General features: G+C 37.7%; 8 protein-coding genes and 1 non-coding gene across 10 annotated transcripts in view; 6 read left to right on the top strand and 3 right to left on the bottom strand.

Annotated features, from left to right (window-relative positions):
- The window catches only part of c13h15orf39 (chromosome 13 C15orf39 homolog), an 11,408-nt gene extending 7,737 nt beyond the window's left edge, over positions 1-3,671 (top strand). Inside the window, exons 3-4 of the mRNA XM_046865230.1 lie at positions 804-832; positions 1,957-3,671. Of these exons, the coding sequence (XP_046721186.1) occupies positions 804-832; positions 1,957-1,962 (35 nt within the window). The 3' untranslated portion in view covers positions 1,963-3,671. The remainder of the gene's footprint in view (positions 1-803; positions 833-1,956) is intronic.
- A 931-nt stretch (positions 3,672-4,602) lies between these two features.
- On the bottom strand, positions 4,603-23,437 carry arih1 (ariadne ubiquitin-conjugating enzyme E2 binding protein homolog 1 (Drosophila)). The gene is made up of 14 exons (XM_046865231.1): positions 23,159-23,437; positions 20,883-20,950; positions 20,525-20,669; positions 18,090-18,182; positions 17,440-17,495; positions 12,393-12,459; positions 12,073-12,179; positions 10,213-10,255; positions 9,579-9,650; positions 9,359-9,489; positions 9,155-9,212; positions 8,739-8,999; positions 8,499-8,611; positions 4,603-6,131 (listed from the first exon to the last, which is right to left on the bottom strand). Exons 1-14 carry the CDS (start codon positions 23,435-23,437, stop codon positions 6,047-6,049), a joined length of 1,578 nt encoding a protein of 525 aa, XP_046721187.1. The 3' UTR covers positions 4,603-6,046.
- On the top strand, positions 23,333-30,932 carry LOC124396183 (ADP-ribosylation factor-like 2 binding protein). 2 transcript variants are annotated; one of them, XM_046865234.1, is made up of 8 exons: positions 23,333-23,473; positions 23,618-23,759; positions 27,101-27,173; positions 28,431-28,495; positions 28,644-28,750; positions 28,846-28,931; positions 29,076-29,172; positions 30,487-30,932. In XM_046865234.1, the coding sequence occupies exons 3-8, from the start codon at positions 27,133-27,135 to the stop codon at positions 30,544-30,546; spliced, it is 456 nt and encodes a 151-aa protein (XP_046721190.1). In that variant the 5' UTR covers positions 23,333-23,473; positions 23,618-23,759; positions 27,101-27,132; the 3' UTR covers positions 30,547-30,932. The 2 variants fall into 2 exon arrangements, with proteins under 2 accessions (XP_046721190.1, XP_046721189.1); XM_046865233.1 differs by lacking the exons at positions 23,333-23,473; positions 23,618-23,759 and adding an exon at positions 25,728-26,823.
- Positions 30,933-31,092: 160 nt separating this feature from the next.
- On the bottom strand, positions 31,093-34,677 carry LOC124396182 (plasmolipin). Its single transcript, XM_046865232.1, has 4 exons — positions 34,340-34,677; positions 32,731-32,904; positions 32,489-32,602; positions 31,093-31,820 (listed from the first exon to the last, which is right to left on the bottom strand). The coding sequence occupies exons 1-4, from the start codon at positions 34,475-34,477 to the stop codon at positions 31,713-31,715; spliced, it is 534 nt and encodes a 177-aa protein (XP_046721188.1). The 5' UTR covers positions 34,478-34,677; the 3' UTR covers positions 31,093-31,712.
- Positions 34,678-42,277: 7,600 nt separating this feature from the next.
- Positions 42,278-50,458, top strand: tgm2l (transglutaminase 2, like). Its single transcript, XM_046864576.1, has 13 exons — positions 42,278-42,402; positions 44,034-44,210; positions 45,025-45,255; positions 45,410-45,528; positions 46,162-46,290; positions 46,503-46,680; positions 46,857-46,995; positions 47,078-47,181; positions 47,586-47,828; positions 47,924-48,190; positions 48,310-48,470; positions 48,554-48,690; positions 49,839-50,458. Exons 1-13 carry the CDS (start codon positions 42,387-42,389, stop codon positions 49,999-50,001), a joined length of 2,064 nt encoding a protein of 687 aa, XP_046720532.1. The 5' UTR covers positions 42,278-42,386; the 3' UTR covers positions 50,002-50,458.
- Positions 50,459-54,555: 4,097 nt separating this feature from the next.
- LOC124395556 (alanine--tRNA ligase, cytoplasmic-like) lies at positions 54,556-69,873 on the top strand. The gene is made up of 21 exons (XM_046864156.1): positions 54,556-54,693; positions 56,825-56,992; positions 57,202-57,390; positions 57,590-57,735; positions 59,758-59,949; positions 60,036-60,180; positions 60,270-60,415; positions 60,503-60,611; positions 61,901-62,051; positions 63,525-63,649; positions 63,924-64,068; positions 64,164-64,342; positions 64,470-64,583; positions 65,065-65,271; positions 65,458-65,642; positions 66,820-66,928; positions 67,107-67,220; positions 67,310-67,429; positions 68,446-68,532; positions 68,713-68,826; positions 69,083-69,873. Exons 2-21 carry the CDS (start codon positions 56,849-56,851, stop codon positions 69,260-69,262), a joined length of 2,901 nt encoding a protein of 966 aa, XP_046720112.1. The 5' UTR covers positions 54,556-54,693; positions 56,825-56,848; the 3' UTR covers positions 69,263-69,873.
- A 2,220-nt stretch (positions 69,874-72,093) lies between these two features.
- st3gal2 (ST3 beta-galactoside alpha-2,3-sialyltransferase 2) lies at positions 72,094-101,865 on the bottom strand. The gene is made up of 8 exons (XM_046864157.1): positions 101,176-101,865; positions 100,824-100,904; positions 82,390-84,230; positions 80,860-81,053; positions 74,747-74,926; positions 74,371-74,416; positions 73,064-73,183; positions 72,094-72,543 (listed from the first exon to the last, which is right to left on the bottom strand). Exons 3-8 carry the CDS (start codon positions 82,729-82,731, stop codon positions 72,370-72,372), a joined length of 1,056 nt encoding a protein of 351 aa, XP_046720113.1. The 5' UTR covers positions 82,732-84,230; positions 100,824-100,904; positions 101,176-101,865; the 3' UTR covers positions 72,094-72,369.
- Positions 101,866-111,726: 9,861 nt separating this feature from the next.
- On the top strand, positions 111,727-136,156 carry sf3b3 (splicing factor 3b, subunit 3). Its single transcript, XM_046864658.1, has 27 exons — positions 111,727-111,872; positions 112,495-112,613; positions 112,957-113,112; positions 115,809-115,979; positions 116,853-117,025; positions 117,365-117,506; positions 117,726-117,838; positions 118,130-118,267; positions 118,992-119,095; positions 120,504-120,669; positions 125,209-125,304; positions 125,437-125,509; positions 127,242-127,393; positions 127,957-128,112; positions 128,202-128,357; positions 128,557-128,700; positions 128,849-128,971; positions 129,072-129,226; positions 130,539-130,713; positions 131,004-131,209; positions 131,348-131,504; positions 131,767-131,892; positions 133,478-133,690; positions 133,777-133,875; positions 134,410-134,553; positions 134,818-134,922; positions 135,441-136,156. The coding sequence occupies exons 2-27, from the start codon at positions 112,544-112,546 to the stop codon at positions 135,579-135,581; spliced, it is 3,654 nt and encodes a 1,217-aa protein (XP_046720614.1). The 5' UTR covers positions 111,727-111,872; positions 112,495-112,543; the 3' UTR covers positions 135,582-136,156.
- Positions 117,214-117,288, top strand: LOC124396276. Its single transcript, XR_006927754.1, has one exon. It is a non-coding gene; the product is annotated as a small nucleolar RNA SNORD111 (small nucleolar RNA).
- Positions 136,157-144,179: the final 8,023 nt, after the last annotated feature.

Below are 144,179 nucleotides of genomic sequence, written 5' to 3'. Positions count from 1 at the left end.
TTGCAGTGCAGATGAATGTCAACTAACTTGTCAGAAAGTGTGCGTCATTGTTGTATAACTTTGAGGATCAGAAATTATTTCTAACTTAAACATGAATTGGGGGTTAACATAAATGTGCCCCTTGTAATATGTTGTGTTTTAAACAGTAATTCAAGCTTAAGCTCATCCACTATGACTCGTGTGACGGGCGTTGCACAGAATGTAAGACTATCAAAAAACAGGTTTTTTCTTGTTTTTGTTTTTTTTGGTTTGTTTTTTTAAGTAATACCTAGAAAACACGTGATATAAATGTTGCATGTTCACAAACAAGGCTCATGACATAAATGTTAAATGTCTTCAAACAAAGAAAAAGGGCATCAAATCAATGGTTTCTTTATTTTTTTTATAAACATGTGTAATTGATTGATTATTAGCCTTGGATCATGTGAAGTATATGCAATACGAGTCACTGTGTATAGGCTGTTACTATAGAACCAGTAATGTATTAGAATAAGCATATGAATATCATATCATTCATGTAGCTAGAACTACTTTCAGATTCATCCTCTTACTTTCATACTCATACTTTCAGAGTCTGAGCCATTCTACAATAATTTATAAAAAATACTAAAATGACATACATTGGTCTTTTTTCCCCACAAACCGTAAGTATTGCATATTAAGGGAAATTATGGTTTATTGAAAATTAAAGATATTTGAATTATTTTTCTGCAGTTCTTTCTTTTAACTTTTAATTTTTATTTTTAATTTTTTTAATTTCACTTGTTTTATTTAGTTTTGAAATCCCTTTTTTTATTTTGCAGATTCTGCTCCTACAGAGGATGCACAAAAGGTACTTCCTCTTCCTCTGCTCCCCCACACTGCTTCTTCTGTTCACTCATTAAGCTAAGCTTTTATTAGCTAGTCTCTCTTATCTTTATGCTCTTGGCTGTAAGTACAGCTTCAAGTTTGATCTGTAAATGTAGAGAAGGCTACAGGAAAGACATAATCCCACTGATGAACTGTTGCATGTAGAGCCTCCTTTGCATAATGTGTTCGGATGCTGTGGCAAGCTGTAGGAAGTGATGTGGTTGGGATCTCTGTCTAACCTGTTACACACACACCCCACCCCCAGCAAGGAAGGATCTTGGGCATCTGTTGATAAAACAGCACAGGTGTTTACTTGGCCTAGTTGCCATCTGCAGTTTCCATCACTTTTTCAAGTTTTTTATTTTTTTTTTTTTTTACTTTTTTTTTTATTTATTTTTTTTTTTATACCATCCAGCTAACTTTTGAGTTAGTTTTTTTTAACTTAATTGCATTGGATAAATAAATCGATTCTCATTTTCAAATTTCTCTCCACTCAGGCTTGTCTGGAGATGTTCTGCTTGCTCATGCTTGTTTTCAATCTTTTTTTAAATTTTTTATTTGCATATTCTTATACTTGCCATGTGATGTTCACATTGTTTCCTCAATCTGTTTGCCCCTCTGGTCTTCTTTGATACGTTTATACTGCTAATGAGGAGTATTTCTTTTTTAATCCACTACTGATTTTTGCTAAAGTATTCCGCTTTGGGAGTAATTGATAAATTAATTGATTGAATTGTAGTATTGATAATTGCATATTATTTTATGCTGTTTCAATGAACTGTACTGCTTTTTTCTTTTTTTTTGCTGGGATGGAACCCTCATGCATGCATAGTTTGTTCATATTAGTTCTTATTCCCTTAACAATAAATGTATTTTAAACATGATTTAGGATACATCATAACATGAGGTTTTTGAGTATAAGGGTCTAAAGTTATTACAGGCACCTTTTCATGTTCAAGGTATTTACCAAAGTCACCAAAAAGTTAATTTTTTTGTGCTCTAAAGGGTTTTACCCCAGTGTCAAAGAATGTTCAATTTAGTATTAAGAGTGGTGCATTTGAGAAAAGAAAAGAAATTTACAGTAACTTTGCTCTTCTTTCACTCTAGGAATAGAAGTGAACGGCCTTTTAAAAAAGGAGTGTATGCAATGCTCTGATGAACTTCAAAGTTCATTTAATGGGTTCGAAATGCACTGCATATCGCCAAGTCCACACATGCCAGATACTGAGGACCTGAAGCAAACTTCTTGCCAGAAAAATCTTCGGACCAAAGGGAGGGTAAAGGGTGCCTGCAAGAGGAGGTTTTTAGGGGACGACACTTCCTCCGAAGAAGACGGACCTGCTGAGGAATCTGAAACCTGGACTTTCACCAGCTGTCTAGGGGTAGAAAGTTGCGAAAATGTATCTGCAGCCTGCACCAATGTAGAGGCTCACATTGAAGTGAAGATAGAGTCTGATGCTGAGCAAGGGCCTGAGAATTCCTGGGGGCGCCCTTTGACCTCTGATGACCTCTCATCAGAGAGCACTGACGTGGATACAGAGATGACCCCGTTGTCATCATATGAAAGACATGCACCCATTAGCACTAGGAGGCGCTCGGATATGGTTCTAAAGCTCAAGAAAGTCTACCACACCAAAGGCCGACGAGGCCAAGTGTCCCATTATCAGAGGGTCCCTGACCAGTCTGAGGTTCAGAGACGGAGACACAGACGCTACCACAGAAAAAAGAAACATAGAAGCTCAAAGTCTAATATACGACACAGACTGAGGAAGTTCTCCTCAAGGTCAAAGCTCTGCCCTTATCTCTCTACCCAGTGTACTTCAGAGAATAGGAGGAGATGGGTACTGCGCTCGGCTGTACAAAATTCCCACCAGGCCATAAGGAACAGTTACCCAGACCTGGTGGGCAAAAGGATCCGCCATCTGTATGAAGAAAACGATAAGACAGAGGTGTGGTACAAGGGTGTAGTCCTGCGTATCCATGAGTCTCATCCCAACCCGCTGAAGACTGTCTTTGAAGTCAAGTATGACAGTGAGCCAGAATGGCAGTACTACTTAGAGCTGCTGGTGGATTACAAGAAAGGGTGGCTTGAAATCGAGGCCTGAAAAATCTTTTTGTAGTGTATAGACGTATTATAGATGTATATAGACATGTACATTCTTCTAAAACTGTGAACTTTACTCATTCTTTGCATTTTAAGCATTAATATTTATATCATGCTTTTTAATTCTGTTAAACTGCTTTTTTATACATTATATTTATGAAAATTTGGGCCTATTTAAAGCTGATGTGCTGGTTTTGATCAATTACGACATTGACCAAACATTGCAGGTGCTCTATATTTCGGGACTTTAATCAAGTATCAGAAAACTTTTACCTTGTATGTTTACCTTTTTTTTTTTTAATTGTATCTGTTACTTATAGTGTTTAAATCAGCTAGTGGGTGTAAAGTGCCTTACCAGTTTCTGTTTTTAAAAAGTTTGCTTTGAATAATGAGGGGAAACTAAATGAACAGTCTATCAATATCCAGGTGTAGCAGAAACCTGAACTAGAAATACTTATTCTATGGCTTTCTACATACATGTTAAATTCGTCTCCCCTTTCCTTCTGATAACCCTCTTCACTGCGTTTGCTGATGTAGCAAATAATGTTACAGCTCCCTCTTATGGGTAAATTAAGAAAAGAGGCATTGACAGTTATCCACTATTAACAGCAGGTTAAAGAAACCCCAGTGCACTGTATGAAATTTTAATGCTCTTCAGATTTACAAAGTACAACACAGAGCAAAAAGAACTGACCAAAAAATAAAAGTTTTTGCAACATTTTGCACTTTAATATTAATTTTCTCCAAAACAGACAACTAATTTATTTCACATTTTACACTATGTATATAAGAAACCAAACATTTGAATAGCATAAAGATATGTAGAAAAGTATTAAAACCTTTTTTTTTTTTTTTTTTTTAACCAAATGAAAGTAGCTGCTTTTTTTTTTTTTAATTATTATTATTATTTTAAACTGTGAACGTTACACTGGCAGACTACGAGACAAGATTGAATATACTGAGATTGTGGAGGAACTAGATGCAGTGACGTCCAGACTGATCTGCAAGTAGGACACAGCCTGCAAATCAGTCTGGCTGTATTTCTTTTTCTACAAACTCCACTTCTAAATGTGAAGGGAACCGCGAGGACTGAAAAATCTTTGACCAATTCCAATTAGTAGAAATAAAATTTGTCATCAAATTAGCAATGGAAGACCCTTCACTGCTCTCAGCCATCTATGTACTTCATATGCACATGGAACACCTTGATAAAGGACAACTCTATTGACATCTCTCTCTTTCTCTCTCCTCCCATACACACAAACACACAAATTAGGAAATGCCTTTTAAAATCAGTTTTAATAACATGTTGTAATGCACTCCACTTCTGTCCAGACCGTTTCCTGCCCTGCCTTAATAACCCGCCCACACAAACACACATACACACTCCATTTTAGAAGCAATCAACACAATCAACACTGTGACGTTCTTGAAATCCTAACGTGTTAAACCAAACACACAACTCCAACCATGAAAACGTCTTGGTTTGAACATATCTGCTAACAGAATGCTACCTAACTATTAAAGCTCTTAATGAAACTTGTGACGCATGTCCTCATGTGTATAAAGGTGTCTCAGGGTAAAGTACTACAAAAAATTTTTTTTTATTATAATTCAGCGCAACTTGTATTAAAAAAAAAAAAGGGGGGGGGGATCAGCACTTTTACAATGAGAATCTTTAATACACATGACCCCTGAGCTAAACATGAAGTTTCACAGCAAAACGCGAGATGACGGACTACCAGATCTGCACAGTTCAATATAAGCATGTGCTTGACATTGGCTCAGTGCAGACGGCCTGCTTTTACTAATGCTAATAATTAAACAGTTCCACTCATACATGTCGATGCCTTCGAACTTTCCAATCAATTGCACCAAATAAATTTTTTTTTTGGGAAGAACAGGAACCTTAAGAGAGAGATGCAAAGCATATAAAAGGTTACATCCATGCAAACGTATTTATAATATTAGTGTTTGTGTGCATGTAACCTTAGATATATTTATATAAATATAATGAGTGAATGTCACTCAGTTTCGGCTCCCAAAAGCTATCACTTTTAAATGAAATCACAGTTCAAAATCTATTTACTTGGGGAAGAAAAAAAAATAATCTACAAACCAGGAGAGCCCAGGGTTGAACGCCATATTCTTTGTGGTTGACGTGTATTCCTACAGGTACTTTGTCTAACAACTCTCCATACAAGTAGGTGAAAATGATAGCGTTCTATTGACTCATTCTCTTTTTGACAGAGTTCTCGTTGCTTTTAGCTAGTTTAGATGTGCAGCAAACTAAACATTCCTCCTTGGCATACTGCTTTTTGATTTGTTTTTTGTGTTTTGGCAGAGTTCAGTCTTCAGTCTCCTACAACCAGGCTCCGGTTTCACAGAGTGCAAAGAATGACGGGGAGATTTGGACTCCTGTTTTGGGTTAAGCATCCAACGTCCGAAACCTTTCGGAAAAGGGATAAACAAGGGGAAGGGGGAAAAGGTCCTCAATCTACACAGCAAATATACATCAGTTATTTTTCCTCAATATTTGTAAAGAATAAATATTTCCTTAAATTTAAAAAGTATGCAAACACGTGCCACTCCTGCTCCCATGCATATGCATTATGTACAAATTGAAAAATACCAATTTGATTTTTTTTTTTTTTTTTTTTTTTTGTGTTCAGGAAACATTCAGCAACCCAGACATGAACCTGACCATGAAAGAGGACATGATCAGGATTATTAAAGCCATTATGAAAAAAAGTCCACTGTCCGCACACAAACAAACAAGCCAAAATAAAGTTAAATGAATTAAAAACGTCAATGAAAAGGTCATAAATGGGGAAGAAGTGTTACAACACCAGTCTGGACAAGATTTTTTTTTGTTTGTTTTTTTGCTCTTCTTGAATCTCAGCCTTTACGCTTGTTCACTGTTAACAATACTGATGTACACTTTTTTTTTTTTTATGTTTTTTTTTGTTTATTTTATTTTTTTTAAATATTTGCAGAATGGTGGAGGGAATAGGGCAATAGCTCAGATTTTGAGTTGCCCCAGGTTCAGTTGCATCGGTGCTCAAGTTGAGAGTCTAGCAGGAGAACGCTGCCTCAGTCCTCGATGTACTCCCACAGGTCTTTCTCATAGCCTTCATGCACATGCTGCAGTAGAACTCTCCGCCGGCTCTCACAGTATCTGCGCACAAGAGGTAATGTTATGTAGGATGCAAACCATTACATTCATCATTACATTTAAAACATTTTACTAGGAGGAATCGAGTTACACTTCCATGGGGACTGTCGGAAGTCAGAACCTTTCTCTGAGCGGACACATCACAGGGGGACTCTCTGTTGTAGTCAATTCCCTATGTAACACGCTTAATAAAAATAGAATTAAATAGAATATACCTCAAAAACCAATGAAGGATCTTCAGTCTTGAATAAGGAAAAGCAAAGTTCTTTATTGCATTCACATCACGTTCCAATGAGCTCATGGAAGGTGGTCACTCAATCTCAAGTACATACATACACCCTGATGCGATCTCCGTTGTGTTCTTTGTTTGTGTTATCAAGCTTTATCCTTTGGAATTTCCTCTCCTTGATAAGTTCCCCTTTATTTTTTATTTATTTTTTTATTTTTTTACAGGATCTTCTCTCCCCACCTACATTTTTCATTTTCCATTATCTTCTGACAACTGATTCTCCTCCCCTTCTTAAGAGTCATATTCGGTAGTTACTCTTTTTTCTTCTCGCAAACATTCCGGACCAGCTCCTAGGAGCATTCTTCGAAGACAGTATCGACATTTTCAATTCTACTCCCTAGCAACCTCCTCGCATCATGCAACGCACTTTTACACATGAGATGGGCACACAGACTTCGTCTGACCTCCCTGTTGTTTTCCACCAGGAGACCCAAACTGATAATGAAGATTTTGATGGTCTTCACACACCTGCATCAACTCCTCCTTCTCTCTTACATATCTTCTCCCTATCCTTCTCCCTACTGCTCTCCTACTAACTATTCTTCAACTTCCCCCATTCTATCTCTCACTGCTGATTATTCTCTGATTAGTCTCCCCCTTCTGTGCATTCTTTCAACTCTCCTCCTCCTGTGTTTGTCCTCGATTACACTCCCATGTCTTCTTCAGTCCCTATTGTCATCGACTGAGTTCCTTCCTTTTTTTTTACCAGAATAAACCCACCCATTCTGCCTCATACATGGTTGTTTACTTTCATTGACACACGCACGGCAGTCAAGCCTATTTTACTTTATATGTTAGTATTCAGTTTACTGTCTACTTGGAGTAAATAGGTTGAATTAGTTTGATTAAAATATAGGTTAAATAGTTTTGATTAATCGATTTATTGATTAACTCATGGTATCTAATAAATTCTATACTAGTTATACGCAAAATATGTTGGATTACACATTCTCTAAATAATTTGGATTAAAATACAGGCTATATAAATTGGATTAAAATATTGTTCTCGACAAGACAGAAAGCAGTTGTGTAGACCTCAGCAACTTTTAGAAAAACAGCCAACCGACTGACCTCCGAGAACCAAAAAAAAACAGCCGAATTTCGATATCTACCATTTTCCCCCACAAGTAAACCCATATTCAGGAACTACATAAGAAATAATAAGTACGCCCTATAACCAGTACTGTAGAATCATGTTATGCAACAATAACTGAAAGTGAAAATTTTATATCGACGTTTATCTGTTCATACAAGTTTTCCTTCCAAACGTAATGCTGTGCATAATGATCAAACATTTCAAAGCTTTTATAATTTGTTAAAATGCAATTTCTCTTCCACTAAAGGCATACATGTTCAATAATAAACACTTGTTTTATTAGTACTTATTCCAATGCGTTTGTAGGTCATTATCATTTTGAAGTTTCATCTGGCTGACAGAGGCATTTATTTTTCAAGCTAAAATAAATTCCCTACTTTTAAACCTAGAAGCTTTCATTTCCAGATGACTGAACAATATAATTGTTAAAATGTGGAAGTTGATCAGTTTTGTGACAACCATGTTATAATGAAAGTAAAAACTTCAACAATGGACAGGTCTAGCATATGGTTTACATCTACACAGAAGACCTGTGAATGACAAATTCGATGTGGCGTTTCAGATTTCATTTTGCTAAATGGAAGAAAACAAAGTGTGCCACTTGAACAGCGTAGTTCAAAATCTCTAAATTTTTGCTTTTGATTTGCACTCTCCAATACTTTCATTGGTTCACTCCATAGCTCGGCCCCACGTGTACACTTAATCCAAACCAATAATTCAGTATGCAGTGAATGAAGCGAATGTAAATAAAACACAGCTAAGCCAATTAACAAGCAACCAGTGACTATGTATTCCCTATGAGAGCTCCAGCTTCAGCAACATGGGACCAAACATCACATTTCTGTAAAACACTCATGCTACAATGAAGCACCAATGCAAATAATTTGTTGAGCCAGTCATATAATGCCAAGGTGCAAGGTTTCAGTGCCTTTTCAATAAAACCATTTCAATATGGTTTTGATTGCAGAAAGTCAGTGAAACTTACCTGTATTTGTCTTGTACTTTCTGCTTAATGTCCTGCAGTGAATCTTGGGAAATGTCCCGCTCAAGGTATCCAGACAACACCTCTGTCGCATTCTCTAAATCCGCTTGGTTGTTCTAGCAAAGAAAAAGCATGAAACACACATACACATGTTTACAGATCAGCTTTGTTGGTGCTCAGCCTCTAACACCAGTTAAAATAATCCAAACCGTGTACCACAACCTTATGAGATCTGCATCTTACCTCAAAAATAATAGACTGGTTGTTCTTTTTGAGGTAGAAGGCAAAGACGTATGTGAACATGAGCGTGGAGCGGCACTGGCACAACACGTCCACAGCCTTCTTCAGGAACTGCACCTCGATCCATGACATGTTATGCTGCTGCATCTCCTCCATTTTCTGTTTGACCTGTGCGTACAGCTTGTGCTCGAAGCGCAGGCTCTGCATGTGATTCATGTAGCGGTTGCAGTAAAATAGGTATCTCTGCAAGGCTGCTCTGGAGCGCTGCAAAGTGCACACACATGAACAACTATCGGTTACCAGAAGCGGCTTCGAAACTAAAACATTCAGCCAAAAAATGTCACTCAGGCTATCAGATCTGCATAAGTTCTGCGAAGGATTCACTGTAATTGTAACTACTCCTTAATACAACTGCCTACCTCTTGTGCATCTCTAGCTGCCTTGGCATCATCTTCATTGTAGCGATTGCAATTGTACCTGAAACAATCACAAATGCATTTCATTTCTGTGTCAGGCTTTTTTTTCCCCAGGTAAAAAAGCTACTCATTAATTATTTACACATCTCAAGTAGACCAGGTAATGTAACCCTCAAGAACCCCAAAACCATATAACACTGAACTCACCAGGCTGATCCATGCGGTTCCCACGGGCCTAAGCAGACCCAGCAGAACTCTGCTTTACAGTTCTGATTCCGACACACCATGTGATTGCAGCCTCCATCCTTCTCTATGGTCACATGGCATTTAGGACATTCCTAGAGAACAACAAGTGAAATGTGATCCGATGTAGATACAAGGTAGTGTAGAGAACACTGAAAACTTTGGATCAACCAAAACCACTGACCTTAGTGTTTGCTGCAATCCAATTGGATGTTTCACTGTCGTCATCACACTTTTTAATCCATTTTCTTAACCACTGGAAGTAGAAAACAAACAAATGGATTGATTCCAAACAATTCAGTGTACTAGATGTAGCAACAAGTAACTAAATTAGTAACTGCATTGGAGGAGTTAAGTATGATCTCATGTAAAGAAGAGACAAATCTGCGTCAAAAAGACGCAAAGGGACAAGATGCTTCCTTTGTTTTTGCCAAGGCTTCCCCTGCAATAACAAAGCATGTCTCTAGAGATGCTCTTAACACAGACACAGAGAGAGGTAGTGTCTGTTTTGCCGATCTCCTCTAAGGGAAGAAACATGTCTCACCAGAACCAAAGCTTTACACATCTTTAACAGCACTTTCCACATTCTTTACATAGAACTGTCCTGCAACATATGCAGTTTTTAAAACCATCTTTTTAGAGAATTGAAGAAAGATCAATCAGAGGCCTAATCAATTAGATTATCTGGATAGCTTGCTGCATCCATTCCATTCCATCCATCCATCCATCCATCCATCCATCCATAACTACAGACAATTCAAAGAATGAGGCAAGATGCATTTCTAAGTAGCAAAAAGAGATAACATTGTTTGTCATACCTTACACTTTACTGGGTCATGCCAGTTCTCTCCACAGTTGAAGCTGCATTGGGGAAAAAATGGAACTGCATTAGCTAATCACCATAAAGCACAGCATTCAGTATGACCTCTTTATAATTATTATCAAGAAACCCCAGACTCCAGTCTCTCACACAACTTAATATATGAATTTCTAAAGTCCAATGATCGGTCCTTTTTTATTTGAATTACTTCTGACTTAGGGGAGAAATGGAATTGGTCTTAGATGTGAATGCAATCTCATACTAATAAACAAACATCAAAATCCAGTCCTCAAAGTGATAAGAGAACAGGCTAATTTAAAAAAAAAAAAAAAAAAAAAAAATTATATATATATATATATATATATATATATATATATATATATATATATATATATATATATATAAAATAATAATAAATAAAGTGTCAAGTAAAACTCTTCAAACACAGTGAATGACAGAAGTCTAGCACCGTGAAAACTAATCTTTGGAGCCAAGCGTTTTAATTCATAAGGCTGGCGACTCGTTTATTATTTAACACTTCAGGCAGCTAATTCATTGGTTTCGTCTGCCTCATGACTCATTCGTTCAATTCACACTAGTCAGTTTTTTTTTTTTACATGAACCTTGAGAAAAGACACATATAATCTGTGCCATCTTTTCTAGGGGCAGGAAATGCCATTATGCCTGCAGTGCAATTTACAATTATTTCAAGGAAATCTCTTTTGTACTTCTGAGCTGGTGAGATGCATAATTGACTCTGAACTGTATATATGAGATAGCATGAGAAACAGACTTTGTATACTGCTGTACAATGCAATCTTATTTTGCTCGTAAGAAAAGAGAGTATGATTACCTACAACAATTTCAGCCATAAATGAGCAAAGAACAATCGGTGGTCCAAATTTTGTAAACCTGGTCCATCTTTTCAGGCCATTTATGAGCCAAAAGTCAGCTATTTTAGATAAAAACATTACAAATACATATAACTAAATGACTTTTGTGACATGGAACAGATATTCAAGAAAGTATTTATTACTTTGGCCAAAGTCAAAGTTCGGCCTTTTGAGTTAAAACAATGAACAATGGAATTTGAAGGACAATACTTTTGAGTCAACAAACGATCATGGTTGAATTTTTTTTTTTTTTTTTTTTTTTTTATTATCAGAAAGAAAAACTAGAAAAAGTTCTCTCAAATTCTGCATTGTCATCCAGGATGATGATCTAAAACATAAAAGGCAACTTAAATCAGTGACATCAGCAGTAATCGGTGAGTGAATGGAAGAGGGCCACTGCGGGTAAATCGCTTTATTACAGTGTGCTGTTCTAGTTAGAAGGATTAAGAAGGAAACGTCAAAGAGGAAGTTGAGACAAATGGACAAGGTGACATGGGGTTAGTGAGGATGGAATCCCATGAGTTTTAGTTAATCAAGTCAAGTCAAGTCTATTTCTATAGCGGTTTTCACAAGACATTGTCCCAAAGCAGCTTTACAGAAATCAACAGTCAAGGTGAATGGTGTGCATTTATCCCTGATGAGCAAGCCTGTGACTGTGGCAAGGAAAAACTCCCTTAGACGTTATGAGAAAGAAACCTTGAGAGGAACCAGACGCAAAAGGGGAACCAATCCTCATTTGGGTGACATCAAGAGTTTTAACATAAATCTTTCAACAATACAGAACACTGGCGAGTGAGTACAGGAGTACAAGATTATAAGTAAATGTTCTTTCTACAGTCTTTGGTATAAAAGTAGGAGCTACTGAGCTCAACATTTGTGATCATCACAGGTTAGTCAGGCACTTCACCTATTACTGGAGCCACTTTTTTTTTATATACGAAAACGTGGGGATTGGAGACACTTACCAGAACTGCCTGCCACACTTGCAGCGAACAGGTTTGGCATCAGGGTACTGGACTTTGACTACATGATGGCAGTCAGGAGCCGGGCACCATTTTAACAGTCGATTGCACTGAACAAAAAGAAAAAAGAAAAAGTCATCATTTGCACAAGACAAAACAGCTCTTGAATAAAATACATTTCCATGTATGCAATCACAGGCAAAATACTCTTTTGAATAACTATTCAAACAAGATGTTAAAAATTACCATTTTAAGTCATTGTTACGCTGAGGGTGACTCCAGTAAACTAAAGACAAAGCTAGGAAGAAATCAGAAGCACATACCTCTACAAAACTATTGGTTATTAAATGCTGATACTTCAGCTTCACTTTTGAATCTGTTATCAGTCGCCTAGGGGGGAAAGACACAAACAATATAAATCTATCGTGCTTACTTTTAAAAATACATAAATAATAAAAAAATAATTATACTCTTTCTCTCTCTCTCTCTCTCTCTCTCTCTCGATAGCTAGCTAGATAATACACTTTATAACTGACATCTTAATTTAATTACACAAAAAAAAAGGAATTCTCTCTGGATGTGAAAGTTCAACCTCCTGCACTATTATTCAACTACACTATATTTTGAGTTTTATGGTTTCTTGAAAACATGAAAAGCTGTTTTCTGATCAGCTGTTCATCTTCAAAAGTTGAAAGAAAAAAAAATTATAAATATAATAAAATAAATTCATGATTTATCAAATTACATTATAAAGATATTCTTTATGAAATATATGTATAATGCAATTTAAGATTTGAGCTAATGAGAACATGATTTGAGCATATATGGATTACATCTGCCAATTGTATTAGTATATAGGGGAAAAAATTTCATATTTCTACCTCAGAACTTTTGAGGTCAATTTCCTGTTGTACCTTATATGAAAATAACCACTATGAAATGTAACTGTCCAATTTACCTGATGTCCCCATAGACCCTAAATACGTGTCCCTAATGTACACTGGAGATCAAAACTAGAGAACAGTTTATAAACAATTGAACAATTCTGAAATAACGTCATCTTCACTGCTCAACAGTTGAAGGAGTTTTTGTCCTGTCTATACCATGCTACCAGAACACCTTTTCCACAAAATAACTAAGGCATTTAAAAAAATATATATATATTATTTTGCAGAAAACACACTGATCAAAATTAGAAAACACTTTCAGATACCTCCCAGTTATTGGTGTTAATCTGGTACCTGGTGCTAATTTCCTTGATTATCTGTCTACCTCTATTTAACTGGCAGCCTAACTTCCAGTTTCACTGACTCTGCAAGATGGTGGGCCGTTCTAAAGTGACTGAAAGCCTCCGGCAGCAGGTTGTCCAGATGAAGGCCAAAGCGATGACCCTATCAGCCATAGCAAGACAAATCTGTGATTTCAAGAATATTGAATCTTTACAACATCACAAACTCATTCAAGTCCGCCAAGAAGTCTGGTCGTCCACGGAAGAAAAATACTGCGGAGGATCTCAATGGGCATTCGTTTTCACACTGCAGCTGGAATTGTTTACCAGTTCAGCGCTGAACAGGTTAAGGATCTGTCTCATCATACAGTGTCTCGACGGTTAAGAGCATTTGGACTAAAAGCCCACTCTGCAGTGACCAAACCTCTCATTAGCAGAAAGAATCAAAAGGCTAGACTAAGCTTTGCTAAGGAGCATGTTGTGTGGACAGAGAAGAACTGGTTCAAAGTTCACTTCAGTGATGAAAGCAAGTATAATTTATTTGGGTCCGATGGGAAACATTATGTTCGGTGACAAACTGGAGAAAGACTGAACCCAAAGTGTGTAAAGAAGTCAGTGAAAAGTGGAGGAGGAAGTGTCATGGTTTGGGGCATGTTTTCTGCAGCAGGAATTGGGCCTCTTATACAGCTACGTGGCAGAGTAAATGCAAATGTTTATCAGAACCTTCTTCAACAACATATGGTTCCTTCCCTGCGTTCATCACCCAATCAGCCAGCAGTGTTCATGCAGGACAACGCTCCATGTCACACAGCAAAACGGGTAAAGCAGTTCCTTGAAACTGAAAACATTGAAATAATGACATGGCCTGCCCGGAGTCCTGATCTCAACCCAATAGAGAACCTCTGGAAAATCCTTGGTGACAAAGTTATGGCCAAGAAACCCACTACACTCACCGAACTGTGGAGGAGACTGGAAGAAGAGTGGACCAAAATCACACCAGAGCAGTGTGAGAGACTAGTGCTGTCCTGTGGCCACAGATGTGCTGAAGTCATTCAGAGCAGAGGCCTGTACACTTCCTACTAATTGCTGTCTGTTGTAACCTTCAGAAAATTATGTTGTAATCTTTTTCCATGCTACAGTCATTGTTGTTCTCTAATTTTGATCAGTGTGTTTTCTGCAAAATAATGTTTTCTTTGGAAATGCCTTAGTTAATTTGTGGAAAAGGTGTTCTGGTAGCATGGTATAGACAGGACAAAAAAATCTTTCAACTGTTGAGCAGTGAAGATGACATTATTTCAGAATTGTTCAATTGTTCTATAATTTTGATCTCCAGTGTACATCTCATTTGCACAATATACATTTTACACGAGAATAGGTATAGAACATTTCCTTTTACACTGATTGTTCTTTTTGATGTAAAGCATTCATTTTTCATTTTGCATTCATGATTTAGCAATTATAACCTGTACATAGCAGTACTGACAGCTCAAACATGCTTTAGTGACAAAACTTTTGTTAAGACCAGCTACAGGTATTCGATAAAGCTTTTGCTTTCTACTCATTCATTTCTCTGCATGTCATTGCACTGTTGAATCTTCCAATCTGATTGTCAAATGATGCTGATTTATATTCACTGATATCAGGCGTGACAGTTGTTTGTCAGCTAAAATGATTAAATGCCATCATATTTTGGTTTCTATAGTATAGTAGGTCTATAGTATTGAAAATGCACATCATCTTTGACTCTATAGGTTTTCTGTGACTAGAAGTTAATTTAACATTTCACTCTCAGTACCTTTAGAGGTAAAACCAGGGTTTTACACTTTTTAGTAAAGTTACACACCTATCAGCTTACACAAGTACACCAAACACTTGTATGGCAAGAACAAAATGTAGGTTAATACAATTATTATGAGCTTTACACCAAGGTGAGGCAAAGATTATCCTCTGTGCACACAAATGTGTCATACATCTGCTATTCACAATGAGTACTTGCTTTCTTAAAAATAATTTCCCTCAAAGGTCTTTAGATTAGGACCACACCCTAAAAATTAGAAAATTCAGAAGGAACTTGCAGGTTCCTATATATAAGCTGTCAAAATTAATGCATTAACGATTAATGTAGTGCATATCTGTTTGAATTTAGATTAAAAAATATACATAAATATAAAAGACGCTAAATTAGAACCTTCAATGCAACACATTTATTCAGAATGTACTTTCTTTACTCAGATAAAAAAACATTTAAAAATAAACACGGAAAATTGTATTTTAATCACTAAATATTTGTTTTACTGATGCACCAAGTCTTAAATCAAGCACTGAAATCCGCCATGAGGCACATATTCGGCGCATAAAACTGTCCGTGTGAAAACATAGCAAAAGTTCAATTTTTTTTTGTCCTGATGATTTATACAATTTAAAACACCATAATTGCTTTAAAACATTTACAAGAATATTTTGACTTCATACTATTAGTTGAGTATGGTTTCAGCAGTGGCGAGCCGTGCATTTGGTACCTGTGCCTTTAGTAGGGGACTTACCCGACTTAATTCAACTCTTAATACCACCACTATCACGTCACAATTATAGAAACCATCAATACAATACAAAAACGCATATCAATAACCCATGGAATTACAGAAAGAGGGGCATTTTGCATATGGAATGTGAATACCATTTTTACTAAAGCAAGCTCCAAACCTCTACACTACAACCGCAACTGTGCCACCTACATCATCTGGAGCAGTTCAAAATTAATATTTGTCTAATAACATGACAAAAACAAACAATTTACATAAAATAAAACCTAGTCACCAGAGATGCATACTTATAATGCATACTCAAATAATTTGCAACACTCCTCAGAGGCTGCAAGCCATCGGTACCGCACTGGTCTGGAAGTGGCGAACAAACCCTTTCCTGTGCTGAGACAAGCTAGCTATAATCAAAGTTGGCCGACCTCTTCTCACAATGTCTAGCTTTACTTGAAAATATATTTTTAAGCATGTTTGAGACCAAATCAATTTCTCTTCCTCTGTCAGCCATTGTGGGCGTAGAAAAAAGTCTAACTCTGATGTATTAATGTGTGCAGATCGCTACAGACGTGTTTTGCCAGTAGAACTTGGCTGTAACAGTTTCTCTCTGACCAACCAATCAGAGGACAAAAAAATGCTGACACTTTGAAAGCTGATTGGTTAAAGAAACAGACCCATTGATAATATTGTCTATGGTACATCGGCCAGCACTACTGATTTTGAAGACCCTGGGCAGATTAGATTAACATGGCAGCTGAAATCGGATTGGACAAAAAAATCTAACATTTACATACAAGTACTGCAAGCAGTGCAGCTAAGAGAAACGCTACAAAATAAAGAATAAACAGTTGGGAATAAAGAAATACAATTAAATGGAACAAATATTAGAATTTAGGTTATAAATGTAGGTCAGTACTTCTGATGGCCCACCACTGGGTTTTAGTAATAATAAACAAATATTTGCATAAAGCATTCTTAGTTGTCTATGCCCATGTTTATAAGAGTATAAAAACTTGAAAATGATTAATTTAAGGAACATTAAGAACAGATAAAAAAAATGTGATTAAGTTGCAATTATTTACAAGTTAATTCATGTCAATCATGCAATTATTGCCCAAATATATAGCTCATATCAATTGTATTAACCTACATTTTGTTCTTGCCATACAAGTGTTTGGTGTACACGTGTAAGCTGATGAGTGTGTAAGAGGAATCGCATCAGAAATAAGTAAAGGTAATAGATTCATAGTCAGAAAGCAACATTTTAATATTCCGCTTTAAGTATCTAAATTGTAATGCTTTGGTGTTATGCTTATGTACTAATATTTAAGGAAAAGCATCTTTCTTTTTAAACATCTTTAAAAACTAAAAGTGTGTGTGCGCGTGTGCGTGTATATAAACACGCGCGCACGTGCACACGCGCACACACACACACACACACACACACACAGGTCCCTGGAACTCGCAGGGGTTACGCTCTAAGACCCGAAAATCTGCAATAAAGTGTTTTTTGAATGTTTCTGAAATTTGCTATTAAAAACAAATGTTATTCCTAACGTTCCTGAACATTTTGTCCCGCTGCGGATTACCGCGAATTTTACTTACATAACTGTGTTGTCATCGACCAGGATATCACAACTATGTGCAGGGCAGGAAATGGTCTAAAATGAGAGCATGGATTATAGTTAGACAAAAGAATTATGGATACTTTTAAAATGCAAATCAAACAATCTATCAGCAGAGAGACAACAGAACAGAACATAATGTTTATATACACTACAACAAAAAAAAAGCCATCCTTGACCCAAACCTACTGTTTTTTTTCCCAAGAGTTCACTTATGTCATTTCTTTGTATGTGAGGAAATCAAACTTTTACATAATGACCTCATTACAATTGCCCAGATAACAGGTTTCCCACCCTGCTTTTAGAGTAACCCCTGTTCTGCATATTTTAATCTTTCCCTGTTCTTAACACTCATGAGTCATTATATCAGCTACATAATAGCTCTTTGAGAATTGTGTGTGTTAGGACACCCTGGAGGGGAGGTACTCTTGGACCGGGGTTGGGAAGTAGATAAATAGATTTAAGATAAAATAAATAAATAAGGAAAGAAAGAAAGAAAGAAAGAAAGAAAGAAAGAAAGAAAGAAAGAAAGAAAGAAAGAAAGAAAGAAAGAAAGAAAGAAAGAAAGAAAGAAAGAAAGAAAGAAAGAAAGAAAGAAAGGAAGAAAGGAAGAAAGAAAAGAGACTGTACCTGGCCCATTCCTTCTTCTATGATTTTGGTGGTTAAATAGTCGCCCCAGCACTGCATGCAGAACTTGTGCCCACATTCCAAACCAGTGAAGTACTGCAAGCAGAATTATAAATCAATACAAACACACAACACAAACACAGCAGTATATAACACCACCCCACCATCTGTAGTATTACCCAGTATCATTTACAATTAGCAAGCTACAATTTTGTAAATCAGCATCATCTTGATGAGCAAAGCATTTCCTTCCAAGCAGCCATAAACCCCATGGGAATTTAGTACACAACTTTCTTAGGCATAAGCATTCTGTCAGTATGGAGTTTCAGGCTACTGACTACGAAATTTATCCGAGCACGCCAACAAAATGATGGGGGAAAAGCAATCATTCTCAAACTTTGTGCATCTTCCCAGAAACAATCATGTTGGAAGAAAACTAAACTCACTACAACAGTGCTGGATAGAAAACTATGTCTACATTTTACACTGGTATTTTTTTAAGCATTATAATAAGGATTTCTTACAAAAGGTATAAATTGTTGCACACTGATGACTTAGATCTCTAAATACTCTTCCAGAATTTGGTATGGTCCATGTTGTAACCATAAACTGTAACATATCTTCTAGTCGCTGTAAGTTGAACTGGTTGCCAGGTAAACTAATGTCACGACATGATGAATGTTGCAATGTTAGAGAGCGGGTAATCATTTCATGCTCTTATACATACTACTTGCCAGTATGCTTTATGTCCAGTGCTAATCTCACACTGATATTGCAAACATCAAACTCCACACTTACAGATAGCTGGATTGACAATGCAGGCTAATGAAAGCAAAATTAAATGATATGAATATTGTAAGGGTTTTGCCTTGTTATATAAATATTAAATCGCAATGCTTTTGAATTCTGTTCTCTTGGGTCAGAAGGTGTTAATTCATTTTTAACAAAGGCAGTAGACCCTACTTAAGGCAGTAATGTTAATGACAGGATTAAACAAACACACTCATTCAAGACATTCCTCTTTGTATAGTAGCAGCTCATTCACAGGGACTTGTATGCATGATGCTTTGCATATACTTAGGCTAATCTTTTTTTCAGCATATTTATTTCTTTATTTAACATGTTTTAAATGTCTTGTCATGGATTTGGTAAAGCTTTCTGTTAGGAGACGTTTATTCAATATTTATGGAAGGCATCTCGGATGTCAGCACTTCACAAAAGTCAGGAAACCAATGAGCAAAATCTTCTCAGCTTAAGTCCCTCCAACAGGTGAGTGCTCAGGACAGAGGATTTTAATGTGTTCATTTTTTTTGCCAATAGAATACATTTTTGTGAAGATTTGCAGTAATCAGCTTCATTGTTTTACAATTACAGGACACTCTGAAGTATGTGATTCTTTACATAGTCACTCATTTTGGAAAAGAAAAAAACAACAAGTATTCTCCCCTTTTTAACAAAATGAAACACACATGAAAGCTTAAAAGAATAACACTACAAATGGCATTATCAATAGGTCAAGCCTTTCTGTGGATCAGATTGTGAGTGTGGGAAAATACATTATTTGTTGTTTTTAGGTTACACTATATAATTTTAGCGTTTGTGACCAAAAACCTTAACACAAGGCTTTGTCACACCTAGGCATGGTCATTTTATATTAATACGCGGTTTAAACACAAACAATGATTAAATGTTTCAGCTTGAATTTAAAAACATACTGAATAGAAGAATATTTTCAGTGTTTAAGCCTTCCAACTTGAGGTGAGACACTAGTAGTAGATCCTTTTCATGCTTACAGTTAAAAATAAATCATTTAAAATAATTGAATAAGGTCTAAAAACAATGCTGATATTCCTATTCTAAAGGGAATATCCAAACAATAAAAAAAAGTGTGGAAATCTGCAGACTGATTAAAGGTCATACATTTTGCTGCATTGTTGTCTAGGTTAGATGAAGTAGCCTGGAAAAATCTGAAGAAAGGGGGAAAAGACAGAAACTCTCTGATCCCTACCTCCCTGATTTTTTGTTCATGGTCTAATGGTGTCTCCCACATTAAACTTGTGTAGCAAAGTTGATACATAAACATGCAGAAATGTGCACCCACACAAACAGCCAAGTTTTAGATCCCCTGCAGACAATATAGATCTTCTGTTCATTTATCCTGCTGCTTTATACATCATTTGAATAAATCAGAGAATAAAAAAAAGAGCAAAACTAGTGCATAGAAAATTATTCATGGCTGAACATGCTCATTTAGTAGTAGCTCATCAGTTGAAACCCCCACGTCTCAGAGATCTATCCCTTGAGATCCATTCCTGCCATGCAATCTACTGGAAATGCCAACAACCACTGCAACGGTGTAATTCATTTAAATATCAGGATACAAATTTAAACTGGCAACAGAAAAACTAAAAATGTATGCTACTCTGAACAGCACTCACCGAATTAGGATAGTTGAGATAGCAGATCTGACATGGCATATCCTGAGCTGACGACCGAGTGTTCATGAGGCGCGTCCTGGATTTTTTGCTAGGGTTTATGACATGACACTCGGAAAACAGCTTATCCAAGTTGCCATCAAAGTACCTGTAAAATACAAACTGGTTGTGACTTATTCAAATATTACATCAATTGAGATATATATATATATATATTTATTTATATTTATATATATATATATATATATATATATATATATATATATATATATATATATATATATATATATATATATATATAAACCTTCACAAAATGTTAGCTAAGCTTTAGTACTAACAAAATTAATTTTAAAATGTCTACCTTTCCATAAGCTTTTCTTTGTCCCAGTTGAAATGACTAAGCAGTATTCTTGTGATTGTTGCAGGATTCTGTAAATACAGAGTTTTTATTAGACCACAGTACACATTGTTTATGTATTAAAAAGCAACAGAATAATAGCAATGCATCCTAAACAGAGGATTAGCCATGTGAAGCACATTTTATTTCATTTTTCATTTTTCAAATCAGGGCACATGGGTCAGGTCTCATTCAGGTTTCTGTCCAATTACGCCTTTACTTCTATTTGCAGCCTGCATACTAAACAGATTTAAAGGTGCATAAAAGAGACCTTCAAGGCACACAATTCTTGTTACAAAGTTTGGTTTAATTCTAATAATAGGCATCAAACAAATATAAACAGAACTGCTGTTACGCTGCACAGTGACCTACACAGGTTTCAACTAGGGACCCTGGAGCTGTGAGGTGGCAAGAAATGTTTGCAAAAAAAATGTGTTGTTATATATTTAAACATAACTAAAAAGTACTTCACAAAAGAAGATCTGCTGTGCATGATGCACATGAGAATAAAAACTGAATTTCTAACCAGGTATTATGCTTTAAAAAATGATCATCTGCCAACAACAACTTTTCTTTTTATGGCCTGTTTGCTGTCGGTTAGTAAAGCAGTGGTGTCTTTTACTTTTTCATGGCTTGCTGGATGCCCAAATCCTGAGAAATAGATTTTCACAGGTTTCCTCGTTTCAAAATTACTTAATTCCCTCCCATCATCACTGCTCTCTTGACTTAATGGTTTATCATTAGGAGTAGACAGTCCAAGCTATTCAGTGCTAAAATAATCAATCTAACAGGGCCACCAGATGATTAAGAAACACCTGTCCGCCATATGGTCCAATATATTTGATCACCTGAAAATTTAGTTCATTTAAAATCTGCCGTTAATCCTATCCATGTCCTGTTAACACAAAGGCACAAACTGATCTTTTAAACCAAGAGAAACCGACTCCCTGTGTTGATGTAGCTTGCAGGTCACACTTCATAAAATGATTCTGACATGAACTACATACTATAAATAGATGGGCGGATGAACAACTTCATCACTGAGTCTCTGACTTGGGATTCTGTGTTTTCAAAACTGGACAAGAAGCAACAAGCCACAGTGACACTGATATTACTAAAGACTGCAGAACATGTGTGTGACCCAAACATTACCCAATCTAATAACATGATAGTGGAAACATGTGACCTGCAATATGAACTATGCAGCTAAAACATACGACACAATCTTTTAGATACACAAACTCTTTTATTAAATGATTCCTATATAAATAATAATCCTAGGATTAGAGGTTTTAAAAAGATTTGTGGCCCTTGTGATTATGTCTCACCACACACAAGATTATTGTCTCAATCTAACATGTTTCTCAGTCGAACTGATTCTTGGCCTGGTCAAAACAACCCACAGTTGAACAAACACACCTAACATTAGTAATCACATCATTTCTGAAGTTAATACAGTACAAATAGCTCAACTTTAAATCTGTCCTGGATGCTGATGGAACATTTTAAGCCATTTAAGAAGCCTAACGGCCATGATCCAGCTCCAGCACCGCCATGTTGTCGTGACAAAACACAGCCTGTGTAGCCGTGTTAGCCATGTAGCTCCCTTACTGCCCAACTGATATTTCTGTCCACACAAAAAGTAGCAAGACACAAAAATGCGTGGAAACAACTTAATGGAACCCGGATGTGGTCATATATATATATATATATATATATATATATATATATATATATATATATATATATATAGGGAGAAAAATATCTGAGGGTCTGTAAGCTTTTCAACGTAAAGCAGTCTCTCAGAAAGAGTTTGTCTTAGCATGTAGAGAAGCAGGCAGCTAATGAACTACCTAATTAGCTAAGTGATAATAGTGTGCCAGAGAATAGAAAACAGCAAGCTGTTAGATTACAATATCTCTTAAAGTCTACGGCGAACACCATTAATTAATATTTGCTTGGTTATGTGAAGTGACAACTGATTAGCTAGGCTAGCTGTCCAAGGAGTTGTCATGGTTGGCTATCAGGGCGTTTGGACACTACCTAATTAAACAGCTAGTTAGCAGTCTGACTAGCTAGTTGTCCTAAGCAGTTCAGGATTAGGATCACTGGATGTACGTGTATATTAATATAGTGTACATCTTAAAAGGCGCCTGGTCTCGAATAAACCAGCCCCAAACCAGTAGCCTTTGGAGAATCTGAAGACGTTCCAGAAGCGCACCAAAGTCAGGAACATTTACCTGAATAACCTCGTTGACCTCCCTAATGCACTCGACCATATGCTGGAGTATCTGTTCGGTAGTGAGAACTTCGAAGCGGTAGTCCTCCTCGTCCTGTCCCGGGCCGAGGCCGCCGGTCTCACCGCAATCGTCGCGATCGGCGCAGGCCACCACGGGATCGACCAGCTCCACGTCGCCGAGCTCCAAGGTGTCGTCTTCGGCTTCGTCCTCACCGCTATCCTCGCTGCACTCTTCTTCCTCGTCGTCGTATTCATAATTGTAACCCTCGTCCGAGTCCATTCCTACTAGATCGACGCTGGATCGTGACAAGCCAGAGTATGTAAATATATATTGTGAATATATATGTTGTGTGTGTAAACGTGTATGATTGTAAACAGCGATTTGGGAAAAAGAAAAGGACAACCTGTGGGGAGGGGGAAAGAGAAATAACACTTTAGTCTTTTAACATTCCTGTTTTAGAAGCTGCAGAAAAAATAACAACAGATCGGACGCTGCTGCCCGAGCCAACAAAGAGACGTACTGCGTCATCAACCGACTGCGACTTACGTCATGTGCGTCGTCCCCCCCTTCTCTTAAAAAAAAGAAAAGTTACACCGTACAGGTATTTACTTCTGTATAGTTCAAGAACAAATGCGGCGATTATTGTAGGATATCAGCTGTTGTGTTTTATGTCTAAAACTATATCAGCTCACAGAAACTGACAGAAAATCAGCGGTAAAATAATTGCGGAAATACACAGACTAACACACACAGGTCACTGTGTGCAGCTGATGACAGTGAGAGGTTCCGGGGTAAATTATATTATATGATTTGGGAGAATAATAGTGCAAGAGTACTTATAGGCTTTGGAGTGTGTTCGAAAACAAACAAAAAATCCGCCTGTCCCTTTCTTTCGTCTTTGCGGATTCGCCTGATCCATCCCGACCTGGATGGAGTTGCTCTTCAAGTTACTGAGCAAGTCAAAAAGGATGGATTTGAATTGTAATTCATACAAAGAGTCTGCAACAATAACTTAAGACTGCAATTGGAATAAACAGTTCGGCAATGAAAAACACCCCTCAACAATGATGGAACTAGTTGTGGATGGGTTTCCTTTCCTCTGGTTTCTTCCTCATACCATCTCAGGGAGGTTTTTCTTGCCACTGTAACCGCTGGTTTGCTAATTAGGGATAAGCTTGTATGGGCAAACATATACATTCATATATTATAACCTATTAATGTCCACAAATAGGACATAATGTCCATTGTTTAAAGCGCTATACAAATTAATTAAATTGTATATACACTAAAAAGCCTCTATTTGGATGCACGAGAGCACCAGGTCACTCTGACTGCAGTGTCCGGTTTGTGTTCAGGTTTATTTCTGGTGACGCTTAGAAGACTTATCACTCGCTGGTACAACATATCCCACAATTCCGTGCATAAGAAAAGGGTGGGGGCAATGAGACGGAAAAACACCAGCAGCAATATGCAAACAAATAAGTCATTTCTAAGTATATGTTACTCACGATTTTTTTTCTAGTGGTCACAAATTACAGTGAAATCTTCACTGAGTGCCTCCCAATTGCTGCTCGACACTTTGGGTCTCGTTTGGTGACCTATTGGTAACCTAGCAACGTTGTTAATTATTTGTTTGTTTTGGATTTTGATGTTTTTTGGATTTGTCTCATAACATCATGCGGCGCTCATAACGTCATGACGCACACAGGCCACGCCTCTTACCGAGCGGAACTTCCGTCACACACCGGAAACGTTGTGCAAAAACTACAAAAGGGGCGTGGTGTGCGCTACGACTCGATTCCGGTGTCCAATGAAATGTCATTGGAGAAAGTGTCCCGCGAGTAAGCCAATGAATGGAACATGTTCTGTCCAGCAACCAAACATCTGGATTTCACGTGTTTTCGTGATCAGCCGTTTCTATTCATTTAACTAATAATTTATTCATTCACTTTAACATTATCGTGGCCACGTGTTATCAACAGTAACAAAGAAAGTGAAACAACTACGTTCAGGATCGAGGGTTGTGGTGTCAAAGACTGTATTCAGCAGAAATAAAGCAAGGCAGTTCCATGTAAGCACCCAAAAATCACATTCAACACACCATCTTTATAGACCCCTGCAACACCTATTTTCTTTATTATTTAAGTTTTTCTTCTCTTTAAATAAGATAATAGTGGCAGAGCACATCTATCACAATTTGTTTTTAAGTGACATGATAATCACCTATTAATTCCCTCTTTGAATATACTGACTTGAATGTGTACCACAAAATGTATTTTATACATGACAGAAAGACCCAATAATACAAAATGTAAAAATGGGGAAAACAGCTTTATCCAGGCCAAAAACATGGTGGATTCAGATTCTGTCCCAAGAACACTGGGTTTGATTAATTACATTACACCATGCATATACATTCACATTTACAGGTAATTTTATAGCTGATCCACATACCAGGATGGTTTACAAGATTCAAAACAGACTTTTACACCATGCAATCTTATATATCCGCCTATGACAGAAATAAGTAACATAAAGAAACAAAAAAAAAAAAAGAAAAATAATGACAGCTGCAGGAGGATTACACTGAGTCATCTGCTATAGTGGACACCATCTTGTTATGTTTGGGAGGTGAGAAAGAATTAGACATGCACGGCTCTGCACAGTAGCCTACACAGGTTTAAACTGGGGACCCTGGAGCTGTAAGGTGGCAAGAAATATTTGCAATAAAAATGTGTTTTTATATATGCACATGAGAATAAAAACTGAATTTCTAACCAGGTATTCTGCTTTAAAAAAGATCATCTGTCAACAACTCCTGATCTTTTCCTTTTATGGCCTGTTTGCTGTCGGTTAGTAAAGCAGTGGTGTCTTTTACTTCTTAACGGCTTTTCAAATGGCTGGATGCCCAAAACCTGAGAAATGAATTTTCACTGGTTTCTTAGTTTCAAAATTACTTGATTTCTTCCCATCATCACCGCTCTCTTGATTTAATGATGGTTTATAATTTTATTAAATATAGTCTTTAGAGGACAGACCCAATGCTATGACCAAGAGTAGACAATCCAAGCTATGTAGTGTTAAAATAATCAATCTAACAGGGCCACCAGATGATCAAGAAACACATGTCCGCCACATGGTCCATTATTTTGGATCACTTGAAAAATTGGTTCAATCAAAAAGTGCCCGATTTTCATCTGTTTATGATTTCTAGGTGTAAATATCATGGAATGGAAGCGAAAATGCTGTTCTGTCGCCTTACAATGATCATCAAACCCAAATGATTTTTGTTCGGAAGAGACTTTTATAGCACGTGTAAATTGACAAGTGCGTGTTTTATACCAGTAGAGGGCGCCCGAAACTGTAATAATTTTCTTTATACATTTGCAAACGTTTTCGCATAAAAATACTTTATAAAATTATAAACGCTATACATTTTTATTGATTTCCTTTACCATTTATAAACTGCCTAGTTTGAAGTTTTTTTATATATAGTTCAGCAACTATAGAAGCGATTGTGAGTCGGAACCTAAATAATGAGCTATGTTTCCAACCGGAAATAATTTAATGGCGGTCCGATTTTTCTTGTTACCTTGGCAACCAGAAACGAACTAGCTGAAGTTGTGCAGTATTGTGGTGGGTTATGATGGACATTCAGGATACAAGTAAGCTTGCCGTCTATTTTTCTACTCTCTATTAACACTATAAAAGCTAAGATAACTTCAGTCGTAAAATGCTCGCTCTTGTATTAGAGTATTCGGTCTCAAGAGTGTTTACTAACCAGCTAGCTGCTAAGTTAGCATGAATGTTAGCGAGATGCTAAGTACCCAGGCTTCGGAGTAGCGGAGTTTCTTTTTTGTTACTTATGACAATAAAAATGAATTATGAATAAAAGCTTAAAGCGCAATGAATAATGTTGGTCTAACTCTCCAAATCTGTGAGGTCTGATCGCCAGCGAGGAAAATATTGTTGAGATGACAGCTTTGGACGGTGAGGAGGAATTTGCTGTCTCAAAGTAAGTCAGTCCGCTTACTCCTCTCTCTTTTAATTAATAGTTTTATGTCTGAACATTGAAACTGTTAAAACAAAGTTCTAAATCATAGCAGTTTTAATGATAATAAGATCCACATACATTCACGTCATTATCACCCCCTCCCCTCTTATGGGTAAGCGTGAGTCTTCTTGACTTAGTAATATTTTCCTACATTTTCTTGCAAACAAGATCCCAAATCTATCAAATTGAAAAGGAATCTCCTCTGCACAGCAAGCTTTATGTCACTCAACAGATTTTATTGGGGCGATTCTAGGGTGTCATTCAAAAACACTGATATATGGTTAAGCCATCCATGCTAAAATGTGGATTTCCTTTTCATTATTAGCCACGAACAGACCCCTCAAGTTTGTGCATTAAATCAATAGGTTTGTAGCAGTTTGTAATGTCCTCCCCCTTGATTAGGAGGCTAAAGAAACAATTTCTCTGCTGAACTGTGAATATTTTGTTCTTTTGGTAAATTCATTCCCCACCAAACATAACTTTTGGAATTCTGGAATTGATATCTTTTAAAATGTTTTTATTTTATTTTATTATTTTATCATCCCAAAACATGTTGTTTGGATGTTTGTTGTGAGAAAGGGTTGCAGTCTCTCCTCCCTATCTCATAGCCCTTATATGTGAAGTCTATAAGAGATTCTTGTCACATGCAGAGAGTAATCAGTATTTATCAGACACTCATTGAACGCCTTTAATTTTGCTGTATGTGTCTTGGGTCCTTTGTTTGCTTGTTTGCTTGTTTTTTGGGGTTTTTTTGTTTAAAAGGATGTTCTGTACTTGCCCATGTTACTAAGGTGCTACACTTTCTCTATTTGCTGTTAATATTACAAAATCCTGAAGTATTAAATTTTTTATCAGATGTTTTGGAAATCATTTTCTATCCTTCTTTTGCTCGACTTCTTCTCAACAAGCAAGATATAACGAATGCTTTGTAGACTCTTTGCAAACCACAAAGTCATCATTCGGACGAGACTACAGAATCCTAACAGCTGATCTGTATTTGGTGTTCAAACTAATTTCATTGATTACGGCTGTATGATAAATACTTTTGTTGCTGATCTTGAATGTGATTTGTTCACTCCAAACACAGTCACACACCCCATTAATAAAATGGTGTGCACATTTGTTTATTGTGTTCTATTTTTCTGACATGTTTTTTTTTTTAAGGGCTTTATATAATTTTTTATATCTATTGCATTTAATGCATTGCTTCTTTTTAAGATCATCAGATGCATCTGATGCATTGTTTGATACTGTCATTGGGAATATTGAGGATATCATCATGGGTAAGTTTTTCACTCAGTTTTATGTGTATCTCTGTTAATAATACCACACTGTTTCATTTAATTCAATTCAATAGAGAGTATGCCATTTATGTGTGTGTACAAACTGCAAGTAGGATTAAAATATTTATTCATTTATTTATTTAAACAGATGATGGCTTCCAGAGCATTCAGCAATCCTTCATGGAGAAGTATTACCTGGAGTTCGAGGACACTGAAGAGAATAAGCTCAGTTATACAATAATTTTTAATGAATATGTAAGATGTTTGATGTTATACTGTTAAGAAAATTCTCTGGAGTCAGTTCTTCTAATTGAGGAACTCATTATCAATGTTCTTGTATGCATCATCAGATTGAGCTTTTGGAGAAGTATCTGGAACAGCAACTGATAGAGCGGGTTCCTGGGTTTAACATGAACGACTTCACTCATTCTCTGAAGTAAGATGTTTCTCTGAAGTACTAATCCTGCTTGCTTTGAAGAAAGCTCTCCTTTTACTCGTATCAATACTAATTTGTAAGAAATGTCAGTGTATTTGTTTATTTTCTTACACGCTGCTTCTTTCTTGATTATTTCTGTCTAAGGCAACACAGAGACGAAGTCTCAGGGGATATATTTGACATGCTGCTCACCTTCACAGATTTCATGGCCTTTAAAGAGTTGTTCCTTGACTACAGAGCCGTAAGTGCCCTTCAAACGTTGTCATATGAGATATGCCTAATATATATGGTGCTCTTTATGTTTTCACTCACTTCAACATTGTGGTGTTGCAAACTGGCAGTGGAGCGAATGTAATTGGGATTATACTGTATAAAGAACACCTGCTCATTCACACAGTTATGCAGCAATTACTTAGTTGCAGTACAGAAACTTAGGCAGCTACTGGTCAAGGTCTTGAGTTAAACCTCACAGAAATGTTCCCTCATCTTTTTTAATCTTTGCCTGTCCAATATCAGTGTATCAGAATGTGTGCCCACTAAATTCTTGCATTTCTATTCTTGACTAATAAGAGTGGTCTGTCTTCTGCTGTTGTAATCATCTTCTCCGCTTATCACAGTTGGAAAGACTGGTTATTTATGTTAATGTAGCCATCCTGTTAGCTCTGGAGTCTGGTTTGGTTACAATTAAACTTCCATGATTAAATCTTTTATTTAAAAAAATGGAAAGGGGAACAATGGGTTATATCAAGCTATCAAGATTGTTTTTTATTATGCAATATTGTTCAATATATTTTACATCTTGGTTGTTACATTTATATATAAGGAAATACATTGACCAGGCATAACATTATGACCGGTGATGTGAATAACACTGATTATCTCTTCATCATGGCACCTGTTAGTGGGTGGGATATAATAGGCAGCAAGTGAACATTTTGACAAGTATAAGGATTTGGGCGAGTTTGACAAGGGCCTGACATTTCTGGCCTGCAGTGGTCAATATCTATCAAAAGTGGTCCAAGAAGAAACAGTGGTAAATCGGCATCCGGGTCATAGGTGGCCAAGACTCATTAATGCACGTGATAGTCCCATCCAACAGATGAGCTGCTGTAGCTCAAATTTCTTAAAAAATGAATGCTGTTAATGCTCATTGGATCAGGACTGTTTTGGCAGGAAAGAGGAGGAACAACACCGTATTGGGCAGGTGGACATAATATGCCTTATAGGTGGTCATAAAGTAATGCCTGGACGGTGTATTTATGGGGTAAAAACGTACTATATAGTCTTTGTAATATATTAAGAGAGCATCTGAGAAAAATACGCAAAAAATTAATTTCAGACAGCTATTTAAAAAAGATTGTATTGTGCATTCTGTATTATTCCTGATTGTATAATAAAATCTGTGAAATGATGCTGAGGCAAATAACAGAAGTGGAACACAACAAAGTAAATGAACACATAAGAGGCTCATGATCATAACGAAATGTGAAACACAAGTTTTTTGATGTTCTGCTGTGGAGCATTTAAAGATTTAATATTGTTCTTTGTTGTGCAGGAGCGAGAAGGAAGGGGGCTAGACCTTAGTGCTGGTCTGCTGGTGAAGTCCCTGAGATGATCCAGTTTGAGAGCAGTCTCACACCTCTGTGATAAACTCTTTCTAAACCACCTTCATTTCAGATATAACCAAAAAAACCTGACATTGTCACACACTCCCTGTAATTTGGCTTGTTTGTACAGCTTGTTTTTTTTCCCTCTATATGATCTGGTCCTAGATTGCTGCCATATTAGCTTATATAGGACCATGCTTTTGTTTTGGTTTAATATTTAAACTTGATGTTAATAATTCCTGCTTTCTAGTGCACATCCTTGCACAGTATTTTGAACGTTTACTCAGAGATTCAGATTTTCTCTCTCTACTGTCTGAAATGTTGTTATCGTACTGTTACATTACAGGTGAATGTGTGTTGAAAGAGTAAAGCTGCTGTAGTGTTTGTACGTGCAGGCGTGTGTGATGCTGTCTGACTGAAACAAGCATATAAAAAATATTTGCCTTTTATATCTTGCCAGGTCCGGTAGAATTGTTTGCTTAGCTTTACTCATCTTTCATGAATCAAAATGGACCACATAAAATGCTCCTTTTGTAGAAAACATATAACACGCCTTCAACAAGTCTCCTATTTATTATAAAGGTGTTATGAAAAGTTTTATACAAAATCTCATGGCTTTGTAAGTATGTGCATGTATACTCCAGTTTACATCCAGCTCATGTTGTAGGCAGTTCCCACTTCTAGATATAAAAAAAATAATGATAATAATTGTTGTTTTTTCCTTGTCAATAATTACATGTCCTTGTTATGTAAATATAACTGTACGCTAAAGAAGTAAATAAATGTATAAGCATAATGTAAATGCAAAATATATATAACGAATATTTTTTCATGAAAACACTTGTGTTGTAAAACATTTTACAATATATTTTATAACTTGAATGAACATGAATTGAATGTTTGATCAGGTGTAGTAAAAAAAAAAACAAAAAAAACAAGTATAACTTTACAAGCATACAAATATGTTTGTATATCAACTACAGGGGTTCTGTACAAACCAGATGTTTTAGCTTATATTAAAGATATGTTGTTTAGGTAAGCTGCCCTTTTCTGTTGCATAATAGCACAAAAATGCTGTCAAATGGCAGAAAGGTCCATTCTGATCTCCTTTTAGATCACGGTAAGTATTCATGACTGTAAGAGACCCATGTAAGAGCATAAACACAGTGTCTCTCTACACAGGAACCGTAGTCATAGCTGCGTTTCCTCCGTCACCCTTCCACTCCAGGTAAGCGAAAACGGCACTGGCTATATAAGCCACTGTCACACAAACGGAAAAAAACTGCAAGACAAAATACAAGTGGATCAATCCCCCACATACATGAATCACCATAAAGCTTGTAAATGATACCCAGTATGAATTGTATGTAAAACGATTAATGAATTGTACCACCACAGGCAATCTTTTTTATATCATTGACTTTTTGTTCACAATTCTTTCACAACAGGACATTATACCTATGTCATGTGCTTTGTATGGACTTAAATAAATAGGACCATAAAATTGTCCTAGGTGCTTAAGGCCTTAGTGCCTTGTTATAGAACTGTGGCAGATTTGGCTGTAAAGTGGTGATCCTATAGTGAGTCATGAGTCAGTAGCAGTGCATCCACTACAAAAATTTAAGTAGTAAAACTACCACAAGTCAACAAAACAGCTTTGATTTTTATTGGTTAATTGGTATAAATTCTAGAATTCTCTAGAACTGTATTAAACACATTAGCACCATTAGAGCGTATTCCATCAACAATTGGTGTCATAAATCATCATTTCAATCATTTTCTTACTCATTAAACCTTTCAGTGACCCTTGTACACTGTGAATGTTGACATGCTAGAAGAGGCCACTCCCTTCAGGATAGAAAGGTTTCAGCAGTGGATAAATGTGATCAGTAAGAATAACTTTGCATGGAATACTTGTTTAACTGTGTGATATTAAATGCCTTCACTCACCGCACCCGCTGCCAAGTGATTATACGTTGCATCTTGAAAGTAATGGATCGAAACTACATTTGCCAGAAAGGCTGTGAAATACAGGGCGCTCGCAACCACATAAAACACCAGCAGCTGAGAGAATGTAGTGAAAAGAGAAAGAATGGAATGCTATATATTATATGATGCCATTACAATTGGTTTACCTTACTAAGTTTGTTAACACAGAACAATACATTTACACTGTATTTCAGAAGACTTACCGTTATAGGCCAGGGTATAGAGGGCAATTTCAGCCTTATACCCAAAATGAGCATGGTGAAAAGCGCAAGGGTGAAGATCCACAGTGTTATGCTCACAAACAACACCCAGCCATAAGCAGGTGGATACCAGTAGAAAGCGCTGGAGATAAGTGGCCACACCAACAATCCAAAAGCCTACAGGGGGAAGATCATCACCATTAATATATATGTGCAAATGTGTGAAACAAGACAAATGCAAGTAATAAACAGAAAACAAACAAAATCTTTAATTTAGCTTGATTGAAAATGCGAACAAAATCACTGTTGTTTCATAGTGAAAATTTTTATACATTCTTATTTCTTTTAATTGTTATTTTTAATGATGATGATGATGATGATGATTATTATTATTATTATTATTATTATTATTATTATTATTGTTATTATTATTATTATATACTTTTTTAAACGGTTAAACAATACCCTGAAACCTGGAAACAATTTAAGAATACAACCTAGATAGTAAACCATGCACACACTAAATTCACTGTTAAATTTGATGGATTTGTGAGTTCCTGGTCAGAGCCTGATTATTGTGGTGACTATTATCCTCTATTCTATCAGTAATTGATTGAGTGTTTTCAATCACATGGTTTAATACAATGTGTACCTGTTTGGCCAAATCAATTACTAATTTATAAAATGGTATCAGCTTGCTGTCGGTGGCATGATATTGAAAGGCCATGACACCTGAGATGTGGCATACATGGCCACAAACAATCTGGAGGACCGGAACAGGCAAACAACAGCAACAACAGTGATAATGTGATCGTACATAGCATCCTTTATAAGAAAGTCAGCAAACAGTCGTGCACAACAACGAGGAGACTGGATAAAATTATATGATGTTTGATTTGGATCACATTTTGTGTTGTCACATTGTGTTGTAATGTTTAAGTTCAAGTGAAAGGAAAGAGGAAAGGAAGAAGAGGAACAGAATTAGCAATAATATACCGCACATATGCACATTTAGTATTACTGTTTTATAGTAAGGAATAAGGAATTGATACTAGGAATAACACTACAATCAAACTAGATTACAAGCAACTTTAACCAGGATAGGTTGGAAATGGTTTTAGCATTTAACCAAGGTGTGACAAAAGTATGTCATGACATGACAATACTTGCATATCTCAGCAATAAACATTTTATATCTGTGTTATAAACATCTATACAGTCTGACCTTTAACTTCATATAATTTTATAGTTCTATTACTTAATTAATATAATAACGATCAAGGAATAGTTTACCTATCACATCTCGTCTGGTTTTACCAGATTTAAGATACCAATTTCAAATAAAATTAAATAAAAAAAACCTAATAACTAAATGGACTATGTGGATAGAGAGTGTTTTTGTAAAATCCTTGTAGAACTTGCTGAGACATTATTAAGATCAACCATGCATGACCAAAGCAGGTGGCAGACGTGCATGAGAAAGTGTAAATGAGAGAACTGAAAAGGTGTAAGATGACAAGACACTTTCTGACTATGAAACTAAATAAATTGAACAACACAGCAAAAAAAATGTTATACATTAGATTATTCAGTTGTTTTTTTTCCAACTTACAATCTCCACCAGCAAAAGTATCCCGGTCACGCTTTTAATGAAGTTGAAGTCAACAGATACGTTCATTATATTCATAGGTTCCGTCTGCGACTGAGGCGAGCTTGTCTGAGTGTTCACCTTCCCAGGAAAATCTGCCATATCGATATATTCCGAATATGGGGGATTTGTGAAATGGGTAGTGTTACCCTTTCACAACAGATACAGCTTAGAAGAAGATGAACCAAATACAGGAAGATTCACAGATCCAGCTCATTCAGAAACTTCCTAGCAACTCTTTCCAAGCAGACAGGTGCCTTGATACCTGCGCTCTCTCTCTCTCTCTCTCTCTCTCTCTCTCTCTCTCTGACACACACACACACACACACACACACACACCTTCTCTTTGACATTCTTCACTGTTCATGTCTAAAAGCCCTTTATTGTGTACATAGGGCTCATCAAGAGTTAATAAGTAATTTTATCACATGACCTAAATTAAATAAATACCTGACAGCATTGCCCAACCAGTCACAAGATAGATGAATAATGACTTGTTAAACAGACAAAGAATAAAATATTTGGCATACATGTAATGACAAAGTCCATTCTGGTTATTTCTAGGTAAGCATTCATGTTAGGTGAGGTATAGACCTCATAGACCTTTATAGACTTTATAGAATAATTTACTTAAATAGACTAAAGTGAATCCAGGGAATATGGGTATTATGGTTACATTTACGTTTTAGTATATGACCAAATAACCTGACATTTTTAAACAATTTGCAGACCGGCTATATATACACTATATTTCCAAAAGTATTGGGTCACCTGACCTTTCCTGCTATATTTGGTTCTTTTCCAAACTGTTACCACAAAGCTGGAGGCACTCAATTATACAGGATGTCTTTAGATGCGCTATAATAAAATTTTGCATTCGCTTGACCTTGGAAACCCAAACCTGTTCCAGCATGGCAATGCCCCTGTGCACAAAGTGAGCTCCTTGAAGATGGTGTACATGGTTTGGGGAGGAAGATCTTGATTGGCCAGCTATAGATCTCTGATCTCATACCTTCTGAACACCTTTGGAATGAATTGGAATGCTAACTGCACCTCAGGCCTCCTCAACTAAATTACTACCTGCTTTTCATAACAGCCTTGTGGCTGATGAACACAAATATCCATAAGCACACTTCAAAATCTAGTGGAACAGCTTCCCAGAAGAGTGGAGGGAATTATAAGAGCAAATTGGGACTAAATGTGGAATGCAATGCTCAAAATCACATACCATACTTATGACCAGGTGACCCAATACTTTTGGAAATATATTGTATGTACATAGATATATAGATACATATATAGATATAGACTTAAGCACAACTTGATTGATAAAGCACATTTGTAACAACAGTGTTTGATTTTAAAATCCAGTACAGTTAAACAAAATAGATTAAAAGGACAATAACAGGACAAGACAAAATGTCTAGTTCATAGTAAAAAGAGACAATAGCAGGTGCAAGGCATAGAATTTAAAAGTCAGGGTTTAGGCCTCATGAAAGTACACAATCAACACTCATTAACATAGTAAATGAGCTACCAATGGCCTCTGATTAGGTTTACAACTTATTTGACTTGACTCAGCACAGCTTTAGCAACCATTAGGAAAATATTCTTTAAATGTACAAAGTACATTTATGTTGAAATTAGGGAAATGGCTCCAATTTTATCTAACTGACTGCATTTGTAGTGGATAATCCTGCCTGGATACTGTAAACCTACAATTCCTGAAAACTGCTCTAATTATAAACACAATTAATTATTACTTATCCCAGCGTTCACATTCATAACATACACAATAAATGTTTAAATATTTTAATACCTGCAGGGACGTAAAAAATAAATAAATAAAATATCCATAGTCATTGGCGCCCTCTGTCGGTGGGACTATTACAAATACAAACTGACTATGATTGCCCTCAAAACACTGTACATGACAAAATATATTTGTATTGTGTGTAATTTGTGTATTGTGTTGTGTTAAACCTACATAATCTATAGTCCTTATCTTGAAAATAAGGACTACATAATCAAATGCATAATTGCATGATGTTGCTGCTGTTGTAGATAACTGTACACAGCCATATGCAGAAATTCCTGGAATCCTGGAAGCCACTGCTTCCTCAGACATATGAATCATGCATGAATGTCGTTCTTTCTGATGCTGACAAGACAAATATACATTAGGGAAACGAGATTGAGTCTCTGTGATTTACCCTTTCCTGAACTAGAAGATGTCAGGAGCATTCAGAAACAAACATAACAGACAACAATTAAATAAAATAGAGATCACAACAAGCTGGCTAAAATATTCTCAAAAACAGATTTAATCCAGGAGAATAAAATGTTCACAGTGAACAGTTCAGTCATTCCCACTATCTTGGCAACATCATTCAAAATGAGCTCGTTGTTCCATTAGTTCAAAAATACTCATCACCATTAAGCACTTCCAAATATTTCTATACTTTTTTGGAGCTGCATGCATGGCATTAGCCACCAAGAGCAAATTAAACACCATGCTTTTTTTGATTTAATTATAAAGTGATAAGAACAGATGACTGCTATAGTGGACAGTGAAGCACAATATAAAGAGGTTATAGGCATCTAGAATAAAAGACTGCTATATGTTCTACACAGAGCTTGCAAACTGAAAGTTAAATACCAAAATAAGTTTATAAAGAAGAAATGTAATGGCCATTAAATTGACGTCATTGCGCAAAACATTAGATCAAACAAAATGGGAGAGTCACATCGACAGCAATGAGGTAGTTGGATACCAAATTCCTGCCTACTTTCCTGCAAGTATTTCAAAGTAACAAATGCCATTTTTAAGATGGAGGCCTAGTCTCATATAAAACTGATTTTTTTTTGTTTTTAAACTCTCAGGTTTGTTTTCTAAGTCTCCTAATGCATGCTGAGATACAAGGCTACATGCTTTGCATCTGCACAGATATCAGCAAAAGATATTTGTTAAGGGATGAATGTAAAGTCAGGCAATAGAGGCTCAGGTCTATAGGCAGACATTATTATCATGAGACTGTAGCTGAGGCACTGAGGAGGTTTAAAATTAGCTTCTCTAATGTGGTGCTGAATTGAGCAGTAGAATTTCTTGATGACCAATTTAAATCAAGGGCTGTTCTCAGATCGAAATTTAGGGTCTTGCTCACATTTCATTACATGATTCACAGCCATGCACACCCAGTTTAAATACAGCAAATGTTAGGAGATCTGCATAATTCAACAGCAGGGATTAAGAGTGGCATAGACACCCTGGCATTTAAAATGACACACCTTTTAAATTTACTCTCCGACAAAATAAGTGTACTAAAGATTCTTCATTTACCAAAAACAATAAAAGGAGATGTAGCCATGTCTCTGGGTTGCAATGTGAATCAGTTGTTACTTCTTCAGAAAGAATTTTTTTTCAATTTGAAAATAAACAACTAGGTCATTCATGGGGCAGAATGTCTTGTTGGACTGGGAACAAGTTGATTCCCGCATATGTTGTTATATCGCTATATTTGTGTTGTCTGATGTAATAAGAAGGATGTGAGAATGTAAAGAAGAGAAAGAATAATTTGGAGATTAAAGCCAGTATTAAGAAATAATAGAAAGCCTGTATAAGATGCCTTTATTAAAACCTCTTAAAAGGTTAATGTTATATATAATTAACAGCTCTCTCTTTTTCATTACTATTTATATTCCTATTTACATTCACAATTTATAGTGGAAGAAAGATTGCATAATTGTCATTACTGCATCAACATACTTTCCACACCCTGGCAGACTAAATAGCAGTAGTGTCTGGACACAGCACCTCTGCTCTCCATTAGGAAATTATTCAGTAAGGAAACCTCATGAAAGAAGGACTCTTATAAAAGAAAGCAGGTTGTTTGTCTGGATTCAATGTTAAATCGACTGATACATCCTAGATCCTTTTACTCCTTATTTGGTGTGTTTCCTAGAATTGAAGATGAGGGTGCTCCTCTTGGCCTTAGACTTCTGTATATTTATTTATTAAAAATATTTTGGCAAGACTGTAAAGCATATCAAAGAATTATTTCTCCAACCTCTGAAACAACAGAAATATACAATATCCAGCTTGTATTATTCAGCGTGTATTATTCATTCACAAGACATCAAAAGAAAATGGGTTATTTTCTGAGGAATATTCCTGTGAAAATGTGTAGGAGTTTTAACACATCTGTGCTATGAAGAAGAATTGTTAAAGGCGGGAAATGGGAGTAAGAGATCCCATTACTTTTCCCGAAAAACCTGACTGTCTCAGCATTCCACGGATCGGCTTCACACACAGACACAAATCATGCTCTCTCCCACCACTGACTGGGTGGAGTAGGGTGTTATCCACCACCCCCATTGACTATGTCAATGAGGACAGAGGTTGCTCTATGCATCAGCAACAATCCAGCAATCTAACAGCAAGGTGCTAATCCACTGAATGGAGAGGTCAGTACTCCGATCTATTTACAACCCAGACAATACATGTGTAAATCTTTATTTTTGGTAAGCGCAACTTAATTGCTCTGAGAGGTTGAAAGTTCCATTGAGGCAGCAAAGAGGAATTTGAATGGAACTAATGTGTGAGATGCTTCTTTTCAGCCTCCACTTATTAACCTTCTGACCTTTAACATATCAAATTCACACAAATGATGGCATTGTGAACACAAAGAAAATAAGACACTGTTACATATACCTCAGATCTACAGTATCTCACAAAATTGAGCACACCCCTCACATTTCAGCAACCATTTTAGTATATCTTCTCAGAGGCCAATACTATAGAAATTAAACTTGGACATATTCAATATATTCAAACTTTCATCCTATTCATCATGTTCATGATTTTGTCTGCTTGACAGGACCATACAAATTTAAGTATCTTGCATTAGAACAGTTAAAATTTGCTGCTTTGAGTACAATTCTATCTTACTGACCACTGGGTGTGGCAGCTCATGGCAAATAACTTTTTGAGGATTGGAGCAATAGAATTGCTTTCCACAAAGATGACCTAGGCTACAGTATAAGAAGATTAAATCTGAAACTGAGTTATAGTACAGTGGCCAGGGTCATACAGAGGTTTTCCAATACGGGTTCCACTCGAACAGACCTAGGGACGATCAAAGAAGTTGAGTCCTCTTAAACTTCATGCTATATATATAATGAACAGAATGCACACTCTAAATTTAAGAGCAAGAATGGACACGGCACAGACCAAATTGTTTTGTATTTTTATTTTGACCAGGTCATAGTAACTCAGTGAAATGTTCTGGGCCAGAGTAGCCTTAAGAACAGAGCTAATGCTTGAGGGAACGTGCAAAAGAGAAACCATAGGACAGCTCAGTAAAAATCTTTAGCAGGATCTTCACTGGCATGACCAGTAAGATCCTCACATACAGGTGTGGTGGGCCTGTAATCATGACCACCTACACTAATATATAAATCAACACTGACACTAGAACATCACACAACACTGTCTTTATCAATATCTTGAATCTTGAATATCTATTTGGTTAGACAAACCTCTAAATGAAATATGAAAGAAGGATATTTTTGAGATAATGGTAACTGGTGAGGACCAAAATTTGGGGAGTTTCCAAATTTAATGGTAATCAGGAATGTACAATGTGTATAAATGAAGAAGATTATGCCAATGATTTTCAGATCATCTCTGACATGTCATGAGTATGCTGTCAGGTTGATTGTGGTTTTACTGCAATAAACTCTACTTTGTCTTTTCTCATCCACGTTTTTTTAACTATTTTTTGGGACGGATAATTTTGAAGACATTATTGTTACCAAAAGGCCCAGTTGCTGCCCAGAAAAGTTTTTGCTTTCACACCGTACACTGCAACAAGTCGGTTTGCATGCCCAACGTTTCAGAAGGAAGTCTCTTCAATAGCTGGCTCACAAGAAAGTCCACAAACAGTTTGCTGAAGACAACCTGTCAATGAGCATGAATTACTGTAACCATGTCCTGTGGTCTGATGAGACTAAGATAAACTTGTTTGACTCAGATGTTGTCCAGCATCAGGGCACCCTGGTGAGGCATACCAAGAAATTGTGTCATGCCCACAGTCAAGCATGGTGGTGGTACATCATGTCCGGTGCTGCTGGGACTGGGAAGCTGCAGTTCATTATGGGGGACACATGGATTCCAACATGTAATGTGATATTCTGAAGCTGAACATGATGCCCTTTCTTCAGAAATTGTGCCGAACAGTTGTTGTGAAAGTTTTACAACATAATAACGACCCCAAACACATCACCAAGAGGACAACTGCCTTGCTCAGGAAGCTGAAGGTGAAGGTAATGGAATGGCCAAGTTTGTCTCCAGACCTGAACCCTATTGAGCACCTGTGGGGCATCCTCAAGGGGAAGGTGGAGAAGTGCCATGTGTCTAACATCCAGCAGCAACGTGATGTCATCATGGAGGAGTGGAAGAGGAGCCCAACAACAACCTGTGAGGATTAGGGCAGTGCTACATAACAGTGGTGCTCACACAAAATATTGACACTTTGGACACAGTTTTGACAAGTACTTACTTTTATTGCCAGTTATTTATACAATAATGGCTGTATGTGGGGATTTTTTTAAAGGACAGAAAATCTATACTGCTTTAAAGCTGCACACTGACTACTCTAAAGTACATTGAATTTTCATTTCTATAGTATTGTCTCTTGAGAACATATGATAAAATGGTGCCTGAAATGCAAAGAGTGTACTCAACTTTGTGAGATACTGTATATCTGAAGGTAGAGAATTTATACACCTAAATAAAACAAATGGTGTTTATTCATTTTCTTAATGAGCATGAAACTGACAAAGAATGGCAGGTTTGTAATAATGTGCTTAAGCTTGAGCATTTGTGTCAGGCCATATCATGTGATATTATATACCTCTTGTAAAACTTCTGGGCAAGTAATTACCATAACATGCATTTCTGGCTGTAATATATAGAATTGGCTGTTAATCAACATATGCATTTATTAAGTATCATTTTTGTTGAAAAGTGATTTTATATTTAACTTTACTCATATGGTTCATTTTTAGGGTTGATGGAACCATTGCAAGAGTTCAGCAATTTATGACACTGGCACTGCAATGTGTTTTTCATAAACTGTAAATTGTTAGACGTTTGAAGTTGTGGACTTTGGGAAAAGTACTGAATGCTTTCAGATTTGCTTTTCACACTCACTGTGGCAGGAAAAACAGGTAGAGGTCCAACCAGTGTCTTCAATTGATGTGAATATAATACTGGCCCTCAGATGGACTTCCTGTTTATGTTAATACAACTTCAACATGCCAGACATTCAGATGCTTTCCCTGTTCCTTCACTTGTGCCAATCAGCACTCCCAAAATGAATAAAGAGGCTTCTGAAACAGAATAACATGATGTGCATCTTCATCAGCATGTAGAACATTTACTGGAAGAGAGCTGAGGTAGTAGAAATTAACTATCACAAACAAGAAACAAAAGCCTCTGTGTTGGATTCAACAGACAGGTGACGCTGGATCATTGTAAATAGACCCAAGAAAAAAAAGGATTTACTCAGATTTTTACTCATGTGCAAAGACTCTCACACACACATACACACACAGACACACACACACACACACACACACACACACACATGCACTCACACGCACACACACATATACCTACAGTCATTCAGACAAACATTCTTTATATGTGTGTGATGTCAGAGGCCACAAAGGATTGGATGTGTGTGTGTGTGTGTGTGTGTGTGTGTGTGTGTGTGTGTGTGTGTGTGTGTGTGTATGTGTGTACAGAGAGCAAGAAGTGCAAGAAGTGAGAGAGAGTAAAAGGGAGAGATTGTGTCAGAGGGGTGGGCTCGGGTGTTTTATATAAATACAGGGACCTGATGAAGGTATATGTTTTAAAGGGAGGAGACAGCCTCTATGCAGTGCTGTGGAACTTAAGATAGCATTTTTGCAACAAGAATTTAGACTGGAGTAATATACAAGCCCTACAATGTACAGCCACACCGGTAAGAAATGTTTCTGATTATATGGATAAAAAAGTTGTCTGGAAATGTATTTAAACCCTAAAGCATGAATAATGGTATCTGAGTGTACAGAATAGTATACATTTCAGGAATTAGGGTAATTTTTTTGTCTTAATAGTAATACGCTTAATATAAGTAATCAAAGTCTAAAGTCTATTAGTACAGCTAGCACTACAGATATTATTATCAGGTAAATATAGTATCAAACTTAAAGAGAGAACTGTTAGCTATATGACCAAAAACAAAGTTGGCCTCAACCGCTAAAGAGCCTGGACTCTGTTTCAACAGCATTATGCTTAATTGCCTCATAAAAAACATCTGCAAAATGAATCATAAAACCCAGTGACATAACTACAGAGGCATTAGCTTTATAGTATAATATGGCAGCTTGTGATGGCAGTGTAATAAAATACTCGGAGTAATAATACATATGTTTGTTCATTTCAGTGGTCTGTGTAAAGGAGGATTGGTTTTGCAGTGGTATACATTGTATTGAATAAATACACTTCTACACCCTTAGTTTATGGAAGTCAGACATCTCCAAATAACAAGAGTAGGAGGTGTTTCTTTGAAACCCCTGTGGTAACAAAGTTATTACCCTTGTGGTAACCAAGTGCATGGAGACATTTGGCACACCCTGTATATATTTTTTTGCTACACAGTTTTGCCTTAAAATGTAAACATATATTTTAAAGGTCTTACAAAACCAATATAAATTTTACAAGATGATATTCAGCTTGTAAAAATTATATTGTTCGAAGACCTTGAAAATATATGTTTAATGGCAAAATTGTGTATACAGTATGAAATAATATACAGGGTGTGCCAAATGTCTCCATGTCCTTTTTTTTTTTTTTTACAAAATAATCTTATTTGCAAAACATCTTTGACATGATTGACAATTCTTAGTAAACACCCACAGAGCTATTTATCCCAGTTTTGAATCAAAGTTTGGCAACAGTGTTATGTCTGATGTGCTTACCATGTTTTCTGTTTCACTTTATCTCAACCTTGTGACAGCTTCCCAATTCAGCCTTGAGAATGATTTCAAGTTCTTTCTTCTGTCAAAGGCATTCGTATAGGCTATCTGAAATATGCATATATAAATTAACTAAGTATGAGAAAACTTGTTAATTTTTTGGGTTTTTTAAGACACTCTGTATATCCAATATGTTAAAACTCTGAATCAATTGTCTAAAGACATTTTTTTTTCCTGTACTAACACAGCCTTCATAATACATAGCAAAATGTACTGTTCATATGTTTGTTCATTTTCTGTTGAATGATTTTTTAAAAACTGAATATATAATGTTTGAGAAGCTTTTAAAAATCAGACTTAAAGCAATCTAAAAGGAAAAAATATTTTCCTTCCATAAAGAAATAGAAAGAAAACTCGTCATTGTGTAAAGTAAATTTGCACACAGAAAATAAAATTGTGTGAAAAGCTTTTTCAAGAGTTTTAACTCTTGAATTATTATTATTATTTTTTTTTTATTTTAAATAGCATTTTGAATTTAAAGACACAAAGCCTCTCCTGTTACTAAGACATCTTTTAAAATGCCTGTTAAATTCCTGTGTTTTTCTCACAACTTGTACCTACTTTTCTCCTCCAGCCGTGTTTCGAGGGGTGGACCTGCAGTTCAAGGTAAATAACCGTGCCCACCACACAGAAGAAATAGGCACTGAGCGGCTGGTTGTGCGTCGAGGACAACCCTTCTCTTTGCTCCTGCTTTGTACAGATACCCCTCCACTGCCTCCACATCACCAGCTCACTCTGGTCCTCACACTGGGTCAGTAATACCACTGAGTACATCTAGACTCTAGATTCTATTGACTCTTAGATTCTAAAGTAACTAACACTGAGTGCTAGAGGCTGTGGTTTGATATACAAGGGAGGAAAAGAACAAGCCTTTAGAGTATTGGATTAGAGTACAGGATGTAGTAAGTGTAATTATATAAGGTGGGGAGGCAGGACATTATTAATAACAGTGCAACTGCAAACAAAATGACATTGAGACAAATATGCAGATGTATCTAGTTATCTAGTTTCAGTTTATTTAATACAACTGATTTGTTTGTTAGCTACCAGGTTTTAAGAAAATTTTGCGAGTGCATGTGATACAAATTACACAGCTGTAATGCCATAGATTATGCAAAGGCCTGCAAACTAATGGAACTTTGGTTTATATCCGACAAATCTCAAGGTCCTGTGAACGAGCCACGACAGGTTCTTTCTGATATATATTGTTATTTTACAAATTTGGTGTTAAATAATTTTTTTTATTATTCTGTGCCTTCAAATCATCAAGGTGTATGTGTGTGTATGTATTAATAACTATGTCAAGTAAAGTTTATTTATATAGTGCTTTTCACAATGGACATTGTCTCAAAGCAGCTTTACAAAATGTAAGAATTAAGGTGAATGTTGTGTGTTTATACCCGATAAGCAGCCTGTGGCAAGGAAAAACTCCCTTAGATGTTATGAGGAAAAAACTTTGAGAGGAACGAGACTCAAAAGGGGAACCCATCCTTATTTGGGTTTCATTTGTTTGGAGTTTCTTCACAATACAAATATATATATAGGTGAGTGTTTGTGTTCTACAGGTGCTCGAAGGGAAGTGGTTATAAGAGTTTCAGGTTCGAGAGCATCTCATGGTCAGTGGTGGTTTAGTCAGCAGACTGCTCAAAGTGAGGTGTTGCTGAGGGTTCATAGCCCTGCCGATGCCCCTGTGGGTAACTACAGTGTCACTGTTCTCTTGCTTTCCTCTGAGGGGCACATCGTAGAGCAGAGTTCCTCTCATTCCTTTTACCTTCTTTTTAACCCCTGGTGTAAAGGTGTGTAATTTTTCTCCATTTTATAGTTTTATTATATAATAGGTTATAATAAATCATGATTATAGCAACTTTTTGATTATGATAATTGTGATGATTATAATGAAACATTTATGTCTGATTTTACCTTCTATTTTGTTAATTTTTTATACCACAGCTGATCCTGTGTATTTGCCTGATGAAGAGTATTTATGGGAATACATCCTAAATGAGAATGGCATCTTGTACCAGGGTTCATGGGACCAAATTACCACTCTGCCCTGGAACTTTGGACAGGTAACGCTTTCCTCCACAATATGATCAGTATGATCCTTAACAGTATTAAATTCTTGTCATCAGAAACTGATTAAAAAAAGGACATCATGACAATGTAAATTTCCTATTGGGATGAATAAAGTATCTATCTATCTAAATGCATAAACAATATGGTTAAGTTCAAAGAATGTATTAGTTTGCTAGCGTTTTAAATCTGCCAGGTTGAATAAACTAGAGGTCAAAGCTGTCACCGAGATACTTTATATGGCTAGGACAGCTGACAGGAGAGATGGATATATGACTTTTTTTATGGTGGTGGAATCTGCGGTTGAAATCAGCAGTTAGATGGAGGAGTGTGCGAATTGTAGCAGCTGTGTGCCAAAAGAGAAACAGGGGGCTGGTCAGCCTAGGCAATCTTTCTGCCTGGATGTCAAACATTTCTGCTCAAGATGTGTGAGAATGTTTGCCTGCCACTCCCCCATTGTCATCCCAGTAAAGACAAGGGATAAAGGAAGAAACAAAGGCAAAATTGGAACCTAGCTGGAAATTATAAAACAATTTCACTCTTCTACCACAGAGGCCACAGGTTAAACAAATGTTGAAAAAAGTTGAACAAAATGTTAATTTTATAACCTCTGTATTCTCTCTGTCTAGTTTGAAAACGGTGTAATGGACATCTGCTTTGAGGTACTGGATAATTCCCCTGCTGCACTGAAGAACTCTGAGATGGATATCATTAAAAGAGCAGACCCTGTTTATGTTAGTAGGATGATTACTGCAATGGTAAGGCAAAGGTCTGGTTAGCCCATGAACTTATTACTCTCTATTTCGATCTACTTTTTCTGATTCCACTAAGATTGTTGACAATGGACAACAAGATGAAATAAATACTGATGAAAATATTCATATTAGAGATTTCAGAGAATAACACTGTAGGCCAGATAGTATCTCCAAGGGTAATGGTTTTAATGGGAAAATGCATGTGTTTGTGACAGGTAAATTCAAATGATGATCGCGGAGTGATATTTGGACGTTGGGATGGTGAGTATAGCGACGGTGTGGCCCCTACACGGTGGACTGGAAGTGTTCCAATCCTGAGGCACTGGAGTGAGGGAGGGGCTCAGCGGGTGCGTTATGGCCAGTGTTGGGTTTTCTCTGCTGTAGCCTGCACAGGTAAAGAAATAAATTGTACCAGAGAAAAGTCCTTTTTACAGTCTAAATAACTACGTCATAGTCATTTTGTTTGCTAATTGCATATACCTTGCCTTATACTGTTGAAATCAAATCATGAAAATTGATTTTAAACTCTAATGGGTTAGGTTTCAGTGCTTATCATTTGACCTTTGCAGTACTTCGCTGCTTGGGTATTCCAACACGATGTGTCACAAATTACACATCAGCCCATGACACTGATGGTAACATTAACGTGGATTGCCTGTTTAATGAGCAACTGGAGAGCGTATCTGAAGGCAGGAATGACATGATCTGGTAAAGCACATGCTTTATGGTACTTTGTCCTTTCAATCTTAGATATTCTTAATGTGTCTGACCTTTCTTGAATTTTTTCCAGGAATTTTCATTGTTGGGTGGAGTCTTGGATGAGCAGAGAGGATCTTCCGAAAGGTTATGATGGATGGCAAGTACTTGACCCCACCCCACAGGAAAGAAGTGAGGGTAGGTTTTAGCCCCCTTTTTAACAGGTAACTCCTTCACACAGTTAAACACATTTCATTGCAAGTCCAAGGTACTGTATTAATTTTCTCATTAGCTCAAGGCATTAAAAAGTGTTTTTTAAACAAATCAATAAAGAGGTACTTTCAGCTTTTAAAAATTGGCATGAAAACTGGACCTTTTCACAAGATCACAAGTGTTAACTCCTCGTTTATCAAGCAAAAGAAAAACAAATGTTAGAAATCTCTGGCTTCTAACTCTTGGAATTAGAAAGATATAATGCTGCAAAAAGGCACATCACTGTGTGCATGGGGGATGATCACTACTTTAACTTAACTAGTGAAACATAGTGGAACCTAGTAGAGCAGATAACAGCAGATTTTTAATATTTTTTTCCTCCACTCCAGGTGTATACTGTTGTGGGCCATGTCCGGTGAAGGCTGTGAGAGAGGGCGAGGTGGGAATCAAGTATGACGCATCATTTGTGTTCTCGGAGGTGAATGCAGACATGGTATACTGGATTGTTCATCAAGATGGGGAGAAATCAAAAGTGTCAGTGAACCGCTCAACTGTGGGAAGAAATATCAGCACTAAAAGTGTATACGGAGACTACAGGGAAGACATCACTGCTAACTACAAATATCCTGAAGGTATTTTATTTAACAAAAATGTTATTTATTAGTCTGCATTGTAATAGCTTTCCTCTACAAGTGCAATGTTCTTGTCATCCAATCTTCTTCTTTAGGTTCCTTAATGGAGCGAAGGGTTTATGAAAAGGCAGGGAAACAAGTGGCAAGTCAAAATGGACAGCCAGCCAAGCTGGAGCTGCTCATCAAGCATGCCCAGGCCATTCATGGAACAGACTTTGATGTTATTGTGGAGGTGCATAATAATGGTGGAGAAGACACATTTGCAGACCTTATGGTCACATCTAATGCTGTCACATATAATAGTCTCCATCGGGGAGAGTGTCAGAGGAAGACTGCTAAACTCACAGTGCCAGCACAAAAAGGTAGGTAAAGTTAAGTGGGTGTGTGAAAGACTAAACAAAGAATAAAAGACAGAAAATTCTTGTAGATATGTAATTGTTTATGTTAAATAATTTTCTTTACTCCATCATTTACTTATCAGCTCATAAAGAAGTGATGAGGCTTCGGTACGATCATTATGGAGCATGTGTATCAGAGCATCACCTGATCAGAGTCACAGCACTCCTCCAAGCCAGCAATGAGCAAAATGCTATTCTGCAAGAGGTCAACATCCCCTTAAAAATGCCCAAGCTCCATATTAAGGTAATGTACATAAAATGGTAATGATTGAATTAAATAAACACTACTACATGAGTAGTATTCTTAACTTCAGTGTTATATTTCAGATGATTGGAGAAGCAATGGTATCTCGTAAACTGACAGCACGCATCTCCTTCACAAACCCACTGCCCATTACTTTGACAAGAGGAATGTTTACAGTGGAGGGGGCGGGGCTAACCGGAGCACAGGAAATCCAGGCTCCGTATGTATAAGCTTGTCATCACTGATCCATATATGCCAGAGGTTTCTGTATACCTATTATTTTATAGTAAGAAATATTGTTTATAGAATATGGATACTACGTAGATTGGAGCAAATAAAAAGTGAACTGGTGGCTATCAGCCCCTATACTTTGCCTACAACATTTCTTTCTTTATTCCCCTGACAAGCAAAATGTTCTCAGTGTTACAGGACAGGAAAGCACAAATCAAGATTACTATAAATATGAGACCTCGATAAATAGCTGCCAACTAGACACCAGCACAAACATTTACCAACCTCTAATATGGGCACAGTTATCTTTAAAGCAACATACCCTAACCTCGTTTTGGTATTTACTGCATTCTGGTATATAGTAACTGTCTGTTAGGATTATTTAAGTCTCTAAGTATAATTGTTAAGTTAGGTAAAGTATGATAACCTGAATAAATTATGAACTGTTATGAGTATTATAGACATTATTATGGTATAGAATAGCCTTTATTTGCCACATATACATTACAGTGAAACTCTTTCTTCACACATCTTAGCTTGCTTGAAAGCTGGGGTCAGAGCGCAGGGTCAACCATGATACAGCACCTTTGAAGCACAGCGGGTTAAGGGAATTGCTCAGGGGCCCAAGGGCGCAGCTTGGCAATATTGGGGCTTAAACTACCAACCTTCCAATTAGTAAACCAGCACCTTAATAACTAAGCTACTACAGCCCCACTGGGAGTACGATAGCAAATGATTAAGATATTTTCAATTAAACTTTTGTAATTATTAACAGGACAATGATTACATTTTGTTCATTACCAAGTCATGTGTTTGTCCAATTAAATGCTCTCTTCTGAAGATGAGTGTTGCTCAACAGTAGTAGTTCTGAAGCAGCAAAATGGTTTGCATATTGGTCTGTTTGTCTTCCCTCACAATATTACTTTTATTAGCCATTCCTTGGTTGAGGAAAAAAATTATTGGAGTTGATTAGAGTTTATTGATGTTGTGGAAGAACATTTTAAGAAATAAAAGACTTATACTGATATTCATAAAAGACTTATATAAGCTTCTTATATTTGTTGAGAAGCTAAAATAATGTATAGTGAGATTCACTGTACCTGTGATTGTCTAATTTATTTTTTCTGTTCTTAACAGGGGTAATATTGAACCTGGAAAAGATGTTGTAGTGAAATTCTCCTTCAAACCAATGCGAGCTGGCCTAAGGAAGCTGCTGGTTGATTTTGACTCAGATAAACTGAGAGACGTTAAAGGTGAAGCCACCATAATTGTTCAAAAGAAAATATCTGACAATGCTTAAACAACTTAGACACATCATTCAGTACAATTCAAAATGATTCATGAAATCAGAAGAAGCTTGGTGCAGCTACAAGAATACATGCCGACTTCTTAATATTTTACATTTTTGCATTTTACGAGTGTTTTATTTTATAACAATGGCTCAAATAATAGCTTATTTATAAAAACTTTATAAAGACAACACTTTGAATTTGCTTCTTAATAAAAGTTAATGAAATAAAGTTAATTAATGGCAGATAAAGTCTGCAGCCTGAGCAGTGAATAGTAATCTTTTTGTGTCACAATAATTTTTGGGTAAAATATAATACTGTATATCTGTTATGAATGTCTGATTATATATGAATCAGCACTTGCACTTCTTTAATCTTCTCTGGCCCTCTTCATCTCTCTCATATCTGTGGAACTTTATATGTTACTGATTTTACTTGTTTCTGTTTAATACATATCATTTTATTGAACCATTTTGCCTTGTGTTGTCACTTTGTTTGTCTAAATAAGTTACTGGAAGAAAGTACATCCTTTTTTAGTTCTTTGTTCAATTATCAGGGTCTAGATGACAACTATATGTTTCTCAGCAACTGCTCTAAATCACCACTCTAACCACTGGTAACAATAAAAGCAGTAGTTATTTCTTTCCCAAAAAAATTAAACCAACATTTACAAACTAGGTGGAAAAATAATAGTACACCATATAATTTAGTAACATGTAGGAGCACATTTTGCAACAATAACTTTAAGTAAATGTTTTCTGTAGGCATTTATCAGACACAAGTATATATATTAGTATAATATTTAGTAGTTTGTTGAAGTTTGAGGGTAGTCATTTATGCACAGTTCTCCTAACACTTCAATTTGTCAATCACTTTTGTGCTGAATGAGTTTGGGGTGCAGTTTAAGCTGCTTAAGATGGCTTGATATATGTTTAAATATTCTGGTATAAACTGATGATTGCAAGTTTTCCAGGTCCTGTGACTATAAAACAAACTCAAATCATAATCCGTTTACCACCATGTTTGCCAACTGGGATGAGGTGATTGTTGTAATATCCTGTGTTTGTTTTTTGTCAAATATGATGACGAAATGTGTCCACCTTGGTATTATCAGTTTAAAGAATATTGCTTTAGGGCATTTGTAGCTTATTGCACCTATTTTCATAAACATCAATGAAAGTTAAAAATGTTGAGTTTTGTCATGAACATAAACATATAATCTTCTCACAAAAGCTTGTAGGTCTTTATAGGACTGTTGTGAGACCTGTGATGTTGTATGGTTTAGAGACAGTGGCAGTGAGTAAAAGACAGGAGGTGGAGCTGGAGGTAGCAGAGCTGAAGATGTTGAGGTTTTCGTTGGAAGTGACGAGGACGGACAGGATTAGAAACGAGTTTATTAGAGGGACAGTGCATGTAGGACGTTTTGGAGACAAAGTGAGGGAGGTGAGATTGAGATGGTTTGGACATGTGCAGAGGAGGGACATGGGGTATATCGGTAGAAGAATGCTGAGGATGGAGCCGCCAGGAAGGAGGAAAAGAGGAAGACCAAGGAGGAGGTTTATGGATGTGGTGAAGGAAGACATGCAGGTAGTTGGGTTGAAAGAGGCAGATGTAGAGGAGGCAGATGGAGACGGATGATCCACTGTGGCGACCGCTAATGGGCGCAGCCAAAAGAAGAAGAAGAAGAAGACAGAAGCTTGTAGGTCACATGATTTCTCTCTTTGCTGGGATGCCCACTTTTGAGAAGATTAACAACTGTTTTGAAGGCTCTCCATTTGTAAATAAAAGTGAATGGTGCAGATTATAACCCGCGTGGCTTAACAACCCATTTCAGATTGCACCACTGAGGACATGAATATGTCCTTTTTTTTGGCATGATGCAGACAAACTGCCTGAGTAAGCTAGAAGACCAATTATACATTTACATTTACATTTATTAATTTAGCAGACACAGTTATCCAGTTTGACTTACAATTATCTCAGTCATACAACTGAGCAATTGAGGGTTAAGGGTGTTGCTCAAGGGCCCATCAGTGGCAGCTTAATAGTGGTGGGATTTGAACACTGAGCTACCCCTTTCTATTATAGTCATAGTCACTATAATCTAATTACTTTAAATGATTGGGTAAGTGCAATTGTTTTTTTCCTTTCTAGTTTCTGAATATTGGATTATTTTTAGGGGGGAAAAGGCCACATATTAAAACGTAGGGTTTTTTTGTGTGTGTGTGTGTGGTTATTATTAATAGGGGTTGGTGAGGACAACACAGTAAAAGAAATTAACTAAATTTAAAAGAGGGTGTACTTAAGGACAAAGAAATGTAATGTTAATTGATATCTAATAAGGCTACTGGTGTATTCATATTTTGGGAAATAAAACCAAATAAATTTTGTAGTATACAATGTAGCAATGTGCATGTTGTATGAGTAGGATTTTTCTTCAAAAGATTGATTGACAGAATTATTGATCGATTGATTGATTGATGCTTGAGTGGTCACATCCTGGACCTGGCCCAAATAAAGCAAACAGAACGCGGGCTGAGTAGAAAGTCTTTAGCAGGCAACAATCTAAGTGGAACTGACCTGAAAGCATTTTGCTATCTGGTACATCTCATTAATACATTGAGAGCCCTTATGAGCATTACTGACGTAGATAATACTGAGGAATTATCAGAGCCAAAATGTACAGACCATGCTGAAAGTGTTAGTTTTTTATAACTGCAGTGCAGACACAGTTCTTTGAAGGGTGCACTGTGCTATATATAATAATCATAATAAGTAAGAAGTAATAATATTAAGATACGTAATCTTTTGTTTAGACCATCAGAAGATTAATTTAATTATAGCAGTGCTTTAAACGTTGTGCTACTGATCAATATAAAATCATATCATGTAACATATAGAGTTTGGGATCCATACTCTCTCGATGCTGCAAATAGTGATTCCTGCCTGCTTTGCCATCATCCTCCACTAGAGGGGGCACTCTAAATCTTTAGGATCCACCGAATCGTTGAACTCATGAATCTCTCTCACACACACTGAGTCACTCGGATCCGGCTGATTCAATACGCCCTACGCTTTATGACACAAAATGCAGCTGTTTCGCTTTTCCAAGATTCAAAGTAGTGCTCTGTAATCTGCTTTATTTAACATTACACCAGAAATATTTGTCACATGTTGGGCACGTTATGTTGGTTCACGTTGGTTTAACATTAATGCAGTTGACTCGTTGATAGTCTATTTCAGTAACTGCATGTTTTTGTGATGGAGTCATTGGAGAATGCTTGTTACGTTGATTGTTACGTGGTGACCGCTTTAAATAAAATGATCAGTCTACATAACAGTGGTGAAGTAACCAGTAACTGTAGCAATAAGTAGCTGACTGAGTTGTTCAGGAAAATTCCTGCATGGTCAGAAACACAAGAGGCTCAGTTTCGCGGGTCATATATGTTTCCTGGCTTATCCACCTGAACCGTGGGATTCAGGTTCGTTGCGCGTAGCGAAACAGCTGGATCTGACGATCTGTTGGATTTGAGTGCACGGATTCGGTGATTTCCAAGGATTCGGTGAGTGCCCTCTAGTGGAATTTCATGGCAAAACCAGGCAGAATCCCTACTGACTGAAGTGACTCGAGGGACTCGTGAGACTCGGATCAGTTCACTGAGTGATTCAGAAGGATTTGAGTCCTTAAACGGATTCCAGCTGCTAATGTTTAGTAAAAAATAAATCCAAGAAACAGTTTATCAGTCAAAGAGCAGGAAAAGAGCCTGTGCGCCAACAGTGGCTCACCTTGCGTTTAATGTATGTATGTAATGTTTATTTTAGTGTTTTCTTTTTTTTTTTTTGTTATCAAATAGCATTTATGCAAAAATATAAATGATGTAAATATATAAAATAACTTTACACACACACACACACACACACACACACACACACCGGGAACACCCCACAGGATCTGCAGTTTTAGAGATGCTCAGCCCATTTTTCCTGCGTCTGACACATCAACATTGAGGACAAAATGTTCACTTGCTGCCTAATATATCCCACCCAGTTACAGGAGTCATAATGCAGGGATAATAAATGTTATTCACTCACGGGCCATTATGTAGCAATGTCATAATGTTATGACATTATGTATTATAAATATGTATTATTATAAATATAACTAATTTGCCATTTCTTCAGGCCGGTTTAAAAATATATATCATGCCTGCAACCGGTTTGTATAGTTTCAATACATATTGAATACAATGTAATTGTACATTGTACGATGTAGCTATCACACCAGTCACTGTGTGTGTGTGTGTGTGTGTGTGTGTGTGTGTGCAGTATATAGCTCGTTCCGACTTTTTTTCCTCATGTTAATCTAGGTTTTTTATTAGGATTAGTATTTTGATTATGAGCGTGATGACTTCATATATATTACATTTTATAAAACAATAACAGTGATGAGCGTCTCACTGTTTTGTGATATGACTCAACTCTTCGTTTCACGTTGCATCATCCAGTAATGAAAATGAACTTGACGTTGTCCATTATTGACAGCTCTTTGAACCAATAGGATCGTTGCAAAGTAAAGGCGGAACCCCAGGTTGACCAATGGGAAAGCAACATGGCTCTGCCTCCTGCACCATAGTTTTTTCCGTACCGGCGTGTTTGAGCAGTGTGTGCGTGTGAAGGCAGAAGCGGTTATTGGGAGCATTTCGGTGAGATACACTAATATGATACGTTCTTTCTCTTATTATATTGGGTGTATTTCTATATAAGTCATATTACCGTTTGGTTCTTATCCGACAACTGAAGCTGAACTGAAATATGACGCATAGCAAGTGCTTTTCTCGTGGCGTGTCGAAAAGCTAACGCTAGTTTACGAGCTAGCTTAAAGACAACGAATCTGGATTTAATAAAAAATAAATAGGTAAAACACGCCTTTAGATCTGTGTTCTGTGTGGTTCTGCATCCTGGCGTAATTCATGTTTTTTGTTAATATAAAACATGAGCTACTGATTTCTTGCAGTTCTGTTGAGATAAATCATGGTTGATCATCACTCCAATGCAGTAAACATGAAACTGGAACTCCATTAGTCTCAGATCAGTCCGCTTTATATTTATGTATTTTTTAGGAAATAAAGTCTACTCTGTCGTATACCTTTATTATGTTCATACATTTTAAGGATCACTAACCTTTAGGACATGCATATGAGGAAGGGCCAAATGCTGATGCATTAGATGAATGAACTGCATGAATCCTGTAAAGTCTCCAGATGACGCCAGATTACATATCTGAGATTACATACACTGATAAAATATCAGTTTAATACAAAATACTATCATTTTCTTTTACGAACATAAGCAAAACAATATCTGAAAATAGATGCAAAGGGAACAGTCACAGAATGACTTTCTTTTGTTACTTGTTATATAATTAATAAGAGAGAAGATTAAAACAAGGCAGAGGTTATTATTGTTTTTATTAGTGACAGAGGGAATAACCTACTATTTCACATCGTTTAACCTGTGTATTTGTGAGCCGGGAAACCTTAAAGAATGCAGAGGACTTGCGAACATTTGCAAAATTATTATTTTTATTTTTTTTATTAAAGTCTTTAGACCTAGCATAAGGATTTCTAAATTGTCAATAGTGAATACATTTGCATATGTGAAACGGTGGAATCTCATTTTCCTTTCCTGCCTGCCTCCAGGAGGTTTAAGGTGTCGTCATCCACATGGCTCTCCATCTAGCCTTTTTCTGTGCCAAAGCATTTACATGGTGTCAGGTGAAGCATCAGTTTGTGCAGAATGTGTGGTCTGAGACCAGTTCAGCTTGTCTAAGAAATGCTTGAAGCACTGGACTACTTTGTTGTATATGTTGCATCCCCTTTTAAAAGACTTGAGTTTAACTCCACCTGGTTGATTTTAAATAATATTTGCAGTACTTGACAAGATTACAGTCAGTGCATGAGGCCCTTGTGACTTCTAACGTCATGAGTTTCATAACTCTGCCAGATTCAGTAGTGGAAGTGGTCTGCGCTGGAAGCTTGCAGTCACGCATTATTTCTCTACAGCACTTTATGTTGTTGCCTCATTAACAGTATAAACCTGTTAGTACTATTTTGTAAGGTTGCATGTTAGTGTTGTGTATCATTCGTTTGCACTTTGATTAAAGGCCTTGAGTACAGGAATGTGTTTTGTTTTGTTTTGTTTTTTAATGGTACCAAATTTACTTTGTTTTTCGCTTAGGCAGGTTATCGTTAGAAATGGTATTACTATTTAGTAGTCCTGGAAGCGACACTGATGTAATTAGTGCTGCTGATACAAGAGCTGTTTGCCACGAGGAGCCTCCCAAGACGATGATATTTGTTCCACCCATAGGATAGGAGTCAGATGTTTTGAAAGGCATAGGTTACTTTTATTTTGTATAAGGTCCTTTTGATCATTATTTAAGTTCACTTGTTTTGGGGGTTTTTTGTTGACATTTTCTAAATTGTAGTAGAGAAGTCGGGTGAAGTTGGAGCCAGCATACAGAAGTCTTTTATTTAATGTATTTTAAATATTACAAAGGGGAAGTTCTTTTGTGTTTTTAGTTTCTAGTCTGAGCTAAATAGGAGTAAATGCAGCAACAGAATTTAGTAAGAGGAATGAATGAAAGGGTTTGGCATTTTTTGCCCTTTCAGAATTTAGTTTGTTTGACTGGCTATTACAATAGCTTTTTACACGGCAGCTCTAAAATGACTTCACCCTCCCTAGATGCATGGCTAAATGTTTTAAGAAGTTGTGTTTTTTGAAGGCAGAAATGTTTTTAATAAATTGTTATTCTGAATGTTCTGATTTTTTTAGTCCTCTTTGAACAACCCATCCATCATGGACACTTCACTGACTGCTGCTCAAATCCGTGAGAAGTTTATTAACTTCTTTCGGCGTTATAAGCATGAGTATGTGCACTCATCCGCCACCATTCCCTTGGATGACCCAACCCTTCTCTTTGCCAATGCAGGCATGAACCAGGTAAGACCGACACACCCTTGTTAATATAGTATTAGAGGTCAATGGATTTCTAAGCTTTATAATTGCTATAATATTAACGCTTTTGAATGTAGAAGCTTGGCGTGTACGAACAGGCATTAGGTAAAGAAAAGTTTAATTGTAGTCTATTATGTCTACAGTTTGTTCCTGGGGCAAAAGTACAGTTGAAGGTTTTGTTTTTCTTTTTATAGTTCAAACCTATTTTCCTAAACACAATCGACCCATCCCACCCCATGGCCAGACTGAAGCGTGCTGCCAACACCCAGAAGTGCATCCGCGCTGGTGGTAAACATAATGACCTGGATGACGTGGGCAAAGATGTGTACCACCATACCTTCTTTGAAATGTTGGGCTCCTGGTCCTTTGGAGATTACTTTAAAGTAAGACACAGAGACCCAGCAGGGCAGCAATAATAGTTATCTGACACAGTGTTGAGTATGGCATCTGCATGAACTAATCTAATCAAATAGAATCCAGCATGAATATCTTTGCTATTCTTTACTATATTATGATGATATACAATTGATATTTTGAACATATTACAAGGTTTAGACCGCCATTAATTTTTTTTTCTTCTAGCAATTGGCTTGTAAGATGGCTCTGGAGCTGCTGACCCAGGAGCTCGGCATCCCTCTTGAGCGTCTGTATTTCACCTACTTTGGAGGAAATGATGATGCAGGCCTTGATTGTGACAATGAATGCAAGCAGATCTGGCTTGATCTAGGGTAAGAGTGAGTGTAAAAGAGAAGTGTTTACTAGATGACAGAAACAAATACTACACTGTTTAAATGTATGTTTTTCATCAAATTGCAGTCAGTCACATGTATTTTTGTCACCATCTAAGTTTAATACCTCACCCTGCACAAACATTTGGATTAATCCTTTAACAATTGAAGGCATATAATATAAGGAATTCAACTGCAAGGAATGCAGTTCTTACAAGTAAGATTAGCAGACTTCATTTTTTTTTTAAGCACACCCAGGCTCATCGGGGTGAAAGGCAAAATGACAACCATTCACATAAGATGGATTATCAGTATCAGTGTTTTCTTCATGAAATGTTTTTTTTTGTTGCTGTAACCATGGTGCTAGTATTTACTCTGATTATTAAATGTCAGAGTAAAAGTTAAATGTCTGAACAATTTGTACAGACACTTGTGTACACTAACGGTATATTTATCTACTCATCGATGCCGCATACACTAGGACTGTCTTGCTACATTGTGACATAACTATGCAAAATATTTGCCAAATTGCAAGTTATATTAAATATGTAAATATGAATTGTGCATCTAATGTAATTGCACTGTTAGACACTAGAGGTCACCATCTGCACCACATTTAAAATATACAGTAAACACAGGAACACCAGATTAGAAAAACTGACATGAATTACAAGTAATAGAGCTAAAAAAAAAGAGTCAGTAGTAGACACCAAATCCAATGAATGATATAATGACGTCTACAATGCCTGAAAATGAGGCACTGTATTTATCTCCTTTTTTTTTTTAAATATAACTTTGCAAAGGAATTTTGTTTGTGGCACTTTACTGCAAAAAGAATATGCATTGGTTTATGCATTGGTTTAACAATTGACATATTATACACTATGAAATAAATATATTTATTTATTACTATTTATTGCTATTTCAATCATCCGTATACTATAGTGATATATATCTCATCAGATGATACATTTTTAACTAAAAAGTTGCATTAGATTTTTTTAACTATATAAAACAACTAACAATATTAATGTAAAAAAGTGTACATTAAAAAATGCTAAATTAACTATTTTTATTTTAGACATTTTTAAAAGCCTATAATGGCTGCTTCTTGAGGCGTGCAACTGGGTTGTGCTGGGTTGTTTCTGTAAAAAAATAAACAACTTTTTTCTGTAAAAAGTCAACATTTGAATTGTTTTTAATCATAATTGCAGCTAGCAGGTTGACAACAATGCTTAAAATGATATCAAATATGATACAACATAATTTTGACAATTTTGTTGAGGAAAAATTCTGACATTTTGTTCAGTTGTGAAGATATAAGCATCTAGATTATATAATAGATTTAATTTTGTATAATAATTAAATTATATATGCATAAATTAAATATACAAACATTGAAAACTATTTGAGGGAAATAAAGCCGCAATAAATCACATTTGAAAACAGATAAAAAAAACAATAAAAATATATATATATTAGTGTACAAATGCATAAACATTTGCTGAAAACCACAGCAGTCACAAAAAATTGAAATGTTTACTGCTGCTGTTATTTGCTGCTTTTATATTTTGTTTGTTCGCACAGATTAAATTGAATCCATCACTATGTCATGAGCGAGGTGATTGCACAACCTGATGGAGTCACGACAGAACAGATTTAGTGCGACTGTCCCGAAGTTATACAGTTTTTCTTATCATGCTGTTTCGCCTTCCATTACACCATTGTTTGTGCTTATGTGCTTATGCATCACTGTGGTACTTCCATGCCACACATGCTCAGCTTTGCATAACTTGTAGGTTATTCTTATTTGTTGAGTTTAATATAAAATATTAATATAAAATAAAATGCTCCCGTGCCTTGGATGACTTTTTCTGCTCCCGGTTGACCCTGTACTCTCCACCAGTTTTATCTTGCCGTCACACTAAGCAGCCAAACTAATCAATAACGGCATTCGTTATCGATTTTATTGATTAGTTGTTGCAGCCCTAATGTCTACTATGTGTTTCTTCTGTATGTTAGGGTGGCAGAGGAGCGAATCCTTCCAGGTAATATGAAAGACAATTTCTGGGAGATGGGAGACACTGGTCCCTGTGGGCCCTGCAGTGAGATTCACTACGATCGCATCGGAGGCAGGGACGCTTCACATCTTGTCAACATGGATGACCCTAATGTGCTGGAGATTTGGAATCTGGTGTTTATTCAGTTTAACAGGTAAAAATAAAGCACTTGGACTTTTGGTGCACAAACATTTGGATGCAAAAACAAATTTTGTAAAACCTTTTGAATTTCCCATGCAGAGAGTCTGAGACAGAGCTGAAGCCTCTTCCTAAGAAGAGCATTGATACTGGAATGGGATTGGAGCGACTTGTTTCTGTCTTGCAGAACAAGATGTCAAACTACGATACTGATCTTTTTGTTCCTTACTTTGAAGCTATTCAGAAGGTATAAATCGCATCTTTAGGATTTGTGTACAGGTTACAGTTGTGTTTTTCCATACATTTTAACAATCATGTTTGCTTTTGGGTGCCAAGGGCACAGGAGCCAGGCCTTACACTGGCAAAGTTGGGGCAGAAGACCAAGATGGCATTGACATGGCCTACCGTGTCCTGGCTGACCATGCTCGCACCATCACCATAGCTCTGTCTGATGGTGGTCGACCTGACAACACTGGAAGGGGGTGAGATTATTGATGATACTCAAGTATACTTGGGGTGTATTGCATAATTCATGATTGTAGTATTCTAACTTTCTTATGTGCGTTTAGATACGTATTAAGAAGGATCCTGCGACGTGCAGTACGATATGCTCATGAGAAGCTGGGTGCTCAGAAGGGCTTCTTTGCTTCTCTGGTGGATGTCGTGGTGCAGTCACTGGTGAGAACGCATAACTAAATGAACAGAGAGAAAACTTTGATACCACTAGTTTAGTGTAACTGTTGATTTTGGTCTAAAGCTGCAGTCACACTAGACCAGGGGTCACCAACCTTTTTGACACCGAGAGCTACTTCTTGGGTACCGACTAATGTGAAGGGCTACCAGTTTGATACATAAATTTGCTCAATTTACCTTTTATTATATGTTATTATTAATAATTAATGATATTCATCTAGATCAGGGGTGTCAAACTCAATTGCACAGGCCGAACAGGATAAACATTTATCGAATACACTAAAACAATGTTTTTTGAACATAAATGTGAATAAAAACAGACAGGAATATTAATCCAGAATAAATCAATTTAAACTTTAAATAAATAGCTCTCCATAAAAATATCTCCTGTCAAAATTATACAATTTAGAAATATGAACATGCTGCGAAAAAACCCTGAACAAATCAATACAAATTGTGCTTTTAAGTAAACATTAAAATAACAACAAATCAAAACAATCAGATTTCTTTGCTCTTATGCCATTTTTATAAAAAAAATAATCTTAAACTTTAAATTACTTAAAATATTTGCTCTCCATAAAAATATCTTCTGTTAAACACTAGACGTCTCACAGCTTCAACATGCAGCTCTTCAGAAACTCTCCCTCAGTAAATAACCGGCCGATGTGACTGATTTCTCCTCTGTTTTCACACCAGCTTCACTTTGTGATTTTGCTGTGGTGAAAAACGTCTGCTGAAATGTCAGATTCTTCTTTAACTCTTCTACTTTCTGTATCTTCTGCTCTGCATTCAGGGTTTTCATCTTCTCCTGATGTTTTGTCTCGTAGTCTCTTAGATATAATTAAACGTCGGGTTAGATTTGACACTGAATTTGACACCCCTGATCTATGTGAAGACACTGATCATGTTAATGATTTCTCACAATAATTATCAACAATGATTTAACAAGGTAGGATAAAGCTATTTTTTAGAAAAGGCTCGCGGGCGACTCATGTGGTCCTTGCGGGCGACCTGGTGCCCGCGGGCACCATGTTGGTTACACCTGCACTAGACTTTCAGAGAAACACTGTGGCATGGAGCTTGCTTTTTCTGTGTCCAGTTTATGCATGCTTTGAATAGGATTAAATGGAGCAAATAAGTGTAGTGTGACAACAGTAAATGTGATACGTTTTGTCTTTATTTTTTTTTATTTATTTTTTTTGCTTCCATCCAAGAACTTTTTTTATATTGTTTTTGTGATATTTTTGCTAATTTTATATAATTTCTCCTGACAGGGAAATGCTTTTCCTGAGCTGAAGAAAGACCCGGACTCTGTGAAGGATGTCATTAATGAAGAGGAATTGCAGTTTCTTAAAACTCTCAGCAGGGGGCGACGCATCCTGGATAGGAAGATCCAAAACCTTGGCGACAGCAAGACCCTTCCCGGTTTGTCACCCTAGTTTAACCTAAATCAGTTAAACTTTGAGGTTCACTGAAGTGAAATGTGTGTTCAAAGCTTGTGTTGTTTGCATAGTCTGTTCACACTAAAATCCACTTTGAATCAATTCTTTGGCCACATACACAGAGACAACACTGAGCCACTCTGATAACTTTGTTGTTATGTACTTCAATAGGTTAACAATAATTTAGATAAGGCAGTCATGTGTTAATGTCAAAATGTGTGCAATATTACGATTTAACTAAACTTTCTCTATATTTCCTATATTCTTACAGCATATTAATAACAACCAGCAGGAGCAAACTTTTGTAATTAACCTCACTAACAAGTAAAAGGTGCAAAATTGCTAGTTATCAGAGTGGTCTATATACCTGTAACCACAGGTTGAAAATCATTGACCAGGTTTTGCCATACTTATAAATGCTGAAGTTCTGTTTGTTAAAACCTAGTTCTCATTGCAGTCGTAATTAGTTTAGACCTTAATAATAAACAAAATGATATCAGTATGTACATATTTATAAGCATAAAACAAATATTTAAAAAAGTATTTGAACACTATTTAAAATATACTATATATAATATATATTATAGTATATATTTAAAAATATTACACAATAATTAAAATAACCACTCTAGAGTGTTAAGCAGAAAAACACCTTAGAAATCACAATCTATCTAATCCTGAGGTAGATAGGTTGCAGTTGGCACAAACTAACAGAATAACATTCAGAACCCTTGTTACAATATACTCTGGTCAGTCACAAAAATAGTGCAATTTGGGAATAATTCATCTTAACATATTTGCAGAAAAAGGGTTAAGCATAGAACATCATAACCACAGTGAAGAACAGAGGTAGGAGGGTCGGTCCTCTGCAAACAGTATGTTGGCATTCCACACCATTGAAGGAAACATGAATGGAGTGAACTATGAATACAAACAAAATTTGTATAAAATTAAAGTATGAGTAAGATTTTATTAATTTTTGATTTTAAATATAATATCAAAAGATATTGTGTATAACAGTTAAGTGGATATATGCACTGGTAGTGTATCAGTTACCAAAAATAGCCCCAGAATACTAATTTAACTTCACTATGTAATACTCTAGAAAACGCAATTGGATGTTGCTGTGAATGTTTTGGAAAAAGAGACAAAAATCAGGTGGTCTGAGTATTTACACAAGTAGTACACTTTGACATCATCTTTTAGGGAAAAAAAAGGGGGGGTTTTAAGGCTTGTTCTGGCTGCGTATCTGCATGTTAACTAAAGACAACATATTGAAGTGCTTGAAACACTACATGGCATAATGACATTCATGACTAATCAATTTAGTCTACAGTCACAGATCAGCTGTCAAAATGCAAGATTTAGTTGAATTATCAATTTGTCCAACCATAAGAGAGTGGCCAGTGGACGCTAGAAAGCTAGAGTTATACATTCTTGTTTTTATCTTGTGCAGGGGACACTGCCTGGCTACTGTATGATACCTATGGCTTCCCTCTGGACCTGACTGTCCTCATTGCAGAAGAGAAAGGCATGGGAGTGGACCTAGCTGCATTTGAGGAGGAAAAGAAAGCTGCACAGGTTGGAATGCTAATGTTGCTGGGTAATGGTAATGCTGAAAACAAGTGCCTACAATTGATAGTAGCAATTGCAATCATTTTTTTCCTCCAAACATGAGATCTTCAATGGGGTGTCCCTGTTTGTTACAATGGTTCTATTAAACACGACAGAGTTTAACGCAGTGTTTAAGAAACCGTACATACAATTATCACCACAGCCAGAGACAGTCTGTTAGTACTGTACTGCTAAGCATTTTGAATGAGCTGTAAATGATCTCTCCTTTGTGTACTGTTAGCTGAAGTCACAAGGCAAAGGTGCTGGGGATGCGGACCATATCATGCTGGACATTTATGCCATTGAGGAGCTGAGGAACAAAGGTGTCCCTGCCACTGATGACTCTCCAAAATACCGCTACACCTCTGATGCCAATGGCAACTATGGTGATTAACATTTGCTACACATCAGTCTGTGTGTTTTGTGCATGAGTAGTGATTATGTACTTAAGAAGTATATGTCTCTGGGTCCGTGTGTACAGAGTTTGAGCAGACAGTTGGCACGGTGCTCGCTCTGAGGCGTGAGCGTGCATTCGTGGATGAGGTGAGCACAGGGCAGGAGTGTGGTGTGGTGCTCGATCAGACATCTTTCTACGCAGAGCAGGGTGGTCAGACCTTTGATGAGGGATACATGCTGCGTGAGAACGACTCCACAGAGGATGTAAGACACATGGGGAAATTAGAGTGTGGGGGTGTTTGTTTGAAAAAATAAAATACAATTGTAAAGCAGCTGTTTCCACATATCGATACCTTATGCACTTTGATTGTGTGTAATGTGTATGTCTCAGAGGATGGAGTTTACAGTGAAGAACACTCAGGTGCGTGGAGGGTATGTGCTTCATGTTGGAACTGTCTATGGCATGCTGAAGGTTGGAGACCGTCTCACTCTGCATGTTGACGAGGTAAGAGATGAGCATATTAGATCTATTAATTTATTTAATTTATTTGCATTCCAATGACAACTGTTTAAGATTTAGAGATTTATATTTAGACATCAAAATTATACTTACAGCTATAGGATATTTTATCCTTATAAGATTTTTCCTCTCTCCACAATCAAAAATCAGAATTGGCCCCACATAAAATACCATCTAGTGTGAAACCAACAGATAAAGTGACTGGCTGTATAATTATTGCAGCATGCTATAGATTGATTTTTTTTTATATATGGTTTATAATAACTTTCATTTTAGTACAAACCTGAGGTTTTGCTCCCCATTTAAACACTAGTTTGGTAATGGTTACATTTAAAAGATTTTTCAAGTTGAGAAATGTTGCGTTTCGTGCAACCAACTTTGTTGTATGTTTTTCAGTTATTTATATATTTATTTTGTTCACATGAAGACTAGTATAAATATATGTTCTGCTCTTGGGTTCCTTCAGGCTCGCCGCAGGCCCATCATGAGCAACCACACTTCCACCCACATCCTAAACTTTGCCTTGAGGTCAGTGCTTGGTGAAGCAGACCAGCGTGGTTCCCTTGTGGCACCAGACCGTCTGCGCTTTGACTTTACCGCCAAGGGGGCTATGAGCACACAGGAAGTGCGCCGCACTGAGGAAATTGCAATCGATATGATAAAGGATGCCAAGGTAATACAATCTGAAGTGCTATTAGAAAGAACATCCAATTTTAAATCTCAATAACTTTAAAACCAGTCCCAGAACCTAAATTGCAATTTTGTATGTAGTACTCACTATATATGTCGTATTTGTCATATTTCAGGTACCAAGCCTTTTAAAACATCATAACCATTTGTTGTATTTTCTTCTGAATAGCTAGTGTACGCCAAGGAGGCCTCACTTGCAGCTGCCAAAGCCATCCAGGGCCTGCGTGCTGTCTTTGATGAGACATATCCAGACCCTGTGAGAGTTGTGTCCATCGGCATCCCTGTGGAGGATCTACTGGCCGACCCAAACAGCACTGCAGGATCACTCATCTCCATTGAGTTCTGTGGTGGAACGTAAGTTTAAAGTGTTTTTGTACTTGCAAACAGCACTTTAGTTAGCTAGCTCCACCTTTAATGGCTGATTCTGATATATTAGCTTTTAAGTCAAATTTATTAACAAATGGTAATTTCATATTTTTCTACATAAGGACTATGCAGTGTTGTGGTTTTTTTTTTTTTCTTTTCTTAAATGGTCTAAATCAAGAATGTAATTATGTAATGCCGCAAATAAAAATAAGGCATTGAATTCAATATGTAATGATAAACATTGAAACCACACATACACTTTACATAATTTTTTTAACCCTTTTTTTAAAAGGTTTTGGATCCATATATTCCATTTTTAGTCTCTTGTATGCTTTTAGAACAACCTCTATTCCGATATTGAGTATTGTGGCTTGAGAATTTGCCTTTCACATGCCAATTCAACCCAAATGAACATCTTTGGGATCAGTCAGTTTTGTTCACATTTTTGTCTACATATTGTCATGCTGGGACATGTTTTGCTTTTGTTCAAGTGAGGTGGAAATTGTAATGCTACAACATAGACATTCTATACAACTGTGTGTGTCTAATTTGTGGGAACAGTTTACTGAAGGCCCACAAGTGATGTGGCCATACAGTTTATATCTGCATATGACAAATGGAAACTGGTTTGCTTTTTAAGATGGCAGGAGGAAATGGGCTGATTTAATTTATTATGCTATGCATTTTCTATAACAGGTCACTGTCATCAGTTTGTCAGAAATGAAGCTATTCTTGGAAAGTAAAATTCTTGTATTTCTGGGAAGGTTTTTCCCTCAGAAAGCTTTGAGCATTCTTGTTTCTTAGCAACATTAGAGCTGTATTATTTTGTCTTATGTCTTATATCTTCAACAGAGTAAAGGAAGGATTACTAAATTATTGTTTAAATCTGTTATAAAAGCTATAAACAAGTGGTGACATCTTGGCATTCCACAACAAGAAATGTGATTCTAAATTATTAAATATGGCAATTTTTTTAATCTATATAAATAGTTGTTGATAAATTGCTATGCCATAATAGGTTCTTGTAGTTTTATGTAAAAAGGATTGGGTTGTCTGTGCCAGCGACATGGTGCAATCACAGAGTTCAGGTCAGGTTGATCTGCATAAATCATGGACATTTGCATGAATTAAAGATCTCGATCTTGACCCATGTTTGTTATCTCAGGCATCTGCAGAACTCTGCGCATGCTGCCCAGTTTGTGATCGTGTCTGAGGAGGCCATTGCTAAGGGGATCAGGCGAATTGTGGCTGTGACTGGAGCAGAGGCTCAGAAGGTCACTCAACTCTCAAATTATTTAACTTAATAAAAGTATTTAATTACATACAATAAATTAAACTAGCCTACAACTTTATTTTGATTTCCTACACATGGTGTAAACACACAATCTGTAAGCGTGTAAAGTTGTATCAGGATAAATTGCGTGCACTAATGAACAAGGTGCGTGTTAACAGGCCCAGAGGAAAGCTGAAGCTCTGCATCAGTCTCTGTCTGTTATGGCTGAGAAGGTAAAAACTCAGACTGCCCCCAATAAAGACATCCAGAAGGAAATAGCTGATCTGAATGAGGTGAGCTTCTAAGTTAACTCGTGTCTTTACACATCCTTCCTACAAGATTGAATGCATCCTGTCCTCTTTAATGTGTGATTTTTTTCCAGACATTAGGAACTGCAGTGATCTCCCAGTGGCAGAAAGATGAAATGAGGGAAAAACTGAAGGGCTTGAAGAAGATCATGGATGACCTGGACCGTAGCAGCAAAGCAGATGTGCAGAAGAGGGTGAGAGAATGATGAGGGTTTTTTACTCCTTTCTATTCTACTCAGTGGAGTGAATAGTATTACACAGTGCACTGCTTTAAATTGTGTTGTCTTTCTAAGGTGCTTTTACATATGCAGAAACTGTTTGAATTATACTGTGGTACATCTTCCACTCAGTGCTGTTTGCTTCGTTGAGTAAGAAGGTAGAAGTGTACACAGGAATGGAAGTGAACTTAAAATGTATTTTTGACAACAGTAAGAGAGCCATAACCCTGATTGAGCCCAAATACATATCGTAAAAGAAACATAATATATATTTTCAGGCCATTTTGTTTAATTTTATAAACAAAAAAGGTTTATATTAGTTACATATAAGGCTCAAAGTTTGATTGATTTTTTTATGGTTGAATAAGTTTTGTTGACCTTTTTTGTAGGTGTTTCTTATTAATGAAGGAATAAGGTTTACAAATAAGGGTTTATATATTTTTTTATATACATTCATATACAACAAAAATAGAATGAACCCACTTGATCATTCTTTTTTTTAATGTCATTGGCATGAAAAGATTTCTTGACTCTTCCTGAGCTTATCGACTAAGTAAAAAGGAAGAATAAATTAAGCTCTCTGGTTTTTTGGAAGAGACTGTGGAGTTTAACAGCCGCATGTGAACATGTAGCCAAAGCACTTTGGAAAAACTTTCCCTTGTAAACAAATCTTGGCTACGTTAAGACTGATTATGATTTGCTGTTGGACACAATGACCATGGTAGAATAGAATGGAATTGCTCTGCATCCATAATTGAGCTTGGATATTCAAATCCCATTCATCTTAGAACCACCAATCTTCAACCCTTGGAGCATCAATATTTGTACTGTTTGCATATGTATGTCCACTCACGTTACTAGGAAGGTCTGCAGTTCTGCATTTCGTGCAGTTATCGAATATTCCAATTATGTGGTATCAAAAATATGTACTTTTTGTTTCTCTATTGATTCTAGAGATTGTTGTGTGAACGTTTTTTTCGTTCTTTCTTTAGGTTCTTGAGAAGACGAAAGAGGTCATCGAAAGCAATCCCAACCAGCCACTTCTCATCATGGAGATGGAGAGTGGAGCTAGTGCAAAGGTACTGTTTTGTCTGTCTTCTTAAACAGGGCAAAACATTGGGTATTGCATATGAGCAGTTCCTTGAACAAACTACAGTAGCAAGATTCATGAATCATAAAATATCAAATTTTACAGTAATCTGCAAAGAAATTACATTGCAAAAGTGTTGGCAATATTCTCTCTCTGAATATATGTTTAGGCTTTGAACGAGTCCTTGAAGTTGCTGAAGACTCAGTCCCCTCAGACTGCTGCCATGCTTTTTGCTGTGGACAGTGAAGCTGGCAAGATTATATGCCTCTGCCAAGTTCCACAGGTAAACTGTGCCAACCTGCAACACAAATTCAGAAGGGTTTTGTTTTAATCATTTCAGAAATGTGCTATTAGACTGCCCAGGCTCCTCAGACAAACACACACATTAATATATATATAAATATAGTGTGTGTGTGTGTGTGAGAGACTAGTTGTTAAACTAAAAATGAAAGAAAAAATTTTTTATATAAAGAATATTTTGATACTTCTTAATGTTTTAAATGAATAAAGTTATATATTTGTTACACTTTTCTGTATAGGAGGTTGCAAATCAGGGCTTAAAAGCCAACGAATGGGTTCAGGAGGTGTGCCCTCTGCTGGATGGAAAAGGGGGTGGAAAAGACATGTCTGCTCAGGCCACAGGCAGAAACACTCAGTGCATCCAGGAGGCTCTGAAGCTGGCCAGCGAATTCGCCCAACTCAAACTGGAGCAAAACTAGATTCTTCTGAATGTTTGGGGGGAAAAAATCCTCTAGTCTGTCTAGAGTAATGCAGTGCTGTCTGTTGAAATTCACAAAACCAAATTGCATCTCGAAAGCTATTGACACCTTTTTTTTTTTTTTTTTGCGCAAGTACTGGAAAGTACCGAGGGCAATATGGCACAATTGAAATAACATTACACCGTCCAGTCAGCTCTCACCTAGACTTTAGATGCAAAAAAACGGGTGTTCCTATTGGCCAATAATGCATTGTTTGACACAAGAAGGTATCAATGAATGTTCAGCCCTCTTGTGACTTTTGTACTAAAACCACTGCAAATTTAATATATATATGCATTTGTATGTATAATATTCATTGTATGTCTGTCACCATTAGAAAATAATCTTTCTTTCCAATTCTGGGTGGTGGTTCTAATTGGTAATGCCCCATATTTGAGCCAGCTGTTTGTTGCTGATGAAGTAGTGAGACATACTGAATTAAAATCAGTGAGATACCGAGGTGTTTACTTGTTCTGTGGAATGACCTTTAATCACTTGAAATTGCAAACGGTCTTACTGTAGATTTCGAATAACATTTTACATACTGGAATAAAAGGGATCAATGGAGTTGATTACTGTTGCATTTCTTCAATATTATTAGGACACCAAAACTTTCCAGGCTGAGCTGCTTCCTTTTGTCCGCATTAAATTAAGCCTGCTGATGGTGTACTGCATTATTACACAGGTACACCAACTGTTTTATGCTCATTTATTTGTTACAATAGCATAAGATAAAAACAGTCCATAATTACACATACACATGAGGAGGGTGGAAAAGGAAAGGGCGAGCGCATTGACCCAACGACTTTCACTACACCATGAACAAGTCGGCGTTCTATTAAGAAGCACAGTAAAATATCAGGAGGATATGTACAGTGCGTGTTTGTCAGTGGTTCTTCTGAAAGGTTTTAGGTTGCTATAAACGTTAGGACAGGGAGGCTTTTGCCCGCAAAATCGCAACAATCTGTAATGCAAAACCTCAAGTCTTCCAAAAGAGCTGCATCTCAACATTTACCCCCAACAGTAAAAAGGAACAGAGACGACTCTGGAGTCAGGCACAGATCTATAGGTGATGGATGAGAAGAAAAGGAGACAGTGTGGTGTTTAAAAACACATCATATATGGAGGATTAAACTCCAAAAAGTTCAAAGTGCAATATAATTGATTGGTGCAATTTTTCTGTCAAACCACCAGAAATGTAAATATCATCTTTGAAACACGACTGAACGAAGACTACAAAGTGTATTATACAAAACCCTCCGCTCTCGCAAACATCGTTTTATGTGAGGATTTTGGATGGGTTTTTAGCCTATTTCCATAAAAGTTGCCTTTTTTTGTTGTTCATGGGGTTCTTTGGTGATGAATTGCACATCATTTTAAAGAAGCATTTCTACCTGTAGAAAGGAAGTAAACATCTGCATCATTAAAATGTCATCTCTGTCTCAAACCTTAAATCTACTAACCATAATTGTGTGGCCTCGCAGGCATCAAAACTCAGAGTTTCAGCTATGACGTTGGTTTCCTTTTCAGATGGTGTAAGAACGAGGAATTATTAATGATTAATAGCAGATGGAGGTGAGAGTTCGACCTGGTCCTGAAGGCACAGTGCTCAGCGAGTGTAGGAGGTTTGTTGGAAATACAAACAAAAAAACCAATACCTCAGAAATGTGTGCGTATTAAAAAAAAAAAAAAGTGCACAGTAAGAGGGTAAACTGACATCACAGGTGTTTGCGTGTAAGTGATGAAGAGCAGATGGGCTAAAAATGCACAGTAAGACTTTGCTCGGTTTGTGACTCCACTTTTTGTTTTGTTTCACTGCAAGGAGGACGTCTCCACAGCAAGGACAAGGCACACAAGCATCTGTTTAGGTCTACATTTCAAAAACATGGGTTTACTGTACCTGAATATGAAGTCAAAGCAGGAAATATGGAGCACCCTGAAACTATTTTTGTTCACATAGAGCACTGCTCTAAACATGACAAATGGTAAAGAAAAAAAAATTAAGATTGGCAGAAAAAAATTGCATTAAATTGAAAGAACTATTTGCAGCAACATTCTCCTATAATGTCCCTAAACACCTAATTGCACTGAAACGTGGTTTAATCCAAATGAACAAGGAGTTTAGCCTCAAGTAGCATGGCACATGCTGATGCCACCGGTCTTCAAAACATCCAGCTTTATCTTTCTTAGTGGTCATAGAAAATACATTTTAGTTTCTGATGTGCAGATAGCAGGTCATTATCTTTGTCACTAAACATATCGGCTCTAGCAAAAGAGACTTTTCATCTCTACCGCTGCAGACAATACAAAAAACCCCCAGTAACACTGCTTAAAATGTGCTTTACAAATATACGTCTAAACACCGACTGGTACATTGAAGTAAATAAGTGTCTGTTCAACGAATAATCTGAAGGTGCCGAGCGTTTCACTGTACAATCAGCTGTTTGTGGTAATTACTTATTAAAATAATGAAAACACATGGCTGGGACTAACAACTGTTCGAACGGCTGTGAGAGCACAGTGATGCAGAGTCAACATGATCAAATTCGGCCATAAAAGATATAATACGACATAAAAATGCTCCTTTTTTTTTTTCCTGTAAAGGCATGTAAACTGGCACTTGCAGTGATCATGCAGGGTGGCATGATTAACACACAGTCTGGATCTACTCAAGCCAGTGATTATCTCGTAAACCAGAAAGTCGTTAAACTCATATTACGCTGATCATTGGCTGAGCACACGAAAGAGGAGGGAATCAGTCGGCTGAGTAACGACCGTCAAGGTCAGATAGATACTTTCTGGCGGTAACTTTAATACTATAAAAACGCCTGTACAGGAAAAGGAGAAAGCCGATATGCCAATTGTCCCTTGTTCATTCAGTTCCTCTTCCAGGTTTTTGTAGGACGGTAAAGAAACCAGCAAAAAAAGGTCTTGGTCTGTGGGTTGAGTTTTTGATCCGACACCACTAGTTTATGAGTGTAAAGGAAAGTGTGCAGGAACTGGGCTTGTGTGCTTGGTTGATCAGTGGCTCCTCACTCCACGCCTGCTTTGAGACCTGTTTTTGAGAGTCACTTCCCAGGAAAGACGGTGATCTTGCCAGCTTTGGCCAGGCGCTCAATGATCTGGGCCTCATAATCTGCGTCATGGACACCTGTCTTACGGAACTCTCCTGAGTAGCGGTTCTGCTCCCAGTAGTGGTGCCAGTTCCCCCGGCTATCTGCCCCGAAGCCGAATACATTCACCTGAACCGAAACAGAGAACGTGTCAGATCATGCAGCCTCTAAATGCCTTGTTTTAGAAGCAAGAGCTTGTATATGATGAGAACAGAATACAATAGGAGGAGCAGCTTGTCAAAATGGACTAGCTTCTATCTACGGTTATCAGTATAAGGTTTCATTGCGGAAATAGAACCAGCCATGCATGCAGAATAAACACATGCGATTGGTTCCCTTCTAGCCCAGACTGTAGAGTCATGCAACATGTCAGTGACATTCATGTACGGTGATAACACAGAATGATATTTTTTTAATAGTATTAGTAACTTTTAATAGTAGAATATATTTCTGTGTGTAATAGTTTACTCAAAATCATTTTATTATGGCATCATTGAGACCTCATATAGGACAAGATGCATTACTCCATACTAATAGTTACTTGTTTCACAGATCAGATTTTAGCCATAGTACAGCCAGGCGTAAGTGAGGGTAAAATATATTTCCACCCAAAGCCTTCGTCGAGACATTTTTGCATGTAGATCTTTACCTCGTCACACACATGCAGGGCAAAGAAGAGGACCAGCATTCCTGTGGAGGGGTAGCGGCCATGGTGGCGTGTCCAGCGGTCATGGATGTACTTGAAAAATGCCGGATTGAAGATCTGAACCTGTGCCACAAAGAAAGAAAAAATCACAGTCAGACAATTGTAGTGGATGCAGGTTAGGAAAAGCATAAAATCTCACAGCTCCTTCAAGTCACTAACAAAAACCCCCACAATATACTGTATGTTACTGCTGATATGGGGTGCACAGCCAGTCCAGGTACTGTTCTGTTCTAGCTCTTGGTCTAGCAAATGCAAATGAGTGCATGAGCATGGCACAGTGCAATATGTTTTATGTAAAGGTAAGGTTCCATAGGGCGCTCATGATTAGATATTGATTTAGGATGCCATTGTGTGATTATGATGGGATTTCTTTTATGGACTTTGATAAATCAAATTTTTTATTTATAGACTTTTTTCCCCAAACACTTGCTGCGTTTAAATTTTATTCATTATGAAAAATGATATGCTTAACCTATTTCCCTTTGTGCTGTCAACATATATTTCACTGTGCAGAAACAGTACACAATCAGAGAAATGATTAATTAGATTTTGTGCATCAATACTAAATCGTTTATGCCTGTAATCACCACGCCTCTTAAAACCACTGTTTCTCCATGCCCAGTCCTGAATAGTGTATAAAAAAATATACCTGCCAACCACTTTATCAGGAACACCTGCACATCTGCACATCCATAAAAGTGCATTAAAGATGCGAATGCAGATGTTTATATCAGTTAATGTTTATATCAAGCATCAGAATAAAGAGAAAATGAGATCTCAGTGATTTTGATGTTTGTTAGTACCAGATGGTCTGCTTTGAGTATTTCAGAAACTGCTATTGTGCAGATGGAAATGCTTTGTTGATGAGAATGGTTTGAGGAGAACTGCTCTGAAATGGCAAGAGCACAAATAAGCGGTCTTTACAACTGGTGAGCAGAAGACCACATTAGGTTTTACTCCTGTCAGCCAAGAACTGGAATTTGGGTCTTGTGTACGCACATAGTACTCTTAAACTGGACAGTATTGCTGCATGATATTATGCTTTGTGAGGCTACCACATGACTAGATAACGGCATAGATGAGCGAGTGTATATGTGTTCCTTATAAAAGGTCATTAAATGCTTTGTCACTGTACATAATAAAGTGATTGGTCTGGGCATCATCGGATGTCCTTTCAGACTTTGGCAGTGTGCTGAGACCCAGATGCAGCACTGCAAAATGTGTAATGAGATGCAATGAGTTTAAATTACCTTGTCCTTGTCCACACGCAGAAACTGCTTAACTGGAGCATAGGTACTGTAGTAGAAAGAAAAGAGGGGAAAAAAACAAAGATGACATTTAAAAAGAGAAATGACAATGATGTGCTTTAACTTGAAATGTATCTGTATAAGTATGTGTATGTACATAAATATAAATAGTGTGAGACCTCACCTCACAGACTCTTATGAACATAGTGTTTTACAGTTGCTTAGTATCTACGTTATGCTGTCGGAATATTTATAAATTAGGCAGTTTTAATGTGATCCGCAGAAAAAAGTGTCTAAGAGAAGAATAGTGGCCATTTCTGAGAATAAACCAAAGCCTGTAGCCAGGAAAATGTGTGTGTATGTGTTTTTCATGTCTTACAAGCGGATTTGGCCAGTAGAGAGGGCGCTGGTGATCCACAGCAGGTCCAGAGTCTTGAAGGGCACCAGAACGAAGCTGACGTTGGCAGCCAGGTTCTTGGCACTTTCTGGGTACATGAAATGGTGGGTGGTGTGGCTGCCCACGTCCTCTTCATAGCCCACGGTAGGTGCCAGGTTTATTCTGCCAAAAGTCCATACAAACACAGAACTGAAGCAGTGCTTACTCAGGCGCGCACTTGTGAAACCAGACATTTTTACTGGCGCAAAGAAATTCTAGCCCTCAAACATATTCCATCTTACAAGACTGTACTTAAAAATAACCATTTAACATGATGCTTGTGCTGGCATGAGCTTCAGCAAAAAAGTGACAAAAATAATATAAAATGAGGACCATTTGGAAAGTAAGTGGATCCCAGAAATAACACCACACCTTAAAATCAATCACAAGACTAAATGGACATAACCAGAACACTGATGTATTCCAGGAGAGGACTGTAAATATTACAAAGCCTACACTGGAAGCTTCATAATGCCTAAAATAAAGGCATCTTTAGCAAGTGAAAATATCTTGAACTATAGTACATTTTACACAGTATTTCTTATAGGAACAACACACCAGATGTAAGATCATTTAAACTTTTTTTAGGCATTTTCATTTATTTCAAGCTTGTAGTCTAATTATTCTATTGGCAAGTATTTTTGAATGCGAGTAAAATCTGGACTACAATTTGAAAGGCTTAAAATAAGTTCAAAAGCTTTAATAGTTTCAATAAAAAAGTGACAAAATTAAAAAAAAGTTAATATTTGATTTACTGTAATCTAGTAATAGAAGAGGAAATCCAATGAAATTGGAGGATTGAACAAAGAGAGATACAAAGAATACTGTAGAAGCAGAGATGAATAAAAACATAAGGCAGAAAAATAGAAAAAGTAAGAGTGACCAAAAAAAAAGAAAGCAGCTGACAGCAAAGACTGAAGCAGTTCACTTTATCCATGTTCTGTTTCTGTCTATGTGTCTCTTACACTTGTCTGTTGTCTCTCAGGTCAAATTTCTATGTATTCTTTCATATCATTCTCTCTCGTTCTGCCTGAATTGTAAGCCACCTCGCCTACACCATACGTTTTTCCCCCTCTATCTCTGATTGAAAATGCACACGTTTTTGCTGTTTACTGGAATTTCAATTTTCCATTTCAGCACGAGTGCCAAGTGTGAAGGGATTCAGAAATGAATTGAGCTTTGTGTGCACTGATCGACTTGGGATTTGATGCCCTGAAAATAATCTATACGCTTTCCTTCTTTATCCCAGAGTCAAAGCCTTTTTCCGAGAAGCAGAGTTCTTGCTTTCATCAAGCGGAGAATCTACCTTCTTAAGCCATGACAGAAAAAAACATTATACAACATGTTCTTTATAAAAAGTTTAAAGCAAGAGGCCAGCAGATAAGCCAGTAAAGGCTTAAGATTCTTTAAAGAAGCATACAAACCTTGATTAAAGCATACAAAATAAGGTCACAAAAAGCAAACTACTACAACCTGATTGTTTAGTCTGGACGCTCTCAAAACATACAAGTCAGTATTTTAAGGCTGCTTTCTTACAGATTTATTTCACAGGCAGCTGGAAATCCAAATAAAATTGCAGTGCAGAGAGAAGAGCTGCAGCGATTCTGTAGGTCTTGTGCTCCTGTTCCAATGTGGACCAGAGGGTGGCACACAAACTCTCAGCCATACGGCATTTGTATTTAAATCCATACCTGCTGTAAACAAAAACTGACCTTTGATACCAGCTGCCTGATGATATCACTCATTATACGCTTGGCAAGCAGACATATACCTACACTCAACACTTGTATTCAGGATTTCCATATATACACCCATAGGTTTTTTTTATTAATTTATTTTGTGCTGCGGTTTTGCTAATATTATTCAAATCTTCCCTGCTCTACCTGGGAAAGTGAAGAAGATCCTATTTGCTGTATAGTATCCTGAGGTACCAATAATTACAGCTAAGCCAGGTGTACCAGGAACATGTGTAAGCTATTAAACCTTTCATACCAGAATCAAGCCTCTGTTTTTTATTGACCTTTTAAATGAATTTTGTCCTGCAGAAGGTGTTCATAATTAATCTTATGTACAGCATACAGCAACACTGGAAAGAGATTGTGAATCATCACTATAAGTTATATATCATAAATATATGAGTTAACTGAAAAAGATAGCAGTGTACTATTAGTGCATTAAGTATACATGCCACAGAGCAGGGGCGTAGATTACGTGGGGGACATGTCCCCTGCACTTTTTATAAAAAGTTAAATCGTCCCCCTCACTTTTTTAGTGGAGGGGAAAAAAACAGGTAACAATACACATTTCGTCCCCCCCACCTTTTGAAATGATGGCTGCGCCCCTGCCACAGAGTACTAAACCCTTACTAAAGTTTCCAGCTTTTTCTTCAAAGCAGCTTTCAGATCTGCATGTAGCTCTTAATCCCTAATGATCAAGCCAGCAATAATGGCAAAAACAATATCCCTGAAATGACCTGAGGAAGAAACGTTGAGAGGAACCAGACTCAGAAGGGAACCCATCTGTTTCAGCATGATGCCAGGTAGCATGATTTAGAATCATTACAGTACACAGCTGTAGAAAAGGAAAGGCAAACAATTCTTAGCCTGTTAAGAACTCAGCGTTTTCTGTGAAGGATACTCTGAAGTAAGTCTTCGGCAAGTGTACCAATATTATCTTCTCTCCATACTGGATGTTACACTTGTGCAGGTCTACATTCTTGTCCCTGATGTCCTTTGACTGCTCTTAGGTCTTGACCATGGTGGTGGAGAGGTTTGAATGGACTGGTGTTTTTTTTTTACAGCTCACAATTTAATATTAGAAGTACTTTCTTAAAGGTACAGGACTAATTTGGGTGTGTGGGAGTCAGAATATTTGCTGGTTGTTATCGGATCAAATACTTATTTCACTCGATCAAATACACATTAATTTATAACCTTTTTAAAAATGTGTTTTAATGGATTTTTTTATATTGCATCACTTTTTGTAAAAATAAACCTACGATAAAAATTCTAGACTGTTCATTTCTTTTTGAGGGGGTAAACTCACAAAATCAGCAGGGGATCAAATAATGTGTGTCTGTATCTCCTTCCTCTCCTTTGAAAATTCTTTTCCAAATTACCTGCTGTTTCTCGATGACTCAACAGTAGGCTGATAATTTTAGTACCTTCTAGATAGACATCTCTGGGGTTTTTTTTCCCCCCATCAGACATCGCCCTTTTATATAACATTGCCATGGTAGGATTTTAACTTTTTTTTTTTTTTTTTGCTCATGCATTAAGAGAGTATGTTTCCCTCAAAACAATTACTGCTTTAAAAGAGTCTTTAAAATATAGTTGTTGTAGTTTATTTTTTTTACTGTATACTCTGTATACTGTCTTTACTGGAAGCTTGTTAGAAGGTAAAAAAGGTTAAAACTATAATATTATAATTATAATATAAGTATGTATTATAAAATAGATTGGTATCTAACGATTTCTGATCCATTAAAGTGGATATAACACCATGTCTGCCAAAAATATGGAAACATAAACTATACTAATAAAGTTCCATGTTCATTTATAGCTTTCTACTGCAGATGCGGTAGTTGTAACCAGAAGTTTAAGCATTTACTTACAAGCATCATTGTGAAAAACTAATCCTATTGACTATAGCATAGATGAGCTGGACTGTCTTATCTTATTTTACAAAAAGAAAATAGTACAAAAGAGTGGTACATGAATATATATAAAATGAGGTATTATTTTGGTAATGCCCAATAATTCAACTTTAAGCTCTGAAACCAGTCCTTCATCACGCTTTCTGTATGTGACTTTCTCATTTTTTCTTTGCTGTTGTAAAAACGGTTCTCTGCTTTCACTCAACTGTCACACTCACACTTTTGAGTGTGATAGGCTTTTGGGCAATTTTATGCTTTTAGCTGGAGTCAAACTGGTTTGTTATCACTATCGGAATTGGTTGAACCCTGCTGCATTCTAAAGATGCGTATTTAGAAGTGGTAACCATTTGCCAGTGCATGTGAATGTATAGAATGAAAATCCATGCATTGCGATTGGCTGCTTTCATTAACTTCTTTTGCCATATTTGCACAGGATTACTTCACCTTACATGCTCACAGCTCCAGTTTCCTGTGCTCAGATGTGTGTGGGGTTGCTGTACATGTGGCAATGTTGTTTTCCTTTATGTTCTTTGATTTCTTGCCACTGTTTGTCTGGTACCCTTTGGCATCTGATAAATTGCCAAATGTATTCAAGCCTCCTGCCCAGTATTCCTGGTTTAGGCTCCAGATTGTCTGTGACCCTGACCAGGATAAAACTGAAGATAAATACTGAAGCATATGAATAAACTAACATTGTATTGTATATTATAAATATAAAGTTATTTTATATTTCTAGCTGCCTTTGTAATAGCCTCTTAATCATCCTGCCAAATCAAGCACTTGGTTTTTGATGATTATGGTTATGTGCACCAGGCAACCGAAAGCACTGAAGCAAACTAAACGCAACAAGCTGCAAAATCACAGAGCTCTATGTGGATGGTTCTAAAATTATCAGACCACCACAGAGTTGGTTGAAGAATGGTAGACATTTTGGAGTGTAATTATCTCAGGGGAGGAGGGAGAAAAAACTAACATGGCTGATCGAGACAGAAATCACAGTGGAGCACCTGCAAATGTTGGACTTTAGGTCCCAATGCGAATTTAATCCTCTCCAAATAGGACTTCCATTGGTGAGTGTGCAATTTGTTCAGACTGTAGCGATTTTACAATTACTGCTAAGCTTTATGTGAGTAAGGTTTAATCCGGTATTATACAATGTGCCAAAGTACTTTTAAATGGTATTGAAGAAAAAAGGTTAAACGCCTCTTGATTTTACTGTACTGCTTTCTTGCGATACAGTCTTTTAAAAGTATATAAAAGACAAATGACCGAAAAAATAAAGTGGGGGAAATAATTATTTGATCCCTACAAAGAAATGAACAGTCTAGAATTTTTATGGTAGGTTTATTTTAACAGAAAAAGAAAAAAAAAACGTTAGAGAAATAAATTAATTTGCATTTGATCAAGTAAAATAAGTATTTGATCCCCTACCAACCAGCAAGAATTCTGACTCCCACACATGCAAATTAGTCCTGTACCTTTAAGATTAATATTAACTCATGAGCTGTATATAAGACACCAGTCACAGAATCACCCTCTTTCATTCAAACCTCTCCACCACTGGGCAAGACCAAAGAGCCATCGAAAGACGTCAGGGACAAGAATGTAGACCTGCACAATGGGCTACAAGACCATCAGATTGTTGCCTTGGCCGTATGTTTTGGGTCACTGTAATGCTGGAAGACCCATCCACGGCCCATCTTCAGTGTTCTGGCTGAGGTCGGGAGGTTCTCATCAAAGATTCTACAGTGCATGGCCCTGTTCATGTGATGAAGTCTTATTGTACCCTTAGCAGGGAAACATGTGGGGATTGTGACAGTGGGGATTGTGCCAACAGTGGTCTCTTTCTCACCCAGCTTCTTGCTGATGGTCTTGTAGCCCATTCCAGCTTTGTGCAGGTTTACAACCATGCCCCTTATGTCCTTTAACAGCTTTTTGGCCTTGCCCATGGTGGTGGAGAGGTTTGAATGAAAGAGGTTAAAGGGGTAAACTCATAAAATCAGCAGGGGATCAAATAATTATTTCGTCTACTGTAAACACTCATATTACCCAATCTAGAAATGAAATCACAGAGTAGCAAAAGCATGTATTTAGAACCCAGTGTTCTCTCTGTGCCTGTGTGGATTATGTCCTACCACCCAAAATCATGCAAATATCTACCCTGAATTGCCCCTTTGTGTAAGTACGTATTGCATTGTACTATTTAGGGAGTGTCCTCAGCTCATACCTATTGTTCTCAGTATTGGCTCCAGACACACCACAAACCTAAACCAGACTGAAGCACTTACTGAACAAGACTGAATATATTGGTTTACAAAGATTAGATGAACAGTCATTCAAACTAGTCTATAATTCTTTTCTTTTCTCAAAACTCCCATTTTCTTGCTTTGTTTTCCCTCACCTCATGATGTAAGTGTGGCCGTCAATCACGGACCCATAGCCTACCCCACGCAGATTGCCCGAATTGCCCACCACAGCACAGCGCAAGCATCGGGCGGGGTCCCACGAGCCATACGGTGAGTGTCCAGGGATCACCTGAAAGAGCCTTAGCAGCACCTGTTGGATACTGTGGGGCTTAAACTGAGGCTGCAACATCTGCCAAAGTGAGAAATAGGGAGAAATTAAAGTAGAAAAGTAATTTTAAGTAATTTTTCACAATTTAATGCATTTTCCTGTGTAAACATGAATACAAACAATTAAGGAACCAGTACCTGCTATATAAAAGCCTGCTCTGGGCAACAGGGAAACAAACACCTGAAAGTATGTCCTTGACAAAAACTTCAGCATTAAAACTGTATTCCAACCATCTCTCTTTCTCTGAATGAAACAGAGTTCTCCCATCCACCCTGTGTCCTCGCTCCCTATAGCTCTTCCTGTGCCAGTTTCTGGCCGAGATAGAGCCCGCTGGCTTTCCACTAGGCCCAGCAATTCTCGCCAGATGTTTCTCTGACTACAATGACAGCCAAAGATTTTATTCTAAGCCCAGAAAATGTCAGCAGAGACAGGCAAGAAAATGTGTTTAAGGTTTACATAGAACCATTTTTTAGAAGGGATAATCATTAGAAATTCTGTGAATTCCTTCAAAAAGGGTTATCTTTAATTACAACTGGTCATCCCTCTCTCCCTACCTCCAGTCCACCCACACCTATCCGGATTAATCCCTCTATTCCTGACTGGCACCAAAAACAATTCCATAATCCTCTCACATCCCCTACACAGCTTCACAAATAGGCACAAACATAATGTTTGGGGCCTACGTGAGCCACTGTCCATCCTCTTCAAACCCAGTCTACTCACTTTGTAAGCTGAACCACACTTTCTTCCCTGTTAAAACCTCCATGTTGAATCAGCTGCATGTCTCTCCAGGCGCCAATTCATTCTGGAGCCTCATTACTGATTTTTTCAGCTGGCGAGACATTGCTCATATTCTCTCCAATAAAATGGCCCTTTGGCTCTAAGTCTTCTAAATGTAGTGCATAAGCACAAGTTCATTCCTTTACTTCTTTAAGGGAAGCGGAACCATTGGGACTTCATGTATTGATAAAACATGTGCATACAATCTACAATCAGTTCAAAAGTATGTAAAAAATACTCCAGTATGTTCAGTATAATCTCAGTCAATGTATGTGAAAAATTTGGGGAACACCTATTTATTTACAACTTTACAAGTCAGTCAATAAACATATATATATATATATATATATATATATATATATATATATATATATATATATATATATACGTAATTTTTAAGTGCTTGAAAAAGATTCTATGGTCAGATAAATAATAGTTTTTAATTATAATATACAATTATCATGTGTATAATCAGCATATAGTTATCTTCATCAGAGAGAAAAATTTCTGATAATGCATTACCCATACAGTTGTGTCAGTCTGATGCACATAGATAGAACAATAAATTCTTACTCACCACCCACCAGTAGTAGACATCTGGAGGCAGCTGGATGTTGTCCCGTGTCCATAAGGGTGAAATATCTGGCTCATAATTCTCATCAAACCAATCCGAGACGCCCGGATCACCCACACAGTGGTTACAGGCACATGTCTTCTGCTGACTGCCCTCGGTGAAAGCCGGCTTGTGGGAGTTGGCGTAGTTGGGCACCAGCTTCACCTGCCTTGACTCTTCCCACCCAGGAGACTCCAGGTAGGACAGACCAGGGCCTCCTCTCAGCGAGAGTGAAAATAGTAGGGAGGTGAGGAAGAGGAGGGCCAACGATGCCAGCAGCACCCACAGGCGTAAAGAGCAGCGCATGCTCCCTGATGCTGTCCGAGAGCACCTTTCGGCTGGCCCCCCGCTTGGCCCCCAGGGCCTCTGTGTCCGAGCCCAGCCAAAGTTTGATCCCCAGCGGCTCTCTCGTTGCTGAGGAGTGCACGCTGGGCGACCCCCCCACAGCCATGCACCGGCTCCTGCCACAGTGCCCAGCCTTCCCTCGGTGCTCGTCAGCGCGCCAGCTGACTCACACACACACACAAACAGCTTGACAGACAGAAACAGAGCTCTCTCGCTCTCTGCCTGTCTGTGGGTCACACACTTATCCTGCTTGCTCTCTCACTTTAACCCACTCAGCTCAGATCTGCCTCACTCTCATTCTCTCATTGCTTGGCTCAAAACACATACCTGTTCAAATCGTCCCAAAGTCTACTTAGTGGGTGTCTGCATTGTCTCATTCTCCCTGCAGCGACAGTCTGATGAAACAGGCCTCTGTGGATTTGACATTTCAGCTTTAGATAAACGAAGGCTGTCACCCACGCCTGCTCTGTGTACAGTTGTACGAGTGTGTGCTTTGTATAGGGCAAGCCTGTTATTCATTCACTAGAGAGACACTGTGTTATAATGAAATCCAGAAGTCTTTAAATAAATGATGTGGGCTTTTCCTATATAATTAGACTGTAGATTTATCCTGGACTTTTCCATCCCTCACTCTACTTCTTCTCTGTCTTCAATGGTGAATAATTGTATGATATGCATACATGCAGTCTCGAGGTTCATGTTCATCCTTTCCTGCCAGCCAAATTCTGACAGTCACCTGAGTGGCAACTATACACAGGTCACTGCAGTGTGTTGGCAGTAACCACGCATGACTGGGTGTTTTGCGAATGGTACAGCATGCAGTCAACTGCACCCTGTCTCCAATAGGTTCACACTGAGGCTGTCTGCCAGATGTTAGGGTGCTATGGATTTTCTGGGACACATGGACAGCTTAAAAATAAAAACCAATTACTGAGACCACTGTATACAACAAAAAAAGAAAGAGACAACAAGAGCAATCAAACCCACAAACCCTAATGGTGCAAAGGAGATTTATGAGAGCTTTGCAGAAACCTCAAACAGGCTTATGAAGAAATCATCTCCAAGGAGCATGGGGGCAATTGTTGAGAGACTGGATTACAAAAAGGTCAGGGCAATCTCTGACCCCAGCTGGCCACATTGTATTATGGAAGCTACATAGCATTAAACCTGGAGGTTGTGTATTTCCTTAGATAATCCTTAATGGTGAGTTTTGCTGAAAAGCAAATCTATGTGATATTCCTGATTTTTGTCACCTAAGGCACAATGCCTTTGCTGTAGCTGCCCATTGACTTTAACATCCTCCCTCCCCGTCAGATCTTTCAGTCTTCTTGCCGATGTCCACTTGTCCACTTAATGCTCTTAAAATGCCTCTTCGGCGCCTGTTATAGTCTGAGTGCTCTCTGAACAGGCAGTGCATAGGTATTCAAGTGCAGCTCCATTCATGTGAATGATCCAATATGCTGTGGGAAGAAGACAAAGAAAAATGGAATTTGAAAAGGAGAAAGATCCCATGTGAATTAAAGCACAGCTGTAAATGCCAAACTGGAGCATCAAAGAACTCCTCACACGTGTCTTCCATTTTCATAATGTTATGAAGCACTATTTTGTTCATCAGACAGGTTTAGAGAGCACTTCAACATCTGCCCATTTAATGTCCTGCCCATAATGAAATCTCATAAAATATATTCATCAAAGGAAAAGCGCACTCTTCTGCTCCGAAAAGCCGGACCTGCTATGAATTATGGGATCATTTTCTGCAAAGAATGTGTCTCAGCACAAAGCCCTGACCTCCACACCACAGAACACTGATTGCACCCCAGGCCTCCCACCTGGCACCAGTGCCTGACCTTATTAATGCTTTTGTGGCTGAATGAGCATAAATCTTGAGGAAAGTCTTCCCAGAAAAATGGAAAATATTATAAGAGCAAAAATAGGATAAAATCTTTAGTTTACAAAGCACATTTGGGCATCAAAACCGTGTCCACAATCTAGAGTAGTGTATGTTCTGTGCATATCGCTCATGATTAATTATACAGTAGAGAACAATCTGAAACAGACACCACAATAAGTTCCCAGGACTACAAGCTACTTCTAATTTAGGTTATAAGGAACAAAAGTTTCCTTTACGAAAATGTATAAGAGGAAACATGGGTATGTAAGAGGAAACATGGGTATGTTTCCTCTTCTACATTTTAGTAAAGGAAACTTTTGTTCCTTATAATCTAAATTATGAAAAAATATCAAAGCAGTCAAAGCACAAAGAAGAGAATCTAATTAAAATATTTCAAGCTGCTCTTTAAGAATAATGTAAACTCTGGTGTGTAGTAATTTTGAACAGACAGACAGATAGGGAAGAAAATGCAGAGGAATATAAAGAAAGAGGGAGAATGAGAACAAGAACAAATGAAAAGAAAAGAGACAGAGAAAGAGAGAGAGAGAGAGAGAGAGAGAGAGAGAGAGAGAGAGAGAGAGAGGGGGATTTGCTAACTTTTTATTACCTGTAAGGTACAATTTCTTGTAGAAATCCATTTAATTACTAGGCTTATTACTACATTACACTAGAGGAATCCTTTTTCAATGACACTGGTGGGTTACCATGACTACAGTGACAGGCCAATTTACAAAGTACTGTAGCTAATAGTTCTGAATTAAGAGAAGGGAGCTCTTTGCAAAAGAAATGTAAAAACAAAAAGTCTCTTTGTTCCAATTAAGCGAAGCGTGAAACTTGGGAAACGCTACACTATGAACGACAGCTTAATGGCTGGATCCAGTAAGCACTATAATGATACTGCAGACTTATCCACTACTGTATGTGCTGCCACACCACACCAGCATTAAAATAAGCTCAATATGTTATTCTCAATGCTCGCAATGACATCACAGATCTACATTTTTTATGGGACAATAAATTATGCAATTTGGTCTCTATCACAAACTGTGGATAGTCTGTTGTTGGCTTTTTAATATTGCTAAAATGCAGATGCATGTTTAAAGGAAGTGAGAGGACAGAGGACAACATACTTCCCTTTACCACATCCATGAACCTCCTCCTTGGCCTTCCTCGTTTCCTCCTTCCTGGCAGTTCCATCCTCAGCATTCTCCTACTGATATACCCCATGTCCATCCTCTGCACATGTCCAAACCTTCTCAATCACGCCTCCCTCACCTTATCTCCAATATGCCCTACATGTGCTATTCCTCTAATAATCTAATTTCTAATCCTGTCCATCTTCGTCACTCAGAGGACATTACCAGCAAATAGTGCATTTTGTATTATGCGTGCATGGTTGGTTCCAAAATTATTGGCACCCTTTACAAGAATGGGCAAAGACCTGCACAAAATGTTGACGTATTTAATCAAATACAAGATAATGTTTATACAATCATTTTTTGCCATTGTTGCTATAATAATAAAATACAATAAAAAAGTTTCAGAAGGTGTATAACAGTGACCACATTAACACAGAAAGAGAAAAAGACAAAGTGCATGTAGGATTAAATTTTGAATTCGGATTCAGTTCTGGAAAACGCATTATGTTTGAGTATGCATGGAGCATGATATGTCCACTTTGCATTAAAATTTTAACATTAAATCATGCTCTTTGCATGAGGATTGCATGTGGATATAGAGCAATAACATGCATCTACAAGGGTGTGACCCTCAACAGTTTTGGATGATGCATGGTAAAATTGCCTAAAAGTACATTAACAAAAGACCCAATTTTCTTATGGCAACTATCAGACTAGCATTCTATTCATATTTCAGCCTCATCTTCTAAAATCAATCATCATATTCCAGACATCTCATCCAATTACTTGAGCCAGTAGTCTCCGCATTTACAAAGCCATCAACATACAAAGGCCGTCAGCCGAACTGTTTCAGCCACGCTTGCTGCCTCCAACACACGGAGCGTGAGATGCACGAACAACGGGAGCCAGGATTGATTTGGCCACAGCCAGCAAAACTAATGGCAACAGTGAATACATGAATGCACAAACAGTGCAGGCCTTGGCTCTGCTCATGGTGCTTCTACAGCTGCCACTGTCCATCAAGGTGTAACTTTGACACCTTGTCACACGTACACACACAGACACACACAGACAAACTAGTAATAGGATGATCGGATCATTTGGGTAATTTTATAATGCAATCAAGTACAAATCTTTCATTCTTTTCTCATATGCCAGTTGCATAAGCTCTGTACAGAAAACTGAAAGGATATTTTCAGATCCTGAAACTTCTATGCCAAATCATTGTTTTTTTTTGTTAAGTGACAGCCTAATAGGCGTTGTACAGGAAACGACCATAGGTCAATTCCGCTGCAAAATGTGTTCTGAGTATGGCTGCAAAGAGGAGGAAAATCCCGGGAAATTTCTAGAAACCTTTGGAAAACTTTCTATGGGAATTCATCCAGGTAATTTGGGAAATATTCTAAGTTAACAGGAATTTATAAGAGTTTGGGAGCAGAAGTTTATGGGAGTTAATTAGAAATTCATATGAACTCTACCACATAAAAAAATAAATTAAAACATTTTGCATAAGCCTACGAGTTTTTACCGCTGCATCATCGAGATATCATCCTGACCAACTCCATCACTGTATGGTATGGAGGCTCCACTGTGTATGAATGATAAGCCCTGCAAAGGGTCATTAAAACCGCCCAACGAACCTATCTGTCTGTGCAGAGCTCACTACATCATCAAGGACTCTTCACATCCCAGTTACAAACTGTTTAAACTCCTTCCATCAAGAAGGAGACACAGAAACATATGCACCAGAACCAGCAGGTTCAGGGACAGCATTTTTCCATCCATCATCACCCTACTGAACTCTACAATACACCGTTAGATCACTGTATAAACACTGTATATAACTTGTGTACAGTTGTACATACAATGTTGTACATACTCTGTTATAGGCTAACCTGAAATTTTGTACATTCCCACTTTATTCCTATTAATTCCCATGAAAATGTTCCAGTCTTGAAAATTCCCAGAATTTTCAAACCCTAGTTCTGAGTATTTCTTTATTTGTCACTGTAACCAGCATCTTGCTTTAATCAATGTGATTTTCTTTATCATACAGATACATTTTGAAAGCAGCAAAATCCAAGAGTCCAGAAATATGTCATGTAACTGTAAAAGTAAAAATAAAATCAAACTACCTGGTGGGTAGGTGGGCTATTATAGTGGGGAATTATAGACTAAATTCTGGATCTGATTCAAAATATATGCTGCAAATCTGTCACATGACAAATAAAAGACTCAGACTGGAGAACAGACTCAGGAGGTAAATGAATCAATATATTTTCCTGTATAGGGCCTATGTGGATGTTATATGCTTGTATAAGAAGACTTGGGGTATGAACTAATCAATACTGTTCTCTGTAAATAACTGTTGTGGTTCTCACATGATACAAAAAGATTTTGCACATGTGCGACCAACACTTAATTACTCTTTCAGACAACTTGTTATTGCAGAGTCTTTTAAAAAATACATTCAAATTTAACAAATCATTCATTAACAACCAATACCTAACACACAAACACACACACAGAGAAACACACACACCAATTCTAAATTATGGCTTGCCATACATGTTGAATTGCATATGATTATTTCCTGTGCAGTGTAGTCTGCTCGGAGAAAGGCTGTGGCCCATGCACAGAAACACACTCAAGTGCACACAATGCTTCTTTTCACAGCCTCCCACACAGTCATAAACTAAGCAGCACTTTCTATCACTCTCTCTCTCTCTCTCTCTCTCTCTCTCTCTCCGTTTGACCTGCGTACCTGCACGAAATAAATAAAAGGCTGTCAAGAGTGGGTGTAAGTGTTGCCCTGGCAATGTTAAAATAAGAGGTGGCTACCATGGAGATGTAATAGAGAAATGAGAGACACCAAACACTCGCACTGGCTTCTGCTGGGCTACTTCATCTCAGATTGCATTTGGCATTAAAAAAGGCATGCCATATCAGGTATTAAGAATATGGAAATGTTTTTTTTTTTTCATCAAGCATAACATTTTGGAAAAACATGCTTCTGTTTTTTTTTGGGTTTTTTTTTTTTGCAAAGTCTTCGACTTAAAAAAAGATTTACCAAATGTATACAAAATGAATAATGCTTCTTGTAGTAATCAGTCATTTAAAAAATATCATTTGTTAGAAAATTATTCTTCAGCCCCAAAAACGTATGAAACATGATGTATTTTTATTTTAAGGAAAAGAAACAAAAAAAACCAGAAGCCTTATACAGAGACTAGTCAGAATGCTTGTGTTGCAAATGTAACTTAACTTTTTCCAAAGAATCCTTGAAGTATAAATGCTTTATTATAGGTCTAGAGAAACTTGTTGACAAACTACTTTGCTTTCATAGGGCATATTCGCAGATCCCCCGATTGTAGGTGAGCCTAATAAGACTATTGCAATTTGTGCACAGGCATGTAAAAGACAGAGGTCTGCTGGACATGTCCAGTAAATACAGAGTTAACGCTGCAGGCACACTGCCGCCATAATACAGGCACACACATAGACTGCAGTACATTAATCTATTAATAAAATAGTTGGATGGCCAAAAGGCCTGAGCTCATTTCAATTTAAACTGGATATTTAATTGACTGCTATAGAATACATACATGTATGAATTTTTTATAGTATTTAGCAGACATATGAAACACATACATACAATCAAATAAACATTTAGACACACATACAAACATACACATTCAGACAAGCAGGATTAATGAATAGCAAATGTTCACATAAACACCATAACAAGTAAACAAACATACATACGTGCTTACATCCACATGCATTCACACTGATTGGGTAATGTATGTTTATGCTCTATTTTTAAGAATCTGTTTCATGATATAGGAATCCAGAAGGGTTAATCAGTCCTGTGTCCTGCCCAAGATAAGGTTTTCTGTGTTAAGCAATTAAATCTAATTAAGCAGGGTATATGTGCTCAAAATCAGTAAAAGAACAAGGCAAGCAAAAACATGGATATTTGGTTACGTGTGTTGAATTGCAGTTGTTGTGGGGTTGTTTTTAAAAACAAATTTAAAAACTGGCAGTTTAGATTCTGTAACTGCATCTGACTAGTTGACTATTAGTAATCTTCCAAAAGATTTTTACATTGGTTTGCACTAATTTCATTCATTTTATAATAATAATGCACACCTAATGCATTAATGCATATGTAATAAGTACATACAGTGGATATAAAAAGTCTACATACCCTTATAAAATTGAAAAATATAAAGTCAGAAATAACAATATAAATGTCTGTCTTGTTACATCTTTACTGCAACATTCCAACAAAGAGAAATCCAGAGCAAGATATATATTTAATTTTTTGGAATATTTTAAATACAAAAAACAACCAAAGCTTAATTGCATAAGTCTGAACACCCCTCCAAACTAATACTTCGTGGAAACGCCTTTTTTCTTTTGAGAATAAGTCTCTTTTAACTTCAGACATTTAGGGTTTGTAATTTTGTCCCACTCTTCTTTGCAAAAAAGTTCCTTTAAATTATGAGAGGATCTCCTGTATATGACTCTTTTCAAGTCATTCCATAAGTTTTTAATGGGATTGTGGTGACTGGGCCATTCCAGGTCTATGATTATGATGACTCTTTTCTGAAGCCATGTCCTTGTTGAATTTGTGTATGCTTTAGGCTAACTGTCATGTGGAAATGTGAAATTCCATTTCATTTTCAGCTTCTTGTCAGATGACAGAAGGTTTTGTGCCAAAATGTCTTGGTATTTGGAGCTACTCATTTTCCCATCTATCTTGACAAGTGCCCCTGGCCAGCTGAAGAGAAGCAGCCCCAGGGCATAATACTACCCCCACCATGTTTCACTGTCTATATGGTGTTCCTTGGATGATGCTCTAAATTAATTACACCAAAAATAACAATTATGAAGTGACTGAATGATTCTTTTGGCATAATTTAGACATTATTTTTTTTAAGAAGAAACATTCACCTTACCTCCCTAATGCACAGCCCAGATTTTTGCAGAATATATGAGATGGTATTCACATGCAAGGAGTAAACAGTACATGTCAGAAATTCTTGTAGTTCCTACATGTTGCTGTTGGCCTCTTGATAGCCTCCCTGCAAAGTTTTCTTCTCGTCCTCTCATCAACTGTGGAGGGTCATCCTGATCTTTGCAACTATACTTTAATTGATGACAGATGTATGCCATTTACCTACAGGCCTAATTTTGAAAGTAACTGAACTCTGAGGACAGATATAGACCCCAAATGCGAGGGTGTGCAAACTTGTGCAACCAGGGTGTGTAGGTTATTTTTATTTAAAATGTTCTCAATTATTAAATATTTATTTTTCCCTCTGGATTGTTGTTTGTTAAAAGATCACATTAAATAACAATATTTTGAAAACCAGAAAAATCATAAGGGTGTATAGGCTTTTATATCCACTTTAAGTACATTTTGATTTCTTTTTCCTTCGGCTTCTCCCATTAGGGGACGCTACAGCGGATCATCCGTCTCCATACCCACCTGTTCTGTACATCTGTCTCTTTCACCCCAACCACCAGCATGTTTTCCCTCACCACATCTATAAACCTCCTCTTTGGTCTTCCTCTTTTCCTCCTTCCTGGGGGCTCCATCTTTAGAATTCTCCTACCGATATACCCCATGTCCCTCCTCTGCACATGTCCAAACCATCTCAAGCGTGCCTCCTTCACCTTGTCTCCTCCTCTATGTCCTACATGCGCTGTCCCGCTAATAAACTAATTTTTAATCCTGTCCATTCTCGTCACTCCCAACGAAAACCTCAACATCTTCAGCTCTGCTACCTCCAGCTCCACCTCCTGTCTTTTACTCAATGCCACTGTCTCTAAACCATACAACATCGCAGGTCTCACCACAGTCCTATAAACTTTCCCTTTCACTCTCGCAGATACCTGTCACAAGAAAAAACCCTCAGAGGAAGAATGTTTATAATTCTCAATGTCTATGACTAATTACAGTGCCTGTCAAAAGTTTGGAGATGTCTAGCCTTTTATGGGTTTTGAGTCACATGAATGAATTGGACAGTGAATAGCGGGAAGAAAGTTCTGTGCAGACATTTTCTGGTCTAACAGAAGAACCTTTTTAAAATGAAGCACAGGAGAGAAGATGTAAGTAAACTGCTTCACAACCACAGTCAAACATGGAGTTGAAAGCCTAATGATTTGGGGTTGTTTTGGAGCAGCGAATGTCGAGAACTTATTCCAGGTGAAAGAAAAAGTAAACCAACATGGCTACCATTCCATATTTCAATGACTTGCCGATTGCGTCTGGACTGCAGATAATTGGAAATGCTGTACACTGAAAACTTCACCATACAACAGGACAATAACCCTAAGCACACTTCACCTCCAAGCTCTGTAAGCAGTATTTAGAGATGAAACAGTTGGCTGAAGTGTTATCTATCATGGAATTGCCTGTCCAGTCACTAGACATAAATACTATTGGACTGATCTAGGATGAATATCTGAAAGAAATATTCAACTAGCAAAGAACATCACTGACAATTTTTACAAGAGGCACGGCAAAGTATTTCAGCTGAAAGTTTGGAGAAACTAACTGTCTGCATGCAAAGAGTGTGTAATGCTTTTAATCATGCTAAGGGAGGATTTTTAATGAAAATAAAGTGTAACTTCTGTACATGTATATATTTGTTTGATCAAAGTAAATCTTTATACTATTAAATTACCTAGTTTGTTGCATAGAAACAAAAAGTACCTGCACATGTCTCTATAAATTCGAGTTTTTAAAGTTATTATTACATTGTTTCGAATATGTACAAATATGTAATATATTTGTAAAACGATCTAATTAATTCAGGCCATATTGGCTCATAACACCACAGTGGTCTGTGAATTAAATAAAAAAAAACCTGGAATACTAACCAGGACTGTGTGGCTAGCTCGTTACTCATCGTCTTCACTTATATGTGGTCATATGCTCCTAGAGTGGCTGCTGACCCATCACCATGAGTCTCTTTGCTGTCCAGGCTGTAGCAGGGTGCACCAGTCAAAAGCTCTGAGTCAGCCTTATCACAGCCAGCTACTACTGCTTGTCTCAGCAGGGTGCAGAAAAAAATTTACTCTTCTGTTCCTACAGTACTGAACTTTTAGCCACTAACAGCAAACTTTTTTTTAGACATTAAAGTTAGAGCTGGGGGATATGATGATGTAACGTTGATAAACTTGAAAAATATTTCACCCCTACGTGTCGTTATTCCCACCATACTGGGAAAATGTTCCATTAGATTTCGTCAGGTAATGATGTAGTGTAAAGAGGCCTAGGGTGCAGTCAGTGTATCAATACATTCGAAAGAATTTTCAACAGGGTTGAAGTCTGAGCTCTTTAGCAGGTCACTCCAGATCTTCCATTCCAGACCCTGTAAACAATATCTTCATTAAGGTCACATTGTGCACAAGGATATTGTCATCCTGAAACAGATTTGGGTCTCCAGGATTAAGTGAATGGAAAAAATATTTCTACTGCATCCAAAACCATCCTATATAAATATGTGGCTCCAATTAATTGGAGATGAAGCACATATGGTTTGGAAAAGTCAGGTGTCCCAATACTTTTGTGTATTTTCACTATACACTTTACAAGTATTGTAGGTGCAGTGAAATATTTTAATAAATGTTTCAGTATTTCTTTTCGTTTTTCATAGCAATAATAAAGTTTTTGAAAACGTTTTTAAAGTTTATTATTAAATACAGGGTAAATTAAATTGTTTTTAAATATTTATTTTAATTCCTACAGTACATTTCTGTTAGTAGATTGTTACAATGTCTATATATTTGTGGTACATATTATGTATGATACAAATGTCCTGGTATATCATTGTATAATTAATGTTTCCTCACACCTCCCCCACCACCCCAGTTTTGTAAAGTGCTGTTAAATTAAGCGAATGTGATTATACAGGTGCAAAAAGAACGCATGTTTCTGAAATGGATAGTAGTTGGGAAGGGCAGCGACCACCCCGCACCTCTTGTGAGTAGTTCAGAGGGTTCAGTTTTAGTAGCCATGGCGTTGTAGAACGTGGAGCATCGCGTTTTTGGCGTTGAGCAGTTTCTTTGAAATAGCAATTGTTACTGTCCAACATTTCTCACGATGTCCCTTGGCCCCCACGTTCACCAGCTTTGTCTGTGAGCAATTTCTTTCTTTGGGAAAACCTCAAATCGAAAGTCTACGTTCGAATACATTGCACAGTAGACGAGCTAAAAGTTGCCATTCGCAAAGAAATTGCAACTGTGCCGAAGAAATGTTAGTAAGTGTGATGCAGACGTTTGAGAAGAGTGTGTACAGCAAGAAGGACATCGTCTTTCCTTAAATAATCAATGAATACCTATTAAAACATACATTTATTACAGATACTTTTTGCACCACCCTGTATAATGAATTATATAATGACCTTACAATAAAGTTCAACACAAATGTTTCTTGATCCTGGTTATAGTGTAAAATCATTACATTTTAATGGTCCTAATTCATCTGATTCAAGTTTGAATTAGGCTGAATTGGGTGAATAAGAGAGAAAGAAAGCCAGTGTACTGACTGTTCTGGTTACTATCTATGCAGCATTTTGCATATTCTCTTTCATCTCTCAAATCCATTTTCTATTGGTTCTCTCTCTCTCTCTCTCTCACTCTCACTCTCACTCTCTTTTACTCCCACTGTTCAAAAACATAAATGTAGACAGACTGGCTGTGCCAAATTGCTCATAGATGGGTATGAAGGTGTGAACATGTGTGCATGGTGTCTTAAGAGGACCAGGTAGTCCATTTAAATGTAGTCTTCCACCTTCTTGTCAGTGGTGCTGGGATATGCTCATGTTTCATCGTGACCCAGACTAGAATGATGTAGGTAGTGAAGATGAATTAATGATTTAATTTTTTTTTTTTTTTTTTTCGTTTTATGTTTCATGGAAATGATGTCCTTATAATGAATTAAGCTGGAGTAAAAGGTGAAAATAATAACCATTTGTCAAGGTCCAGGAATGTATGGAGTGCACTGTTAAAGAATCACAATTGTGCAACATAAAGAAACAAAAAAAAATCAACCATTTGGCAACCCAAAGACAGTTGCCAGAATCTACTATATACGTCAGGTGAGCACAGTAAACTAAAGCTACTGTGACCTATATGTTACCTATATTTTAAATAAATGCGGCCTCAATCTGACATTAAAATTCATACCATACTATATATGCAACACTTCCTGTCTTTCTGTGTCATTTCTGGATATTTCATTCAGCAGTACAGCACAAACACTACATTGTTTTCCTGAACAGTGACACAATTGTCAATGACTGAGAAGCAAACTCACATGACAGATCTTTTTGGTGCCTGTGCCTTCATAAAATCTGAAAAACACAACCTTCTGATAGGTTTGTATGTGCTACCTGTGAGAAATCTGTATTTAGTCCTGTATTCGAGTGCCTCTTTAACCCTTTTCTACTCCATTTTTTATTAATTGATTGCTTTTGTCAAAAGCCTACTCCTACAAGCAGCTTCACTATTCATCCATTACTCACACTCAGGCTGAAGGAGTTTCTCCCATGCAAGTCTCTCACTCTGTCTTCCTGCAGTAGAGATTCTAACCACCCCCAAGGACTAGGGCAATATGCCAAGGCTTGTCTCTGAGCCCATTGATCTAAAGAAAACCAGGGGCACCGGGGCATCCAAAAGAGCCACTTTTTACCCACATGCTGACACATTCCACACCCACTTAACCTCCAGACACACTTATCTTAAAACAGATTATCCTTCATAGCATTCACGCTAAAATGGACAAATGTGATAACCAATCATGTTCCTGACTCAAATTAATCTCGTTACTAGTCCAATTCTCAGTAACTTAAAGCAACTGAAGGGAAGCAAATATAATTAATTAATTTACTAATAATTAGCAAAGGAGGCGAGGAGGTTCCAGCATCCATCTACCCCATATCCTATCCTACCCCAATCACCTAATAGCAAAATAGGTCCCTTTCAGTGAGTAAAACTCTAATTAAAAAAATGTATACTATAGATAACTTGATCTTTTTTTGCTACTTGAACATCTCTGCTAGAAGGCATTATGTCATCTGTTTAGGTTTCAGATGCCAGTTCAGGTGTGTAGAAGCCCACAGCCTATGGCTTGCACACAGACACACACACTTTGATATATTTTTCGAAAGCATGAGGCTCTGTTAACTGTACAGAAAATCCTCTGGCTTTGGCTGGAACTTCTTAAGCTGAGGGAACTACAAGTGAATCTCCATTACTGCAGCTCCCATATAATAGATTCAAAAAGACTCGCCACACTGTATTCAAACTGTAGCTGTAATAGAGATCGAATTGTGTTTTTCTCCGATTACATATTTCCAGCCAAAACTAGTGCATTTCCGATACAGGTAATTTGACCTGTATCTTGGATGAATGTCATACACACAGCCTAATTTAGAAGCTCTTGAATGGGGTAGGCTTCTAGACATCAGCTTGCATTTGTGTGGAAATTTAACCTAGTTACATCTGCAGAACTTCTGTTTGTCACAATTCTACTCCCTAGGTTCTACATTAGCCTAGTTACAAAAAGAGTGGATGAACTGCCAAATAATAAATCTGGCAAGTTTTCACTCAGTTTATCACATTTTCCATTTGCTCCTTTCAGTAGCATTTTTATTAAATGTAACCCTAGAAACTCTACATACAGCAGCCAGAGATTCCCATTCATTGTACTAATTTATTTATAACAAGGTTTCAGTGTAGTGCCACACTACATGCTCTGTGCTTATTTTCCCAGCATTAAGGCAGAAAATAGATGGTCTTCTATTATGCCGTGCATTTGCAGGTCAGTGGAAGCAGAGTTGTGAAGCAGAAGCAGTTTGACTACATGTGCCCACAACACATTTCATTTATCATAACAGTGGCCATCTCTTACGTAATGCAATTAATCCCAAAAGCGATTTCCCATGTCACTTTAAATCCTAGTGAGTGGGTGTTATCTAATTAGCTAAAGACAAATATGTGTCAAGTAAAATCAATGGCAATTCGTCTCCAAAATACAGGCATGCTGCGTGTGCACCGTGGGTCTGTTGGGGTGCACTTTATGTTTCAAATGAGGCATATCTCTATGCTATAATTTTCTCTCAACAGGATTTACCTTCAAAAGACTTGGTTTAAATAAGTGTAAACAGGTTCTTTTTAATCAGATATTACATTTACACATTATTAGTGCTTTCTGTTAGTGCCATACACAGCAGATTAATAAAGGCCTTGCTAGGAAATGGCATATTGCAGATCAAATTATCGGAAGCAGACAGAAGGCACAAATCTATGGCTCTACAGTTGTGCCAGGGATGCAAGATAAAGAGCAACCCAACACTTAAAACAAATATAAGTGCTTAATTATGGTACCAATGGAATTTTAGGTGAGCAATGCATATATGTGGAAGTGGGACATTTGCAATTGGGACTGGGGCATACAGGGAGTGCAGAATTATTAGGCAAATGAGTATTTTGACCACATCATCCTCGTTATGCATGTTGTCTTACTCCAAGCTGTATAGGCTGGAAAGCCTACTACCAATTAAGCATATTAGGTGATGTGCATCTCTGTAATGAGAAGGGGTGTGGTCTAATGACATCAACACCCTATATCAGGTGTGCATAATTATTAGGCAACTTCCTTTCCTTTGGCAAAATGGGTCAAAAGAAGGACTTGACAGGCTCAGAAAAGTCAAAAATAGTGAGATATATTGCAGAGGGATGCAGCAGTCTTAAAATAGCCAAGCTTCTGAAGCGTGATCATCGAACAATCAAGCGTTTCATTCAAAATAGTCGACAGGGTCGCAAGAAGCGTGTGGAAAAACCAAGGCGCAAAATAACTGCCCGTGAACTGAGAAAAGTCAAGCGTGCAGCTGCCAAGATGCCACTTGCCACCAGTTTGGCCATATTTCAGAGCTGCAACATCACTGGGTGCCCAAAAGCACAAGGTGTGCAATACTCAGAGACATGGCCAAGGTAAGAAAGGCAGAAAGTCGACCACCACTGAACAAGACACACAAGCTGAAAGCGTCAAGACTGGGCCAAGAAATATCTCAAGACTGATTTTTCTAAGGTTTTATGGACTGATGAAATGAGTGAGTCTTGATGGGCCAGATGGATGGGCCCGTGGCTGGATTGGTAAAGGGCAGAGAGCTCCAGTCCGACTCAGGCGCCAGCAAGGTGGAGGTGGAGTACTGGTTTGGGCTGGTATCATCAAAGATGAGCTTGTGGGGCCTTTTCGGGTTGAGGATGGAGTCAAGCTGAACTCCCAGTCCTACTGCCAGTTTCTGGAAGACACCTTCTTCAAGCAGTGGTACAGGAAGAAGTCTGCATCCTTCAAGAAAAACATGATTTTCATGCAGGACAATGCTCCATCACACACGTCCAAGTACTCCACAGCGTGGCTGGCAAGAAAGGGTATAAAAGAAGAAAATCTAATGATATGGCCTCCTTGTTCACCTGATCTGAACCCCATTGAGAACCTGTGGTCCATCATCAAATGTGCGATTTACAAGGAGGAAAACAGTACACCTCTCTGAACAGTGTCTGGGAGGCTGTGGTTGCTGCTGCACGCAATGTTGATGGTGAACAGATCAAAACACTGACAGAATCCATGGATGGCAGGCTTTTGAGTGTCCTTGCAAAGAAAGGTGGCTATATTGGTCACTGATTTGTTTTGTTTGGTTTTGAATGTCAGACATGTATATTTGTGAATGTTGAGATGTTATATTGGTTTCACTGGTAAAAATAAATAATTGAAATGGGTATGAATTTGTTTTTTGTTAAGTTGCCTAATAATTATGCACAGTAATAGTCACCTGCACACACAGATATCCCCCTAAAATAGCTAAAACTAAAAACTACTTCCAAAAATATTCAGCTTTGATATTAATGAGTTTTTTGTGTTCATTGAGAACATGGTTGTTGTTCAAATTAAATCCTCAAATAAAATTAATCCTCAAAAATACAACTTGCATAATAATTCTGCACTCCCTGTATACTGTACTTATGAAAGTGGGGCATGTATATGTGAAGGTTGTGCTGGGTGTCGAGTGTGAAGGAGGGGGAGGGAGACAGGGACCACTGTTAATATCAATATTAATAAGGCACAATAGCATAATCCATTGATGTAGCCCAAAATTGCATAACAAATATGTAATTGTAAAGATTGTAAAGCATTTCTCAGCAATCTCAGTTTCCCAATCTACGTACAAGATTTAACAATGGCAATACTAGGTGCACTATACTCTTAAAAAGTTAATACTTATCACCTACACTATATATCTCTTTTGCCAATTTTCATACACTAGCAAATTCCCCACTATCTTACACTTAGAGATAATTGCTTACTACCCTCTTCAACATACCAGAGCTCAGAGATAAGTAGAGTAATTCACCCCTCCTACCCTTAACCCTCAGAGCACAGCCAATTTTGCTCTATTGGATCCCAGCCATTGACTACTGTGGCATCATCGAAATTTAAACTTGCATTGAAAGGGTAAGCACTTTTCTGTTGCACTGTTTCTGAGATTCTGTCTAGGGAAATTTTATTAAAAAAAAAAAAAAATTCTAAATGAATAGTAAATTAAAACTAGAATAAAAAAAATAAAAAACAGCTATAACTATAATAAAAGAGTGACAATTATATTTATCATATATTTATATGTATTTAAAACAATAACAACCACAGTGTCGCTGGGGAAGTGGATATTGAATCCCATCAAATGGTTTGTGCACATCAACAAAATATGAGTTTTCACAGATTACCTGCTTTTAAGAACAGAATAAGTGTATTTTTACAAAAAAAGAAGAAGCAACACAGAGAAAGGGATTATGGAAGATTTCAGTCACTTCAACCAATCAGCTGTCTATAATGAAAATCCCCTTAAACAAAATGTAGGTTCTAACTAGTGCATTTCCATGTTGCTGACTTGTTCCTGCAAAGAATACACTTTTTTGTACCTTTAGTTTGAATCTTTAACTTGTGCATATTAAATGTACGAAAGATAAAAGAACCAACAGCGGATGAAGATAAAGCAGAGTTTAGTATAATTGAATCAATAAAAATCAAGCAAGTAATGCATAGAGAGACAAGCAACTAGGAAAAGGGGAGAATACGAGAATTTCCATCAACTAAGCAGTTTTACATAATGTTTAAAGATAACTTTTACAAAAGCATAAAGAAAAATCAGTTTAGTGCCCTTTTTTAATTCATTAATAACTTTCATTTCGAATAAATATTTTTTCCCTGGCCAAAAAGCAAGATATTAAACGTTTTTAATGGTCTTAAAACAAATCATTGGACAGTAAATTAGCAATACTTAAAAAAAAAAAAAAGTAACTTGGTATAGCACAGCTTTTATCTTTACTTTCTTTAAATATTTAAGCCATGTGAATAAACTTGCAGAAAGCTTTTGCTAGTGCTGATCCATTCAATGTTGATGACGTCAAACAGCTGATTAGTAATTGAAAACTGTGTAAACTCACATGTCGAACATTTACCTTTGTGTACAAGAAGACCGTGCAAGTGATTTATCCTATTTCTAGCTTTTTCCTTCAAAACCATTCACCGCAGTGGGTCATTTTTTGACCGGAGATTTGTACTTACGATCATTAAACACTTCATATTTGCTATTTAGTGCTCGTTCCATCTTCATACACGAGTGTTTAAATGTGCTTTCTGGTATAGAACGGACATCATATTGACTGGAAATTACATGGGGGATTTTTTGTTTATTTCGGTACCTCAGAGAGAGAGAGAGAGAGAGAGAGAGAGAGAGAGAGAGAGAGAGAGAGAGAGACACTTGAGGTGTTTTGGGAGGAAAATGTCCAGCACAACTCAAACATAAGCACAATCTGGATTAATTTTGCTTTGCGCTGTTACAGACTGTGAGTGAAGTAAAGGGAGATGGAGAAGGTGTAAGTATGTGTTGTATTAAAGGAGTATTATGGGAGAATGGCAGCACTTCAACCCCATGCATACCTACCATGAGCTCGTGTAGCACCTCTGTCTCTTAGCAACGCGGGCTCAGGGCGGAAGCAGCGGCCACATCAATCAGTCGGGTGGACTACAAAGAGGGAGAAAGCCAAGAGGAAAATCACACACACACACACACACACACACACACACACACACACACAGAGAGAGAGAGAGAGAGAGAGGAGAGAGAGAGAGAGAGAGAGAGAGAAGTCTATTATGTATGCAATAACCACTTTATATGTGTGACTCCTTTATGAGCCATTATTAAAACATATCAATAATAAGATACTGCAAGACACGTGCACCATTCCAGTTTCAATTAAAGTCCCACCGCTATAGGAAACTGATATCACACCTACCTTGTAAATCATCTCCAGCTTGTATCTCCTTCATCTCTTTTCTTCAAATGTACAGCTGAGCTCAGGCTGGAGAGTATCAACACTGAAGCATTCCCACGTCTTTCTCCCTTCAGACTCGTATAAGGGCTCTCTTTCAGCCTGGATAAGAAGATGATGATGATGAAGATGATGGTGATGCTACCGCGCTGCAGAATGCATTCACATGGAGTCTCAGATGTTCCTTGATTCCTCACTGTTCAGCTGTGATGCCGGATTCCGCTCCCTGTTCCTCTTTTGCTGTTGAAAAATCTGCTTTCAATACGGCGTTCAGCTCCTGTCTGGATATACATTTGCTCACCTGGATCTTCCAGACCCTCAACGCTTTGGATTAGGAGCACCCCTGAAAAAGGCACCCCTTCGACGCGCATTACTCCGAATCTCCCAAACGCCTAATGGGAAATGTAGTTGTTTCTGCTGAATCCAGGGTCCCGTTTTGCAAAACTAAAAACCAGTAAACACAATAAGACGACATGCCTATTTTTAAGTTCAGGTTGCTGAAATGACCAAGTCTGAAATTCGGAAATATGTTGCATAAATAATGCAAAGGTTTACGCGTGATAAAAGGTAGGAACCTCATTTCCCATGATGCACTGCTTCTGTTACAGAAGATTATTGAGCAGGGTGAAGTGGTTTTCTCTGTGTGTATTTTCGTACCTTGTTACATTTATATTAAACATTTGTTTTGTATTATGACATTTTATGCATAACCATACCCTGTTTTTTGTTTGTTTGTTTGTTTGTTTGTTTTGTTTTTTTAAGCACTTGGATTGATTTCAAAATATTCGACATCAAATATTTCGTTGTGTTCCTGTGTACAGATAACAGTGTTCAGCTTGATACGTGATAATACCTGAGAGCGTTTATGCTAAGGGCTGGGTGTCTTACAGTCATAAAGACATGGCGAAATTGTTTTTGTCTGTCACCTCAACTGAATTCCACCATAGCTAGAAGGCATGGATTATTAACATATAGGAACCAATGGCGCCATCGTGTGGATGGAATCCTGATGTGTCTTGCTAGTGTATGTGCATTGCTGATGGTAGTAGATTAATCCCAATAAGTAAAACATTTTCTAACTAAAATAACATCATGGTTTGCATAAATTGGTAGTAGTGAGTAGTGGTCCACATGTATCCCTGACCTCAACCTCACTGATTACCTTCGGATGAACTGCAATGCTGAATGTGTGCTAAGCTTTCTCATTCAATATCAGTGCATGACTTCACTTGTGTTCTTTAGGCTGAATCAGAAATTCCACAAGGCCGCCTTCCAAAATTTAGAGGAAAACTTTCCCAGAAGTATGGCTGTTACTGTAATAGCAAAGAGGAGACTAAATCCTGGGCTTATATTGCTCTCAGCAAGGATATTTGTTACATTTTGTGTATACAAGTGAGTTCTCAGTTTTCCTCCCAACTCACAAAGGCAGGTGGCATGAATAGCTGGCATGGCTGAGAGTTCAATGAGGATAAAGTGAATACTGGAAATGAATTAATTTATTTTATTTGCTACAAGGGTGAGTGGGAATGTTCAGGACTTTGTGCCTAGGGTTGGAGTGAATACTAATTCTAGGCAGCATGTAAAGCAGTGTAAAGCATAATGCATGCAGACTCAGAAGGAATGTTTTTTGTATAACTGCTACATCTGGAAAATGCAACTTTTACCTGAATAAGTCCTAAGTGTTTTATTAGTCATATTTTCTGGTAATCAACTATCACATTATACCACTTATTTATTGATTAATGTCCTTTAACTATACATTCAGCTATACATGTAGTTTTTATTTCCTACTTATGGGGATAATTATTTTGGATTTTTTTTAGGAAATCAAAATAGTGAGTGCAACTGAAAACAAATGTCATGCAACAGTCATTAAGCATTTTGTTTGAGTTGACAAAACAATCAGCTGGTAATATCTGATAACGACTTGTTTATTTTTTTGTTAAAACAAACTTCTGTGGCTTTAGAACCACAGAAACCAAACACTCTGCTTTCTATTGACATACTGCCAGCATGGAGTTCTTTCTGTTAGAGACCACTTTGTGTAACTGGGGATGTTTCCACATGAACAGTCTGCTACAATAGTTTAGGACTGCAATTTGCATTAACAGTTTTGCATTTAAGCATCCATCACTTAATAGTGCACCTCAACATTAATAAAACTATTATGAATGGACATTTAGTGTCACTTAAATGAGAATGGGGTATCTGTTAAGTCTGGTTCTGCTCATGTTTTTTTCCTTATGCCATTTCAATAAGTTTTCCCTTTCCACTATAGCCACTAACATGCTTATTAAGAATACACGTATATGCACTAGACTTATAGGCACTGAAATATAAATAAAAAAATTTATAACCTTTTTATCTCTCTAAATCTACTTTGGGGCAAAGTCAATTATTAACAGTGATTTAGTGGGTTTTGTGGAAGTAGTGCAATGAATAAGCAAAGTGATACAAGTTTGTATCAGCTGTAAAAACCTTTGGTAAAATGCATGTTTATTATTATATCATAAATGAAATTGACTATAGTCATAAACACACCATTTGCCTGCCTAAAAATTAATGGTTACCAGACAGTTCTTAAAAATCTTTTCTTCTTCTTCTTCTTTCGGCTTCTCCCATTAGGGGTCGCCACAGCGGATCATCCGTCTCCATACCACCCTGTCCTCTACATCTGCCTCTTTTAACCCAACTACCTGCATGTCTTCCCTTCACCACATCCATAAACCTCCTCCTTGGCCTTCCTCTTTTCCACCTACCTGGTGGCTCCATCCTCAGCATTCTTCTACCAATATAACTCATGTCCCTCCTCTGCACCAAATCATCTCAATCTTGACTCCCTCACCTTGTCACCAAAACATCCTACATATGATGTCCCTCTAATAAACTCATTTCTAATCCTGTCCATCATCGTCACTTCCAACGAAACCCTTAACAACTTTAACTCTGCTACCTCCAGCTTTGCCTCCTGTCTTTTACTCAATGCCACTGTCTCTAGTCCATACAACATCGCAGGTCTCACCACAGTCCTATAAACTTTTCCTTTCATCCTTGCAGATACCCTACTATTACAAATCACTCCTGTCACTTCTCTCCACCCACTTCACCCTGCCTGCACTCTTTTCTTCACTTCTCTAACACACTGTCCATTACTTTGCACTGTTGACCCCAGCTACCTGAACTCCTCCACCTTCTCCACCTCGTCTTACTCCTACTGACTTTTATTCCCCTTCTCTCCAGTGCATATCTACACCTTTCCATGCTCTTCTTAACCTGTTCTCTACTCTCACCACAAATCACAATATCATCTGCAAACATCATAGTCAAGGGAGACTCCTGTCCGACCTCGTCCGTCAACCTGTCCCTCACCACTGCAAACAGGAAAGGGCTCAGGGCCGATCCATGATGCAGTCCAACATTCACCCTGAACCAGTCTGTCTTTCCTACTGCACACTTCACTGCTGTCACACTGTCCTCATACATGTCCTGCACCACCCTCACATACTTCTCTGACACACCTGACTTCATACAATACCACAACTCCTCCCTTGGCACACTGTCGTACGCTTTCTCTAAATCCATGAATACACAATGCAATTCTTTCTGTCCTTCTCTATACTTTTCCATTAATATTCTCAAAGCAAATAAGGCATCTGTGGTGCGCTTCCTTGGCATGAAACCATACTGTTGCTCACAGATGGTCTTCTCTCAGCCTGGCTTCCACTACTCTTTCCCATAACTTCATGGTGTGACTGATCAACTTAATTCACCTGTAGTTACTGCAGATCTGCACATCTCCCTTATGCTTAAAGATCGGTACCAGCACACTCCTTTTCCATTCCTCAGGCATCCTCTCACCTTCCAGAATCTTGTTAAACAATCTGGTTAAAAACTCCACTGCCATCTCTCATAATCATCTCCATGCTTCTACAGGTATTTCATCTGGTCCAACCGACTTTCCACTCTTCATCCTCTTAATCGCTGCTCTCACTTCCTCCTTACTAATCCTATCCACATCCTGCTTTACAATCTCCACACCATCCAACCTTCTCTCTCTCTGATTTTTCTTATTTATCAGCTGCTCAAAATACCCCCTCCACCTTCTCAACACACTCTCCTCACTAGTCAACACATTTGCATCTCCATACTTTATTGTTCTAATTTGCAGTACATCCTTCCCAGCTCTGTCCCTCTGTCTGGCCAATTGGTACAAATTCATTTCTCCTCCCTCAGTGTCCAACCTCTCATACAGCTCCTCATATGCCTTTTCCCTGGCTTTCGCCACCTCCCTATTTACCTGCTGCCGCATCTCCTTGTACTCTTGCCTACTTTTCTCATCACTCTGTCGATCCCACTTCTGCTTTGCCAACCTCTTTCTTCTTATGCTCTCCTGCACTTCCTCATTCCACCACCACGTCTCTTTGTTTTCCTTTTTATTTCCAGATGTCACACCAAGTACTTTTCTAGCTGCCACTCTTATTACTCCTGCAGTAGTTACCCAATCCTCCAACACCTCTTCACCACAACCGAGCTCCTGTCTGACCTCTTCCCTGAACCTCACACTACACTCTTCCTCCTTCAGCTTCCACCATCTTATTCTTCTTTCAGTCCTCACTCTCCTCCTCTTCTTCCTCACCTCCAAAACCATCCTACAGACCACCATCTGATGCTGTCTAGCTACACTGTCCCCCGCCAGCACCTTACAGTCTCCAATCTCCTTCAGGTTGCATCTCCTGCATAGAACATAGTCCACCTGTGTGCACCTTACTCCACTCTTATAGGTCACCCTATGATCATCCTTCTTCTTAAAACAAGTATTCACCACTGCCATTTCCATCCTTTTAGCAAAATCCACCACCATCTACCCTTCCGCATTCCTCTCCTTAAGGCCATACCTACCCATAACCTCTTTATCATCTCTGTTCCCTTCACCTACATGCCCATTAAAGTCTGCCCTATTCACCAATTGTTCTTTCCTAGGTACACCATCTACCCCTTCATCTAATTCATCTTGTTACCAAACCTATTTTTTTTAGTGAACCTTTAGTAAAATATTTAAAGTACATTTTAAATATACCCTGGGATGGTCTCTAATTATATGGGAGCTATATCTGGCCCATACCTATACATTTCACATTCTACTGATACAAAATATATCTAACTGCATCACATTGTGATACAGCAACTGCACCAGATCAGAATGTCCTCCAACTGTTGGTGAAAACTGCCCAAAACATTACTGGTGTTCAGCTACCCTCAGTAGACCAAGACATATACCACAAACGCTGCCTATGAAGGGTGAGAAACATTATGAAAGACACCTCTCACCCTAGCCATGGACTGTTTATTTCTCTCCTATTTGGGGTCAACATAGGAGCCTTCGTGTCATAACAGCAAACTCAGTAACAAGTTATTTACCTCAGCTGTCAGCCTACTGAACTCTATAAATAAACAATGATCTTTACATCCAACTCGGTCTACTTCACTTTACTCTTTGTAGTCTACTGCATTGTACATTAATATGTCTCAAATCAAATCAAATAAAATTTTATTTGTCACATACACATACATACAGAGTACGACATGCAGTGAAATGCTTTATACAGCTGTCCGGCGGAGGGAATAGGATGGGGAGAAAATAAAACAAAGAAGAAGAAGGCAGATTAATAAAGAGTATAAACTAAATAGTATAAACTAAAATATAAAATATATAAAGATATAAAGATATATATGAGGAAAAAGTGTATATACAAGGTATGCTTATGGATACAAGGTATGCTTATGTACAGTAAACAGTAATCACATAAGGTGGTTGATGTGATTGCCCATAAAGTGACTGTGTGCGGTGTGGTGTGGTATAAAGTGCACTGTGCTGTGCAAGTCCGCAGTTGAAGTGACAGTCCAGAGGTTAAAGTGTTGTAGTGCGAAAAGAAAAACGTGCAGAAAAAGTGTGGCGATGAAGAGAGTGGACCAGCTTTTAGATCCTGGGTGTTTCCTGGTTCAAACTCTGAATGGTCTGCGGGAAGAAGCTCCTCCTAATTCTCTCTGTGTTCGGAAAAATCTTTCCAGCGGAGCAGAAGCGTTTTCCTGAATGCAACAAAGGAAAGAGTCCATTGTTAGGATGGCTGAGGTCCTTCACAATCTTCCTGGCTCTAGTCCGGCACCGCGTGCTGTAGATTTAGCGGTTGGTATGACCGCTCCTGCTTTGTGCTGACTATCCACTATCAGCTCCTTAGTCTTGCTGACGTTCAGGAGAAAGTTGTTCTCCAAGCACCATCTCTTCAGGTTTTTAACTTCCTCTCGTCGTTGTTGGAGATCAGGCCCACCACAAGAGTGTCTCTTTACTGTCCTTTACTGTGTCTCTTTAATGTCTCTTTACTGTACACTCACATTGTTTTCTGTTCACTTTCAAATAATACCCTTCTGTGTTGCTTTAGATTTTCACCTTATACAATCTTTATATATACAGTAGAATAGAATAATTGTATATGTGTATATTTCAATATTTCTATTAGATTTATTTATAACCCAGCCATTAACATTGCACAAGCCAGTGCACTCTCGAGGCCCGGGTTACTAACAACCACCACAGGTATCATTAGCCAACAAGGGTGGAAATTGAACTACTGTTGGCCAAAAGAAGAGAATGAAAGGAGGAAGACATCTACAGAGACAGCAGGAAAAGGAGAAGTGTAGGAGAGTGAAGGTTAGGGTGTGCACTTTAAATGTTGGTACTATGACTGGTAAAGGGAGAGAGGTAGCTGATGTGATATAAAGGAGAAAGATATATATGTTGTGTGTTTAGGAAACCAAGTGAAAGGGGAGTAAGGCTGTGAACAATGGAGGTGGGTTTAAACTGTTCTTTCATGGTGTAGAGCGTTTCTAAAAGGGGGATGAATGTGAAGCTGGAAGTGATGTTGAAGGGGTGATGATAAATGTCATCAGTGTTTATACTTCACAAGTGGGTTGTGAAATGGAGGAGAAGAACAATTCGGGAGTAAGTTAAATAAAGTAGTAGAAGGTGTACCTAGGAAAGAACCATTGGTGATTGAGTAAGACTTCAATGGCCATGTTGGTGAATGGAACAGAGGTGATGAGGAGGTGATGGTAGGTGATTTTATGATTTCAAGACTCGACTACTGCAACTCTCTGCTGGCAGGTCTTCCCCTGAACGCTATCCGTCCACTGCAAATGATCCAAAACGCAGCTGCACGGCTTGTGTTCAATCAGCCCAAGTTCTCCCACACCACCCCACTGCTGCGCTCACTTCACTGGCTTCCAGTAGCTGCACGTATCAGATTCAAAACACTGATGCTTGCCTACAAGGCCAAAAATAGACCAGCGCCATCTTACCTCGGTGACCTCATCACATCTCCAGCACTGCTCGACTGGTACCACCTTTTCTCAGAATGAGAGGTAAGTACACTTCAAGGCTCTTCTCTGTTCTGGCACCAAGGTGGTGAAATGAACTTCCCCTAGATGTCCATACAGCGGAGTCCCTGAATATCTTTAAGCGATGACTGAAGACCTACCTCTTCCTGAAACACTTAAATTAGCACTTTCCAAGTTTGTAGAACTCTAGAGTTATATTTATATTATGTTTGTAATCTTGCGTACCAGTGTAGATTTATTCATTACTAGTGTCTCAAAGCACTTTTGTACGTCGCTCTGAATATGGGCGTCTGCTAAATGCCGCAAATGTAAATGTAAATGTAATGTAGGTATTGCCTAAAGGAGAGGAATGTGGAAGGGCAGATGGTAGATTTTGCTAAAAGGATAGATATGGCAGTGGTGAATACTTATTTTAAAAAGAAAGGAGGAGCATAGGGTGATGTTTAAAAGTGGAGGAAGGTGCACACAGGTGGACTATGTTTTATACAGAAGATGCAACCTGAAAGAGATTGGGGACTGTAAGGTGATCGCAGGGGACAGTGTAGCTAGATAGCATCAGATGGTGGTCTTTAGCATGGCTTTGAAGGTGAAGAAGAAGAGGAGAGGGCAATGACTGAAAAAGAATAAGATGGTTGAAACTGAAGGAGGAAGACTGTAGTGTGAGATTCAGGGAGGAGGTCAGACAGGAGCTCAGTGGCAACTACTGCAGACGTGATAAGTGAGATAAGTGTGGTGCAAGTTTGAGCAATAAAGAATGCAGATGGAAATGTGTTGACTAGTGAAGGAGAGTGTGTTGAGAAGGTGATGAACGAGGAAAATGAGAGCGAGAGGAGGTAAGATGGTGTGGGGATGGTGAAGCAGGAAGTGGATAGGATTAGTAAGGAGGAAGTGAGAGCAGCTATTGAGAGGATGAAGAGTGGAAAGTCGGTTGGACCAGATGACATACCAGTAGAAGCATGGAGATGTTTAGGCAAGATGGCAGTGGAGTTTTTAACAAGATTGTTTAACAAGAATCTGGAAGGTGAGAGGATGCCTGAGGAAAGGAGAAGGAGTGTGTTGGTACAGATTTTTAGGAAAAAGGGAAATGTGCAGACATGCAGTAATTACAGGGGAATAAAGTTGATCAGTCACACGATGAAGGTTTGGGAAAGAGTAGTGAAAGCCAGGCTGAGAGAAGAGGTTACCATCTGTGAGCAACGGTATGGTTTCATGCTGAAGAAGAGCACTACAGATGCAATATTTGCTTTGAGAATGTTAATGGAGAAGCATAGAGAAGGTCAGAAGGAGTTGCATTGTGTGTTTGTGGATTTAGAGAAACCGTATGGCAGGGTGCAGAGAGAGGGGTTGTGGAATTGTATGAGGACGTCAGGTGCGGCAGAGAAGTATGTGAGGGTGGTACAGGACATGTAATTGTGTGAAAGCAGTGATTTGTGCAGTAGAAATGACAGACTGGTTTAAGGTGGAGGTGGGAGGTGCATCAAGGATCGGATCTGAGCTCTTTCCTGTTTGCAGTGGTGAAGGACAGATTGACGGACAAGGTCAGACAGGAGTCTCCATGGACTATGTTGTTTGCGGATGATATTGTGATTTCTGGTGAGAGTAGGTCCTCCAGAAGTGCCTGGAGAGGTGGAGTTACACAGAGTAAGACAGAGTACATGTGTGTGAATAAGAGAGAGGATAGTGGAGTGATGCGGTTGCAGGGAGAAAAGGTGGTAAAGGTGGTAAAGGAGTTTAAGTACTAGGGGTCAACAGTGCAAAGTAAAGGCGATTGTGTAGGATAAGTGAAGAAAAGAGTGCAGGCAGGGTGGAGTGGGTGGAAAAGAGTGAAAGGAGTGATAGGGGACATAGGGTATATAGGTAGAAGAATGCTGAGGATGGAGCCACCATTGAGGATGAAAAAGAGCAAGGCCAAGGAAGAGGTTTATGGATGTGGTGAGGGAGGACATGCAGGTGGTTAATATGAAAGAGGCAGAAGTAAAGGACAGGGTAGAATGGAGACAGATGAGCCACAGTGGCAACCCCTAATAGAAGCAGCTGGAAGAATAAGAAGATATTAGATTTATTTATACTATTTATTTGTTACAATTTGTACTTCTGGTTAGATGCTAACTGCATTTTTGATTGGCCATGTACTTGTACTCTGCACAATGACAATTAAGTTAAATCTAATCTAATTAGCTGTTTGATGCAGTTCTACACTGCAGTCATTGAATCTGTCCTGTGCTCATCAATCACCATCTGGTTTGGAGCAGCAACAAAACAGGACAGGAACCAGACTGCAGAAAAAGGTTAAAACAGAAGAAAAAAATCATTGGTGCTCCCCTGCCCATTTTCCAGGACCTGTACCATACAAGAACCAGAAACCGGGCAGGAAAAATCACTACTGACCCTTCGCACCCTGGACACAACATCTTTCAGCTCCTCCCGTCTGGCAGGCGCTACAGAACTTTGTTTACCAAAACTGCCAGACACAGAAACAGTTTCTTTTCCCAGGCAATCACCCTCATTAATAACTCACCTTAATAATATTCCCTGCTTCATATATAAGTACTGCACAGATTTAGAACTGCCAGTCATCACATTATCTATATCTGTTACACACACTATGGCTGCTGTATATTGTACAACATTCTAAAGTAAACTCTTTATCATACCTGATGCACAATACTGTCATTTGCACTACTGTGCACTCTCACACTTTATGTACATTACTGATCTCTCATATAACCTTTATCCCTATTTAATACTCATACTGTCTATATTGTCTCACATTGTCTGTATTGTCTTGTATAGTCTGTTTTTGTCTTGTCTTGTCTGCTTTGTCTTGTATAGTCCAAGCTGAATGTATAGTGTTATTAATGTCTGTAATTTGAGAGTCACTAACAGCTGGAACCAAATTCCTTGCGTGTGTCTACACACTATAAACCTATAAGCCAATAAACCTGGTTCTTATTCTGATTTCTTAAATGCTCTCATGTAATGAATCAATGTAATTTCTCATATTTTTATAAAAAATGCAACTCTGAATAAAACATTTTTAATTGAAAGTTCTATACAATCAAACTGAAACAACAAATTTGAACAAGCAATGTAAACATTAAGTGTAATCATTTCCGTCAGGCATCCTGCAAGATAGCTATCAAACGCGACCGAGTGCCGGAAGGACCCCAGTCGTTAGAGCGGCGTTTGCAAAATACGAAGCGGCCAAGTAAATGTCGTGAATGAGTTCGTCATCTGGCGATATCTGCAACATCCTGATAGTAAAATCGGTAAACTATTTCCATACGCTACAAATAGATATTATAGAATTTTATTATTGGGGTATGTGTCTGTTTGAAAACCAAAAAAGAACAAATAAGTGAGTCTATACTCCGACGTTAGCTACACAGGCTAGTTATGAATGAGCATGCTAACCAACTGGCTAGCATGTTGCACGATGTGGTGAATAGTTGAATATTTTAATTTAAGAGTACAAACTTATGTTTCCATAATGTAAAACAAGTATTAATTTAAGCGATGCCGCTGGAGGCTGACTCAGAACCGGTTTCTGAGTCACTTAAACGAGTCAGTAGTGTATTAGCTAAGGCGCTAGCTAGTTTGATGTGGAAGAGCTTTAATAAGTCATATAACTGATCTACAAACTGTTGTCCATTATCTAAAAATATACTATTTCTTTGCTATGTTTTAAGGAACAGTTGATGGAACAAAACTATTTAGAAATGTTACAAAGATGGTAGTTCGCGCCTGTTTTAGGGTTAAATTAGCAGTGTTTGTAGCTTGGGATGCAAAATTGCTAATCAGTCAATGGATGAAGTATTTCGCAGAGGCTTGTTTAAGGTCAAAATGATCAGTCTGGTCTGATTTCATTGATTCACTTTTTGATTGTTACAGGTAAAGAGAAGTTTCTCCATTGAGAGCTGAAGGTCCAGAGACATTGATCATGTTTCTGTACAACCTGACCTTACAGCGTGCTACTGGCATCACTCATGCCATCCATGGCAACTTCTCAGGTAAGCCATTTACACAAATAAATAGTTTTTTTTTGTCTGTACACGAACGCACTTTTATTTAGTTCAACACATGATTGTGCTTTTGTTTCTGTTTACACAAGGACAACTCAAACCCAAATGTTCAGTGTACTTTATATAACTAATACAAATCATCCGCTGTCTCAGAGCCTTGTGTTGTTCTTTTTGCCCTTAATATGCACTTTCAGCTGTGACCTTTTTAAAAAAAAAAAATTATTTTGCAGTTGTCTTATGTAGAAACTTGGTCCTTGAGCAATATTTGTACTGGCCATAAAAGCAGATTTGACACAACTTAATATCTATCTATTATGTTTCTTTACTTTAGGTACCAAGCAGCAGGAGATTGTTGTTTCACGAGGAAAGATTCTGGAACTGCTGCGCCCAGATGCAAACACGGGCAAAGTTCACACACTTCTCACCATGGAGGTGTTCGGCATAATCCGGTCCCTCATGGCCTTCAGGCTGACTGGTGGCACAAAAGGCAAGTTGTATATGCTACTAGTACGGTTTGTGTAGTAGATTTGGTTGTATGTTTAATCGCATTCACGCCGGCTGACGTACAGCCTATTTCAGCTCTTACTGTTCCTACTCGGTGTTTTCTGGTAGTGCATTTTTCTTCGGATTAATTATGTATTTTTAGTATGGTGACTAATCCAGATAACAATTAATTCCTGTATGACAAAACATGAACTAGGTCGTACACAAGCACCACATACACGGAGTAAAAAATGCTTTTTGTTTTTTCTGTCATGTCTCTGGTATTCTCGTCCTGATGCACTCACCTGCCGCACATTGAACACATTTGTGTAAAATATTTGTCCTTGACTTTGTGTATTTTCCACCATTGGACTTCGAATGCACTGTGCTTAAGAGCTGCAGCTATTGCTTTAAGTAATTGAGTATTCTGCTGATATAAATATATAAATGTACACGGTTTGTTATGACTTTTTATGTGAGTGTTTTATCACATAATTTGTTGACGTAATAAACGGAGATGCATGCGCCGCCTACGCTTGAGTTAAAGCGGCTAAATAGCCGGACAGTTAAATTCAAACACACTTTTCCTTATCAGAATAAAAATATCAGACTTTTTTAAAACAGTCTCCATCTCTGTCTAACTCTTCCGCTGATGACACAAAAGGCAGGCCGCGGTTGTGTCAGCATCAGAGAGAGGAAGAAAGGCATACACACTGAGGAGCATCTTTCCATGTCAGTCAGTGAAAACATAAATCATTTGATTCAATAGTTTTCATGAATGAGGTACGATCAGAGACACAGAAAGTGTTTTGCGACTTCTGCTCTAAAGCAGGTAGAGAAATTACGGAGAAAACTGATTTCATTTCCAGAACAGATCATTTAAGAAAAGACAGAGATGGTCAGAGAAGCATAAAAATGCTCAAGCATTAAAAGCATAAAAATGCCCGAGATCACATAATGTCGAAGAGCACGCCACAGAAAACACTGTTAGCGCTCGCAGTGTTTCGTGCACGTGGACTGCGTGCCCAAGGAGCTAAAAATAAAATTCACCCCCCCTGTATGGTCAAAGTGTTTTAAAAGTTCATTTTTATGTGGCACCTAAAAATGTAATTTGGTGTCTGTTGTTTTTCCTCATAGGAGCCAATGGCTCCTAAATATATTTTTTTTTTTTGTCTGGATCTCTGGATAAGTATTTTTCCTTTATTAAAGAGCAATACAAAATATACAAGAGAAAATAAGACTGTTCTCTTAAAATTAACAAGAAATTTGTTTGTTTCCTTTTTAGAAAAAGTAATTTCTATTCCTTAAATTGCAATCTGTGAAAACTGAACCTATTTAGTGCAGAAATAAAAATAAAAAAATCAAATACATTTTTTTTTAAAAAGGTAAATGCACTGTACAGTTTTGTGTTTTTACGTTAAAAATTATGCCAAACTTGGTAAAACTTTGTCGTTTTCTTTGACCTGAATCTTCTCCACTCCCTTTGCTGTTTTCTCCCCATTCATCCACTTTTTCCTTCTGTGTTTACCTGCCCAAAGTGACCCAGAGTTTAACGCATATGTGTCAAACTCTGGCCCGATGTACAATTATATCTGGCCCTTAAGATCATTTTATATAGATCTATTATTGTTATTAATAGCCTGGCGATATAAAGCGCTGATAACACGAACTACAGATCCCATAATGCAGCGCTTCAGCTGCCTTACCGAACGCTAGGCTACCTGAGAACATTCCATACAGATGGCATTCTGAGTGTATGTTTACTGACACTGCTGGTAAACCCATGAGTTTTTTATTTGTGGAGCGAATGTGGCAGTAATTAAGGAATTGAATCTAAGACGGAACTACGAGACAAAACATCAGGAGAAGCTGAAAAACCTGAATGCAGAGCAGAAGATACAGAAAGGAGAAGAGTTAAAGAAGAATCTGACATTTCAGCAGACGTTTTCCAGCAGAGCAAAATCACAAATTGAAGCTGGTGTGAAAGCAAGTTTTATTGTGGCAGAAGAGAAATCAGAGGCAAATCAGCCCGGCCATTTACAGAGGGAGAGTTTCTGAAGAGCTGCATGATGGTGTGCGACTTCTGGTGTTTGACAGAAGATATTTTTTATGGAGAGCAAAATATTTTAGGTTAATTAAAATTAAAGTTTTTTTTAATGGCATAAGAGCAAAGAAATCTGATTGTTTTGATTTGTTATGTAACATTTACTTAAGCACAATTTCGATTTATTTTTTCAGGGTTTTTTTGCAGCATCTTCATATTTCGAACTTGTATAATTTTGACAAATTTATATGGAGAGCAAAATCTTTGAAGTTATTTAAAGTTTAAGTTGATTTATTCTGGGATAATATTCCTGTCTTTTTTTATTCATATTTATGTGTATATAAAATTCTTTTTTTAGTTTTAGTGAGTTTAATAAATTTTTTTTTTACCTGTTTGGCCTGTGACCTAAAGTGTGCTGAGTTTTGGCCCCTGTGCAATTGAGTTTGACACCCCTTGTTTAACGGGTGGTGCGTCAGTAATAATGGTTTGTGCGGAAACGTTGTTAAATGGAGGAAATGTCCATTTGTGTGTTTAATCAACTAAACAAAGTTATTTGCCTTGATGCTTTTTTTTGTATTCAAGTTACTTAAGGAATAATTTCAGTTCTTACTGCGTCTAACTTTCTTTTTGCTTTTTTGTCTGTTGTTAATTTGAAGACTACATCGTGGTGGGCAGTGATTCAGGTCGTATTGTTATCCTGGAGTATCACCCCTCCAAGAACATGTTTGAAAAGGTGCACCAGGAGACCTTTGGCAAGAGTGGCTGTCGGCGTATTGTTCCAGGCCAGTTCCTTGCTGTGGATCCCAAAGGCAGAGCTGTTATGATAGGTAAGAAGGACCCCTCACCCCCTCTTCCCTTTTTAGAACAAGAGAAAGCCTTAATATATCTCGTATACATTACATACATTTGTGCACAATCAAAATGAACAACTTTTGCATATCCCAGCTTGTTTGGTAGCTGAGGTCAGAATGCATGCTGTAATGTTGGAGTAGAACCCTCAGGGGCCCCAACAGTGGCAGTGGTGTTGGCTTTTAAATCCCAAACGTCAGATCAATAGCATTGAGACCAAAATGTATGGAAAATGTGTCACTGCATTTAGACACCTAGAGTTAAAAAAGTTAGTATAAGACTGCTTTTGGAATTTTCATAATTATCTATTATCACTTTATAATCATCTGTCTTTAGTAGTTTTAAGAGGACATATTTTGTGGGTGGAAGCACCCATTTATAATGGGAGTAATTTTTTTTTCATAATTCATTGAAGACATTGACCTGTCTTTCCCAATAAATGGATATAATCTGTTTACTTTTACAAAATAGACAAGACCATACCTGCTGTTGAGTTGCAGGTTAATATTGTTTGACAAAGGATTCTTATGTTTTGTGCAATACTATATGACCCCTTTGTGTATGGTTTCTATGGAAGATTTTATATATTTTGCTTTATATGTAGCATTGAAATCAGCAGTGCATCACCTGCAATCAATCATATAGTCCCTTTTTCAAATACACACAATATTAATGTTGAAAAAAGGGGACCATTTACTACTTTGGGGCCAGGTCTTCATTGGAAAGCTTTTTATATCAACCCAGTATCCGTTTTCTTTTTTTAGTTGCAAAGCAAGTTCTCACTAGTTAAAGGCTGTGCACCTATGCCTAATCCATGTATTATTAAAAAGCTTTGTGGCTTTTTTGTACAGGAGCAATAGAGAAGCAGAAATTGGTGTATATCCTCAATAGAGATGCAGCTGCTCGTCTCACCATCTCCTCCCCCCTGGAAGCACACAAGGCTAACACGTTGGTCTACCATGTAGTGGGGGTGGATGTAGGTTTTGAGAACCCCATGTTTGCTTGTCTCGAGATGGATTATGAGGTGAGAATGCAGCTTGTTATTTTAAACTGTGGTGTCATTCCTGGTGTGGGCTTATAACATTATTTTTTTTAAAAAAGTAAAAAATGTGAAGTCTCGACTTAAACTGAGCCACATTTTTTTTTTTTCTTCCTTAAGCAATTTGCATGTTGGCTACCAGTCAGATATTCTTTGTGGGGGGTTTTTCCCCCCTGTGAAATGATGAGCTTTCTCATGTCTCTTCTCTGACATCTTACTGGAGAGATTGCAAACAACTCTGATCACAGCATGTATACTGAGCTACAGTTTAATCAGAACACTTTTAATTTCTCTCATTAAGATTAATTCTGTACTGTTTAACAGGAAGCAGATAACGACCCCACTGGGGAAGCTGCAGCTAACACACAGCAAACTCTGACCTTCTACGAGCTGGACCTGGGACTCAACCACGTAGTGCGCAAGTACAGCGAAGCTCTGGAGGAGCATGGCAACTTCCTCATCACAGGTATGAGCTGCCTGAGAAAATGACTGGTCACAAGAATACACGTATAATTTATATAGTGGTACTATAAATATGATGAGCTATCTTCATGTCTCTTCTCTGATTAATGTGAGGAGAAATGCTGATATCTGATTTAAAATGTGCATTAAGAAAAACAATGTGAACAATTTTATTTTGTGAAATAAAAATTCTCTTATTCTTGTGTGTCTTTGTATCTAATAGTGCCAGGAGGCGCTGATGGTCCAAGCGGTGTGCTCATTTGCTCAGAAAATTACATTACTTACAAAAACTTTGGGGACCAGCCGGATATTCGTTGCCCGATCCCACGCAGAAGGGTGAGTGTATGGGTGTTTATGCATCCAGTTTTTTTAGAATGAAAACTATATTTCATACCTCTGTATCATTTTTCAATGAAATGATGAGGTTTTCATGTCTCTTCTCTGCCAGAAACCCTGGAGACAACTAAGACTTCTGATCACATAACTGCTAGTTTTAACTGAAGCTTAATTATATGGTGCTTTATGGTTTTCCTTGTCTGTTTTGTAGAATTATTGTGAGTGCTTGAAAATCTGCCATAGTGGTTTAGAACCCATATTTTTCATAAACTTTCTCTCTTCACCATCCAGAATGACCTGGATGATCCAGAAAGGGGTATGATCTTCGTCTGCTCAGCCACACACAAAACCAAGTCCATGTTCTTCTTCCTTGCCCAGACTGAGCAAGGAGACATTTTCAAGGTTACCCTGGAAACAGATGAAGAGATGGTAAGAGCGGTAGCCACTGACTGGTTTTGAGTTTCATGATAAAGTAGGTTTTCTCACTTGTTTTTACTTGAAATTTCTTTTTTATTATTAAAAATGGCAGCAAGTGTCAGCATCAGACACTGTCCATAATGGGTATGGTACATTGTGTACATCCTGTAAAGGATACAGACAATTTAACAAAGTTGAAAGTTATGATGTTCACAGCATCCCAACAAGCCAGCACATTGGTAGCTAAATGTCTGGCACAGGAGGCTAAACTGATTACTGTTAAAGATTTATAGATCACTAAATAAACTTGCCCTGACTTCACACAGATCAATCCTGCTATACTTGTAAGAAGAAACCATCATAGTTCAGTAACAGTAATTGCAAACATGCAGGTAGAAACTATAACTGTGACCTAATGTGCAGGTTGCAGGTAAAATTTGTGACGGTGTACAGGATTTTAGAAGAACTTTTTCCCACTTTCTTTTATTCGTAGAAGCTAAACGGTTGCCTGTTGCTACAATATTCACTATTTGAACTCGGGCCATTTGGCTGTGTTGTAGAAATGATGATATATTCATGTCTCTTCTCTGATTAATGCTGAAGAGAATGCTGATATCTGACCTCTACTCCAAATGACCGAAACAAAATTAGTCTGTGATTTTTCTACGGTTATTTTTGGGCTATTTTGAGAGCAAATACTTAAAACTGTTTGATAAATAGTTTTACCTTCTCCTAGGTTACGGAGATCAGGATGAAATATTTTGACACCATTCCAGTGGCTACAGCAATGTGTGTGCTGAAGACTGGCTTCCTTTTTGTCTCATCGGAGTTTGGAAACCAGTAAGTTTCAAAATACAACCAAAGTGTTGAATGTGTTTAATGAAATAATCCTGCCTGTTTCGTTTTAAACAAGTTCTTTCAGACATTTGTTTTTATCTGCTTCTTCACTGTGATAGATGGATATATAGACAGGTAGATGGGTAGATTGATCCATTACTTAACATGAACACTCAGCTGTTGTACCTGAGTTAGCTGTTTGAAAAGGTCACACTGGTGTTAAAGGTTTCAAGTGTTGCTGCACAAATGGGGGGGGAAAGATGGCATTTCAAATTATCGACCACAACACATTTGTAATATTTCATAGAAAATAGCTGATGCATATGTCAGTGTGATTCATCGCTGTAAAAGACTAAAAGCAAAGAGGAAAAAGACGACTTTTTGTTGCAAGGTTGACCTCGGTCACAACAAAGCGTTTGTTCTGTTAATCAGTTTTCTAGGATGAAGCAATATTGTAGTAGTGTCTTACTGATTAAAGCATGTGTAATCAAACCTTCACTGATGCACTGACAACCTTCATTGCATGGAAAATAATTAACTTTTGATAAAATCAAACTTACTTTACTCAAGAACCGATTGGAACTGTGCATGTCATGAGCATTGGAAAGGGGAAGCTTTATGTTGCAAGTCAGTAGTTCGCAGCATGTGTGGAAAGAGCATTTCGTAAAATACACAGAAAACCTATTGCTTGTCTGCGTCAATTTGGTTGTATAGAGCAGCTGTAAATATTTTGATCAGATTCAAAATATAGATTGTGCATAAGGAGTGATGTAAAATCTCTTGCATGACCAGCAACAAATATTTTTGGACTTACTTAAAGGAATGCATTTTATTCATTACACTTGTACTTGTCTGAAACAAAATTGAAAGCACTTAAGCAGTAGACTCCTTAACATATATAAAACATATATGTCGAAGTTATGGAATCTGATACCTGTTGATTTAAGGTTTTTAATAGGCAGTTTTTTGACGAGAAATAATTTGTCTAGTTTAAAATAGTGTGGGCTGTGTTTATAGTTGTTAAATCTCACCTGACAAAAAGTAAAAAATTGACAACTAGTTTCAGAGTCTTTGGGAGAGGCAAAGGTTGACTGTCATTAAAAAAAGTTTGGAAAGAATTATAAATTCTTTGTCCACTTTTGCAAGTAGAATTCAGTGTTTTCAGTGGAAGGTTTTATTTTTTTACCGTTTGTTCCTTAACTGTGTAGTAATAATGGTCTATACGGCTTTTGGAAATGTAATGTTTTGTTTCATGAGCTACATTGTAATTATATATGCTGAATATTTAATTTCTCATGGAATTTCTATTGGTAAAAGCCATTACTGTTCTGATTAATCCCAAATGCTTGTATCTCTTTTTTTAAACATTGTCACATTTTTTTATTTTTTTTTATTTGTCTATTTCTGTTAGTTATCTGTACCAGATTGCCCACCTGGGAGATGATGATGAAGAACCAGAATTCTCTTCTGCTATGCCTCTGGAAGAAGGAGACACATTTTTCTTTCAGCCCCGACCACTTAAAAACCTGGTGCTTGTGGATGAACAGGAGAACCTTTCCCCCATTATGTCCTGCCAGGTATGTTGGTGTTTGTTTTATTGGCAACCTTTATGTAAGTCTGGTGGGTTTTTTTTCCCTGTCTCTAAAATTGGTTCAAGTTTTGATCATTTTGGGGTCGTGTAAAGGTCCGGTAATGACTTGTCATTTATATAAAGGTTTAAAGGTAAAAAAAAAAGCTTTGCATTTTGTGTTCCAGCTTCATTTGGAACAGTTTAGTGACGATTAATCTAGTTATGTGTCTGTGGTGATTTATTTACTCGAGATTATTGACCCTGCTGTTCAAAATGGCTATTCAGTATGTTGAATTCAGAGACAGTACTGTTTTAAACAGAATGTTTTTTTGAGTACAAATGTGCTCACACTAAGCTTCTTCAAGTGAAGCGTTCTTAGAGTTTCCTCAGATCTCTGTTAATGATTAGACAGCTTAAAGGGTTATCTATTTTTGTTCATGAAGCAGGAGACTTGAGATTGCCATGAACAGTAAGTTTTTTTTTTTTTTTAATAAATATAATATTTAAATATTAATTTTCATAAGGCTGTGTGTGTGTGTGTGTGTGTGTGTGTGTGTGTGTGTGTGTGTGTGTGTGTGTGTGTGTGTGTGTGTGTGTAATATATACAGTGAGGAAAATTAGTATTTGAACACCCTGCTATTTTGCAAGTTCTCCCACTTAGAAATCATGGAGGGTCTGAAATTGTCATCGAGGTGCATGTCCACTGTGAGAGACATAATCTAAAAATCCAGAAATCACAATATATGATTTTTAAACTATTTATTTGTATGATACAGCTGCAAATAAGTATTTGAACACCTGTCTATCAGCTAGAATTCTGACCCTCAAAGACCTGTTAGTCTGCCTTTAAAATGTCCACCTCCACTACATTTATTATCCTAAATTAGATGCACCTGTTTGAGGTCGTTAGCTGCATAAAGACACCTGTCCACCCCATACAATCAGTAAGAATCCAACTACTAACATGGCTAAGACCAAAGAGCTGTCCAAAGACACTAGAGACAAAATTGTACACCTCCACAAGGCTGGAAAGGGCTACGGGAAATTGCCAAGCAGCTTGGTGAAAAAGGTCCACTGTTGGAGCAATCATTAGAAAATGGAAGAAGCTAAACATGACTGTCAATCTCCTCGGACTGGGGCTCCATGCAAGTTCTCACCTCGTGGGGTCTCAGTGATCCTAAGGAAGGTGAGAAATCAGCCCAGAACTACACGGAGGAGCTGGTCAATGACCTGAAAAGAGCTGGGACCACCGCTTCCAAGGTTACTGTTGGTAATACACTAAGACGCCATGGTTTGAAATCATGCATGGCACGGAAGGTTCCCCTGCTTAAACCAGCACATGTCCAGGCACGTCTTAAGTTTGCCAATGACCATTTGGATGATCCAGAGGAGTCATGGGAGAAAGTCATGTGGTCAGATGAGACCAAAATAGAACTTTTGGGTCATAATTCCACTAAACGTGTTTGGAGGAAGAAGAATGATGAGTACCATCCCAAGAACACCATCCCTACTGTGAAGCATGGGGTGGTAGCATCATGCTTTGGGGTGTTTTTCTGCACATGGGACAGGGCAACTGCACTGTATTAAGGAGAGGATGACCGGGGCTATGTATTGCAGATTTTGGGAACAACCTCCTTCCCTCAGTTAAAGCATTGAAGATGGGTCGAGGCTGGGTCTTCCAACATGACAATGACCAAGCACACAGCCAGGATAACCAAGGAGTGGCTCTGTAAGAAGCATATCAAGGTTCTGGCGTGGCCTAGCCAGTCTCCAGACCTAAACCCAATAGAGAATCTTTGAGGAGCTCAAACTCCGTGTTTCTCAGTGACAGGCCAGAAACCTGACTGATCTAGAGAAGATCTGTGTGGAGGAGGGCCAAAATCCTCCTGCAGTGTGTGCAAACCTGGTGAAAAACTACAGGAAATGTTTGACCTCTGTAATTGCAAACAAAGGCTACTGTACCAAATATTAACATTGACTTTCTCAGGTGTTTAAATACTTATTTGCAGCTGTATCATACAAATAAATAGTTTAAAAATCATACATTGTGATTTCTGGATTTTTTTTATTTTTTTTTAGATTGTCTCTCTCACAGTGGACATGCACCTACGATGACAATTTCAGACCCCTCCATGATTTCTAAGTGGGAGAACTTGCAAAATAGCAGGGTGTTCAAATACTTATTTTCCTCTGTGTGTGTGTGTGTGTGTGTGTGTGTGTGTGTGTGTGTGTGTGTGTGTGTGTGTGTATATATATATATATATATATATATATATATATATATATATATATATATATATATATAAAAATAAAATGCGCGCACATAGTGGTTCCTGATTTCTGTTTTTTTTTTTTTTGTTAGTTTTTTATTTGCATGTTTGTCACACTTTAATGTTTCAGATCATCAAACGAATTTAAATATTAGTAAAAGATAACACAAGTTAACACAACATGCAGTTTTTAAATGAAGGTTTTTATTATTGTGGGAAATAAAATCCCAAACTACATGGCCCTGTGTGAAAGTGTTTGCTTCGGGACCTGGAAGACTTAAACCAAAACACACCAGCAAGTCCACCTCTGAATGGCTGAAAAAAAAAAACAGAATGAAGACTTGGTGTGGCCTAGTCAAAGTCCTGATCTGAATTCTATTGAGATGCTGTGGCATGACCTTAAAAAGGCGGTTCATGCTCAAAAACCCTCCAATGTGGCTGAATTAAAACAATTCTGCATACATGAGTGGAGCTAAATTCTTCCACAGAGCTGTAACGGACTCATTGCAAGTTATCGCAAATGCTTGATTGCAGTTACTGCCCAACCAGTTATTAGGTTTAGGGGGCAAATGCTTTTTCACGTCTGTCTGTCACTGTGTTGAGGCTGCAACTAACTATTTTGATAATTGATTAATTGAACAAAAACATTCCTTTGGTTTTATCATATTAAAAAATCTTTTATTAGATTTTTGCTTATTATAACTATATAAAACTCTAATTTAGAGTATTTATGTATAAAAGTGTACTTTTAAAAATGCAACTGTCACATTTTGAGTTTAACTTTTTTTTTTTTTTCTTTCCATTTTAAGTGCTCGGGGAATTTCTCCTGTGAACACATTCACTCGTGATGTTTTTTTTTTTTTTCATCATTGCGTTGTAAAAAAAAAAAAAAAAAAAAAGAATTTGAGTATGACTGAAGTAATGTTTAAATCAACAATTTATATTGTTTTCAATGATAATTGTCGATGGCAAGTTGACGCCCATGCTTAAAATAATTACAATTTCTGTTTAGAAAAAAGACATTTCTTCAGCTGTGAAGATAAGAATCTTGAATGTATTATTAATTTGATTTTGTATAATTAAATATAAAACATAAAAAAAAGCATTTGAACGTATAGTAAAGCCGCAGTAACGTTTGAAAACAGATGCAGCACGTTTGAAAACAGAAGTTAACTGTTGTAGTAGACAAATGCTATAAGAAGAGAATGGATCTGAGAAACACTGCAATCTAAGATGCTTGTTTAAAAAAGAAAGGTAAAAATATGCAACATAACCCGTAACTTGAGCAGCTCAACTAATCGATCACGGCATTCGTTTTTTTTCCATTCAAATTTCATTATCAATTATTGATTTTTTTTTTTTTTTCGATTAGTTGTTGCAGCCTATATATTAGTTTTTTATTATTTATTAATCATAAGTTTTTTAGATTGTAAAACAGAAAATGACAGTTATGAAATCCTAAGTAGGTTTAACTGATGTTGCATAAGCAGTTATACGAGGAGTAGAACACAGCTAAATGTTGGATGAATGACTCCCTGACTCTGCATGTATGCAATAAAGGAATAAATACAGTAGAATAATAAAGACTACAATAAATATGCAATAAAATATTGACAACAGAAAAAAGGAATGAAAAGAAATGTGCAGTCAAGTGGAAGGATGTAAACTTCAGTGCTGAATATGCCATGGTGAACAAAGCCTTTAGTGTGATTTAAGAGAATATAAAAATGAATGTACACTATAGGTGTGTAGGTGCACTGAATTGACTAGTAAATTTTTAATGGACTGTGAGTAGAAGCTCCCTCTCAGCTGTGTTGCATTTATTTAAATTTCCTGGTCATATAACCTGACTCCTCTAATGTAAGTGCCATGTAGTAAGGACAGGATTATTGTGAAAAACTTTTTGCACAATGTTTTGGATAATGCAATTGCTAAATCAATCCTTTAGGATAAATGCATTGAATGCCTTTTGAATATGAACAGAGCTTGAACTTGATTAGTATTTGTGTAAGGTGGCATTGACACTTTGACTTGCTTTCTTGATTGATGATGTAGATTGACCAGCAAAGGCCTCAGTAATGTGCAAACATGTTGAAACCTGGCCAAATTTTAATAAAATAAAGATTTTATTAAAAAATTGTAATCCAATTGTTTTCTGTGTATCATGCAACCATTATGCAAATTACATTTTATTTAGCCCTTTTGTCTTTTCAGTAAAATTGCCACCTTAAATGTATGTCCTACACAAATTCTATCATTTCTTTTCTCCTCTGCAGATTGCAGATTTGGCCAATGAAGACACACCTCAGCTATATGTGGCATGTGGTAGAGGGCCAAGATCTACTCTAAGGGTTCTTAGACATGGTCTGGAGGTATGTCTGTCTTTTTATATCAGTCACCCTTTAGCGTCCTGCTTTTTCTGATTACTGTGTGTAGAGAAGATTCTAAAAATGCACTCATTAGTGGCCTGATGAAATATCTAAAATGTGTGTGTCTGCATGTAGGTCTCAGAAATGGCTGTTTCTGAGCTTCCTGGTAACCCCAATGCTGTGTGGACTGTGAGGAGGCATGTTGAAGGTATGTGTTCTTGAGGGAAAGAAAGTGAAAGTGTATCCCCTGTGGGGATATGAGTGCTACATTCCCTATAAGCCCTTTTAAGTAATTATTGAAACAATACATTTTGCTTTGAAGTGAGCATTAGCCATATACCATTAATTCCTTTTAATTTTTTTAAGAGTCCTAAAATAGACATGAACAATATCATATGGATGGGAAACCACTTCATTTGCAGGTCACATTAAAAAGAAAAAAGATTTTAAATTGGAGTCTACATGTCAGTGTTACAACAACAAAAGTTTTTTATTACAACAGAAAACATTGAAATAATTGTGCTCTGGACTCAGGAAGTCATTTGTGTTTTCAAGTAATATTGCAATTTCTAATTGTTCATATCTGGAACTAATAGATGGTGGAAACACAGTGTACCTGGCTGAACCACACTTAATAGCCAGTGCATATAATAGCCAATAACTTTTGTCATTGTGTTTATGCAGCAAAGTGAAGTAGTATATTATTAGTATACTATTTTTAATAAACTTTTTTTTTTCTTGGGTATTGTGATCAGGTATTATACGCCACTTACCCTAATGTTTGACAAACGTTATCAGATATTTTCCCAACTCAATGTAGGGGGGAAAAAACCCCTAAATGTTCATCTTACTAATGCTTCATCAATGATTTCACTCTCTTACTAAATAAATATTGTCAGACATTGATTCTGCAAACTGAAATTGATTCACCTTACACACAAAGCAAAATGAATTTATTTTTGGAATGTTATTTGTGAGACAAACAGTGGATATTTGGATTTTATTTTGAGTCTGCTCAGAATTTAAAAACATCAGTGAAATTCAGGTCATACTTATATTTAAAAAATATAGTATGCATTAGTTTTATTTGTTTGATAGCACTTGGTCTGATTGTTATGCTGTGATGTATTATTAAATAAATCAGTAATGCTGATTATTTAAATTATTAACCTGTTATTCAAGTAAGCCTAGTGATTTAGAAGTGTTATTGGAATGAAATACTGCATTTGAATGTTTATTTTTTTTTTTCTAATAAAATTATTAATATATAAGTCCCCAAATAATTGATCAAGAAATTAATTCATCAAAATGAGTTAGTTGTAAACCTAGTTTACAATGAAACTGCAAAATCCTGTTATATTGCAGTACAAATATGATCAAGCAAACTGAATTTACAACAGCTAGACCAAACTTGTTGGTTTTTGCTGATATGCTGTGAGGGATAGTAGCCCTCTTTAGAAATGAGCCTCTTTGTCAGGCTTGCTGTCACTTGCTAAACTATTTAGTGGGTGGTACTCTGCAAAATTACCTTTTCTATGTCTAACTTCATGACTGGCTGGTACTTTTTGTATAAACTTATCTCTGCCAGAGCAGGTTCCTTGAAATCATGTGATCTGTATTGTTTAAAAAGCAGACAGTCTTAACTGAACACAGGCAGGGTATAAAAGATTATATAATTGTCTGGCTCATCAGTAGCAGAGTATGATTTCATTGTAAAAAGAAAACCCCTGAAACCGTTATTTTGAATTGGGTTCAGCATCAGTTTTGGGTGTCATTTTTATGTAAATACCTTCATGTACTCTCATTTCATTTATCCACATTAGAGGTAGAATGACATTGGTGTTATTGTACTAGCAGGTTTTGTAAGAGACAACTGTTGACACCACAGTTTTTTTCTTTCTGTGAAGGAACTTTACTAATGTCCGCTTTCCATTTTGCAGATGAGTTTGATGCCTACATCATTGTGTCCTTCGTTAATGCCACGCTGGTGCTGTCAATCGGAGAAACTGTGGAAGAAGTGACAGACTCTGGTTTCTTGGGTACTACCCCAACTTTGTCCTGTTCTCTGCTGGGGGAAGATGCTCTAGTGCAGGCAAGTAATGTGGTGTTTCCCATGCTCATCAATTTTGGCAAAAAAAAGAATTCCAGTCATAATGTACATGATTTCTTTTACACTGCATCAGGTTGCATTAAGACACGATTCACATGTTCAGACCGATCTGGCAAATCGCGCATATCCACCCACTCATTTCTCATACTGCATACTATTGGCTGAAGAGACACACATACTGTTATTTAAGCCAATTAACACAAACAGTCTATTGTTTAATAGAGGTTTTCACAGAGCTCAGGTGGCAACATTCCTTTGTACCAGAGATAATGAATGTAAGAGTATTTCCTCAGTTTATGTACAGAATGAAAAATTGTACAGCTACATAAGTAGTGATAGGAAATTTTGCACAAAATTATTCGATCTGGTTACAACAGTATTGCATGCTTAAGAAAATGTATGACTGCACTTGTTATTAGTAACATGTGCTACTAATGGTAATGAATGATTTTACATTTAGTGGCAATTGGAATTTATTTGAAAACCCAAACACCACTAGAATTAAGGTCTTAATTTCGTAATTTTGTTTTACACAATTTTTCCAGGTGTACCCAGATGGTATTCGGCATATCCGAGCAGATAAGCGTGTGAATGAGTGGAAAACTCCAGGAAAAAAGACAATTGTTCGCTGTGCTGTGAACCAGCGGCAGGTGGTCATTGCCCTGACTGGAGGAGAGTTGGTCTACTTTGAGATGGACCCGGTATGCCAGTAGAAGAAGTAAATTATTTTCAATGAATCGCTGTCACAATTCATACCTTGCACTAATAGTTTAATTTTCTCACTCTGCAGTCAGGTCAGCTGAATGAGTACACAGAGAGAAAGGAGATGTCTGCGGATGTGGTGTGCATGAGCCTTGCGAACGTTCCTCCGGGTGAACAGCGTTCTCGGTTCTTGGCAGTGGGCTTGGTGGATAACACAGTGCGCATCATCTCTCTAGACCCCTCGGTATGCTCTTTGTCTCTTCTATTTTTCCAAACTGTCTTACTGTGCTTTACTTTAAAAAAATATACATAGTATTTATTACATAGCAGTCATAGATTGTCTAGTGTTGTCTAGTTAATGTCTGCAGTTATACTGTGGGGTGGTGGGGGTAGCAAATACTAGGAAAAAAGGCATAATTGCACCTTGTCGGTTTTGTGTATAGGACTGTCTGCAGCCACTGAGTATGCAGGCTTTGCCAGCACAGCCAGAATCTCTGTGTATAGTGGAGATGGGAGGTGTGGAGAAACAAGATGAATTGGGAGAGAAAGGTGCCATTGGCTTCCTCTACCTTAACATTGGCCTGCAGGTAACGAGTCTTCTGTTTTGCATTGTGTCATTATACACTGATTAGTCCCCTGATTTAATATGAAGAATATCTCTTCTATACCACCTGTTTCTATGGTGCTATGATTTTGCATTGAATCTGACCTTGTGTGTCTGTGTGTGTTTATCAGAACGGTGTGTTACTCCGTACTGTGCTGGACCCAGTGACTGGAGACCTGTCTGACACTCGCACACGCTACCTCGGCTCTCGACCAGTAAAGCTTTTCAGAGTGCGAATGCAGGGCCAAGAGGCTGTAAGTGTACACTTATTTGGGAGTAGTCACTGGTTGTTTTTTTGTAAATAAGGTTTAAATGCAGGTTTGTTATATTTCTCATGTTCTCTGACTTTTTCAGGTATTGGCCATGTCCAGCCGATCATGGCTGAGCTACTCATACCAGTCACGTTTCCATCTGACACCACTTTCCTATGAAACCCTAGAGTATGCTTCAGGGTTTGCCTCAGAGCAGTGTCCTGAAGGCATTGTGGCCATCTCTACCAACACACTGAGGTAATTTCCGCTCTCTGTCTAGTGTGTGCTGTTAAAACGCACCACATCCTAAAGTTCACACAAACTGTGTTCTTAACTTGTTTGTGCTGCTCTTTTTAATGCTGTGCTGCTCGAACTGTAATCAAAATACTCCATGCAACGTTTGCCTGCTTGTCATTTTTGTACACTTTTCAAGCACTGTTTACATTGTTTATATTATCACTGAGAAACTGTTATTAATCATTGTGATTGCCCAACCCAACAAGCCAGAAAATCCTTTTGGAGAATTTAGATATAATTCAGTTTCTTCCCCCTGTCATTGGTATGTTTGCATTTTGCCTGGGGTTTGAATAGGGTCTGAGATATTCTTGTCCCATTATGTAATTCTTACAGAGTGCAGTTTGGGGGGGTGGAGGGCTCTGCTGATTGGTGAATGGGAAAATTGTTTGCAAAATGGAAAGTCCTTCGGGGTGCAATTTTTTTTTTTCCATGAACATCTACAAGCTGAGTCACAGCACATCAGCACAGGAAGAGTAGGAAGAGTAACTGTGTTTTTTTTTTTTTTTTTTGGCTTTCACACCATGACTGTAATAATGCATATAGTAGGGGACATATTACTGCAAATGTTGCGCTAAAGCAAATGTTTAAAAACTAACATTTATAAGTTATATTTGCTGTTATATAGTTGACATTTATAATTAAAATATTGTACTGGGCATGGCTAATTCCATCTTTCAATCCTTCTTTATTTGTCATCATATTTCTTATTTTTATCTAATTGCAGTTTTTCCTCATTGCTTTAAGAGAATCTCTGTAGAAATAAATATAAATAAAACACACAGGATGTTTAAATATTTTTCATTTATACGTTCTACTTGGTTTCAGTTCTCCATGTTTTGTTTTCTGTTAGTAGCATTGGTGTTTCATTGGTGTTTTAAGTTGTCATTTAGTTTCAATTTTAGTTCTTTTGAAAACAGTAACTGCGGTGTAGCTTAATGTTTAAATAAGTTGGGGTATTTCCATTTAATTTTAGTGTGTTGCATGTCGCTTTTTGAGCTGTAACTTACTGTGGTTTTGGTGGATCTCCTCATACCGTCACTTTGTGTAAAAGGAAAATGTTAACTAAACTTACTCTGGACTTTGTGAACCAGAAAATTGTTCTTACCAAAATTAATCTAGAATCCTTTCTGGGCTGCTGTAAGGCATAAAATGCATGTCCTATATTTTGAAAGATTTACCAAATTAACTTCACAACTTGTTGCTTAAGGTTTTGCAGAAAGTCTAATTATGAATCTACTTTCACTTTCACTTGTTTTATTCCTGCCTCTGACAGAATTCTGGCTCTGGAAAAGCTGGGTGCTGTGTTTAATCAGGTGGCCTTTCCTCTGCAGTACACACCACGCAGATTTGTTATTCACCCAGAGACCAACAACTTGGTCCTCATAGAAACGGACCACAATGCCTATACCGAAGCCACCAAGGCCCAGCGCAAGCAACAGATGGCAGAGGTAAAGGCACAAGGACTTAAGTGTTTGACATTTTAGTTGTTGGTTGCTGTCAGTTAATAATGCCTTTACATTTTTTTAAGACTCATTAGCTAAATTAAAGTGCTCTGTATTGCAGGTTGGTTGTTGTGTATAAGATAGTCGATACCTAGTCTCATTACCTCAGTGCTTAATTATGTATGCTGACTGTTATTTTTAGCTAAGAACCACACATTGGATGTTTATGGAATACCACTTGGATCAGAGCCAAGACAAACTCTGGAATTTCCTGAGTGTTATTTTTCTGTTTGTAGGAAATGGTGGAGGCTGCAGGAGAGGATGAAAGGGAGCTGGCTGCGGAAATGGCTGCGGCCTTTTTGAACGAGAACCTTCCGGAATCAATTTTTGGTGCCCCAAAAGCTGGCTCAGGACAGTGGGCCTCACTGGTACGCTTGATCAACCCCATTCAGGGCAACACCCTGGATTTGGTTCAGCTGGAGCAGAATGAAGCTGCCTTTAGGTAAGCCAGGGGGTTAATTATGGGAAAAGTGCATGCAATAGGTGGAAAGAGTTGAGCGGCTTCAAACATTGAAAAGTGCATTTTTAATGTAATTTGTGAAAAGTAATGCTCTCTTAAACCCCCTCCCCCACATTGCAGCGTGGCAGTTTGTCGCTTTGCTAATGGAGGTGATGACTGGTATGTGTTAGTGGGTGTGTCAAGAGACATGATCCTTAACCCACGCTCAGTGGGCGGTGGCTACATTTACACCTACCGTCTGGTTGGAGGTGGTGAAAAGCTGGAGTTTGTACACAAGGTGAGTTTAAGGGGAAATGGCTATACTCAACAGAATGATACTTAGTCGCATATGTGAGTTTATTGGTGAAAAATGAAAACCCCTAGATCATTATCATAATGGTCAAATAACCATTATAGCACAGACAAACCCGAAACTCAAGGCCAGAGGTCGGTTTCTCTGAGCTAATATGTCTTGTTTTTATTTGTGTATTTATAATGGTACATTGTTCAATGAAGTACCACCACCAAAATGAACTCATTTTGACTTGCTGTACTGGCAGACCCCAGTGGAAGATGTTCCTCTGGCCATCGCCCCCTTCCAGGGTAGAGTGTTGGTGGGAGTGGGCAAACTGCTGCGCATCTACGACCTTGGCAAAAAGAAGCTGCTTCGCAAATGTGAGAACAAGGTAAGCTTAAAATGAATTGAACACACAAGAATTGATGTTGACCCAGTGCTTCATTAAATAAATCAGATTCTTGTTTTAAAAATGAATGCAAGTCTTTTCAGAAAGGGAAATTAGAACAATTTTGTGATTTGAAATTCCCAGCCAAACAGCACCAGTGTTAGTCTTGGTGTCAGCACCTGGTAGTCTGAAGAGTCTAATTATTAAAGGAGTCTTGTTTGTGTAGATATTAGAGCTGTGCCAAGACTTTGAGAACCCACAGTGATGTATTAAAAACCCGACAGAATTGACCTCCTTCCTATAAAGCACCAATTGTTATTTACTTTATAGTGCCCCTGTGACATGTTCCATAATTGTTGGTAATGTAGTTTCACCTACATTTGTCTGATTCTGTGGTTTTTGTCATGTTTAGAGACACATTTTCACAGTTGTATGCAATTCATTAACTCTGCTTAACATGAAGTGAGCCATTTAGAATTGTTCTTCAGTGTCAACATTTAATGTGAAAGTATCTATCATTTTGAATTGCAAAGGGATTTTTAGTAGTTCAGAGAGTGTAGCCATAGCAGTTGACTCCACTAATATGCCATGCTATGCAAAATATATTGCAGTTCTGAATAGTTGTCATGGCTCTGTGTTAAAATAACCACGATGCACTCAAGATAGGTGTTGTGTATTTCCTCTGTACATCATAGGATGTGGTTCAGTATTCACATGTAGGTTTTATTCTAATATTAAATATAACACCAACCCACTCGTACATATTCTGACAGTTATTGCAACAGCTGGCAATAGAATATAGTTTAAATAAACCTTTTACATTTCTTCTTCAAAAAGGATCACAAATTCATGGTAATCCTTTACACGCACACATAAATATTGTGACTGCAATAATGTAACAAGATTGAAAATGTGCAATTTGTAGGTTCTGTTAAATGATAAGTTCCACAATGCATCATGGAGTAAAGATGATGATAATGGCATGAGAAGCAATTAATTACTCATCTTAAACATGTCAACATAGCAGTAACACCTCCTTTGCACTTTTAATGCTTGAATTCACCAGTTACTGCTTGCAGCTATATTTATATATGCGTGTTCTTTCCCCGTACAGCTCATTCGTAGGAGTAACTATGTGAAAGAATGTTGCACTAATTGCTTAATTTGTACTTTTGTTTATAGACCGACCACAGAGGTGAAGATATGGTCTTCAGTGTAATATTCTGTATTAAAGCAGTTTAGGGTATCAAAGGTTTAGTCTCTTTAGTTAACTATAATTCGCCACTTTGGTTATTTTTTTTCCCATCACTAAGAGAACCTCGTTTTTAACGTCATTAACCATCTTTCCTCTTTATTTGTGTTTCGGAAATGATGACTTATCATCTCCGTGTTAGCAGCTTTTGAGAAATGTGCACGTCACTCTGCCCCTATACCGCATACGTGACGATTTGCCGATCTGTTATTTATAAATAAATGTAGTCTTTAGTTGGACTTTGCTGTAATGCACTCATAAGAGTTTAATGGTTATAATATATGCCTGTACAATGCTTGCCATGTTAAACTGCATTTATATTTTGACTGTTTGAAGCATGTTCCTAACCTGGTGACGGGGATCCATACTATCGGCCAGCGTGTGATTGTTTCGGACATCCAGGAAAGCCTATTCTGGGTGCGCTACAAGCGCAATGAAAACCAGCTCATCATCTTTGCTGATGAGACAAACCCACGCTGGGTAACGACTGCCTGCCTGCTCGACTATGACACCATGGCCACAGCTGACAAGTTTGGGAATATTAGCATTGTGAGTGCCGCATCAATTACCTGTTTATTTTATCTGCATAATTTATGTTCATTTCTAAACATTAATGTAAATTAATCTTTTGCTAGGTTCGTCTCCCACAAAACACCAGTGATGATGTAGATGAGGACCCCACAGGGAACAAAGCATTGTGGGACAGAGGTCTGCTCAATGGAGCCTCCCAAAAGGTAATGGCCTTCGTTAAACATGCACTCTATTGTCCAGGCATGGGAAAACTGTACCAAACAGCCTCGAGAGTCTGTCTGTTTCTGCGTCACTGTTTGTGTCTAGCTGGTGTTGAGGTCACTTTAACACATTCCCAAACTTCCAGAACAGTTAGTTTAGGTTTCTGCTGTGGTCAGTTTTTAAAGACCCCAGAACCACATTCGTCCACATGTCAGACGCTGCTATGATCTAATCAGGTTCTTAGAATTGCTTAGGTGGACTCTGGGGAAATTCCCAATGTGTCCCAGTGACTTGTTGGGAATTTTGAAACATAGCATGTGTGTGTAGGCAAAGTGAGCGGAATAGAGGATAGGTTGACAATTGGGCATTAGATGCTTATTGACAAGGAGCTTGCTTGTTAATTTTAGAAAATAACCTTGATGTGAACTGGATATGAATAGTAGTGCTTAATTTTAGTGTTTACACTACAGGCACTGTAAAGGGAAAGTAGTGGCCAGTTCACCCCTGCATTCTTGAACTGTTTGTTTATGTTGCAGGCTGATGTAATTGTTAACTACCACATAGGAGAAACGGTCCTGTCACTGCAGAAGACCACGCTCATCCCTGGAGGATCCGAGTCTCTCGTGTACACCACTCTGTCAGGTGGCATTGGCATTCTCGTGCCCTTCACATCTCATGAGGTATGGCTGTATTCCAGTTGAAAACTAAAAAGATATGATAAGAAGGTCAAAGACACTGTCTAGGCCATTAGTCCCTTTTCTCAATGACCTATTGAGATTTGGCCAAACAAATTATCCAGTTCAGTGCTCTTGTGTTTCTTGTTTTAAGAGATAAAGTAGCTGCAGGGTCATTATTGGTCCCACACAGAAACAAACATATACAAATTTTTGTGTTTTTCCATGCAGAAAAACAAACAAATGAATTTTTTTCTTCTATGCCCTCAGGATCACGACTTCTTCCAGCACTTAGAAATGCACATGCGCTCAGAGTTCCCTCCACTTTGCGGCCGAGACCATCTTAGCTTCCGCTCCTATTACTTCCCTGTGAAGGTTGGTACACATACAGAAAAGCCTCTCAGACAGAGTTTCACAAGTGTTGCAATTTCTTATTGTGATCAAACAACAATGGTTACAGGATTTTGAGGTCTGTGGTGTTTATATGCATAGAAATGTTACTTAGTGCATTATCAGAAAACATTCCAACAGCCTGCCATAATACTTATTCTGAGAAGCTCTATTATCACTATGGTTTTGCCTGCGGGAAACAGTGAAAGGAAGCCTGTGTCAAGAGCCACAGGTATGCTTTACCTGAGGCAGTTTGCCAGTGCAATTGTATTGACTAAATATTTTATTTGTGATAGGTTTAAGAATTTTGTCTCACAGCAAACTGTGCTTATATAACAAAAGCATAAATCTACTATTAACAGAATTAAATCAAGACCGAACAAGGGAACATATGATCAAAGAAGAATTAACACATCATTCTACATAGTTACATAGTGAGGTGTGTTCTGAAAACTGCTATATCCTGCTTTTTTATACGTTTCCTCTCCTGGTTTGTGTTGCAGAATGTAATTGATGGAGATCTATGTGAGCAGTTCAACTCTATGGATCCCCATAAGCAGAAAAGTGTTGCTGAAGAGTTGGACCGCACACCACCAGAAGTGTCAAAGAAACTGGAAGACATTCGCACACGTTACGCCTTTTAAAATGTTAGTTGAGCTTGTTCTACAAATCAGCATTTTCAAACCCACTTGGTTTGCTGAGCAGCCACAAGTTTTCCACCATAAATGAGTACGGTCAATTGGTTGAGTATTTCAACAACTGTTGGAGACAGAGACCATTATAGAGATGTCCCATGAGAAGTGTAGTAAAACTGAAGCTTTTTATTCCAAGGACTTTGTAGTGGTCTGAAAGTGTACAGTTGGACAATACTTTCTCTGCTGCCGCAGTGTGTTTATTGTGCGACTCATAAGATTTCCGATTTAGCAACAACATATTTAGTTAATTTGAAGGTTGAATATAGTCCTGCTTTTACATGCCATTGTTTCAAATGATGGTGGAATTTGTAAAATAGCTATAGCTGTCTTTACGAAGGAACTGTGTGTAGGTTGTGGTGTTTTTGCTTGTATTTTTTTTTTTTTTTCTTAGACCTATTGTCCAGATCAACTCCATACCCACTTTTTTTTCTAAAACTACAAAAAAACTCTTTGTAAAATTTGTTTGACAGAATTTTGTAAATAAATTTTTATTAAATTTTGTGTTTTTGCTCTTTGGTACCTTTTGTTGGAATTTTGGGAGTACTGCTTTTTTACACACTTAGCTGATCACACAGGTAAAACAGGATTCCAGTGCCTCCCCTTTCAACTCATCCATCCCTCTGAATTTCTTTCTCACAAGCTTGTGTTCTGGTGTTAATTGCCTTACAATATTGTAAACCTGGAAATGTAATGCGGGAAAGCTTTGTTTTCTCAGCCACAAAGTCCCATCTATAGGACACACACAGATGTGAATAGTTGGCTGTTACCTGCAGTTCCAGTCATTTTACAAAATGTTAAAATTGTCTGAGTCTTAAAGCATTTTTATCTGCAAACTTTGTTTTAAAAAAAAAAAGCATGTGTGGATTTTTATTTGTATTGGCTTTTGTCTTAAACAGGTAAGTTTAAACTTTTTTTTTTTCCTCCCTTGGTCAGTATTTGTTTCAAATTCTGTTTGCTGTTCATCCCTGTTGGTTGTAGACACTCGAGGCTGCTTGTACACGGTTAACTGATGAAATCATTTTTAATGGCTTTTACTGTAATATAGCCAATGTGTAAAAGCTGCAGGTGCCAGTGGTTATGAAGGGTGTATTATGTTGGCAGATTCTAAACTACTTTTCGGTTCAAGCACAGGAGTACATTTGTATTACCGCTTATACTTTTAGTTTTGTTTTCCCCTTATTTTCTTTGTGAAAGAAAACATGACCTGTGTCTAATTTGCGAAGTTAAACATTTCAAAATGTGTAAAATTTCATTACCCTAAAACAAGAAAATTTTATTTTCTATGTTCACAAAATTTCATGACCTGTTTATTTCCGAGTTGTTGATTTTAATGATCTGATGTCACTAGATGAATGTGTGAATCACAAGCTAGTACAGTTATAGAAGTACGCAGGAAGGTTTACAACTTTGCTTCAGTATCCTTTTAAAAATGCATTGAAGTTAGTAGTGTGGTTTAACTGATGGTTCAAAAACACTTTATAAACCATCTAGAATTAAATATTTTGTTTGTCCTTCACTTCAGTTTAACCTTCTAAATTCAGGCAGTGCATTGGCCTTATTCTTCGTTTTTGTTGCAATTTTAAACAACAGTTTTGGTCACTAATTCATCCCCAGTGACCACTTCATCGTGGTATGGGGCACTGTGGATCCGGAGCCAATCCCATGAACACTGAGCGTGAGGTGGAAATTCCCTATCCATGAGACACCAGCCCATCACAGTGCACATTCTCATACACATTCCACCAGCACGGATGTTTTGGGGGGTTTGGGAGAAAACCGGGAAAACCCGATGAAAAACTGCTGAGCATGTGAAACTCCGTTCAGACAAAAACCCGAGCTTAGAATCAGACTGTAGAGACCTTGGAGCTAGAGCAATTGGACCACCCCCAACAATTTGGGAGGTCTAATTTACAGTCAACGATATTATTAGTCGTATTTATTTATTATTAATGGCAACAAAGGCCGGATGAGCACAAGCAACAGATAATTGATTAAAAATAGATCTTGTGGATTTTTTAACAGAGAAAAAGAAGGCGATGAGCTATTTAAAAAAGATCTGTTTCAATCACGTGGGTTCTGCAGGTCTCCACATGTCTGAGTAGGAGTTCAACTGAAAGGGTCTCAAGAAGATAACAACACGTCACTCGGTCTGGGTGAACAGTCCTAGCTGCAGTCTGAGTGGAGTGTTGCGTCATGAAACCGTGATTTAGGAAGCCGTTTTCGTTTATGCTTTTTCTTCTGGGTTTTCCCACTTGACGTTATTTTTTTAATGCGACAGATGGTGTATTGGGTTGGGATAGGGGCCGCGGAATCCCCCTCCAGGCCACATTTGTTGGTTGCAATTGGACAGAGTAATTTGTGTGGATTATTGGGGAGCAGGATCTCAGCCTGCGCGTTGGAAGAACCCGACTCCGGCATTACAGGCTGTGGTTGTGGCGTTAGACGGCCAGATTAGTGATCTGAGTGTCCTTGTGTGCTAGGCAGGCAGGCAGGCAGACAGACGTAGGCCACTTCAAGCAGCCTCACAAACTAGCGAGTTTAGAAATCTTTGCCCAGCCTGGCATTCTTTGCAGCTTTCTGAACCGCATTGAATGCAGGGAAGGGATTAGTAATGTGGGCAGGTGGGCGTTTGCGGGCAGGCAGTGGCTTTGCGGAGACAGAGCGAGACGTGGGTGGGGGTGTGTGTGTCTGTGTGTGTGTGTGTTTGCGCGCGTGGGGGAGCGTAAAAATAGATCGAGTTGCACTGGAATGAGTGTGTGAGTTTTAAAATTTCGGGTCATTAATAAAATTGGATAAAATGTGGTGCTGCACTTGGTGTGTGTACAAGTAGATGTGTGTTTATTATTGCTTCAATCTGAAAAAAGTACTGAATAAAGGAATAATTCAGCCTGAGACACATTAGATATGGTGAGATTGAGATATACCTTGTGTGCTTAGTGATACCGGTGCCAGTCTGTTGGTTGGTTCTGTATTTCAGTTATTTCTGTGAGAAAATTGTGATGCTGATGTTACATGGGGACATTGCGAGCATGCAGGTTCACAGGAAGGTAAAAAACCCCAAACATACATAAAGGATAACACAGCTTTCACAGCCAGCTTGTAACATTAACAGAGAAAGAGCTTTTTTTTTGTTTCTAAAGACATTCAGAAGCATACGTCCAAGTTCCAGACATTGTTTGTTATCCAGGTTCCATACATTTCACAAAGCTTTTGAGATTGGTCTACATAGCAAGCTATGGGATGACTAGTGGAATGATGGATGCCAGTATTGGCACAAAAGTTGAAGCTTGGAAGCTGAAGAATCTGAGAGAGCTGAACAGTATGATAAAATGAATAAAACCAAAACACTGCTGTATCATCTTTTTAGGTAGAAGTTGAGCATGGCCAAAATCCCGGTACTCGAACATCATTGTGGGTAAATTAGCCAAATGCTAACCAAAGTAAAAACACACCAAGGGAAAATGACGTCTAAACCACAAAAACCCCTAAATTTAACCTAAAAAACCCTAAATACCATATTTCATGACAAGTCAAATCTTGGACATCACTGATTATTATTAACTTGGATTTATGTAAAAACAGGAAGCACCATTCACATGTGTATGTTTTCTTAGTAGTGACACTGAAATGGATTTGAAACATTTTTGATAGACTATATTTCTATCTTAGGAGTGTAACATAACTGCTTATATGATGTTCAGATCTGAAGATTTACATTAAAATACTATAAAAAAATATTATTTTCTAGAAGATGCACACAGATGCACAGCAAAACCTTTGACTGTTTTGCCTCATTGATTACAGCAGTTAACGGTCGAGACCAGAAGAACAGGTTTAGTGATTTCAAAATTAAAGCAGGTTACTATATCGCTATGTAAAACTCCATCAATATTTCCAGTGTATTTCCTCTTGGCATTCAAATACATCTGGAAGTAAAACATTCACTCTGACCAATGATGATCCCTCACCCTGATAGAAGTCTCATGTGATCAATCAGATGTGAATTTAATGTGGTTTATTTAATGTTTTGTTTCACAGCATTTTCTTTTACCTTCTATTACACCCCCCCCACACACACCTGATGATCAACTTAAAATCCCAACTGACTTGATTGACGACTTTGTCATATGATATAATTTCTCAATAGTAACAACATATTATAAAGATGATATCATGCTTACTTTCACACAGCATGATGAAATGCAACTTCACATGCTTTTCATGTGCTCATATATTGCATAATTACATTAGAAAGAAAAACATGATTGTGGATATAATTTGTGTGATTTTTGTCTGTAAGGGCAACAGGTATGTTGCTCTCTACCTTTTTATAATATAGTATATAATATAATGAAGCATGAAGATGTTTAGGAAGCATATATATGTTTAGGAGAGATGGCAGTGGAGTTTTTAACCAGATTGTTTAACAAGATTTTGGAAGGTGAGAAGATGCCTGAGGAATGGAGAAGGAGTGTGCTGGTACCGATCTTTAAGAATAAGGGAGATGTGCAGACCTGCAGTAACTACAGGGGAATTAAGTTGATCAGTCACACCATTAAATTATGGGAAAGACTAGTGGAAGCCAGGCTCAGAGAAGAGGTGACCTTCTGTAAACAGCAGTATGGTATTTGCTTTGAGAATGTTGATGGAGAAGTACAGAGAAGGAGAGAAGGAATTGCATTGTGTTTGTGGATTTAGAGAAAGCGTACGACAGAGTGCCAAGAGAGGAGTTGTGGTATTGTATGAGGAAGTGAGGTGTGTCAGAGAAGTATGTGAGGGTGGTGGAGGACATGTATGAGGACAGTGTGACAGCAGTGAAGTGTGCAGTAGAAAAGACAGACTAGTTCAAGTTGAAGGTCAGACTGCATCAAGGATCGGCCCTGAGCCCTTTCGTGTTTGCAGTGGTGATGGACAGGTTGACGGACGAGGTCAGACAGGTGTCTCCCTGGACTATGATGTTTGCAGATGATATTGTGATTTGTGGTGAGAGTAGTAAGCAGGTTGAGAAGAGCCTGGAGAGGTGGAGGTATGCGCTGGAGAGAAGGGGAATGAAAGTTAGTAGGAGTAAGACAGAGTACATGTGTGTGAATGAGAGGAAGGGCAGTGAAGTGATGCGGTTGCAGGGAGAAGAGGTGGAGAAGGTGGAGAAGTTCAGGTACCTGGGGTCAACAGTGCAAAATAAAGGAGAGTGTGCTAGAGAAGTGGAGAAAAGAGTGCAGGCAGGGTGGAGTGGGTGGAGAAGAGTGACAGGAGTGATTTGTGATAGTAGGGTATCTGCAAGAATGAAAGGGAAAGTTTATAGGACTGTAGTGAGACCTGTTATGTTGTATGGAATAGAGATAGTGGCATTGAGTTAAAGACAGGAGGCGGAGCTGGAGGTAGCAGAGTTGAAGTTGGTGACAAGGTTGACAAGGTGAGGGAGGCGAGATTGAGATGGTTTGGACATGTGCAGAGGAGGGACATAAGTTATATTGGTAGAAGAATGCTGAGGATGGAGCCACCAGGAAGGAGGAAAAGAGGAAGGCCAAGGAGGAGGTTTATGGATGTGGTGAGGGAAGACATGCAGGTAGTTGGTGTGAAAGAGGCAGATGTAGAGGACAGGGTGGTATGGAGACGGATGATCCGCTGTGGAGACCCCTAATGGGAGCAGCCGAAAGAAGAAGAAGTATATAATATCGTATGAAGATGGAAAAATAACATAAATGTCTGATTGTTATATCTTTAATGTAATCCTCAAAAAAACATACAAAAGTGCTTTGAGTCTCTAGCAATGAACAAATCTACACTGGTATGTAAGATTACAAATGTAATAAAAATATAACTTTTGAATCCTACAAAGCAAACTTGGAAAGTGCTAATTTAAGGGGTTTCAGGAAGAGGTAGGTCTTCAATCGTTGCTTGAAGATAGCCAGGGACTGTACTGTACAGACATCTAGGGGATATTAATTTCACCACCTCAGTGCCAGAACAAAAGAGCCTTGAAGTATACTTACCTCTCATTCTGAGAGAAGGTGGTACCAGGCGAGCAGTGCTGGAGGATCTCAGACAGCATGGTGTAGTGCGAGATGTGATGAGGTCTCTGAGGTAAGATGCTGCTGGTCCATTTTTGGCCTTGTATGCAAGCATCAATGTTTTGAATCTCATACGTGCAGCTACTGGAAGCCAGTGGAAGGGAGCGCAGCAGTGGGGTGGTGTGGGAGAACTTGGGCAGATTGAACACAAGTCGGGCAGCTGCGTTTTTAATCATTTGCAGTGGAAGAATAGTGTTCAGTGGAAGACCTGCCAGCAGAGAGTTGCAGTAGTCGAATCTTGATATGTCAAGAGAGTGAACAAGCACCTGGGCAGCCTGTGTGGACAGAAATGGTCAAATCCTTTGGATGTTGTAGAGACATGTGGGAAGAAGGACAGTTGATTGTCCATAGTTACCCCAAGGTTACGAGCAGTGGCTGAACGGGAGAGCAGTGTCATGAATTGTTATTTGGAGATCTTGACCTGGAAATGAATCACCTGGGATGACCAGAAGTTCTGTTTTGCTGGGGTTGAGTTTTAGTTGTTGAGCACTCATCCATGAAGATATGTCTGTCAAGCATGCCGAGATCCGAGCGGAAGCTGTGCTATCTGATGGAGGTAAAGAAAAGATTAGTTGATTGTCATCTGCATAGCATTGGTAAGAAAACCCATTTGAGGATATGACTTCACCAATGGAGTGGGTATAGAGAGAGAAAAGGAGGGCACCAAATACCAAGCCTTGTGGGACGGTAGACTAGAGTCTTGTGGCTGACATACCATCATGAAGTATTGTGGGGGTAACATGAGTAGGTGGTAGTTCAGTGGTTAAGGAATTGGCCTTCAAATCCCACCACCACCAAACTGCCACTGTTGGGCCTTTGGGCAAGGCCCTTAACCTTCCCCTGCTCAGTTGTAAGTCCCTCTGGATAAGGGTGTCTGCCAAATGGGATAATTGTAAACATATTGCCCAGGGGCTGCTTGTCTTCAGCCTGATTGTTTTTGCAAAAGGGGGTGGAATAAAATTCTAAAGTCTAGATGTGTTAAAAGAGAAAGTAAAAAGACTTATTTTTAAAGAGATGCTGTAAAAAAAAAAGTAAAGGGTTCGATCAGAGAGTTTTAGTTGGGAGGGGTGTTCAGATGTAGGAAATCAAACTGCTTTTTTTGTATTTAAAATATATCCAATAATTATTTATAATTTTTTTTTCTCTATTTCCTGTATTTTTGTTCATTGGTATATTGCATTAATGACATAACAAGTCTGACATTTATGTTGTTATTTCTGTCTTTATATTTGCAAAACCCGCAATTTTTTATATACTATGTAATTTAAAATCAAGTTTCAAGAGTCTCATCATAAGTTGCTCTTGCAAGAAAGTGCATAATGGAAGTAACATGATTTCACTTATATTGCATCCTTTAATGGGGTGTAATGAAAATCTAGCTAGAAGAGGTTAAAAGTTCTACATATTTACAGCATATTACATTGAAATACTATATGGACAAAACGTTTTTTGACACCTGAATTTTCAGCCATATATGGTTCTTTCTCAAACTATTACCAGCAAGTTAGATACACAAAATTTTATTAGAATGTCTTTAAATGCAGTAAAATGAAATGTTACCTTCACTTGAACTAAGAGACCCAAATCAGTTCCAGCATGACAATGCACCTGTGCACAAAGCGAGCTCCATGAAGATATGGTTTACATGGTTTGGCAGTGAAAAATATTGAGTGGCCTGCTATAGAGCTCTTATCTCAAACGTACTGAACACCTGTAGGATGAATTGGAACACAGACTGCACCCTAGGTTTCCTCACCCTACTTCAGTAGCTGAATTTACTAATGCCCATGTGGCAAAATGAGCACAAATATCCACAAGAAAAATCTATAATCTAGTGGAACATCTTCGCAGAAGAGTATAGTAAGTTTACATTTATGGCATTTAACAGATGCCATTATCCTGATTGATGAACTGTACAAATACATTTGTTAACACCTGAAGGTTAAAGGAATTTGTGTAGTTGAACGTTAGTCCAAGTCCAACATTTTAATCACTGAGCTACCACATTTCCAAATGGTGACTAAATGTGGAATGGGATGTTCAAAAAGCACACACAAATCTTACAGTCAAGTGTCCAAAAACTTTTGTCTTAGTATTGTATTTTCAAAACAATGCTAATATTGATTAAAATCATGGACATATGTTGTTTTTGTTTTTTTTTCTTTTTCTTAGTTTTTAAATCTAAGATGTATCCTTAACAGCAATTTATTATAATCAGTGTTGAGTCAAAGATTAAAATAGATTCATTTAAGTGTGTTTTACTTTATTGGAAAACCCTGCAAGAATGTCCCACTCAACATGAACAAAGGTTTCCCAAATTTGCAAACCACGGACTCAAAACATGTTTTCACATGTTTTTCTAAATGTGATTATGTGAGTCATCTTTAACCCAACCCTAATACATTATTACAGAGTAGAATGACAGCAATGAACAGCTATATTAAATTCTGTATTTGAAACTAATTATTATGTACTT

This window comes from Silurus meridionalis, chromosome 13 (genome assembly GCF_014805685.1).
Source record: "Silurus meridionalis isolate SWU-2019-XX chromosome 13, ASM1480568v1, whole genome shotgun sequence".
Classification (NCBI taxonomy): domain Eukaryota; kingdom Metazoa; phylum Chordata; class Actinopteri; order Siluriformes; family Siluridae; genus Silurus; species Silurus meridionalis.
Note: the sequence above shows the minus strand (reverse complement) of the source record. Positions and strands in the feature narration are given on the sequence as shown.

Excerpts from the sequence above, each read along its gene's own strand:
- arih1 (XM_046865231.1), bottom strand. The coding sequence starts at position 23,437 with ATGGACTCGGACGAGGGTTACAATTATGAATACGACGACGAGGAAGAA. Across the intron at positions 18,183-20,524 it reads ATCTCAACTATCCTAATTCG|TACTTCACTGGTTTGGAATG; the intron begins GTGAGTGCTGTT and ends TTCTGCTTGCAG. Across the intron at positions 12,180-12,392 it reads TAACCAATAGTTTTGTAGAG|TGCAATCGACTGTTAAAATG; the intron begins GTATGTGCTTCT and ends CTTTTTGTTCAG.
- LOC124396183 (XM_046865233.1), top strand. The coding sequence starts at position 26,802 with ATGATGGACATTCAGGATACAA. Across the intron at positions 27,174-28,430 it reads GAGGAATTTGCTGTCTCAAA|ATCATCAGATGCATCTGATG; the intron begins GTAAGTCAGTCC and ends CTTCTTTTTAAG. Across the intron at positions 28,751-28,845 it reads CAATAATTTTTAATGAATAT|ATTGAGCTTTTGGAGAAGTA; the intron begins GTAAGATGTTTG and ends ATGCATCATCAG.
- LOC124396182 (XM_046865232.1), bottom strand. The coding sequence starts at position 34,477 with ATGGCAGATTTTCCTGGGAAGGTGAACACTCAGACAAGCTCGCCTCAG. Across the intron at positions 32,603-32,730 it reads CTATACCCTGGCCTATAACG|CTGCTGGTGTTTTATGTGGT; the intron begins GTAAGTCTTCTG and ends ACATTCTCTCAG. Across the intron at positions 31,821-32,488 it reads ATCACTTGGCAGCGGGTGCG|TTTTTTTCCGTTTGTGTGAC; the intron begins GTGAGTGAAGGC and ends TTTGTCTTGCAG.
- tgm2l (XM_046864576.1), top strand. Across the intron at positions 47,182-47,585 it reads CCCACAGGAAAGAAGTGAGG|GTGTATACTGTTGTGGGCCA; the intron begins GTAGGTTTTAGC and ends CCTCCACTCCAG. Across the intron at positions 48,691-49,838 it reads GCACAGGAAATCCAGGCTCC|GGGTAATATTGAACCTGGAA; the intron begins GTATGTATAAGC and ends TGTTCTTAACAG.
- LOC124395556 (XM_046864156.1), top strand. The coding sequence starts at position 56,849 with ATGGACACTTCACTGACTGCTGCTCAAATCCGTGAGAAGTTTATTAAC. Across the intron at positions 64,069-64,163 it reads TGATGCCAATGGCAACTATG|AGTTTGAGCAGACAGTTGGC; the intron begins GTGATTAACATT and ends CCGTGTGTACAG. Across the intron at positions 67,430-68,445 it reads AAGCAGATGTGCAGAAGAGG|GTTCTTGAGAAGACGAAAGA; the intron begins GTGAGAGAATGA and ends TTCTTTCTTTAG.
- st3gal2 (XM_046864157.1), bottom strand. The coding sequence starts at position 82,731 with ATGCGCTGCTCTTTACGCCTGTGGGTGCTGCTGGCATCGTTGGCCCTC. Across the intron at positions 74,927-80,859 it reads GGCCACACTTACATCATGAG|AATAAACCTGGCACCTACCG; the intron begins GTGAGGGAAAAC and ends GACTTTTGGCAG. Across the intron at positions 73,184-74,370 it reads TGCGTGTGGACAAGGACAAG|GTTCAGATCTTCAATCCGGC; the intron begins GTAATTTAAACT and ends TTTGTGGCACAG.
- sf3b3 (XM_046864658.1), top strand. The coding sequence starts at position 112,544 with ATGTTTCTGTACAACCTGACCTTACAGCGTGCTACTGGCATCACTCAT. Across the intron at positions 112,614-112,956 it reads CATCCATGGCAACTTCTCAG|GTACCAAGCAGCAGGAGATT; the intron begins GTAAGCCATTTA and ends TCTTTACTTTAG. Across the intron at positions 131,505-131,766 it reads AGCTGGAGTTTGTACACAAG|ACCCCAGTGGAAGATGTTCC; the intron begins GTGAGTTTAAGG and ends CTGTACTGGCAG.